Raw genomic sequence first — 121896 nt, forward strand, 5'->3', positions numbered from 1 at the left:
TATCTGCACATTTTCATTTCCTAATGCTTTGAAAACAGAACAATAAAATAAAAGGCTTGGAGCCAAGACAGGGTGTATCGAGTCAATACCACTTTAAACTGTAATTGCAGTGGTTAATGGTACAATTAATGGTACTATAAGTTCTGAACCCTAGAACCCATTAGTACTTTTTCCTGAGATTGTAGGAGGCCTATCTGATTATAAGATTTTTACATGTACAATCAGATAACAATCACAAGAACATATTGAAAATCTGGGCTTTTAATTTATCCCTGTTAATGAAGAACAGGATGTTTTAGAATTTTTAAAAATAATGACAGCTGAAAATGAAGAAGAAATATTCAAGATTTTGCACTATTTCTAGATGACTGTTCAAGTTTATGCAAATTAGTGGTATTGACCAGAAGCTTCTGCACAAACCTGAGCTCAAGCACACACAAAACAAAAGGAGGAAATAGAAATTCAGAAATTCAGGACCAAAATTCAAAGATTTTCACTCATATTGGAATGTTAATAATATCACATGTACTAAATCGTAAAATGCTAAATAAAAACATTTTCACTACTTGGAGCCCACTGTATACTAAATGGAGGATTTATATTCTTCACTTTACCACTTTATTGTTATTTCTCATTGAGTACTGCAGTTATTCAGCACAAATAATGACGTAATTATATTGACTACCACCAAAAATTGTCAAGTCTTTTTAAATGTACAGGGGATGTAAAAAATTACTTTGTGTTGTTTGCCACATTCACTTACTTGCAAAACAATGGGTCAAAATTCAGCTTTTAATGGTCTAAACAACAAATCACCTTGGTTTTCACCTTTAAGTTCTTTACATTTTTAGGTTTTGTCTGTAAGTTTGCAGACAACCTTTTTACAGAGACAAGAGTCAGTATTTTTCCATTCAGCACTGATGGCTTCAAACAGCTGAAAAACATTTCCAAGTTTGTTTGTGTTTAATGTGACATGATATATTCTCATAGGGTTTAAATCTGCACTCTGACCTGACCAAAAAATCAGTAAATAATGTTACATTTTGGACTTTTTTTGTTGCACAGGAGTGTGCTTGTAGTTCAGATGTGAAGTCCTATTTGTCCACTAACAAACACATTTCTGAGGGCTCAGCGGAAGGTACAGGTGTAAGTGCAAGCCTTTTAATCCAAACAAACACAGTAGATGGCCAATCTGGGTAGACACAGCCAGTGTTTGTTGAATGGCGAATTAGACTCAGCAGAAATCAGCATGCATTCTGTTATCAGGCTTTAATCATCCATTCAATTACAGAGCAGAAATATCGCCTCTAATTGATCTGGCCTGCCGATTTGTTTCGATTTCTCGTTACCTCAAGTCGTTTATCCCCTCTACCCACTGGCTGCTAATGAATGGACTCGTTAGGAGAGGGCGTGCCTAAGTGAAAGTGACTCTATGCATGGCGCTGCCAGATGCATGATGGCAGAGAGAAGGCCGAATGTTAAAACAGCAGGCAATGTAATGGGCACCTCAGTACTGGAGAGGCAGGCAGGAGAGTGGGCACCTGTCCATTAAGCCCCACTGCGGGTGCAGGAGTTAAGTGGCCTAGTCACAGTGGAACTCTGCAGGGACAGCTGCAGCAGGCAGCTGCCAGCCCACAGAGTGGTACTGAGTCAGTTGAGGAAGACTATTGAGTAGATGAAGACTGAGATGTGCTAATAACTCATTAATAGATACTGAACCTCTGTGCATTTTCCTAATCATCTAAGGCGATGTGTGCATATTGAAGATGGGGTGAACTCTAGACCAGGAGATATGTTGAGTTTGGATGAATTCTTTTCATACAGAATTAAAGGTTGAAGTTGCTGTTCTCTTTTCCATCTCTTCATCAAGGTGTTCATTTCAGGGCCATTCTGTTGTGTTGTACTTAAACAGCTTTGTGTCTCGGTCAGATCTTTGTGTGTACATTTTTCCAACATGTCAGCACAAAGGATGACTCAAAACACTTTCTGCTGCACAGGTGGTTTAAAAGTTCAGCATTTTGAAACTGAATGAGAAGATTACATCTAAAGGAACAAGTTTCTGTATGATTGCGCCTACTTATCCACTTCCACTGACAGTGCTAGGCTAGACTTCTTCTGTGCACAAACCACCCAATTGCACATTTCTATGCACACTTTTGCTTTTGACAGTGATATTCATTAACTATATCGCTGCTGTCGAAACAAAAACTTGTATCTCCAAAATGGTAGCTTCACAGAAGAGGGTAAAAACACACCTTACTTTTAATGTAAGTCAATGGAACCAGACATTTTTCCACGTCATTTTGGGCCGTTTCTTTTTGTCTAATCATCATGAAATTTACAAAAGAAATGGAGGCCATCTGGGCTTTTCAAATTACATCAAAAACTGAAAAAATGGAGATACAAGGTTTTGTTCCGACAGCAGTGGTATACATATTCACCAACAACATAATTATTGAACTTTCTTCTCTACATTGTAATATTGTTTCTAAAGCTGATGGAAAGATGATTAGATAGAAATAGAAGCAATAATTGCAAAAGATATATTGTTTACAATGTAATTTGCATTATTTATAGTGACTGCATAGTATTTAAATATAGTACTGTGACTAATTGCATAGCTATAATTGATTAATTACATATTTATAATTACATGTATTACAGTCTGTCTCAGTAGAGTCCACACAATATTTTTCAGTTTCTTTTTATGTTAGCAAATAATGTTATTCTTCAAAACCATTGGGGAAAAAAACATAAAAGGATGTTTATTTTATTTCTGCAAAACAAAATAATACTCAAACAATAACTAATATAACAAATCCAAATCATAATAAGATATGGGCTCTTCTACTCATGAACGCAATTATGGCAATAACTGAAGGTTTAGAATTTGCACTTTCAACAAAACTCTCTACTTCTTTCAATGAGTTATGACTAAGCAATAGCTGACCTTGTAGTGAAAAATAATCTATGTAATATTATTAGTAAAAATCATATGCATGGTATGGCTTTGTTTGATGGCCCGTGTTTCAAAATAAAGGTGTCATTAAATAAATGAAGCAGAGTTTGCATGTTTTTAATGTAAAATGATGCACAAAATAAAAGCAAACAAAATAACTGATATTAATGACAAAGTGTTGAATAGTTCATATATGGCTTTTTCATTTCATTGACCAACATCAAATGACAGCATGGCTGTGTGTATATACCACTGACTCTGAATGGAAAACAGATTCTCTTATTAGTTTCTAGCCTTATACCATGAAGTATAAAACATATTTAAGGTATTGTATCATCTTCTCTATTTTCTGATGCTCCAAGTGCATCATAATATTCTCCACCACTATTTCCTATATCCTTAATTTAATTTCGATGCCACATTTAGCCTGCCCGTTCAGTCCTGTGGTGGCTATAGTGTTCCGCCTGTCTTCTGCTTCTGAGCTGCGTATTTTCCTTTTAAGCAGAGATGGAGGATTAGAGCTGTACTATCGAGATAGAATTAGAGCAAACATCTGAGGAGTAATTGACGGCGAGATGAATTCTCACTCCACTTCCACTGGCTCCGACGTGATCCGCATACCTGCATGCTTCGTTTACAGAGTAAGCACTGCACAGTGCTTGATGGGCATATCAACACGTGATCTCGATGCCAATTTAGACAAGCCTGCCTGCCGTTCTGCTTTTTGCAACCGCCTCACACAGGTGCAGTGTGTAAAAATAATGTTCCCTTAATCTGCTGTATGAAACAACATCACGTTTTATTTAATCACATTTTACTTCACTTGTGATTGAAAATGCTTTGTTGAGACAGTGTAATGTAGGAGGGCTTGTCTGTGATCAGCTTTTACTTTGCTTAAACCATTTGATGTGCTGACGCGGGATGAACAGGCTTTTTTGGAGAAGTTTGATGTTTGAGTCAGACCCTGCATCTTTAACCGTTCCCCTTTGATCAGTCACTAGGATAGGCTTGATCATTAGGTCAGAACAATCATATCATGAACATGAGTGTCATTCAGACTGAGAAGGCCTGCTCTGTTAAAGCTGTAAAAATGTTCCTTTGGCAATATGGCCATCTTCTGGACAGAAATGGAATGCCATGATGAGACTTGCACATGTGTAAGGACTAGGGTGATCAGATGTATTTACTGTGTCAGAAATGACATCACGAAAAACTGATATAAACAGTATATATACAGTATAAACAGCAACGGTGTGAGAGAGTCCTTCACCGGGCACATTTTATATTCAAGCTGATTGTTGCTTTACATTTCTGGTAAAATAGTAGAGACCAATGGTAGAGAGGATGGGGAATTGAGCTAGAACATTATTTGTAGACAGGCATTCACTGTGATGTTGTCAAATGGGCCTTGTTCATGTTCTATTTATTTATTTAATTAGTTAGTTAGTTAGTTAGTTTTTTACAATTTCCAGTTGTAAACCTTAAATAAGTTTTTTCCAGGTGAAAAGTACATATTTGTACCTTTTCATAACCTAATGTTTTAAAACAGAACCATTAAACAAAAAGCCTGGAAACAAGATGGGGTGTGTGGAGTCAGTACATCTCAGAAAATATATCAATGGATTATGGTACAACTATGGATTATGGTTCCCTGACTAAAGGTACTGAGATGTGCCCTTGAGGGTACCACCACAGTGACAAGAGGGGTACCACCCCAATGACAGTTTCGTACCTTTATTTCTGAGAATGTTCACTCCTGAAAAGAAAGGTACCAGACCTAATCTTTGCTTGCTGGCATAGAACAGGGGTGTCCTACTTTGTTGAAATGAAAACCTGCAACCACATTGCCCCCTTGTGGATAAGGACAGCCCTATCATAGAAGAACCACATTTGGGTCCCTAAAGAATCTTTTAATGGATGGGTCTTAAGAAAACACATTTTTGTAAATGAAATATGTAAGTGTTAAGGACCTTTTTAAAGTTTAATCTTTTAAGTAGCCCAATTTTTAGCCCCATTTTTGCCTGAACTGGCATACCCAAAGTAAAAGGAGCACTGTTCCCAAATGCTTTGGGCTACAGTCATGAACTTGGTCTCAACTGAATGGTAACATCCACTGGAATAATTGTATGAATTATGGACACAGACTAAGAGAGGCTATAATGGAGGAGTTTATTTCTGGCTGACTCATAGATCTCTATACTGATCTCCCACTCTTGCTATGTTATCAAGACCACATGTTTTGGATTATGATGTCTCTGTGAATAGCTGCAATGCTTTGAAGCATAGGACCCACAGGTTTGCCAGTGTTTGCCCATTCAGTGCTTTTGTTGCAAATGAGACGATCATTACTGCCCTGAACAACAGATAATAAAATGGTTTGTGGGACTCAAATCCTGAAATTTGGAGCTGTCTAACTGTATTTTGTAATATTGCTGGATGATTTGATGCATAAAACTGACATAAAAACCAGAGGTAAGCACTTTGATGTAGGTGTGCTGGTACCAGTACGGTGATCTAGAAAGGATAAAAGAACCTTCACATAAAGTAAAGGTTCTAGGCAGTGTTCAATGTAATGAAGAAGATTCAGTAGGCTTTCTGACTAAGCTTTAGCTTTAGGGGGGATTAATCTATATGGGTGTGCATAGTAAAACATGGCCTTTATGACGAACATCCAATCACATGAAACACGAGAAGGATTGCCCAAAGAAGGAATAATCATGCATGTAGCAAGTAAAGCATTTATAACGATGAGAAAGCAACACGGTCACCTCTGCTACCAGGGTTAGATTAAACTAATTCTAAAGTTAGCTATGTGTAGCTAGGCTAACTACAACAAAACCTGTTTGCAGTCTGTCCAACATTCCACAAGCCAATCCACCAGCATTCCCAGGTGTTGAAGATACCCTTGTTTTCTAACATGTCTCTGATTTGTAGCAGACAACCACAAAAGGATGCCTTTTGGCATATCGGAAATGTCCAGCAAAGCTCATCTGTTTACAAAAAAGCCATCAACAACTACTAATTACGTGTCAGGTTCTTGAAGAGTTGTCCCATTTCACAGGGGAAGACTTCAACCACTATCCATTGTAAGTCAGTTCCAAGGGGCAAGATGACACTCAAAATCAAGAGATGGGGCAAAAATGAGAAATGGGATTGAGCCTCAACCTGTAATTTTACAGTGCATCAACTAGCACGATGGGGCCTCCCAAAAAGCTTGATTAGAGGCCCCAAGCTGACACTGGTTCTAGGAACAACCCCATAAAGTAGCAAAGAGCCTTTATATTATGTGAATTATGTGAATATTTATATTAAGCCTTTTAAAGATTCTTTACACTCATGAATCTCTTCCGCAAAAATGGTTCTTCAGGAAACCAAATGTGGTTCTATTCAAAAACCTTATGTGGCAACTTTTGTAAGAGTGTATGATACTCGTGTTATTCAGTCATAATTCATTTTTACACAACCATTTTCCAACCTCCATTTGTCTCTGAATTAATAAGGCTATTGTTTTAGACAGATTTATGTAAATGACCCCTGCTCTTGTTGGTTGCTTTATATTGTGCCTCATTCAAAAAGCAGTCTCATCTGAAGCACTCCTCAAATGCCTGATTCCTTGACTGCTGAAAGGGCAGATGCATGTCAACACACTGAGCCTCATTCACCAACCATTCTTAAAAAGAAAGTCCTTCTCGAATGCAGTTTTTATGAAGATTCTGCGCTCTCCGCCATAAACTGAAAACCATTAATCCTCACACCGTGCCTAAAAGATGAAATCACTCAGAAGGTTTGGTGATGTGCTTGTTGTGTGGGAGTGTGTGTGAATCACGCTCTGTGGTCCTTGGTGTGAGATACTGACGTCAAGGCGCACAGACACGGAGTGGGTACAGAGAGTTCTCCTCCTTATGGGTCAGAGGGACAGGAGGCTTTATGGTTGCCCTGGTGACGTCTGGCCACTGCTCAGGGCTGGTGGCACTGTCACTTCAATGTAGTAGTCACTGGTTTATCCCTGTTTGGATGGGGAGACCTTGTACAGTATGTTTACAGTATAAAGACCACCCTCATGATGAGAGGGCATCTAATCAGATACATTTGAGAGACTGGGCTCTTTAAAAAGGACAGATGAAGATGTTTTCTCTGTGTGGATTGGGCCCATCCTGCAAATCGATGAGGGGGTCTTACATAAGAATGTTGCCAAAGCGATGGTCAAGCGCGGTGTCCATTACAGGCTGTTCCTCGCTGGCATCAGAGTGTGTTCTGATACAGGAGGAGCAGGTCTAGGCTGCTGTAGCTCTGGAAGGTTTGCACTCCTATCTTAGCGCGGCTGTACGCTGCACGTGCCTCTTCTCATCGCTCCGCGCGCGCCTCATACTAACAGCGCACGAGCGGGATTCACAGCTGTCTGTGGGATCGGCGGTGACCGCGCGCGACCGATCAGCTCCTTCTTTACTACCAGGTATCGTGTCGTGTTGTTCGTTTCTTGCAGCAGCGCGGTGTGTCTCTGTCTGCTCGTGTTCATCGTGAAATGCCAGGAAGCGTCGCTAACTAGCAGAGCATCAGCCACACATCACAGCAGCACATCTGTAGCATCGCCCGCGCTGGCTTTGTAAGGGACAGCAGGGAAAACAGGGAGCTATTCCATGCAGTTAAGGGATGCATTGATGATTTGGATACATTTCTGCACTAATCCAGTGACGAAATCCATACCCTGACGCAATGCTTCACATATCCATTGGTGCCAGTGGCAAAGATACATTTATGCATTTGATGCAATCATGCACTGGCACACGGACACTGACACGTTAATACAGGAATGCGATTCATTAATAATCCACTGACATAATGATATGAATTAGAAGTTATACATTGCTATACTGATACAGGTGATACACTGATGCAAATGCTGCATAGATCCAATAATACCATCAACTAAGCACTAACCCTTGGAGGAAGGGGTTTTAAACCCTCATAAAGACCATTTCCACTCATTTTTCAGAACTTTTCTGCACAGTCAACCCATTCGGATGTAAACAAAGTCCTTCAGAAGGGTGTGATATGAAATGGTTCCCTGGGAAACTATCTGACTCAGATGTCTTACAAAATTTTGTTTACTATCCAAAATAAGCAGTGACACGACATGTGTCTGCTCTAGCTATTAGTAAAACAGGACTTTTTTTTGCCTTAAAACACCTGTACACACGCAGTAGATCTCCAGGAATAGATTTTAGAACAATGTTTCAGGAAGCAGGGAGCATATTTGTACGTGTATAACACAACTTTCTGTGAGGTGGCTTTTAGAGGCAGATGTCTGGTTCCTATCACCACCGCTGTGAAAATGTGCGAGTCTGTTTTGTGAGCATTTCAAATCAAACCACGCTGAATGACTTGACATCATTTCATAATGCAGAAATTGTGAAAGATCCGTGGACTTTCCCTTTACTGTTTTACCATTTGGGCTAATTAACACGCTCTGATAAGAAAGCATTTGTCCGTCATTGTACCTTCAATATGTCCTTGTGCTTTTACTGTCCTGTCATTAGGTGTGGTAACCACCTGTGGTTAGAGCACTGAGCATTACCAAAGTAAACAGTTTCCACCAGCAACCATATGGACTACAACCAAGCCAGTGCACTTTAGAAGCTGATAACAAACAGAGGTGATATTGTATTGAAAACAAGCTGCAGAAAAACAGTCACTTCCAGCATAACAGTCATTCAAAACTTTATGAAATCCACAGTGACAACCATTTGATTTGTAGTGACTACAGACTACATGAAACATAATAAGTGGTGTAATCTTTGCAATTAAATAAAATGTCAAATCTAATCTGGTTATTTTGGGCTATTTCTGGTCTGGCTCCTGTTTGGTTTCATAATTGGTTAGTTGGCTTCATAAAATTCAAATCATTTTGTTCATTCTTTCTCCCAAATCCACACCTACTTATTGTTATGACACTGTTATTGTGCAGTTTACACTCATAAACTGAGAATAGTAGTAATTTTAGTAATATTCTGATTGATGCTGGTTAATAAAAATAATATTTAAACAATGTATCCATGAAACAGTAACTTTAATCTGATTGTACCTGTTTCCAAAGGCATTGATTACAAATCCTTGATGTTGGTAATTAGATTACGTAGTCCATTACTGCCCAACATCGACCCTATACTCAGTGGTTAAATAGGGTTTAACTCCCCATATGTGAGTTTCTCAGAGACATGTCATAGAATGTTTGTAAGATACCAGAGCAGATGTGACTTTGAGCATCAGAATAGCTCTAATAGTTCTGCTAATCTCAGTGTAATGATGTATGTGGTCAGTGCATGTAGCCAGAAGAACATGACAGGTAACAGGGAATCTAGAGCACTTACTTTCAACTGTTTAACACAGATTGATCTCTGAACAGTTCCTTTAATTCATTAGCAATCTACTGAAGTCATTTTCAGAGGTGAACGCTTATAGATGCTTATTGTAATCTGGGATGAATTACTGATAGAGCCAGTAGGGCCAGTGTCCTACTGAGTGGGCCTAAGACCCTGTAGCCTAAGGATACTCAAACATGAATGAATGCCTCGTGAAACTTTGAAACTATTAATAAAAATGTTTACATTTTTTTTTCTATTCTGTTCTTTTTTTTTTGTAGATACTGCCCTATTGTCAGTGTGCAGGATGGGGTGGTGGTGAATAGAATGGCTGCATCTTTGCCCAGAGGACTCAAAAAATCGTGAGCCATCCCTGATTGTAATTTGTGTTTTGTCTTTGCTTGTGTGAATATGACAGCTCGTAGTGTGCTCTAGTTTTTTGTACATTTTGTGTGTGTGTGTGTGTGTGTGTGTGTGTGTGTATTTGGTAGGGTAATACTGATGAGTTGGTTCTAAATGGGTGCATGTATTATGTTAATTCTATCTCTTGCAGAACTGTTGGAGAGCTCTTGAGTTGAAGTAATCACTGCAGGAGGGGTTCTCAGAGCTTGGAGAGGTCTGCTGGGTTGTGAGTGACCCCTCACACAAACGTTTCCTTCCAACCAATCATCATTTGAAAGGCTAAATGGTTTCTGTCCTTTTAAAGCCACAATCAGAACTCTGTAAGCTGCAGCTTTGACATTCAGTGATATCAATACTGCAGGCCAGTTTTGCAGGACTGTGAGAGTGTTCTCTGATAGTAATCCCACAGCCAATCAGATTACACTGTTTGACAGTTCCAGATTGAACCATGTTATAACATAAGCTCTTATTGAATTATTGAATTGGTTGGCACTGGCTGCCCTTCTCAGCTTCTTTAGAGATTTCTTATCTTTCACCAGTTTTTTTGTATTTTCTATCAGTTGCTAATTTGATTAGTGAAAGCGATTCTAAACATTAACAATAGTTGAGAAAGAATAACATATTTAAAAAAGAAATAAATTGATCTTTCCTGACCATCTATAAAAGAAACTCTGATTTAATTAATTGTTTAGGTAAGCATGCAAGTAAATTAACTCCCAGCACTCTAATGAATGAGTATTATAAGTGGAAATTCAGCACTGAAATGATCATTTACAAAATAGGTCACTGTTACCCTGCAAGGGAGACATGAGGATTCTCGCTCTAGCAGAAGGGATTGTCTTGTTGCTATGGAATTGATGGCCTGGTTGCTAAGGCAGCTGTGTATGGAGAATTCTGCTACACAAGGTCTTCAGAAGAGAGTAAACAGGCATATTAAACAGACATTTTGCCCTTGACAAATATTAAATAATTAAGCCTAAAACCTTTTTCAGCTTACTAAATTCTGCTGAATTTAGAGTGACATAGATGATATAATTGGTAATTGGTATAAATCTACAATAATAGTAGATTTATACTTACGGACCGAAAAAACAAGCAGACATATTGACCTTGCAGAAGATATCTGATTTCATATTCTATTAACCATGGAAAAGATCAGCTTCTGTATACAATAGGAAACAAGCATGTTAATGTCTTACATATCTATGTGTTGCAGGTTCTTGGATAACGCACCTTGACATATTTGTTCACCCCTGTCAGAGAGACGGTCTTCAATGAATTGTTGAATTTATCCTCTGTACTAAACACTCGACCCTGTCCTCAACCTAGAACAGCCTGCTGCAGTAACCATGGCAACTGCAGCATCCACTGGGTGAGTATAGTTAGAACATTATCCAAAATATGAAATAGTGATGCTGTGATTGCTGTGATGCTGTGTTCATTTGTGAGTTTAGTGGAAATGTAACCCCAATATTTTTTCATTCAATCACTCAGTTATCAGCGTAAGATTTGTATAAGGTATCATTTTTCTGTTTTGATATATCCAAGATTATTGGAAATGTTGAGAATCTTAATGTCAGAGTCTTAAATGCTTCTATTTTACTCTACAATCGAATGGCAACTCATTGACCATGACCATGCTGTGATTAAGTATCTGCTTGATTATGTAATGCTTTTCTAATGTCAGAGAAAAGTCGATTCATTGGATCCCACCCTGCCTGTCCTCCAGCATAGCAGTTCACACGTTCAATTTTCAGTGTTAGGTGACAGACGTTGCTTCTTCCAATTACTTAGAGAGCTGCAACAGCATTTATATGCCTAACAGACTCTTTTGTTTTTGGTTATTTCAGCTGTAGAATTTGACCAAGACAAGGAGTTCTGAGAGGACCATGCTGAAGGAGTAGAGCTGATCCTTCAGGCATGGACTAATACTGCTTTCAATGGACATTGCTACCATGTCGTTGTGTAATGCAAGCTCTCTGGAAGGATGTGACCTGTTGGAGCCAATGGAGGCTGAGCTGCAGGACGTCGAGACGTCTCTCATGCCTGCCATGCTCAGGGTGGCACTGGCCGCTATTATGATCTTCATGATCACCATTGGTTTCCTGGGTAATGCCATTGTGTGCCTGATTGTATATCAGAAACCAGCGATGCGATCAGCTATCAACCTTCTTCTGGCCACACTGGCCTTCTCAGACATAATGCTCTCACTGCTGTGTATGCCTTTCACTGCTGTAACTTTGGCAACCACAGACTGGAGTTTTGGAGCAGGATTCTGCAGAGCATCGGTCATGCTTTACTGGCTCTTTGTCCTGGAGGGCGTGTCCATTCTGCTCATCATCAGCGTTGATCGCTTTTTGATCATTGTGCAGAGGCAGGATAAGCTGACGCCCCATCGGGCCAAAATTCTGATCGCAGCATCATGGGCGCTGTCCTTCTGCGTGTCCCTCCCATCTGTGGTGGGCTGGAGGACAGCTGGGATGGCAGAACGGGCACCCCAGTGCATCCTGGGATACAGTGACTCACTGGCTGACAGGGGCTACACTGTGCTGTTAGCAGTGGCTGTTTTCTTTGTGCCATTTAGTGTCATGTTATATTCTTACCTGTGTATTCTGAACACAGTGCGGAGAAATGCTCTGCGCATCCACAACCATGCCACTGAAGGCAGCGTTGGAATCAACCACGTCAGTAAGCTGGGTCTTACAGGTCTACAGCGCCCCCCACAGGTCAATGTAGACATGAGCTTTAAGACCAGGGCCTTCACCACTATCCTCATCCTCTTCATTGGCTTCTCAGTGTGCTGGCTGCCTCACACGGTAGTGAGCCTGCTGGCAGTCTTCAGCCGACAGTTCTACTTCAGCCCAGCATTTTATCCAGTCAGTGTAGGTGCTCTGTGGCTCAGCTACCTGAAAGCCGTCTTCAATCCTGTCATCTATTGCTGGAGGATCCGCAAGTTTCGAGAAGCCTGTTTGGACTTTATGCCTAAGACCTGCAGGTTCTTCCCCAAGGTTCCTGGCCGAAGTCGCAGACGCATAAGACCCAGCAATATTTATGTTTGTAGCAGTGAGACCCAGTCTTCAGTTTAGGATTTGGACTAAAAGTTCAGAGTACATCAATGGACATACTTTGTGTACTTTATTCATCATTTTAACATTGCTGCCAAACATCCTATGCTATGTATTTCAAATGGTCTGTGAATTTGAAATACAGGCTAAAAAACATGCATGTTGAGCTCTAACTGTTGGCAAATAAAACCATCTGTCGTGTTTCAGACATACAAAGAAAAATGATGTACGCAACAACTCATCCGCACGATATTTGGTCATCAGTGTTTATCAAAGCAATACAAGCATATGTTCCTAATCTAGGTCTTCATCTCTTATCTGTTAAATAAATTGTTTAAAACCATCGGAATGGGCAAATGGCTGCCTGTTAACTGCTGTGTAAGAATAAACTGTTTTATGTGAAGTCAAAGAATGAAATAAATGAAAAGTGTCTATTTTTTATTTATTAGTTATATTGTGTCACAGAATCCAAAAAGAAAAGAAAAGGGAAAAAAAGAAAAAGAAACTAAATGTCTCTTGTGTTCCATTCAGGCAATCTATAACTTGTCTAAAGGCAAAACACAACATTCTTTAAACAATTGTACAACCCCAATTCTAATGAAGTTGGGACGTTGTGTAAAACATAAATAAAAACAGAATAAGATGATCTGCAAATCCTTTTCAACCTATATTCAATTGAACACACTACAAAGACAAAATATTTAATGTTCAAACAGATAAACTTTATTGTTTTTTGCAAATATTCTCTCATTTTGAATTTCATGCCTGCAACACGTTCCAAAGAATTTCAAGGAATTTAGGGATTTCATCATCTACATTCCATAATATCATCAAAAGATTCAGAGAATCTGGAGAAATCGCTGAAAGTAAGCGGCAAGGCAGAAAACCAACTTTGAATGCCCGTGACCTTTGATCCCTCAGGCGGCACTGCATTAAAAACCGGCATCATTCTGTAACGGATATTACCACATGGGCTCAGGAACACTTCAGAAAACCACTGTCAGTGAACACAGTTCATTGCTCCATCTACCAGTGCAAGTTAAAACTCTGCCATGCAAAGAGAAAGCCAGATATCAACAACACCCAGAAACGCTGTCGGCTTCTCTTGGCCCGAGCTCATCTGAGATGGACTGACACAAAGTGGAAAAGTGTCCTGTGGTCTGACAAGTCCACATTTCAAATTGTTTTTGGAAATCATGGACGTCGTGTTGTCTGGGCCAAAGAGGAAAAGGACTGTCCAGATTGTTATCAGCACAAGGTTCAAAAGCCAGCATCTCTGATGGTGTGGGGGTGTGTTAGTGCCCATGGCATGGGTAACTTGCACATCTGTGAAGGCTCCATTAATGCTGAAAGGTACATACAGGTTTTGGAGCAACATATGCTGCCATCCAAGCAACGTCTTTTTCAGGGACGTCCTGCTTATTTCAGCAAGACAATGCCAAGCCACATTCTGCACGTGTTACAACAGCGTGGCTTCATAGTAAAAGAGTGCGGGTACTAAACTGGCCTGCCTGCAGTCCAGACCTGTCTCCCATTGAAAACGTGTGGCGCATTATGAAGCGCAAAATACGACAACAGAGACCCCGAACTGTTGAGCAACTGAAGTTGTACATCAAGCAAGAATGGGAAAGAATTCCATCTACAAAACAACAATTAGTGTCCTCAGTTCCCAAACGCTTATTGAGAGTTGTTAAAAGGAAAGGTGATGTAACACAGTGGTAAACATGCCCCTGTGCCAACTTCTTTGGAACGTGTTGCAGGCATCAAATTCAAAATGAGTGAATATTTGCAAAAAACAATAAAGTTTATCTGTTTGAACATTAAATATCTTGTCTTTGTAGTGTATTCAATTGAATATAGGTTGAAAAGGATTTGCAAACCATTGTATTCTGTTTTTATTTATGTTTTACACAACGTCCCAACTTCATTGGAATTCGGGTTGTAATTTTTTATTACCTATGACAACAATGACTTCACAAACCTGTCATCTTGACTACGAGCCAGACAGAAAGCTTGTTCAGAAAGCTGCTCCTGAGACTGAAGGTTTGTCAAGCTACAGCACTGCTATGCTGCTAAGAGGTTGCCATTGAAATGGCTGAAAAGGTAAGCTTTCTGAATGATTTTGTCATGTACTTTAATATGTAATTTTCGAGTTTCTCGGGTTTTGTTTATGTGGCTCACTAAACGTCTGTTGGCTTTCTCACTTTTACCTGTGGTTGTCCTCCTCAGTGTCTGCTTTTGCCGCATTACGTCCAACACATATAAACTTAAAAAAACCAGCAGCATGAATATTGATAATTGTACTGTTAACATTAGACTGTTGATGGAAATTGTCCCAACATTTGCAGTTGTATTTAACAGAGTATAAGTAACATTAGATTTTTTAACCGGTATCCATCTCGAAACCCCTGTCCTTTAGTAACGCAAGTGTAGTAGGTTATGTCTAAATAAATAAAATTAAATAAAAATTAAAAATATAAATAAAATAATTTTAAAAATAAACGAATAAACAAATCAATACATAAAAGCAATAGTGATGTCTTTTTTTCCTAATAAATAAGTTAAGAAGCCTAACTTTTTAAAAAATTAAGTTAAACATTACATTATTAGTGCTGAGTTTGTTGCTGGAACATGAACATTTTAAAAAATTGAAGTCCCACTTCCGGTGTTGTGGGAAGTGGAAAGAAAAAGATGGCTGCCTACGGCGGCGGAGGTGACGGAAAGATGAAAAAGTCCGATGGAAACGTGTCTGAAACGGACCTCCTGCTTCACCCCGAGCTTCTGTCTTCGGAGTTCATTAAACTCGTGTTACATGAGGTCAGTTCAGCGGTTCCTCTGTCGTTTCAGGTGGCAGTTAAACAGTGAAGGAGAGGCTGAATGATCAGGGCTCAGTGGAGCTGCGGAGCCGAGCCGAGCCACTGTTTACGCTGTCTGTCTGTCTGTCTGTCTGGCTGGCTGGCTGGCTGTCTGTCTGTCTGCCTGCCTGCAGGGATGCTCAGCGTTCACATTTAGAAGAGCCGTATCTGCTCCCCTATCCGGGGTCCTCTCTGTGTGGAGTCTGCATGTTCTCCCCGTGTCTGCGTGGGTTTCCTCCGGGTTCTCCAGTTTCCTCCCACAGTCCAAAGACATGCAGTCAGGTCGATCGGACGTGCTAAATTGCCCCTAGGTGTGAGTGACTGTGTGTGTCTGCCTGTCTGCCCTGTGATGGACTGGCGACCTGTCCAGGGTGTATCCTGCCTTCCGCCCGATGACCGCTGGGATAGGCTCCAGCACCCCCCGCGACCCTGACAGAGAAGCGGCTTAGAAAATGAATGGATGGATGAATGGATGAATGAATGGATGGATGGCTGGATGGATGGACTATCTGCTCACATTGCTGCCATTCCCCCGTGTATACTATGTTGAAAATGACATGAACTGTCTTCAGTATTTTAGCGCTGTGCTGAGACGGCAGGTGAAAATGACGCCCCGGCTTCATTTCCTTCAGCAGCTTCGTCGCTGCTGCTTTAGTCTGTTTCTGGATCACGACGTTTAGGGCTGGTTGTCGTTGAGAAGTTATGGAAATCGATAGGGGTTCGAGACCACTAGCTAGTTCCCTGTAGGACAATCGTAGGTCCTCTTATTAAACCCCAAACTGCGTCTGGAATCAGACCCAGAACAGCTGTTTTACATTAGAGTGATTTACTCGGTCATTTCGGCCCATCAGGAAAACTCGAATACCGTTACTGACTAATGGACACCACTTGGAACCAACAGAAACTTTTAATGGTTTTGTCAGCAAATGGACTGCTGTGCTGTTGCTCATACCTCTCATTTTTTAGGTATGTCGTTTTAATTTTAAATAGCTGAACACAGCAGAACAAACTTTCTTTGTAGTTTCTATACTGAAAGATGCTGGATGTGATGCTGGAGCACTGCAGTTCTATAAGGTCTATAAATACCTCAGTACTTCTAGTTTTTTGGCCTGCTAAGTTGAATTTTGGAAAAATAATTTTAATCCTACTTGAGTAGCATTATTTCACCTAAGTAACAGTAGTTTTCCTGAATAATGGATTTAGGCTACTTTACTCACCTCTAGTTATGTCCAGGTGTGTTTTTCTGAGCTGAAAAGTTTCTCTACAAAAAGAGTATAATTAGTCCTGCTCAACTGGATTTAATGTAGTTTGTGTGAAACATTAAATAAAAAGTTTTTTAAAAATAATATTTAACTGACACTACTGGTGCCTTTTGTCTGTTCAGATTAATCAAACCTCAGAAAAAAACAAAATGTTGTTAGATGTTTTATGAAAATGTGTTTGTTTTGTGATAGAAGTGATAGATGTTATATTTTTGCCACATCACCCAGACTTATCAACACCTCATTTTTGCCAGAAAGAAATGCCCCTGAAGATGGAGAGCTGGAGAACTTCACAGTGGTGGTTCTGTGGATCTTGACAATACTGCACAGATCTTATAACTATACAACAACACCTGGATCCAATGAACCACTTGTGTAACCAGTTCTTCATCTTGATTTCTAGCAAAAGTGAGCTGAGAATAGGGATCACATATCAATGTTATAAGTAGTTAACTTTATTTAGAAAGTTTTCTCAAAGAAATGTAACATTACAGGACCACATAAGACATTTGATGACTTAGCACCTTTTTATGTGTTCACTTTTCCAGAGAAAGATAAATACGGAAGATAATCAAGACCATGACAGACTCACTGAGCTGTATATCCAGCATGTTATCCCTCTACCACAGCGAGAACTTCCCAGTAATAGATGGGGGAAAAGAATGGAGAAGACAAAAGCACGCCAGGGCTCAAACCGTGCACAGAGGTGATTGATAGGGTGAAGACCAAAAAGAGGTCTTTTTAAGTTTCTTGATACTTGACACCATATAAACCATTCCTTCATCCCCTCTAAACATGTCTTCTTTTTTTTACAGCTCGAGCACAGATAGTGGCAGGAAGAGGCCTCTGATTGTGTTTGATGGAAGCTCCGCCAGCACTGGCAGCGTTAAACTGAAGAAAGCTGACGATTTACTGGCATCTCTGGTTACAGATCGCTTAAAGCCCCCACCTTCCAGCATCAATCTCTCCAACCCTATACGCAAGCTTTCAGGGTCCTCCACAAACTGTTCTCCATCCTCATCTGCTCCATCTTCCACCCAGGCTCCAGCATCAACTTCAGTTAGTACCAGGAGTCTTACAGGCAATGGGAGCCTCAGTTCCTCCTCTTTGTCATCCTCAGGACACTCCAGCAGCACAAGCACAAAGCTAAAGCGTGGAGCACCAAGTGATGGAGTGCCTGGAAACCCTGTGAGTACAGACAGATAATATAAACCAGGCTCTTAATGTGATTTTATTTATGTTATTGCCCGGTATCTGCTGTCTTTTCACAGCTGTTAATGACAGTCCTTCTGCAGTTGTTCACGGGATAAGAGATGTACTGTATTGTTCCATTGGCTCCAAAAGTTCTGACAATTTTAAACATAGATTTATATTTACGCTACTTAGAATGTATCACAAATGTTCATATTGCATTTTTTTTCTACGTTTTGAACAAAGTCCAAGTTTATTATCTTAATATACTACATATGTATCATGAACTCTTATCTGCTAATTCAGGTGTTCCTCAGTGCCAAAGTGACTTGAGAATTTTCAGTGCCGGAAACAATATTTGCTGACAAACTATTGCCACTTTAGACCAAACGATTTTTCAAGGAATTTTACTGTCAAAGTCAAATTTCCAATGTCAGAATAAAGGCATGAGAGTTTTGCTAGAGTGGTGCGCTCCTGTGATCTCGATCGTTTGGTAAGCTGGGCAGGATAGCTGTCTTAAGTCATACAAATAGTGACGTGGACACTGTCAACAATACAAGTACAGCTGTGGCCGAAAGCTGCTTCTTTATCCTTTTCGTTGTAATACAGTTTCTCTTATAGTGACCGTGCAGTCTAAAACTCTGTGAGTAATGACCCATTGTCTTTACACGTGAGAGGGTGTCAGGACTTTTCTCAGGGTGTTTTCAAAGTCTTCTTGTGTATGGTTAGCAAAAGTGTTGTCTTTCAACACTGAGGATGGTTTCTTAACAGAACATTAAGAATAGTTGTCATGGTTTCTGCAGTGATATCTGAAACAGGTAATGTTTTATTGTGTTATTAAGCAGAGCAAGTCTGATAGATTACAGTTACACCAGTAGTAAATCCTACCCTCTATTGTCCCTGTTATTTTATTCAGTAGCAGTAAATTAACATAACTATAATACACATCCATTGTGACAGTGCTGAACACTGTTTCAGTCATGACATGGAACTGAACTTGCCATTAGCTGTGCCTTTACCCCTCCTGAAATGCTTTGGCCTCATGCTGATTTTAGACTAGTCCAACTCAGGCATTGCACCGCAGTGAATTTTCCACGTGAAGCATTAAATCCGTCATAAGCAGTGGCGCATTGAAAATGAGGAATGTTGATGTCAGTATTACTAAAATCATCTGATATTAATGGTATGTGGGAATCAGTGACCTCTGCCCCCAAACCCCAATCTTTACAATTTTATACTAAACAGCATTTTGTAAAGTATTTGCCCTCATAACACCCATATACAGCCCATTGAAGAGATAGGATGTTTTCGCACCTGGCCAATGTATACCTTTAGTTCTTGGCTCATTTTTATCCGCCCTGATTGAACTTGATCAGCACGGGCTGTGCAGTAGACTAGGTGATTAAGGAGATGGTATTTTAAGAAAAGGAGATGGTGTTTTATTGAAGGGTGAAAGTGCTTTAGAGAAATGAGATGGTGTTTTAGAGAAATGTTGCCTCTCATGAATGTCTTTCCTTTTGCAGCAGGAGCTCAAGTCACCTGAGGTGAAAAAAAAGATTCAACATGTCACATGGCCATGATCTCAGATGTCCCACCAGAAGCCCTATGCAGGAAGAACTACTGTTATCTTTCGGAGGGTCTGTTTGCTGTGTCTCTCAGCCATGTGCCCTATGACAAAAGAAGCCATAAAGGGAGAACGAGCTTCAGCATTGGAATCTGGATGTGTTCTTCATTCTACTGTACCACTGTGTACGGTACTACAGTGTATCGAGATCCTCTCATACATGTGCCAACAGTGGACTAATTAAAGAACTTTTCTGTTGAACGCAATACCTCAGACCAAGTAGTTCTGTAAAAAAGTGGTAATGGCTTCCTTTAGAAACACTGTTAAAATGTCCTTTTTACCTAAATAAAGAATGGCATATGTTCACTAAATCTTCTTCCAACATGCAATGGTTTTATAAAATCAATCAGAAGTGACTGGAATAGAGTCCATATTGGTTTGGGGAAGATATCAATGTTATTCTATTAGATATGTCAGCACTTTCGTGATATTTAGGATGGATGGCATCTGGAGTAACATTTTATGAGTATCCTAATAGAAATGTGCACAATTCAGGAGTGCACTTTAACTTGAGACTTTTATTGAGAGTGTTCAAAGAGTGGACTTGTTTGCTCAAATATATTTCCTTTGTTTAACAAGGTTTTTGACACATTGATCTAAATTTTTCTAGCTGCCTAACAACACTGTGTTTACCTTCATATCCACTAGGGGGTGCTATTTCTCTGTGTCCCTTTAAAACATCACTTTTGATTCATATATTTTGGTAACACACATTTTCCAGGATGCAACATCAGAAAAGGCTCTGAATTGTTTTAATGTTTTTATTTGCATTCTTGGTTACACACAGTCGTTACTGGGAAATCTTCACAAATATAAAGCAGAATCTTTTTCCTTATTCTCCTGTTAGTTAGCAATGTGTTAGGCCATAGTAAAACTGCTGACAAAGAGGAAGAAGGGCTTGCTTATAAATGCTTTCTGACTTCAGTCCAGATCTGTAAGTAGATTAGCTTATTAATAGACATCTTAATAGTTCATTTTTACTTTTTTTCTAATGTTCATATTTTTTGCAGTTACTTTCCAAGTGTACATGTTTAATCATGAAGCTTTACTGCTCATCCTATATAGACAATAAATACCTATGACAAAAATATGTGACAATTATTTCTTATCTTAATTATTATCAACTACTGCAGCTGTTAGTGGAGAGGAAGTACATGGATTTGCCTGTTCCTATATGTACAGTGTGGTAATTGCTGGTGTTAATATTTTTTGTTATGATTAGGATTCATATGGGTTAATTAGTGTTTACCCATGCTGCATGTCTCTGCATTTCTCTGTTATGTCAGAACTTCCGTGTCTCAGATGTCTTTGCCGCACTCAGGGCACAGGATGTCATCTCTCTCAGTCAGGAAGCCTCGGCCCACAAGAGACACTGAGCACTTCTTGCAGTTGAAGCAGTCGTTGTGCCACTGGCGCTCCTCAAAAGAGATGTACTTGCTTCCTCCAAGGCCTACAGATCAAAAGTAAGAGTTAAGAGACTTCAAGAACAGGCAGGACTTTGAGTTAACTGGATGATTTAAGGCAAAGATCAAAAGTCTTTTTGGACAGTTCTCACTTAGTGCCAACTTACACAGCTTACTGAGAAAACCTAAGGTGTGTTTGACAAAGCTTAGCTTGATAATTTAAGCCAGAAATGAGAACTGTACCTTAGAAATGGTTGCTCTTCTACTGGACAAGGTTGACTTGGGCCCAACTAACTGAATAGCCTGCCAAAGAGCTTTTATAGCAGATACTTTGTGCAGTGTGTACACTTAAAAATCCAGGTGCCAAAAAAAGATTCTTTGGAACAATGCTATAGAACAGTGGTTCCCAACCTTGGTGCTGAATTACCCCTGCCCTGCACATTTTAGCGTTTACCCTGCTCCCAACACACCTGATCTAATAGGCTCAATATGAAGCCCTTTGTGACTTCAAGTGAGTGTGTTGGGAGCAGGGAAAACACTGCAATGTTCAGGGCAGGGGGTACTCCATGACCAGGGTTCGGTGTTTAGGCTCTGCTGCCAAACATGACATTCAAGGTACAGCGCATAATTAAATCTGCAACAGGAGCAATGCTATCTATCTACCCACCACCCATTTCAATGCTCATTTTAACATGCCCTCATCAACTTGGCCTCACCATTTCCCCTCAGGAGGTATCCCCCATACACCATCCTAAGGGTTGTTCCATTACTTTATTAGCTCAAATGGACTGTGCTAGATGAGCCTTTGAAGGGGAGAGGGATGAAGTTTTGTCTTCAACACCCAAAAAATGGTGTCCAAAGCATTAGCAATAAAATATTTTAAAATACTTAATATTTTGAAAACTGCTCCATTATACAACTTCATTACATTACTCTGCTAGCTTTCAAAATCCAGCTACAAAAAGCATCTAGCAGCCACAAAAAGAAATACATGTGATTTTAAACTAAAGCTTACTGATAGATAAAAGCAATTATACACAAAATTAGAGTTCTAGGTTTAGACTTAAAAAAACAAAACTGAGTGACTGACTAATTAGCACACTAAGGTCCTTGCTGTTGCCCCCCCTTGTTGTATATTATACAATCTATTACACACACACACACACACACACATACATACATATATATATATATATATATATATATATATATATATATATATATATATGGGGCCATCCCCCACCCCCTACTTTAACTTCCTTCCCTCGTTCCTCATGCCATTATGAGCCATTAATGCACATAAGCAATACCAAACACACTGTTTTTGTAGTTGACTTGTGTAAATGTTTAAAACTGACATTTTTCATGTGTGATAGAATTCAGGTCTCTGTCTGTGTGAATTTTCTGTTGTAAATACATGGAGATTCATCCCAAATTGAAATGCAATCACTTCAGTAGTAAAAAAAAAATGAAATGCAATGTTTGCATGATATTATTTTTCCACAGTGACATATGACATGTGCCAAACTGAAAAGCAAAACCTATACTACATTGTTTGTTTTCATGATTTCCTTACTAAAAAACAATTCATGAGGATTTGCATTCACAAAATGCTGAATTTGTGTCAGAATTTAATACAATCCACCTTGAAATGTAATCAACACATTGCTATACCTTTTCCACCATGCAGTTCTTTAAACAGTGCTAAATCGATGTAATGAATCTTCTTTTTTGAAATATTTGCCTTATTTAAGTGTCCCTATTTAAACATGATCATATGTGTATTGTATTTCACTGTTATGCAAATACTTAAATTTTCAGTAAAAAAAAAAGGTCAAGCAACTAAAACCACTGTAGTAAAAGATTACTTCTGTGTTACTCTCTAAAACCTGTACAAATCTCTGCCACTCTGTACCAAATAAACATGAAGGAGCCTTTTATTTTTTGTTGTATGCCATGACATTGTATAACTGAACTGAACAACTGGTTCTCTCTTGGTTTTCCCAGTGGTGTGCTTGTAGATGAAGATGTGTGAGTACCGCTGATGGGGCTGGTGCAGGAGGCACACTTCTTGGCATACAGGTTGCAGAAGCAGTTGAGGCAGTAGGCAAAGTCATCGCGAGAAGTGAAACGCTGGCCAGACAGCTGCTGCTTGCAGCCAGTGCACAGGAAGCAGTCCTTATGCCATGGCTGATCGTGGTAAGTCACTCCTCCAGTGGTGATGGGCTGGAGAGAGGAGGAGGAAGAGAAGCAAGACATGAAGACCCGCACAGGGCTTCAATGTGCATTCCTGAGATTCTTAGCGAGCTGTTAATGACATTTGCTCTCACGCTGAAATTCCAGCCTATTTTCAGCTCTTGTGAGACGGTAGATCAAAATGCTCTTTTAGACATTTGCGTGTTGACCAGCTTGTCACTATTGCTGCTCTGATGTATTTTTTGAAGGAACAGCTTGCAGGGTGTGTTATCAGTAAACAAATCAGTAGGTGTTAAAATCCAGAGTGTGGAATAAACATGTTGCAATAGACTGTACCTTCTTGCAGTGCACACACTGCATGGCAAACTGCTTCTCGTAGCAGGGCACACAGTAGTTATTGTTGTCCTTAGGGATGAAGCTCTTGGTGCCAATGGGCTGCTGGCAGCGTTTACAGGTAAAACATGTCTCATGCCAGCTGTTGCCCTTATGCTCCATCTTCCTGGAGCCTGACAAAACAAGGCAAAGAGATGTACAAAGAGTTAGGGTAGTGGAGGTGAAAATAGTGTGTCATGTGCATGATGTCATGAATATTTTTGTACTACATACATATTTAAACCTTAAAGATTCTCCTAGCTGTGTTTCGCTTTGTACTAGACAAATCTATCTGCATGTGATCCATAGTCTGAACCTATATTACTAAAATGCAGTCTTTGAAATAGAAATCTCTGTTAAAGATAGTTGTTCCAGGGCTCTTTAGTAAGTGCAATGGTTCTATTGAGAACCATGAGCTCTATATAGGACAATATAATGGTTCTACTATTGTTATGATGTCAAGGTTGTAACAATAGCAGAACCCTTTTTGGTGCTACATAGAACCATTTTCAATAAAACAATATATAGCACTTTCTCCATCAATCTGAAGAGCCATTTCAACCTTGCAAAGAACCATTTAAGTATAAAATGATTCTATATACAAATGATTGTAAACAGAACTATTGTCTTTACCAAAGAGCCATGTTTTTAAGTGTGTCTTGTGTGTCTTACTGCCTCACAGCCCAGAGCAAGAAAAAAAAAGAAGAAAAAAAAAATCACAGTGCCGTTGTGTAAATATAGGGAGGACAGAGCTGCATTGTTTTATAAAGAGTCTGGCTCGATTTTGATCTTTCCTGTTGCTGAACTTGAGATTATTCACTCTGAATGGGGAGTGCTTCTCACAAGACAGTGAGAAACTGGCTTTGTTTCACATACCAAAGTCAGCTCTTATCTTTGTCATATGCAGCCTCCCTTATTTGGCTTTATACAGACTTTCTGTTATGAACATTTCTAAAATGATTTTGCAATAACTCACATTCTTTAATAGCATGACTAGTTTTTGTTAAAAAATTATTTGTGTCATAGTTCAGGTGTTGGTTTATTTTGTAATGGACTGAAAAAAGGCAGGTTGATGTGTCATACAAGTTGTCTGATGATCTGCAGTATTTCCAGTGGCGAAGAGATGAAAAGGAGTAATGTGCTACTTTAAAGTCATATTATATTTCTGCACTGAATTATTATCTGCTCTCCATAAGTCCTAGGCTTTTTGCCCAGTCTAGAAAGCAGCACTTCATCTTCTCTATAGAGACCAAATTGGTGAATGAATTGTTTTCTTCCAGAAGTGGGGTGTCTGTATTCTGTGAAAAAGCATTTTAATAAAAGTAAAGCCAGACGATAGGCTAAATATCTCCCACACTGAACTGTTTCTCACCAGGCATGATGGTCTTCTTGCACTCGTGGCACTTGGAAGAATACTCATTGGAGTAGCACTCGGTGCACAGCAGTTGATCATCCTTGGTACAGAAGGGTTTGTCCACCAGTGAGCGCTTGCATTGGAAGCAGTGGAAACACTCCTCATGCCAGTGGCGGTCCTTATATGACAAATCCTATGGCAACAAGAAGGGGACCATCATTGGGTTTGGGTGGTATAATGGTAACAAATTATAACAGTTAATTCAACGGGATTTCAAAATTACATTGTGTCATTTTTAATGTGACGTATCGGAGCAGTTGTAAAATCTTTAGCATGTACTCACTAGATTAATTTTGTTAAGGACTTTGATGTTAGAGAGTGTGACTAGACGTCACCCTGCGTGTGCACAGGAAATCAGAGTAAGAGATGAGAGACGAGAGCTGGGTAGCAAACAAGCTGTTGGAGAAAAAAAAATATCTGCTTATGTATGCCATTGCTATGACCAGCAACAGCTGGAAAATAAAGCACCATGACTTGTGAAAGCTGTTTCTCTTTTAATAGTGGTGGATGCTACAATGTTTTGGAGGTAAGCCTACTGATTGGTAATGTGGGGGCTCACTGATGGCAGAAAAACTAAGCATGATGATAGCTCAGTGATGATTAGAGCCACGCACCACAGAACCTGTTCAATTTCATCTTTCATTACAGCGCCGGTCACGCTTATGCTCTCATATATCCTCTAAACGAGTGTCATTTAAGCATTAGTTAGCTGGACCCAAACCTGTGCTGTGGTGTGTGGTCGTTGGCCTGTTAACTAAGCTATTGTTAGCTCAGCCAAAATGCTAAGGTTTGAAACCTCACAGAACAGGTTTGATCTTGGCTTACGGTCACTCCAACACCAGTCACTTGACTTGTTCTCTCTCAGACATTAGTTTTTACGATCAGTATGGAGCACCAGTGAGACTCAAAACCTGTGTTGTGTAGCGCTGTTTGGGTCTGTCACTGCTCACTAGGCTAAAGTTAAGTTAGCCGACCCGCTGAGCCAAACACCACCAAATAAGTTTAATTTCGCCTTACTGTCTTTTCAACACCAGTTCCTTCATCCCACCAATTCAACTTCATTCCCTCAGAATTTGTGTTATTATCATCTAACCTTATGTCTGTACTTTAATTGGTGAAAATACATGTTCTGTGGTGAGCAGAGCTGTTATCATGCTAGCTACACTAATGCTACCAGTTTGTCTTTCCTAGTTAGCAGCATTGCTTAACATTTAGCAATTGGTAAGATAGTTGGTTTGACATTTATTAAATGATGGCTTGAAAATTGTGCACTGCGTTCAGTTCAAGAGAATTTTGAGAGAATAAAAAGGCACGCTAGGCTTTCTGAAAGTCCTGACTGAATTAGTGAAGCAGTAGTCTAACTAGGATTTAGTCATATTTGTTTTTAGACATGGGAAAACAGCTGCTGAGTCACTGTAAAGCTTCTACATACAATTCTCTCTCTCTCTCTCTCTCTCTCTCTCTCTCTCTCTCTCTCTCTCTCTCTCTATATATATATATATATATATACACACACAGTATCTCACAATAGTGAGTACACCCCTCACATTTCTGCAAATATTGTATTTTATCTTTTCATGAGACAACACTACAGAAATGAAACTTGGATATAACTTAGTCAGTGTACAGCTTGTATAGCTGTATAGATTTACACAAACTCACAAGTGAGTCCACCTCACAGTGAACATGTCCAAATTGTGCTCAAAGTGTCAAGATTTTGTGTGACCACCATTATTATTTAGCACTGCCTTAATCCTCTTGGGCATGGAATTCACCAGAGCTACACAGGTTGCTACTGGAATCCTCGTCCACTCCTCCGTGATGACCTCATGGGGCTGGTGGATGTTAGACACCTTGTGCTCCTCCTCCTTCCGCTTAAGGATGCCCCACAGGTGCTCAACTGGGTTTAGGTCTGGAGACATACTTGGCCAGTCCATCAACTTTACTTTCAGCATGGCATTTGTCATCTTGGAGGCGTGTTTGGGGTCATAATCGAGTTGGAAATGGAGGGAAGGGGATCATTCTCTGCTTCAGAATATCACCGTACATGTTGGAATTCATGTTTCCCCTCAATGGCCCACAGCTCCCATGTGTTTGTTTGGATCTCCTCCTGTGTTCGCCTAATTTGACCGGCGGCCCAGCGCTAAGACGACGATGCGGTTTAAAACTGTAAGCGTCGTCTGGGAAGTGAACAGGGTCGGTGTGGATAATAGTTACTTACTTCTCTGTTTCAGCTCCATGATCGATTCCAGAGAGCAGCATTCAAAACTGAAACTGTACATGAAGTAGGACGGCTTTTAGCGCTAACATTAGCTGACTAGCTCGCTAGCACAACTATCGCCGCGTCTCGAGCCACACACTTCTGTACTTCACACACTGCACTAATGAGTGCATTTCTAATGATAGAGACGTTATTTTAACACGCCATGTAGTGTAATCTTCATCCGTGTTTCCTCTTCAGATACTCCAGCATGGAGGATGTGTTCCGTGCCAGCTAAAGGTCGGCTTTACAAGCAGCACAACTACAACCTTGTTTTCTGAGTTTAGCTCCCGCACTTTTGAGGATTTTGTTCTTGAAGCTGCCATCGCGCTGTTGTTGACTCTCCAGTAAGCGCTTAATGTCAAAATGTTCCTAGTGAGTGCGAGAAAGACATCAACTAATCGACTACTAAATTAGTTGCCGACTAAGTCGAATAATCGTTGCACCCCTAGTTGACTGTGAGGTGTGCTCACTTATGTTGCCAGCTATTTAGACATTAATGGCTGTGTGCTGAGTTATTTTCAGAGGACAGCAAATCTATACTGCTATACAAGCTGTACACTGACTACCTTAAGTTATAAGCTGTTATAGTGTTGTCGCATGAAAAGATATAATAAAATATTTGCAGAAATGTGAGGGGTGTACTTTTTGTGAGTTACTATATGTATACAGTACTGTGCAAAAGTCTGGGGCACCCAATACACATTTTTAAAATCTATTTATTTGTGTAGTATGTCTGTATTTGCTGAGAAAAGTGTTCATATTTGAATAAACAAAATGTATAGAATATTAATAATTTATTTATATAGATAGATAGATAGATAGATAGATAGATAGATAGATATGCACAACTTGCTGTTCTCTAACAAGGAGCTTAACGGCAAGGTGGTGGTGGTGGTGTTACAGTGTGGGCAGGTGTGTCTAGTCAACAAAGAACTGCCCTAAACTTTATGAATGATACAGCGACAAGCCCATACTACTTGAATAACATCATCATTAATCCAGTCATTGTGCCTCTGCATGAACAACACAGGCCTAATTTCATCTTCATGGACGACAGTGCTCCAGCTCATCGAGGTCGCATCATTAGGGAACAGCTGTTGGAGACTGGAGTACCTCAAACGGAGTGGCCTGCACTTTCTCCAGACCTGAATCCCATAGACAACCTATGGGATCAGCTGAGTCGCCATGTAGAAGCTTGTAACTCTGTAAACCAGAACCTCAATGACCCGAGGGCCGCCCTTCAAGAAGAGTGGGATGCCATGCCTCAGTATTTAATGCTCAAGGGTACATGACAAGATACTGAGACATTGACATTTTTTGTTGTTATACCCACCACTGTTGTTGGCTTTTGTTTCAATAAATTGTTTAAGATGAAGAAATCACCATTGCATACTTCTACTTAAATGCCCTACCTTCATGATATAGTATCACTGTAGCATGAACTTTTTACGTTATCCATAAATTTCACCTGAAGGCCAAATATCCCTAACTTTTTGTGAGTAGTGCATATAAATATATAACTGTATAACTAAATATATAAATATATAACTGATTGATTGTAAAGTAATTATTGATAATAATAGTAGTTGCTTTATAATCAATCAATCTTAAAACATGAGCTTAGAAGAAGTCTGTAATAGATGAATCCAATTTTTTGTACCTGTTATTTGTATAAATATTAATACATTTTCCACATAATTAAACAAATACTATCGGCCCACATAAGCCTTCATATGTGTTATATAGTGTGTATTTACTTGACTTGTCTTTTTTGTTTTTTATAATAAGCTCTTAATAAGTTCTTAATTTACTCAGGTTTGATGTGTTGTAGATGAGTGTGCTTCTATATCACTTACCCTGCTGTTGCAGCCAATGGGCTTCTTGCACTCTTCACAGGTGTTGGAGTAGAGGCTCTCATAGCATTTCACACAGTAGGGGTTCTCTTCCCGCAGGACATACTTCTTCCCAAACAAGGACTCCTTACAATAATGGCAGTCATAGCGCTCCGTCATTCTTCCTCTTGTATCCTGGTCCTGCCCAAAAAAGGTGAAATGTGAGACAAAGGTTTGATGGAGTGTGCATTGCATGTGCCAGAATCATTAGAGAAGTTGGGAATGTTCTGGATGGAATGAGAGAGTTCGTTTGTGTTTGTTGAGATTGCATAAGGCTGCTGGGAAAGTAAGCAGTTCAGCATATGCTGTCCCAGAATTGTTCTTCAATTACAGGTTCATGAGATCATTTAATCAAGTATGCAGTGAAATGCCAGACTGTTAGGTAAGCATAGTTTTAGCATACCAGTCCACCATATTTAACTCTCTGGCCATCAATCAAAATCAGTTTTTTGTATCCTTTAATGCAGGACAGCAGGCCTATACGCAGCATAGCACAGGATGAAGCTGTGCAACATTCCTGACCTTACGATGTCACGCCATAGCAACCGGTCCATTAACTCACCCCCCTTTGTCAGTAAGGACAATATTGTGTGTGTGTGTGTGTGTGTGTGTTGTGTGTTAGCTAACTCACCTCCATTTGTCAGTAAGGACAATATTGTGTGTGTGTGTGTGTTGTGTGTTATCTAGGGTAGTTTTGTGCCTATTTTATATCTGTTTTATTAAACCTAAAGACCATTTCAGCATCTAAAGACAGCTAAAAACAATCTTGTTTACATACAAATTGGTGATTTCCACTTGTTTTCACTTATTATACATAGCAGAGCATGAAGCTGTGTGATAAACAGTTCTGTCCTTTACATTCAGCTCCATAGTTATTGGCACCATCAGTAAGAAGCTCATGAACAAATTTGTGGTTAATTAGCTCAAACTCACAGTAAAAACATGAGTTATATTTAAACTTTCGTTGAAGTAAATGTAGTATTTAAGAGAACTAACAATAAATAGAAAAGGTACATCACAAAATCACATGTCATAAGTATTGGCACCCCTTGAAGCTCACATGAACAACATGTGACTGAAGTGTTTAGGTTATCCATGATTTCTTGTTTCACTGGGGTATAAATAAGAGGTGACGCCTTTGCCAAATTCACATTTCACAATTCACAGTCCTTCATGAACATTATGGATCATGGTTGGATCTTCTAGCTGGACAATGACCCAAAACATCCTAATCCATGCAAAAATGGTTTAGTGACCAGCACATCAAGCATTTGACATGCCCTGACATAAACCCCATTGAAAACCTGTGTAGTGAGCTAAAGGGAAAGGGTGCAAAGAGAGGACCTAGGACCCTGGAGGGTCTGGGGAAATTCTGTACTGAGGAGTGCTGGCTCGTTCTTTAATCTCAGAAGGCTTTTTGCTGTCATGCTGGCACATGGAAGCTGCACAATATATTAATGGCAATGACTTTGAATGGTTTTGTTAAAAAAATAATAATAAGGATATTTATTTTCTTAGACTAAATTTACTAGAGTTAAAGATTAAAATGTTCTAATATTTTTAGTGGGAAATTGAGATTAAACATAAAGACGTTTTTCTATTATCATTTTACCCATATATATACAATTTTATATACCTGTGTAAATGATGTGATTTGATGGTTTGGAGCTATAAAAACAGATTAACTTAAGTTGTGTTAAAGCTATGAGAGTCTAAGCAAACAGGCCGGGTCTTGGCAGGCGGTGACAGAGACTGATAGAGAGCGTGATTCCTGCTGAATGATGGAGAAAGTTGAATGGTGGCATGCTGGTATAATGACTACTCACGGCTGCAGCTGTCTCTGTCCTGGCCCTGTTAAGCCCCTCTGCTTATCCCTCCCATGAGCCCCGTGGCGCTGTATCGCGTCTTGCCGGGTGCCAGCTGTCCTGACTGTCCTGCCGTGTGCCCTGCTGCTTCAGTGCTGTGTGGTGTGTGCGTCCCGCACGCGCTGCCCCACTCCTCAGCCCCCTGCTTTCTCACTGAGCGAGCTTCACTGAAGCCCTGTGCTGCCAAGGCTGCACTTCTCTACCAAATCCCCTTCCACAGTTTGACCATATAAGGCAGCAAATGCTGGAAACTGGGAGAAGCATGCACTCATGCTTAAATTCCCTCTCTAAATTCTCTCTCATTTGCGCAGACTTTCGCTCTCTCTCGTGTTCTCTTGCTGCCCCCCTTTTTTTCCCTTTTTTCTCACTCCTTCCTGTTTGTCTTTGCCCTTTTCTGCTCGCTCATTCATCCAAGCACTCTCTCTTCCTCAAACTGGAAAGATATGGCTGATTTTTCCAATAGTTTGTGTCACACTCTATCTCCTATCTTCTGTTGGAATGGTGTGCTTGTCATTTGGCCATATTTCCTTCTTCCTCCTTGTCTCTTTCTATTTACCCTCCCACACAGTGAAATCCTGGGGATAGAATTACTAAAGGCCTAAGCACATGGCAAAATGTGCAGGCACTCACTGTTTAGCCATTTGTTTTGCATCAACTGTCTATTGCCTGTCTAATATGTCAACCTTTGAGCACTACTTGACAAAAAATCTGCACAATTTTCATTTTTCTCCCTTCTCTCCTTTTCACTGTTAATTCCTCACAAATCTCCCAGTCCCTCTTGTCTCTTTCTTATCCTAGCATATTAAATATAGCTAGATCCCTAAATAAAACAGATTAACCAGATTACAAGCGTCATGGCAAACTATTTTGTGAAGTTATGCAGCTGTTGTTGGGATGAAGTGACATTCAGTCTTTGATCCTCGAGTATAAAGTGATTCTAGATTTGGACCTAGTTGGCTCTTCTGCAAAAGAGGGACTAGAGTGTATCACTACAGAGTAATGTCTCAGTTCACTTTTCCCCATGTGACCTACAGGTTGAGACATGCTTTCAGTCTCATGTTTTTCAGCAGAATTAAATTGTGCTTTGTTTGTTGCTGATTTAATTATGTTTGTAATGGAATGTTACTATATTATAAATCTGGAAACATCACCACAGGACACATGATGGCCAAGGGAATTGCTTTGGCTCCAGAAAGAGGCCAGACTTTTGCCCTATGGTCCATATTTCATGTATTTTTATCCGTATTTTTATCCCCTCAACTCCAGCTATATAACATTGGTGTAGTTCTAGCCACCAAAAATGCATAATACATTTTTACATGACCATTTTCCAACAGGTTTTTGTCAAGCTTTTAAGACTACTGCATGTAAATGAGCTCTGTTTTGATTGGCTGTCCTGTGTTGTAACTCATTCAAAAAGCAGTCTGGGCTTATTATAACTTCAGCATGAATGTGTAGAGATAAACTGCTAAATGGCTGACTGGATGGGTATATGTAAATATGTTGGTTGTTGCTGAAGCATTGCACTGAATGGGCTGGTTTTGCAGTTTAATTTCGATTTATGGACTTCGTGGACTGAAGAGGAAGCCATACAGTGTTTATATACTACATCAAATGCTGTGGATCTCAAAAAGTGAAAACAGTTTGGCTTCCCTTTAAAGCTATGAAAATGCACAAAAGATTGATGAACTACAAGCAGTTTCAATAATCATGGATAGTTCCACTTCGCTGTCTGTTCTCTTTATATGTTCATTATGATCTTAAAGTTCATCTCACTATCTAATTAGTTTTTAACAAATTATTTTATTTCTTTTTCCAGGCCACTTTTATATTTGTTTATACATTTACTGCATTTATCAGTATGGAACCACTAGTAAAATAACATTTAATAGCATCTTTTTTTCCATTCGTTCCTTTTCCATACTTTTTACCAAAAACCGCAGTAATATCAGACCCCTCCTGTCAACACTCTTTTGTCATATTGTGTTTGGCACCCGCACTCTCCACTGACCTTGAAACCTTTCTGTCACCTCTTTTAGGCCCCTAATCTCATACCCCTTTACTATCTCTGCCTATGTTTAGCAACCGTACCACCACAGCCACAGAACCACATCATGCACACACCAGCTGAGAGGGCAGTGCAGCCCCACACAGAACGCCAAATGCTTTAAGAGGCCAGAGCAAAAAAAGAGCACTGGAAGACAGGTGGACGGATGTCTCGTGATTAAGAGTCACGCCCTAAACCACAACCAGATACATGCCCATCCACTCTTCTTCTCATTCTGTATGCGCAGAGTGGATGGAGGGAGGAATCTGACCACCCAGTATGGGCCTATAAATGCCTCTATAAATGAAGCCTAGCATTTTCCTATTAAATACAAAGTGTCACATACCATCCCTCACTTAACTAAAGGTGCACACTTAAAAATAGATGGTTCTTCAAGGGTTGTTTAGGAAAGCAAATGGTTCTGTGTATATAGAACTTTGAACACTCAAAGAACTCTTAGCATGATTAAAAGGTTCTGTGCATGGTGAAAGGGTTCTTCAAATTGACGGAGAGTTTGTTTTATATGGTTACACATAGAACCTTTTAGAAAAATAAAGCACTGAAATGGTTCGTCTGTTGTTACAGGCTTCGCATTGTAACAATAGAACCCTTTAATAAAGTTTCTTCTCCATCAATCCAAAAAAATAAAAATAAAAAAAAACTTCACCATGCAAAGAACCTTTTAATCACGTAGTTCTTGGAGTATACCATCAGTTTTAGGAATGGACTGAAGGGGTACCACTGAGGGTACCACCCCAGTGACACTTCAGTACCTTTTTTTTTGAGAGTGTATCTAAGCCTATACTATAAACACTATAGCAGCAGGTCACTATGAAAGTGTACACCTTGTAGATACATACACATTAGAACTAAAGGTTCTGTGCAGGTACATTTTTCATTCATCAAGGTACAAACAATGTAACTGTTCCCTTAAAGATGCAACATGGGTTTTAATGTCCAATTGTGTACCTTAAATACATGTTCCCTTGTATCTTTTCATAATGTAATGTTTTAAAACAGAACAATAAAATAAAAAGCCTGGAGATGAGACAGGGTGTGTGGAGTCAATGCAACTTAGAAAATATCATTTCAATGGTACACGGTACACTTAAGGGTACTGGCCCAGTGACAGTTTATTACTTTTTTTCTCAGAGTGTAGTATGAATCTCATAGCTGTTACAGAATAATGCCCTGCCTAATCCAGATACTGTTGTTTCCCTTAAGTAAATAGTTGACACTTCTTTCTTTTCATTACAGATGTTAATGTGCCAAAGTCAAGAACCTCAACCCCACCCTGCCCCTGCTGTCTACATTTTAAACAATGCACTTAACCTTCCTCCGACTTCATTGCACTCTCAAACAAGTAAGCTGATGTCCTGTGCATACCAAATTCAATTCTACCTCATGAAAGAATGAGCCATCTGACTTCGCTAGATGTTTTTAAAACGCTAAGCAATACCATGAAGTAAATCATCAGGCTTTTGCTGGTTTTACGGCTTTATTAAATATCAGTGTTCCAAAGGAAGGCCAAAAACAGTCACTTTGTCTATCCAGATACTCTTTGTAAGAGCTTTACATCACATATAATACAGGAATATACAAGGATTCTTTCTACCAGACTGTAGGACAGTAGCTGAGATGATAGGAAATGAAGGAGAATTTTCCAGAAATTCTGCTAACTTTCAATTTAGGTAACATACTCAATGACTAGAGTATGAATAATACAGCCTTTCAGTGGCAATGCTGCATCCTTGGGTTCACATATGGTTTGCATATTTGGTCTTTTTTGTGTTTACATGAAAGTGGAGTGGAATAACAATGGTTTTCTTTTGACAGAGTTAGTATACAGTAGTAGTGCATTGCTCTCTTCACAGCTAATATGAGTATCTGTGAGTTGGTGATGTCTCTGCAAAGGTAAAAACTGTATTTAACATAACATACAACATAAGTTACAGTTGAGTGTTAGTGTTAGTGGCCTACCTCTGCGATCCAGGGTCCTTACCTCAGAGAGCAGCCCGTCAGTGTGGTGAGTCTGTCTGGATTGAGCAGAGTGGCTCTGGGGCAGTGATCTAGGCTCTGCTGATTGAATTACTCCACCTACGCGGTGGCTAATTGAGGTGGCAGGGTCTGAACAGGCACTCTTTATCTAGATAGGCTATAAATACCCCACAGCGCCACCAAAGATAAAGCCCACTTGCACTCATGTACACACACCCTATGCAGTCCTGTGCCCTTTTAAGGCTGTTCATTGTAGTTTTAGAATGGACACCTAATGCTCAAGCACAGATAAGTAGATGGTCATTAATATACACATAAGATTGTCTCAGAGTGTGTGTTCATGTAAAACCATCAATGATCTACAAGGATTGGGGTCACTTCAGTCATTTTACTAATGTCAGCAGGGCCAGTTCAATCAATCAAGGAGTGAAGCAAGTAAATTGATGGTCGCACTATAACATCAGGCATTTTTATGTAACTCAAGCGCTGAAGACTGCACTCACAAATAATTACTGGTATTTGAGGATGACAGAGACAAAGACGAATGATGAGCTGTAGAGGAGTGCAAATGTACCAAGCCAAGCAGATGTAGCCATTCCTACTGCACAGTGTTTTCTGCCTACACAAACAGAAATAAATCATGAGGGAGCTGCATTAATAAATCTTGTATCCATCTTTACCCACTCACCCCCCCCCCCTCCCTCCCTTTTCACAAATACACATTTACTGAGAGAGAAAAGCCAGAAAAAACAAACATCCGGTGGACGTCTTCAGACCTCCCTCCATGTTTTCATTAGAGGGAGAATTCCAGATAGTTCTCCAATGGCAGAATGTACTTGTTATAAAGCCTGCAGTTTTGTGAGAGAGGAAGTCAATCTTGTTGGCTCTTCTTTTCATTTTGAGTCAGTTTGTCTACAAATCTAATAGGCTTTCACTCATTATCTTCTTAGCTGACTGATTCAGTGTGTTCCCATGCAGATCACAGTGTTAGAACACAGTTCATCCAGGCCCAGAGTTATGCCTTCCATATATGGTTGAGCTATAGGTGGGACTTTATGACCATTTCTGCATAAGCTAGGAAGCTGGAACTCCCTTGATGAACAGTGAAAATGCTGAGAGAGGACTGAGGAACAAAGAGGAGATGGGTAGGGTTAGAAAACTTCTTTTGTTGTACCTTGTCATGGAAAATGCAAGACAGAGATTAACATTAATTAACATGATGTTAGGAGGAGGAGCTTATGGCATGGTCCTCTCCCCAAACTTCTGTTATTACAAACTCTGTTTAATGACTGAAGCAATTTAGAACCTTTCAATAAGCCTACAATTCACAAACCAACACAAAAAAGTTTGAATCTTTGTGGGTCCCTCTCTCTTTAGGGCCCTTGGAATCACCCCCTTAGGGGAGCCTCTTGCTCTGTCTCAAATATAACTCTCCCCCTCCCCCAGTACTTCTTCCAAACTCTTTATCTCTGTCATTCCCTCTCCCTGTCTCTCTGTCTCTCCCTCTACCACTCTCGCCTTTTTGAGAAGTGCACTAAAGATGCTCTTCAGGCCAGCTGCTGATAAATTTCCAGTAACTCTCTAGGAATATTCTGGTGCTATTTTCCACAACTTTCCATCTCTCATGCCACACCTCCCTTACACTGGTGTTTCTCACCTTTTCAACACCTCATCTTTCTGTCACAGTGAAGGCTGTGTCCTGTCCCATGGATCCCTGGCCCCCTTCTCAATTAAAGAGCTGCATCATTTCTGGCAGTGAAATGCCTTGCTCCCCTAACTTCATGTGCAAATGAAGGTATCCATTGGATAGAGGCCCTGTTGACGCAGGCATAAGCAGTTCTGTTCTATGTTGTGTTCACCCAGCGTAGTCCTAATGTGTCTCTGTGGAGCTATCACATGGTACTGTCCTTCCTGGAAGAAGCAGGAGCGTTGACGGATGACATTGAGTATGGAGGGAGAGTGGAGTCTGGGAACTCCTTTCATCATCAGTGCAACAGATGGGTAAATGCAGGCAAGCACCCTGCACGTCACTCGCTTGTCAACTCAGGGCTTAAGTTATTACCAGCCACCAGGTTTCATGTGGAGGAAAATGGATATACTCCCTATAGACTCTCATATAGGCCCTGTGGTTAGGTAACCATCAACAATTAACACTTCACAGTCACTGTCAGTGAGTTGCTGCTGAAGAATGAACCTTCTTTCTTTCTAAGCTCTGGAGAAGCACAACAGCTGCTTTTGCAAAAGTCCACACTCACCAGGAAGATGCACTTGAGATGAAGAATGCTAGCAAACATACAGTATTGAGATCACCCTTCATTTATTTATTATCCAGTCAAAACGATCATTTAATGCATGTTATTTCTTTTCAGGAGATATTTCTGAGGATAATATAAATTAAATTTTCTATTTGCATAAAGAAGGGGAAGGTAAAAAGAAAAAAAATGAACAAACAGGAGTTTCCAAAACTGGAGCTTTAGAGAAAATGGGATCCCTAACAACCATGTAAAACCTGGTAGGCCACTAATACTGTCACCATCAAGTAAACAGTACTTAAAGATTTCAGTACTTAAAGGCTTTTCTGTCCATCCTTCCACTGTGAGAAGACAACATAAAGCTATGAGTCTGAAGGAATATGTAGCTGTCAAGAAGGCATTATTGAGAAAATGAAAGCAGATTAAACAAAGAAGCTACTAGAGCTCCAAGAATGATGAACTGACAGCTCTTGATACCAGACTTTAACATCACTGAATGTTTTTGGATTACTTGGATTGTGAGAAGCAGAAAATGCAGCCAACATCCAGAGATATGAAAAAAATGTCCCTACAGATTTCTTTAAAAAACTAAAAGCAAGTCTACTGAAAAGTGTGAATGTGTGAACACCCAGTGTGGTCCTAGTGTGTCTCTGTGTAGCTGTCAGGTGGTACTGTCCTTCCTGGAAGAAGCAGGAGCATTGAGGGATGACATTGAGTATGGAGCAAGTGTGGAGTCTGGGAACTCCTTTCATCATCAAAGCAACAGATGGGCGAAAGATGGTGAACATTCAGTAAACACCAGTGACCCAGTTCCATTGGCAGCTATATATGCCCATGCTGTACCACTGCCTCCACCATGTTTGACAGATGAGCGATAAGCTTCCTTTTCTTCTCCATACTCTTCCCATTATTCTGGTATGAGTTAATCTTGGTTTCATCTGTGCAAAGAATTTTGTACCAGAACTAACTTTTTAAAGATGTATTCTGGCCTTTTTATTCTTGGGTGTTGCCAGTTTGCATCTTGAGGTAAACCCTCTGTATTTACATTCATGAAGGCGTCTCTTAACTGTAGACTTTGACAATGATATGCAAACCTCCTCTATAATGTCCTTGACTTGACTAGATGTTATGAAGGGGTTTTTTGCTTGGCCACAGAAAGAATTCTGTGATCACCACTTTAGTCATTTTTTGTGGTCTTCTATGTGGCCTTTTGATGTTTCTGAGCTAGCCAGTGCACTCGTTCTCTACAAAATTGTTGATTTGGTCACTCTTACAGTTCCTGCTATCTCTCTGATAGGTAGGTTTGGTTTTATCAGCCTAAAGATGGCACACTTCAATTGCACCTCCTGGACTGCATATTAAGTCACAATTAAACAAATTTAACTCACCCAGGGACTTCAGTTCAGCAAAATATATACCTGTATCATCTCAATCCACACTAGTTTCATTGGTTTCCGAAAAACGCACTCATGTGTTGTTAACGCTCTCTTATAGGAGCTGCTGTTTTGTGATTATTGAGTTTAGCCGAGGTCTGAGGAAAGAGGTCATTTAAGGAGACGTTGAGTTGAGTCTGGCCCATTCTGTGTGCAGGAGGAAATTGAAGTCAGATGATACTTTTTTCTTCTCCCTCTTCTCCTGGTTTGCGTCTCTCACGTGCTTGATGGTGATGTAGGTCCTGTGTGAAGTTGATCTAATTCAATTCTCCTCAGCTTTCTCACTTACTCCTCTCAAGCCCCCTCACCACTGAGGCAGTTTTTGCTTCTGCCCTTTCAAATCATCTGGAGTTATCCAGTCTTGCCACGCTTACAGCAACTCATCTGCTGTTCATTCCAGCAGAAAATACAAACGACCATTATATAAGCAGACATTCACACTCTTTTCTCATCCCTCTCTTCTCCACTGTGCCCCTCTCTCATCTCCTGACACTCCATCCAGCACTGATAAATCTATTTATAGAGTTTCATTCCACAGCAAGGTTTAGAGAGGCTTTACTAACCAAGAGGTAAGGTTTCAAAAGAGTGCTCCAAAATGCACAAGCGCAAGCCCCAGCTGGACCAGAACATAACGTGTGCTGAACAATTGGAGCCTGAAAATAAACTTCATGGAAAGAGCATTGTGTATGCCATTGTTCATGGGGCTATATGAAAATAAAAGCAAAGAAGCGCTTGCTTTGTTGTAGTAAGCTTTAAATGTGCATGATTTAGTGGGGCTACCAACCCGGAACTCTGCACACATGTACATTGATATTGTACCCAGTGGCTCCTCCTGAGTGACTGACTCAGACACCCATCTCATAACTGGATTTTAAAAATACCCATTCACCGCCATTCACCCTGCTCCCTGTTGGTTCAACTGATAAGACCCCATGGAAACAATCCAAGACCAACCACTTCTCTCCACTGCAGATGCAGCGATGGAACAATTGCACAAACAAAAAAAATAGTTTATACATGTTATTAATTAGCTTACTTTAAAAATAATTAACAAGCAGTTATAACACACAGATAAAAGGGGCAACCATGATCTGCCTTATAGTGAACCCATACTCATTAATATAGTTCAGATGCAGATCTTGCTTATCTTACTTTATCCCCGTTGTCAGTCAGCATTAAACCTGTCAGCTTCACTAAATATTCATGTTCATCAGATACAACAGCTCACTTTTGCCCATTTTATTAATGTCTTGTAACTATTTATTAGTGATTTTAAAGCATTTGTGATCTAATTAATAAGCATTAATCACTGCATTTTAAACCATTCAACTGAAGGTTGATGCTTATTGGGAAAGCGGGTTCAGTGTGTCATGGCCTTTATTGTGATGGCTTTTTTTAAACTGTCTCGCAAAATGACAGTCAAGCATGGAGTAATACAACAGTATGGTTTTTCTCTGTACACATGCATTTTAAAATGTTTGAAAAAAAAGAAAAATCACAACAATAACTTTGCACAGTTCATTTTAGGAAAAAAAACATTCAATTAATGGAAGCCTCAATATCTAAATATAATATCAAACTTTTCTTTGCCTTTGCCTTTATTACAGCTTCTATTATTTTTGGGAGACTTTTTTTTTCAGAAATCAGTTCAGGTCTGTTTATATTGAGATGTTGCATATAAGATTTTCCAGATTGTCTTTTTGACTCCTGACCCTCAGCTTTTATCAATCAATTATCAAAACTTATCAGTTTTCTGAGGACCCATTAGGAATGATGTAAATAGTACATGCACATTGTACATTGTCCAGTATAACTGTACATTACAATGAAATTTTTGATCTTCTCTGACAAGGAAGGCTCATACCATCCAATATGCAATTCTGATGTGATCATTTGACTGAGAGTGAAAAATCTTATATATTTCTGCAGTCTTTTATTCTTAACACTGTGAAACTGTACATCATTAGTGTGCAGTGCATGATGTGTTTCCCTCTGTTTGTCCCACAGCACAGTAAATACTAAGCACTCTTTTTGCAAAGTGATCTGACCTTCCTTATTAATAGAGCTGGAGAGAGGGTCTTTCCCTCTCAGTGTTTATCCTGCTAAATCATGTAGTGCTAAGGTGGAGACAGCTGGAGCTCAGCATTCAGAGATGCAGGGGAAGGGGTCAGGGACATAGATCTCCACCCTGATCTTCAGCTGATTAGGTTCTAGAGATTGAAACGAGGTGAAGACCAGCTGCATCATATATCAGATGTGTGTTACCCTGTACTGCTCCAGTTTGGCTCATTTAATGGTTTAAGCTGGATTTGGAAAATGTCAATGCTGAAGGGAACACCAAGGCTGAAATGGTGGAATTCTGACGTTTCAATCCTCAGCCACTCTTTGTCTTCACTAGTGAATTTTCATTGGAGTTGTATTGCCAAATAATATAATGGTTCTATACATTTTTACATAGATCCATACATCCAAGCCAAAAACCAATTGCAAAAGCTTTATTTAAGAGTGTAGTTCATACTGTGAAAGAGAAAGGACAGATAATTGTCTTTTTGTTTGTGGCCTTGAGTTAATGTAATGGTGAAAAATATCATCATGTACCATATAATAGTAAAAGTGTAGAGATATAAATGAACTGCTCATAATCCAAACCATACTGCTTGACTTTATGTGACAGAATAATCAGAGTGAATTCTATAGTGTGTAGACATTTCTTAACTAGAGTTTAATTATTAGGTTATTAATTTTAGGACATATTATTCAGTAACTGCTAGCAACTATTCGGTAACTATGTTGAAGCTGATTTCTATGATATGTAATTATAAGAGTTAGGAACTGAAATGTGGGTCCACAGAGTGCACTCATTAACATAAAAATCTCTATATGGTTTTTAGCTTGAACATGTGGGTGGGCCAGGGCTTGGCAATATGCAGCTCCAGAGCTGCATGCAGCTTTTTTAGACTTTTTTTTTAGGTAAAATTATAATAATCCTCCTCTGCAGTAAAATGAAGCTCTGTTGATCTTTATGAATAAATTGTCTTAAATGCTGGAGTTAATATATAGCTGCTAATTTACCAACTGTTGACTCTGATGTTCAGTGCACAGACCGCACAGCAACGCAGACAACAATCTCACCTAGCTAGTAGCTAAGAAAAAGGGAAAGAGAAAGATTTTAGGACAAACACAGATAATTTGGAGACAAATGGACTTGTTTGAATTTATAAGCACTCCAGCTGGTTTCCTGATATGTTTAATCTGCAACAATAAACTGCCAAACAATAAAAAAAGTTGCAAAGCTGAAGTCTGCTTCTTGTTCAAATTGTCCTGTTCCACCTTAAAAGGTGCAGCAGTTACATTCTAGTGTCTCAGGCGCCATTTAAGATGGAACAGGAAAATTCGAACAAGAAGCTGGAGATTGAAAAGCGACATCAGCCTCAGAAAATCGAATGTCGAGAGACATTTCACAAGAAACTTTTCTACTTTTCTGGAACAGTTTCCTGCCAAAGATGCTAGAAAATTGGCTGTGCTAAAGCTTAAAGTAGAGCAAAGTAAGTCTGCGTTTTCACTTAGATATGCCTCAAATGGCTTTTCTTAACATTTGGGTTGCTGACCCCTGGTTTAGGCAGATCCTTTAAGTGGTATATGACCATTCCACTATGTGGAGTTAAACTTGTTTTGGCTCATGTTTTAAATTGGTTAACTGTTCAGATCCAACCAAATGTCTTGATATTTACTAGATCATGTTAAAGTGAGCAGCAGGATAATGACCAAGAATTTACAACACTCCTAAAAAAGAAAAACCTTCTTCAAAGGTTCTTCAGTAAAGGACATGGTTCTATTTAGAATCATGAGTTCTACAACCCCAATTCTAATGAAGCTGGGACGTGGTGTGAAATCCCTTTCAACCTATATTCAATTGAATACACTACAAAGACAAGATATTTAATGTTCAAACGGATCAACTTTATTGTTTTTTGCAAATATTCACTCATTTTGAATTTGATGCCTGCAACATGTTCCAAAGAAGTTGGGACAGGGGCATGTGCAGAATATGGCTTGGCATTGTCTTGCTGAAATAAGCAGGACGTCCCTGAAAAAGACGTTGCTTGGATGGCAGCATATGTTGCTCGAATACCTGTATGTACCTTTCAGCATTAATGGTGCCTTCACAGATGTGCAAGTTACCCATGGGCACTAACACACCCCCAGACCATCAGAGATGCTGGCTTTTGAACTTTGCGCTGATAACAATCCGGACAGTCCTTTTCCTCTTTGGCCCAGACAACACGACGTCCATGATTTCCAAAAACAATTTGAAATATGGACTCGTCAGACCACAGGACACTTTTCCACTTTCCGTCAGTCCATCTCAGATGAGCTCAGGCCCAGAGAAGCCGACGGCATTTCTGGGTGTTGTTGATATCTGGCTTTCGCTTTGCATGGCAGAGTTTTAACTTGCACTTGTAGATGGAGCAACAAACTGTGTTCACTGACAGTGGTTTTCTGAAGTGTTCCTGAGCCAATGTGGTAATATCCATTACAGAATGATGTCGGTTTTTAATGCAGTGCCACCTGAGGGATTGAAGGTCTCGGGCATTCAATGTTGGTTTTCTGCCTTGCTGCTTACTTGCAGAGATTTCTCCAGATTCTCTGAAACTTTTGATGATATTATGGACTGTAGATGATGAAATCCCTAAATTCCTTGCAATTGCACATTGAGAAACGTTGTTCTTAAACTGTTGGACTATTTGCTCACGCAGTTGTTCACAAAGTGGTGAACCTCGTCCCGTCCTTGCTTGGATGCTCCCTTTATACACAATCATGACACTCACCTGTTTCCAGTTAACCTGCTCACCTGTTTCCAATTAACCTGTTCACCTGTTTGAATGTTCCAAACAGGTGTTTTTTGAGCATTCCTCAACTTTCCCAATCTTTTGTTGGCCCTGTCCCAACTTCTTTGGAACGTGTTGCAGGCAATTAAAAATGAGAGAATATTTGCAAAAAACAATAGAACAATAAAAACGTTTATCCATTTGAACGTTAAATATCTTGTCTTTGTAGTGTTTTCAATTGAATATAGGTTGAAAAGGATTTGCAAATCATCGAATTCTGTTTTTATTAATGTTTTACACAACGTCCCAACTTCATTGGAATTGGGGTTGTAACACTGTGGCATGAGCCCGCCCCCCAGGGCCCCACCTTCCTGTCGGCTCTTGCGGCCGGAACACTCAGCGGCAGGAGGAGGAGGACAAGGACGATGGTGCCGGCAACAAGAAGGATGAAGGATTGAGCCCCCCGCCCAAGCCCCTCCCCCTGTTGCGCAGCGAGGACGCTTCGCTACACCTCATGTTTGACCCAGGCGGCTGAGCTGCAAGCTGGGGACAGTGATGAGGAGGAAGAGCTCGGGACTCGCTCCTTGCCCTCGTCCCCTCTTGCCGTCATTCGCGTGAGTCGCATCCCTCGACGGAGCTCAAGCTGCACTCCGCCCCCCTCCACACTCGCAGCTCTCTCCCTTGCCAAGGTCATCAGCCGTGCAGCCGTCATCGTTGGGGCCACAAACACATTCTCTATCAATCAGAAGAACCGTTATGATGCAAAGAACCATTTAAGCATGGAATGGTTCTATATAGAACTCATGGTTCTAAGTATAACTGGACAACATATGAATTCCTATGATTCCTGTATGGTTCACCAAATATAGATATATCAGATTAAAGATCTGTCATTTATTCTCATAGTCATATTTTCCATTCCAAATTCAGTGTGGTGGAGATAAGATAAGAAAACTTTATTGTTTATTAGATTTGCATAAAATGGAAATGTGTCTTTGGCAATCTGGCACAGAAATACATTCTTAGACACATAAAACACTTAAAAACACTTATAGCAGCAGAGTACGGACTGTTCAATTACTTAAGGATGATTTACATGCTTTACATAATCTTGTATTCTCATCTCAATGGAAATCAAATGCATGTGGCAGTGTGAATAGACAATTGTTTCAGTTGTTTTGACATGATGCAGAGAGGCCATGATATAAAAGTCGTGACATTAACATCAGCCCCTGAATCACGCTCCTCTCATTATCTAAAGAACTATAAACGCATTACATCAGAATACTTTGCAACTTTCTTGTCAATGATACTTTTCAAGTCTTTCTGTGAAAGTGTTTACCTGAAAAAAACTATCTGTAAAGATTTAAAGTTAATAATTTATATATACATGACAGATTTTAGAGATAGTTATGAAGATAATTATTGAAATAAGATGATTTGGACAAAAATGTGTGTGTGTGTGTGTGTGTGTGTGTGTGTGTGTGTGTGTGTGTGTGTGTGTGTGTGTGTGTGTGTGTGTGTGTGTGTGTGTGTGTGTGTGTGCGTGCGTAGCAGGCCAGGACTGCCCACTTGGAGTACTGGGGCTGTCACCTGGCCTGGATAGTCAGGCCAAGTGAGAAGATAAACTAAACTAGAGCACAACACAGCTACATTCATAAAGATGCCAACAAATCAACTGTCTTTTCCTTCTGGCCCACAGTCTGTTGTGCATTTGCACAAAAGGACAGTTTAAATCATGCTCATAATAAACTGTATGCATGTGTTAAAATAAGGACAACTGGCCAGTTCTTGTTGATTTTCAGTGAATGTCTGCTAGCAGAGTTCATCAATGTAGGCATATTCAGCATTTGCTCAGCCTTCGCTTCTGCTTCCTAACATAACCATGTTGCTACAGCTGATCTAACCCAAACTGAACCCAACACAGCTTACTGCCTTTAGTTATGTGTGGCTTCTCTGTCAATACATGGACCACTAGAGTAGACCTTTAGAAGGATTATGTTATAATAACCCAAAACATTAATTGAGCTACTAAGAAGCCCAAAATGGACAGAATCATCATTTATAGGCTATTTTCTATTGGGAGATGGCTCTCCTAAATCTTAACCCTTAAATTTCACCTAGTGAAAACAATTGCTGTTTGTTTTTTTTTTAAGACTGTTTTTATTTATTTTAAAGCTGAAATTTAGATTTATCATGGGTCTAATTTTTAAATAAAATTAAAAAAATGCTGTTCCACATTTTCATGTCACTGCCAAAACACAGTTTTAGTGCATATGCAGAGTTTTATTATAGCCACACCCCTGCCTTTTAGAGCATGTAGTGAGACTGCATCCCTGTCCCTCATGGCCACATGGTCAGCAGTTAGATCCCATTGTTTTGAAGTAAATGTGCCTCAAAGTCTGAAAACCAGTGTGTAACCTTAAGAATTGTCATGAAACACACTTTCTAATAAACCTTTTTTGTCTTTTAATGTTTAAAGGTTTAATGTGAGTACAACTGTTCAAAGCTGTGTTTGCTAGACATGTAGTGTTTTTGAGTGTCACGGTTGGCTCCTCCCACTACTCCATGTGCCCCTTTGTTTTGATCTTCCATGTGCATTTGTTTTGGTTTTCTAGTCCTGCCCCTCGTTTCATGACTCCATCCCTGATTGTCTGCACCTGTGTTTGCACCTGTCCCTCGTTACCCTTATGTATTTAAGCCCTGTGTTTGCCCCTTGTGTGGGCTGGTTTTTGTTATCTTTGTGTTGGATGTACTGTTGTTTGTTCTGGTCTGTCTGTCATGTCTGCCCCCCGATCAATCCGTGTTGGCTCTATGACCCTGGATTGTCTCGACTATGACCATGGATTTGCCCATAATAAATCTCGCTTATCTCCGCACATGTGTCCGCCTCCTTGCTCCCCATTACATTGAGTTCTGCTAAAATTGTCACTGCTAAGCTAAAATTCTGTTAAAATTGTCACTACCAAACATTTTGATAGTGTTATTATTGTTTTGTAGTGACAAAATAAAACATTCAATCATGTGTTGTAATAAAATAAACATGACTGGAGTATAGGGTCATTGAAAATGAGAGAATTTTTGTGAGAATTTTTTCAAAAATTCTTTTGATCTTTGACGTCTTTGACACCAATTTGATAGTTAAAGTTATTAATGATTTCTTGTCTTTGGAGCATTATTTACACTTTGAAGATCACTCTGAGTTTGTAACTGTAAAAACATTGTAGGTGACTGATCTGATTTTGGTATTGCCATGCTTCATGGATTGGCATTATAGGTTGGTATCGTATAACTGGATATCACATCCCACACAGGTTATGTGTAAAACTGTTTATATTTTGAATCATTTGTCCAGGTGCTCTTAGTCTGGACCTGATGAGTGGACCACCTTGACATATAGTAATCTTTCAATTTTGTCTCAAACATCTAATAATGTACTTCTCACCTTTGTGTCTCCCTGCCTGAAGACTGTTGTGTGGGAAACCGAAATGGAACAGGTGGAGTCGGGGGGAATGACCTCCACACTAGCAAGACCCCATCTGGTGAGTGTGGTAAGTGAGTGAGGCAATGGGTCATTTGTGAAAGCATTTCGCACCATCCTAGTCTCCCTGATATTCCTTCCCAGGTCTATTACAGATTGTCTTACGGATAATTGGTGGGTGTGGAAAGGAATTAGGCACAGGAGACGCGTGATGAAAGGTTAAATAGCAGGGAATGTTTTTATCATTCATTATGAAACATCTGCTAACAATTTAGTGGTAGATGATTATATAATTACATCTGCAGGACCTATGATAGCATCTTTTAGTTTATAGGATGATATGTAGTGAATGTCAAGCAATAATAAATGGTCATGCTTAGCATGGTCTGCTTTATCATTGGATCACATTGGGTTCACTCATGGAAGTTCATTTTATTGCTTTATCTCGTCAACAGCTTTGGTTATGGTGTTTAGACATCTTTGGGAAAATTGTGAGCAGTTCTGATGTCTTTTTGGATTCTGTCCAGTCATGCAGCTATTGGATTAGAAAATTCAATTTGTTAATAAACTCAATTTTCAGAAAAATATCTTCTGTGTACTGTGACACTACCAGTGGTCGAGAAGAGTCAAGAGCTATAACATTTTAAAGGAAGTGAGTAATGTACAGTCAACTCCAGAATTATTAGCACCCCTTAAGAAACTAGGTAAAAAACAACCACATAAAAGGAACAATACATATCGCTGCTGTGTCCAGGAACTTCATTATATGAATATGAGATTACACACATGTAAAACCTTGGCATCCATCTACATGGGTAAAAGCAAAGAGCTGTCAGCTCAAACGAAAGAGAAAGTTGCACAGATTAGGAACTGGTTCTAAAAAATGTAATCAGTTGAACTTACCATTAGGGTAATAATAAAGGTCATAATTATCATCAGGATGATAATAATAAAAAAAAAAACTTTGAAAGGCTGAAATTTGCCAAGAGGAGGATACACAAGCATACTGCTCCCGCACACAGTGAGGCAAAGAGGAAGCCACAGATCACATTTTCAGAACTGCACAGTTTAGTTCAGTGATGTGGATTTCAAATTTAAAATCTTTTTGGACTCTTGTTATGAAAGAAGCCTTTACTAAGAACAGATCACAAAAAAAGCCCTTGAATTTTTCCAAAATGTCAATGAAAGTATAAATGTAATCTTATGATGTGGTCAGATGAGATACAAATTGAACTTTTAGGTCACAATATTGCCACGTTTGGTGCAAAAAGGCACCTGATACCCACTGTCAAATATTATGGTGGAACATTGATGCTTTAAGACTGTCCACAAGCAAAGACCCAAGAACATCAAGAAACTGAAAATGTTCTGCATGGAGGAGTGATCCAAGATCCCTCAACAAGTGTTCTCTAACCTTGTAAAGCATTACAGAAAGCAGCTCAGTGCAATTACTCTCACCAAGGGAGGCCTAACTAAATATTACTAATGTGGGTGCCAATATTTCTGGAACCTATGTTTTTTTTTAAATAATCACCAAAGAAAACGTGTTGAACCAAACAGCATTCTGCTATTGTAATGATGTCATGCTTGTAACAATAGAAGAACCCCTTTTGGTGCTATATAGAACCATTTTCAAAAAGGTTTTATATAGAACCATATACTATTACACTACATAGAACTACTATACTAACTAATGGTTGTGAAGAGTCACAAGCTGGGACAGTTGAATCAGTTTAATAACGGAAATGCAGTCAGGTAAAATGAAATGAATGAATATGAGCTCAAATACGTACAGCTTAATTTGAGGGGATGTACATCCAAATTGGGTGGACGGTGTAGGCAGGTGATTGACTTGGCTACTGCAGAACATTCCACTTCATTGCCTTTAAAAGGCTTGGGTTGCTTTGGGTCATTGTCTATCTGCACCAAAGATGAGTCTTGGGGCTCTTCTGCTCTACCGAATACTGCATAACATCATAAATAACAAACTCTTTAAGTGTGACATCAACTGTAATCCAAGTGTTTTCTTGCTTCAAATAACTGTACCTTCTTACTAAGTACTGTATAAATACAACATGCATGCACGTGTATGTAGTGTGTGGTGTACAGAACAGTGTGTGGTATTAAAAGTTATTTTAAACCTGTATTGGCAAAAACTGTTCAGTCTAATAATGTATTAGACACTGAACTGTACTGTTCATCCAACAATGCGTTCTGTTTTCTGTTTTCTACTCCCCTTACAATATAAAGTCACATATATTCCACATGTGAAGTGTAAAAAACCACATGTAATCACGTTTTTCCCGTGATCACATTTTTTTTTTATGTGTGATCACATGTTAACATATTTTTAACAATTACAATGCAATTATGCAATTAGAATGTTCAGACAAAGACAGATGTACTGAGAAAATTCACTTAGGAGACCAGAAGTCACAGGTCTTGTGTTGTCTTCTCATGGACAGTTATCTATTTGTCCTCCATTTTGACTGTAATTTAGCCTTTGTTTGCTTTCTACAGTAGCCATGAGTTTAGGTCTCTTGTTAGATCAGTTTGAGTCAGGAACAAAGCGCCCCCTGTTGGTAAAAATAACAAATTCAACTTGAGCAACTTCAAATTCAGCTTGAACAAATTCAATGTTCATACCTTTTGTATAAACATAAGAAAATAATTCTCAAGTAATGGATAAAATATTGTTAGGTAGGTTCAGATCAGTACTAATCAATAGGCATAATGTAAGTGAAGATATTGGAAGATTTTTTGGTAGCATTAAGCTCCACTGCACAAACCACTGGTTTGATTTGCTAAGTACAAGCCAGTATAATAAGGGTACCAGCTGCAAGCAGAATTTCAATTTCCAAGTTATTTTATTGCTGGGGATCACATAAAGTATAAAGGAAACAGCAGAGAGACGTGTCATTCTGGAACAGCAGGGGGAGCTCAAACTGCAGGAATTTATTTGCACTGCTATATTGCACATTCAAAACAAACTCTTTGTACATTTAAGAGCCCTAGAGAGGTTATTTGGGTATTAAAACTACCAAGATATATATATTTTAAAGCAACAGTTTCTTCAGTGTATCCAGGATACAGTGATGTGCCCTCCTGAATTCTGTAGCTTTTGAGATTTCTCTCTTTTACGTTCTTTAGCGGGGGTATTTTCCTGCCCTACCTTTCTGCCTGAAGGATTTGCTTTGAATAATAGTGCTGTGGTTTGTGAACGGTCAAGGCTGACTTGCTCATGTCACACAAAATGTTCTCTTCAACCCCCATAATCCCCTCTTGGCTGGGCGTTTTATGAGTAGAGCGGCCCTTAGCTGTGTGCACTGAACCTTAGCTCATAACTAATAGGCACACAGAGAGACGAGGTATACTCAAAAATATGAATGTGGCACATATAGAGGCAGTTTCATGGACATGGACTGAGCCTAGTCTAAGATAAAATTACAGTGCCAATTATGTTTCATCATTAAAAATCCTATTTAGTACAGACTTAGGCTAAGTTTTTTATTTGATTCTTCTATTTCTTTTCTGCGCTGTATCAAATGTTGCTGGTGGTGGGATGAATCCTGTGCATGGACCTATCTGTCTGAAATAAGACTATGGCGTACAGTGATCACCATAAACCACACGATTACAGTATCATCAGATACGATTCTGTGGTTGAATGGATCAGTTTCATGTTTGTAAAGAAACCTCGAAATCGTTGAATGAAATTCCAACAAAATTTTATGTATATCCTACATTTTGTTGTATTTTTTCCTGTGAGATCCACTAACACTTATGAGATTTTATGTGCCAAAATGTTTAAAAATTATTTGACCATTTTCCAACTTTCCTTTATCCCTTAGAACTAAGTTGTTTTTGTTACTGTGCCTTTAAGATTGATATAAAATAAATAAGCTCTGTTCTGATTGGCTGCCTTATTTTGTGCCTCAGTCAAAAGCACTCAGAGCTGAAATTCTCCTTAGAACTTCAGTGTGAATGGGCAGAGCTAATGAGTTGGATCTCATGGACTGTAAAGACTGGAGAGAGAACAGCACTTCTTTTATTTAAAAACAGAGACAGAAATTTGGTTTTCTATTATTTGGGCCCTTTAAGTAGTGTCAGTGTTAAACTGAACACAGGTCCATAATTCCAGTTAAATCTACACTGTATAAAATTTTGGTATTTAAATGCTTCTCATAAACTTATTACTTGTTACATGAAATGGTGACAAACTTTCTGATGTCTGAAACACTGTATTACTCTATTTTCAAGATACGATTTTGACCTAAAACATATTTTTTAAATACATTTGACGAGGTACATACACGGTGTGGCAATGGAAAAAACTTTTTGTCTTATTATCCCTATTTCACCATTATAAACATTATATATAAAAACTCAGAAGACATGTGTAGGTTCCCTGGTCATTTTTGGATAGGAAATGAAATGGCTATATTTGTGCATTGTAGTCCCTGGTTTCTGTTGTCCCATTGTAAGAAAGGTGATCTTTTTCAAAGCCCCTGAATGACTTACTGTGAGATCATTTCATGATGATTGGATCGGTAGAAATGCTCCTAACATATTTACATTAACATTAAAAGTAAAGAACATTTCTGTCTTATTTCATGAAGTTAACATTTTGGAGATGCTGCTTTTTGATATCAATTATTTAAGGAACTTGGGGTTAAATCTGGTATCTGATTTTCTTCATGAGAAAAATGGCCACTACCGTGCCCTGCAGTAAACTAAAAACCCAATAAGTTTTGTTCTATGTACACCCCCGAACACAGATGGTGGGGCTTTTTGGAAATGCTATTTGTTTTTCACATAGAGAAAAACAGTGATATGGGCATGACATGGACTTCAGAATGATGCACAACTTCAGAGGTCTGTACAACTGACTTCTACCTCATCTTCAAGTTCAAACAACACTTTGAGTGCTATGCTTAAACTCTGACTGTTATTGTCTGTGGTAGTAAAAGTAACTTCAGATTCAGCATTACACAGCACCAAATTTTTATCTCTGAACTTGGTAAATGAAAACATGTTTTTACCAATGTAAAATCTGCTGTCTAGTTCTCATAGATGTGCAGACAAAGGTGGATGTTTACTAAGTATTTAATGAGCTGTTGATCTGTAGCTGTTACTCATCACCCCATTTAGCAAGTCTTAATTAAGAGAGATGTGATCTTTCCAAATCCACAAGTGGTCTCGTTAGTCAAATAAATATGTATCTTTTATCATGGACTTATACGAACAAATGCATTTATCACACAAGGAAAACAAAATCTAATTGACCTCAATTACTCTGCCTTCTTCCATCTAGAGGGAGGGCAATGTTCAAACCACATCCATTAACTCAGTGGATTTCCTATATTTAGAGTTTGATTGTCATTTCTCTAAGGTTGTCAGAGCTAAGGGAAGATGATGGATCAGAGGTAAATATAATACAGTGGCAAAATACCATTGCACTGGAATTAGTGGGGATGCGCAGTGATGTAAAACTACAAAAAGAAGGGTGAGAAAAATAATTGATGTTAAGTGCATCATGATTCTCTCCTGAATCAATTCACAAAATGGCATAAACAGATTTTTGTATTTCCTCTACTGTAAAACAAACTCACACACACCATAGATATTATAAAGTAGGATTCTGTAGCACAGCTCAGCTTGGAGGAGGGTTTCACTAATGTACGCCTGTTTGTGGTCACAAATTGTTCATGACTTATATGCATATGAAATAAAAGGCCCAAAACCATAATAAACATGACCTGTTTATAGTTTGGTTTTAAGAACAGTTTTAAGAACTGATTTACTGTCTAAGAGGAGACGTGTAGAAGAGAAAGAGGAAATGTTGGGAGGACTTTATGAAAAGCATTAGTGGGGAACCATCTGTTTTTCATATGTTTTAATTTTCTGTTACAAGCAGTTTTTTCACCATTCTTTTTTTCTTATTTCGTATGATTTTGTTTATAAGACCTGCCAGTGTCACATGAATTTTACATATAAAAAAATGTTTTGCACATCACATGTTAAATATGTGTTATCACATGAGAACCTTTATGGTAGTTTTTTGTTGTGTAGATCATATTTGTGAAAATTTGAAAAAATTGAGTACAGATCCTACAACCCTACAATAAACTGGGCTAAGCCCTGCGTCTTTACATGCTCAGCCATCACCTCAGGCACACAGGCGAATCGGATAATATTTGGTCTTATGGTTAAGACCATAAGACCACTTAGGCATTTACTGTAAAATTGTCAAATGTATCAACATTTTCATTCTTTAGGTTTTAAACTTGGTTTCAACTTGTTAGATGATGAAACAGGCCTATAACATTAACATGTGCACAGTCAACACTACTTGCCAAACACAAGAAAAAAATCATAATGTAATCATATATATGTATATGTATAGACTTGAAACCCATTGAAAAATAGGGATAATTTAGAAGTTGTTTTATTTATTTAGAAAGAGGGACCTTGTAAGCATGGGGAACTGAAGATGCTTTGGCAAGAGAAATGGGCCAAAACTAAAACAATACTGGAAAAAGCTGATTACCTCTTATTGTAGAAGACTGGAAGCTGTAATTGCCAACAATAGCTTTGCAACAAGTGCAATGGTAAGGGGTGTTGGCCACTGGCCACTGGCACCTGTTAGAAATGTGTTCTGAGTCAGCAGTTTTTCTTTTCCTTTACTAAGTACAGGGAAATGTGTGAAAATTCTCTATGGTAAGTGACCATGATGCAGCAAATGGGGATTAGATTGAAAAATGCTGGAGGATTCCTCTAAAGAAAGAGGAAGAGACAGAGAAAAAGTGGAGCTTGTTGACGTTAATGAGGTTACCTTTTGGCAGGCTGTAACTGCTATTACTTGTCACTCTGCTCTCATTGTTCTTACAGCTCAGCTGGAGCAGCGCAGGTTGTCCTTCAGGTGATATTGAGTGAGTGTGATCTAGCCAGCATGCTGATTTAAGTCGATACGCTCCACTCCCACCCTTTTGTGCCTATCAGCCCCTGTGCAGTCCAAATCAATTTGGCCCACAGTGGAAATGTGATGAGCAATCTCTTATAGATCTATAAGCAAAATGTATTTTCATGTTGTTCCAATTTAAGCTGTTCAGATGCTTAAATGAGGAGCACAATAAATGTAATAAAAGTAATAGATATGGAACACTGCATAGGCCTAAAAGATTCTATCTGTCTATTCGGTCTTGGCTGGGACAACAGCAGATGGTGCTTCTTATTTTGACAGCTTTCCATGTGATCAACCATCAGTGACTAGTGCAGCAAACAAAAATATTAGGATACCTCCAAACGCATACTGCTACTCATGATAACAAATAAATGTTACTGTTTTTTGTGTCACACTACAGGACCTTTATCTGCAGACAGTTTCATTCTTAGATACACCACAGAGAAAACAGGATGCAGATAAACTGGAGTTTTATAGTGATGGCAGTAAATGGTTTTGGTGTATTAGCAGAGGTGTAGTTTGAACTTTCAGAATGGGGTGGCCAAGTAAGACCCAGAGATTTTATTGGGGTCGCACACTGCTAGAAATTAAAAGTATGTAAATAAAATAGCGTTAGCTACTGTATTAAAATGACACAAAGCCATGCACTTGTTTTCCTCAATAAACTGTTAGATCTAACCATCATTTCCACATGAATAAAATATAACATCAACAAAATTATTGGCAAAGTAAATTGAAAGACAAAACCGATGCAATGCATTATAATAATTCATAAACAAATCCTGTATTTTTCCATCCATCCATTTTCTAAGCCGCTTCTCCGTCAGGGTCGCAGGGGGATGCTGGAGCCTATCCCAGCAGTCTTCGGGCGAAAGGCAGGATACACCCTGGACAGGTTGCCAGTCCATTGCAGGCACAGTCACTCACACCTAGGGGCAATGTAGCATGTCCAATTGGCCTGACTGCATGTCTTTGGACTGTGGGAGGAAACTGGAGAACCCAGAGGAAACCCACGCAGAGAACATGCAGACTCCACACAGAGAGGACCCTGGTTGCCCGGCCGGGGAATCGAACCCAGGCCCTCCTCGCTGTGAGGCGACAGCGCTACCCACCACGCCACCGTGCCGCCTCCTGTATTTTTGTTAAGTAAATTAAACATGTCACTTTTTTTTTCAGTACACAAAGTTAACGTTAAGAAAAATGTTTCATGTAAGCAGGCCATCAAAGTTTAATTTAGGCCCTCACTATATGTGAATTTAATGATTAGAAAACTATATAGACAGCATGTATAAGAAAGAAAGGATGGCCTAGCTTTAGCACAAACTTGCGCCACAGATGGAATCTAACCTACGACACCTACATGAATTCATCTGTAGAGTGTAAATAGTTAGCATGGTAAACACAGAGCAGCACTGCTGAAGGGACCCAGCACCAATCACAGCAAGACACACTAATTAGACTCTATTAATGACTGGTAGCTAACCAGATAGCAGATTTTTATTGTAATGTGTATGGCTGGCTGTCTTACTTTTCATAGCTGGGATGGCCAAAGGAGTGGCCATGCTTTCATGCTAGAGTGGCAGTGGCCACCATTGGTCACCCCTTGGCTACACCTCTGTGTGTTAGTGGATGCTTACACTGGCTGCTTTACCTGCACTTCACAATATCCTCTCAAACGCAAAAAGTGAAACGGGAGCTTTGCACATCTTAGGCTTCATTCATAGGCATACGTTAGTTTAATATGCATTTAGGACAGATTTGCAAATTAACAAAGGGCACAAACAAAATAATATGATGTTTAGCCCACGCGTGTACTGTTTAGGGTACTTGAAGGAACTTCTCGTTTGATCCCGTACCAGCTGTCTGCTTGGCTGTCCGGCTGGCAGAATGGCTTAGAGCAGCAGGGAGCGCCTAGCATGCCCTCTATTTTCCCTCCCACCTGTATTCCTACAAGCCACACCTACTGCGCTTGGATTGGCTAGTAGTTCACAATGCCCGTTCGGTCGATTGCGTGTGAATATAAACTGCTAGCCAATTCTGGCAAAGGACGCTGAACAAACCAGCCAATCCTATTTGAGGGGGCGGGGCTCGTCGGAATACGGGTGGAAAAGTAAACAACGCCACTCGCTGTACCCGGGCACTGGTGACGTCACTAGCTGAGAGAGAGAGAGAGAGAGAGAGAGAGAGAGAGAGAGAGAGAGAGAGAGAGATAGAGAGAGAGAGAGAGAGAGTGTCGGAGAGAGAGCGCAGGAGAGAGAGCAGGAGCGAGAGAGAGAGAGCAGGAGCGAGAGAGAGAGTGTATGTCGGAGAGAGAGAGCGCAGGAGCGAGCGAGAGCGGGCGGGCGAGCGAGAGAGAGAGAGCGGGCGAGCGAGAGAGAGAGAGCGGGCGAGCGAGAGAGAGAGAGCGGGCGAGCGAGAGAGAGAGAGCGAGCTGGGGCTGGATTGGAGCTGCCTGGGCCCACAGACAAAACCAGAGGAAACCTGACAGAAAACGGATTTACATTCCCCACGCGTTCTTCCCGACGAGTTCAGCCAGGGAACGTGGTTGTTTCCGAGTGCGCTTCTTGTGCGCCCGAGGCCGAGCTGTCAGCAGTAACTTAAAGGTAAGAAGGAGGTGAAATATCAAACTGTGGTGAGGCTCGCTGAAGTTGTCTGCTCGCGCTCTCAGAGCGAGCCGTGCGTGGCAAACATGTTGTTTGGCGTTATTAGTGTAGTGTGCTCGGTCAAGTGAATGAAAGTACGTTACTATTTCGAAAACAAAGCCCCTGAAAACGTCTTTTAACGACAACAAACACTTTTAGGCTTCGCGGCTCTGTTGGTTTCACGATGATCCGCCGGTGTCTTTGGCTGTTGGCTTTCGAGTGTTTTCGTTTTGTACTGAACGAGCCCGACGTCCCCACAATAGGCACACACATAATAAAGTAGGGATTTTTGGTGGGGGGTCGTGAACGGAAACATCCTGAAACAGAGACAGTTTTCAGTCTTTATGCTTATACGAATTTGTACCTATCGATGCTTCACTACCTTACAAATAGAAACTGTAGCAGACTAAATGTCCTGTAGCCTTTTGTCAGACCCTGTTCACTCATTTCCCTGAAGCAGGTATGTCAGTCTCTGGACTGAGCTGCCCAGCGCTTTTCCAGCGCCACAGAATGGTCCTCGTTCTTCTGTGGATCAGTTGGACAGCGTCGAGAAATGAACATGTCTGTTTTTGTTACCAATAGACCATTACAGCAGGGAATTAGTCTAGAAAAGTTTAGGCTGTACTTTAGCCAGTTGTTCCTCTCCTGTCAGGGCGGTGTAAAATACTGTGAGCCCAGTTTTCACTTTAAGGTTTTCACCTTAAAGGGTCCATTCATTAATTTTTGGCGTTGTGTTTTTGTTTTCGAGTTCTGCTTTAAACGTCTATGAGGAAACAGTCGTGTTTCATTTTTATGGCCGTTTTCTTACCTCTCTTTATCTCTTAAACAGACTGTTTGTTACTATTCCTTTAAAACTGATATCTGTAAATGATATCTGTTCTGTCTGACTGACTGCCCTGCACTTCAGGCTGAAACACTTTTTATGAGGTCAGCCTGGGTGGGCGGGGCTAACGGCTGTAAGTGATTGTTGATTTTATGTAATCACCAAAACAGTCAATTCAGGACAGGTTATGTTCACCGCTTACTTTCCATTTGTGTTTTGTGTGGAGAGAATGGAATATTTCAACACTTCTTTGCGATGTTTACGTGCTACATCAGATTCTTTTGGACCAGAAAAGTCAGGCCCTTTTTCAGACTTTTATCCCTAAAATGTCCAGTCTGTCTCCAACCACTATTTTCAACCTAGACTGTAGAGGTGGTCCATATGTCAAAAATGTATCACTTCAAGATGTTTTCTCATACATGATATGCATCTTGATATTTAGTTTTTCCACACAAACTGTACTAAATCCAATTAAACAACACTAATGGGAGATGCACAACAATATCAGAGTCCTATTGGTACCAGCAGATAGCCTAATCATTTAAATAGATTAATAGAATCAGTCAGATGTTTGGATTTGACTGATATTTCAAACTGATATTTAAAGGTATGTTTATCGTACTCTTACTGCATTTGTAGCCTTGAAGAAATAAATACCAAATTTCTGTGTAACACTAATCCAGGTTGATGTAATCCCAGTTTCTACATTTTACAAACGTTTGTGTGTCAGCAGTGGCGGACATGGATGTGGAAAGATTGGATAGCAGCATCAGCCCATAATTCCCAAATGAGTGCATCTTACTAATTATAATTATAGTAATATGTTGTAAAACATGCAGTTGGTAAGTGCTGATATCCTTAAAATGCTCAGAAAAGCACATTATAACATATTGTGATGTAATTTATTACAATAACAGTAAGTATTGTCATTGTCAGTGGATCAAATGTAATGCAGTTCACAAACTACCATTACCTGCTCATATTTATTGATTTGTTCTGTGAAGGTGTCGGCGCATGTTGAGCTGCTTTCTCTTGTTCTTAACTGTTCTCTCTCTTCCTACTCCCTCCTGTATACACTCTCAGACCTCCTTGCATTATGGTTATTAAATTTTACACCAGTCAGGATTTCACCCGCTCAGCTTATGTGCTGTTAGTGAATCAAATAGTGGACCACTTTGAAGACAATAATCCTATTTGTCATAGTTTTCTTAGCAAACGTCCTTGGAGAATTAGTAGAACCATCCTGCTTATTCAGAGTACGTGCAAGCGTCTGTGCAAGAATCCTTTCTCCATATCTGAAGAGCGGTGCTGTTTTGTGAATGAAAAGTGACACCTTGTTGAACTTACAATTTGACATTATCAGGTCAATCTGCAAGAGGCTGTTTTAAAGTGCCCACTTGTTACAAATATTTATTGCATTTGTTTTAACATTTATTGCTTCTTATAGAAACTGAGGAACATGATTAGCAGCCCTAGTACTCCACTACGTACACTGAAGAGAGTGCTTATACTTCTATTGAAAGGCAACAGACATAACGCAGAATGCTGGGTACGATTGCATAAGCTAATGTTGCTGTTCAGCATGCCATTCAAAAGAAATCTGTTTGTGCAGTAATCAGGCATTTCCTGACTGAGTGTTTCATTCTTTTATGTAATTGTTTGATCCCCTTTCGTCTGACTTATCTTGGCCTAGTTTTTATTGTCTCAGGTGAGCAGGTGCGGTTTTCCTGCATAGTCACTGTTCAGCCACACCCATGCCTGACCTTTCTCAGATTCAAGTTTTCTCTCTTTCATAGCAGGATTGCTGTAGAACATCAGCTGTGTAGAATTTGAGGAATTTGAGTGACATTCCTGATCTCTTCACAGAGTGTTGTAAGACAACACATGTACAACATACTTTGTATATCTGATATTGTTGGAATCTGCTAGAGGCCACTGCACAATGTTGGCCAACATACTATTCAACAGAAAAAAATGATGTGCATCAATAAATGTTTCTTCTTTAAACTGAGATTGTTACTCAGACTTTAGATCAATGGTCATAAAACCCTCCTTGAGATTTACTTTTCTGATTATTTTTGTTCCAACGTCCATCTAACATGCCGCCCCTCCCCTTACCTAACACTGATCCAACCTATCAAGTTAATTAGCTTGAGCACATGTAGAACCAGAGTAGGTGACCACTGCTTTTGATGGAGACATCGTTCGGATAAGGTTTCAATGAGGACTTTACCAATAGACAATTTTATGACCAACACCATTTTTTATGGGGCTGAACATTCTGATGACCAATAATATCTGCTGATATGATTCTATATTCATATTTTAGATTTTTTAAAATACATTTAGCACACGCTCTTATCCAGAGCGACTTACAATTTGATCATTTTACACAGGAAGGTGAAGGTAATGTTAGGAGTCTTGCCCAAGGACTCTTATTGGTATAGTGTAGGGTGTTTACCCAGGTGGGGATTGAACCCCAGTCTACAACATAGAAGGCAGAGGTGTTACCCACTATACCAACCACATATACACATAGTGTTTGTTAAATACTGCTCTTTAACTGTTATGATTGTCACTTTGCACAATTAGACTTAAGTGAACAACAGAAACTTACAGTTGCATATTGTAGGCAAGCAGGTAGATCTACCTATGATGCTTTATGCATTTGGTTTCTGTTTATAACCTGTTATTTGTATTATTTTTTTAATCAGTTTTCTTCATGTTTTTGTGTGTTTGTGTTTTCTTATTTACATGCTAAATGTTGGGTTTGGAAGCGTTGTATGTTTTGTATTACTTACTGTAACAGTGTGTTGTCTTCAAATTCATCAGTTCAGCCTATATTGCTGTCTTATAATAAAACAAATCAATGTTTTGCCCAATCATTGAGAGATTGCAAGTTTGAATCCCAGCAATGTTATCACCTAAAAGAAGGCACTAGTGTTAGCATGCTATTGGCATTATTAACAGCTGATACCGGTGATACTGTGGGTTGCTAATGTGGGTTACCCAATATCAGATAGGCTGTTTTTTTTTTTTTTTTTTTTTTTTTTTCTTGTTCAATCAATCACAGAAGAGCCACTTAATCCTATGTGTGTATATACATGCATGTAAGTCTAAAGGTAGCAAATGCTATTGTGGAAACACGTTCTATTGACCACATTTTTCCAGTAACATGGAATGAAACTGAAGACTACATATGCCGAAAATGAAACCTTACTCCTGTTTACGTCTTGTATTAACATTTGTTTCATGTCCAGATGATATACTGTACTCAGATCCTATTCACACTTTTCTGTAAAATTCATCCCCAGTGTGACTAGATCAGATCTGATTGTGATTCCTGTATGTGATTCCTTCACAAAAAACACATTAATGCAAGGTATAAACAGGACCTTAGAAGAGATTGGTGTATTTAAATCTGTGTCCTCAGTGTTTTGAAATTGTTCAGGCCAAAAGAAAATCAGTGCAAAGTGTGAAAAAAAAGGCTTCCTTTCCTTTTCTCACTGAGTTAACCTCTGCTGTTATCATTGGGAAACTATGTGGCACACTTTGCTTTATGCAGGGTTTAAGTGGAGTATTAAACTGGCTCAACACTTAATTTGTGTCATGGAGATTATGATTATAACCAAAGTAGTCAATACTCCAATTAGGTCATGCATGTAAAAGGGGTGAGTGTTATTATGCTGGGCGCCAGGATCACCTCATTGACCTAAGAATGCCTCGCAGCAAAGAAATGGTCCTAAATCCTTCATGTTTCAGACTCTTGTTACTGATCTTATTTGTAATCCTGCTGTTATTTGGGTTGGAGTAGTGGAATTCGTGTCTACTGCAGCCTTTCAGTACCAGTCACTAAGATTCGAACAAAGAGCTGCTCAGTGTTCTTAGAGGCCTTGTGTGTATTTCCAGAGGGGATTGCACCCCAGTCAGTCTCTTCAACTGTGTCTGCATTGTTTGGGCCAACTTCAACCCCTCCTATGATATTCATGTCAGCCAGGGAGTAAATCTGCAGACATTGTCTTCATTTCTGAGCTTACCTGAATTAAGTCAGCTGCACAGTGAAGGCAACATATGAACTCAGGCCTCAAGTCCTGTTTTCTTTTACAACAGTTGTGTTTTAGCACCAGCTTCTTACATTGGTGGTCATTTTTGTGGTCATGGAAGACTCTAGAAAGTGGATAATATTATGGTGAGGTTGAGATTGACCGTTAGTGCCAAGAAATGCTCTACCTAGCTTAAAAAAATGTTGAATTAGCGTGCTGTTTCAGACATGATTTGTATAAAATTATAGTGTGTGTCCACTGGAAAGTGCGTCTAGCCTTGAATTCTGCAAGGCAAGTGTTTTGTGTGTCTCTCAGCTAGCTTACTCAAATCTCTCCATGACTGTCTCCCTCAGAACGCAGACCTATATATACTTGAACGTCTCTATAAAAGGGTGTAATTACAGTGTTTATGGACTTGGCGATGTCTTGCAAGAGCACAGCCTAGCCTCAGATAGTTTGTGGTTCAGGCTTTTTTGTATGTGTATTGATTTATTACAAGTTAAGGGCACTGATCAGTCATTACTGCTAAAAAGTAGTGTTGATCTTGAGAATTTGTAAATGCGCATAATATGCAAATCATGTGTAAAAACCTTGTAGTAAACCAGACATTAGGTCATGGTTGACCATGACAGATTATATGAAAAAAGAATCAACTGAATGCCAAACTAAATGCCGCATATTTGTAATTTCAGTTGGGAAGTGGAGGGAGGAGGGGGGGGTGGTGTCACAGTGGGAAAGCAGCCTGTATTTGAAACGTCATTGCAAAACAGATTTTGTGGCTTGGAGTGGGAAATTGCTTCTTTGTGACCTGCCTGTCTGCGGTAAATATTAATCTTTCCCAAAATAAGAGCCTTCATAAAAGAGAAGAGGCCCAGATTGCTGGCCCAGGGGATGGACAGCCCTGTCTAATAGATCACACAGATGATGGCAGTCAGAGGTCAGGGTATTGTTATTTTTACCATAATCGTTTGCAGTCTTGAGCAGCCATTAGCCGTGAAGCTGACTCAGTGATACGAGCTATGTAGAGCTGAACGGAAAGGATTTACCATCAGCACTGCCTGTCTTGATCTTGTGTGTGTGCGTGAAATAAGTGTCCGTCTGCTTTTGAATTTGTGCGTGTGTAAATGGAAATGGATGCCTGTTAAAGCTATCATGGGTCTTTATTCCCAGTGCTTTGCTGTTCTTCGAAATCAGCAGAAACACTTCTTCACTGTTTTAATAATTCTGAAGGCTTTCAGAGCCGCATGTGCTAAGATTGGACATTTGAATGTGATGAATTTATCCGAGAAACCTTCTTGCAGGTTTCGTTTACAGGCAGTGAGTGCACCCGTATTCTCAGTTGCCACGTCTATGATGCTGTTTACGCCTGGTCCTCTTCAGTAACAGAATTCTATCTGGAAAGAGATTTAATGCAATTCATTTAATTAAGTCACATTCGACAGCCAAAACCTCTCTCAATTCTGTGACGGCACTGCTGTTCTGCCTTTGGGGAAAAATACCAACAGGACTGCCACCACTCAACAGAGGCCTCACCACTCCTTCAGTTCAGCTCTTAATGCAAGATTTTTTTATTGAGTTTGATTCAATAGCCTTCAGCTGTTGCAGCATATTCTGGAAAATGTAAATGCAGATTTGAATATGCTCGTTTAATTGAATATTTACAATTGCATTTTTGATGTGTGTGCATTATTAAGGACAAAATTGAAATTCATATGTAAAAATATTTATTTGTGTTTGCATTTCTATGGCTGGGAATGTTAATATGGAAAAGCAAAATACTTTTGATATTTAATTTTCATTGTCTTAATGCTCTGACTCTGTTTTAAAAAATGAATACATGATTCACAGTTGTGTACTCATTGTTGCGCTTCAGCTCTGCCAAAATGAGAATGCAGTTGGAATCCTGTTTGCAATTCCACCACTTGAGGTGGAACAGGAAAATACAAGAAAGCTGGCGATAAAGCTGACTGCAACTTTCTCACCCGTAGCTTATTTATAGGTAGCTCCATACATAAAACTGGCTTGCAGGACTGTTGGGGGACCTGGACGGTCAGTGATGCACATTCTTATGATGGAGATGCAGTGCCACTGCGAATTAGCACAGTGTTTGCCAACCTTGCTCCTGGAAGAACTTAACAATGAGATGATTTTGGAAACCAGGCCGCTTAGCTTATTAAAAGCCCCTGACTATTTGTAACGGGTATATTAAAGCAATGAAAACACTACAATGTGCAGGGCATTCCTGTGAATCTCTAGACACAGTGTCATTAACATTTGGTGTTTGTACAGTCACAAGCTCTCCTAGTTAGTAAAAAAATGCTTCCATAGAAAACAGCTCAATAACATCTGTTGACCATTGTAATGGGTGTGTTAAAGCAGGGAAAGCACTAAGATGTGTAGGGAAACTTTAATCCAGTACTACTGTTCCACTGACAGTCCAGTGAGCCTCTGCCTGAAGCCAGTCACCATGTCTCTAACATTGCTGCATGTATAGCCACAAGCTCTCCTAGCTGGTGAAGAATCACTTCAACACATATTGTTTTGAACAGAATTGTCCTGGGCCTGGTTAGCAAGTGTTAAGTGTTTTAAGCTGCAGTTGCTATTGCTAGCTCCATATTGATAACAAGCTTATAGCTCTGTTCCAGAACTGCCAAACTTAAGACTAGCCATCTCCTTCATAAAACATGTCCCATACTTAAAAGTACCTAGTGACAATACATTTATGTTTCAAAACGTGGTCCAGGACCACTAGGACAAAAATAGGAGCCTAATTATTCCAAACAGCTGTCTTCTTATAAGCAGTTTTTGAGGCAACAACCATCTTTTGAATAGAACAGGGAGAATGAGGAACCACACAGGGGAATACTTGTTGTATATGAGCTGATTTGCATGTTATGCACCATATAACAATAGAAATTCAACTGAAGACACATTTGAATTCCAAGAGTAAATGCATGTGGTGAAATCCACTTACAAATATCACAAATTGACAAGATATAAACTGAGTCTATGTTGAAATATTACTACTCAGTGTTGGTTCATTCACATTCTGATCCAAACCACAGTTTGAGTTTACAGACCCCTGATATACAGCACCCTGGCGTAGATTTTTTGTTTGGTTTTATTAATAATATAAAAGCAACCTTTTGGCTGATTAAAGTATTATTTATTCATAGGATTTATTTATTGCCAGAGTTTAACTGAGCCCTCGTAGTTATACGATTGGTCGTGCTAGCAGTCAGCAGCACAAAAGACAAATATTGACATTTTCTTTTTCATTAACGATGCATATTTCACACATTACAAAATGTGTTAGAGTGATATTCTCTTTTAGCCTGTAGCAGCCTTGGTGCTGCAGCGCTTTGGGATAAAAAACAGGCTGAGGTTGTTTTGCTACACATGGGAACCTCTCTGCTCATTTGTCACTATTACTGGTTGATTAAAGGAATTTTTTGAAAAAGTTGTGAGCGATTACTCAGGGGATTGGACTGGGAATTTGTCCCTTAGTTGAACCTCTTCTTTTTCACATTTTCCTTTTAGTGTAGACTGTCTTAAACTCCTGTGGTAACATAAAGCATCTCTGTCTCTCTTGGCTGCCACCCGCTTCATACTGCCAGCCCAGTTTCTTTCTTGTTGTTATCAGAATAATCCAGCTTCCACTGCTCTGTCATTTTCTCTGTCCCAGTAATCTCTCATAACCTTCCAGGCCTACGTCTCCCTTTAACCAGCTCTTGCTAAATCTAAGTTATGGTTCTTCTTTACACCTGGTCGTTTCTAGTGATGGATATCCTGATAAAATTTTAATTACATACACTTGGTAGTCAAATGCATCTCTTGTTGGCTGGATTGAAATCAAAATGCTTTGTCATAGTATACAAAGCAGCTCATAGCATAACAACTGTTTGCCTCAAGTGTTCATTTTTTTTTGTGAGCAAAAGATGGTTGTTGAAAATGACATGGTGTTGTTAATGTCATTTCAGTTTGTTTTTTCACATATTAAATCATCCATGTTATCCAGTATTAACCTATTATTTGTCGTCCATCAAGGACCACTGGTGTAGGGGTTTTAGTTGTCAAAAGATGGATGTGTAGGCTACACTCTGGCTAAAATGTATCAAATCCTCTCCAGAAGTGTGTTTAGCAATCACATTAATATTAATTTTAAGTGCATCTTGAGTGGATTTACACCTGATATTCAATATTTTCCATGTACATATCTGCTATACTAATGCTGATACATAAGCATTTATAAAATTTAGAAATTGGCTGCATATTCACTTGGATTAGCACTACAGAGTAATATAACATTAGTGTATATGGGGTTACAAACGCAGTAAAATGAATGAAATGCATGCATACATTTTAGTGCATTTACCCAGCACCACCTAAATCAGTCACCATAAACTCTAGATACAATTGTTTTTATTCAACATTTATTCACAAATATATATGGGATAGCTCAGGGTCCCTGAAGACTGGATTGAGAAACCCTGCTTTATACAACCACTGGGCAGTGGGCCTAATCTTCTTTAGAAAAGAAGAGCTCTCTCTCTCTCTCTCTCTCTCTCTCTCTCTCTCTCTCTCTCTCTCTCTCTCTCTCTCTCTCTCTCTCTCTCTCTCTCTCTCTCTCTCTCTCTCTCTCTCTCAATGCTTACATTAACACAGTGAGGTGAGAGGAGCTCTCACGGTAAAGAAGACACAAGAGAAGCTTGGAGGTGGTCCTCAGTCACAACAGCTAAAGTTGCACTCCATTTACTGTACAGAGCAGGGGGGTCATTAATTCATTCTGTAACCATAAACACCGTCAGAAGGGCTCGTTATAGGGCAGTTAAGGGTCGATCACAGCCTTTCACCCTCTTAACTGCATGGCTGGTTTTGAATTTCCTTTCTGAAATGGCCAGTCTGAACTAGACTAGGCTGGTGTGAGACGAGAAGGGGGGACGAAATTTAACACTAGTCTGAAGAGCTCCGCAACAGGGCAGTAGGAGCTCTGCCTTGCTGGTCCATCTTCCCTGCTGATTAAACACCACACATAAGCAGGATCCACAGTAACATGCTAAGAAGTGGTGCCTGTATGGGCAGAGACATCGAGAGAAAGATTAAGTATCTGTTTAGTGGAGATGGGTGGCCAGAGGAGAGAGAGAGAGAGAGAGAGAGAGAGAGAGAGAGAGACACACACACACAAACACACAGTAATTTTTCCACAATTTAACTGGTTACAGCCAGCCTCAGAGGTAAAGGTCATAATCACTGATTTGTGCTGTTGGCCCAGATAGAAAGCAAAGAGGAGATTGACTTGGAGGGAGTTTGAGATAAAAGGAGAGAAAAATTGAGGAAAGGGAGGAGTGGAGGATGGGACGAGAGGGACTGATGCAAAAACACACACTTGGAATAGAGTGGCAATAGAATAGTAATTGGAAGAGAGCAGAGAGAAAAAGAGAGAGAAGAGGTGGAAACATGGAGCTTCCAGACTCCATTGTGCTGGAAGGCTAATAGTGTGCTATTTTGTTTATCAGAGTTCATTTGCTGTAGTGTTGGCAGCTCTCGTTATTTTGATTAGCAGACTTTGCCCTTGTTTTCTGCTCTCTTGAGCCAAGTTATGACTAAGAAGACAGCAGTATAAAATGAGCCGTTTAATTTTACATGCAGTTGCTGAGACCCAGAGAATGGAGGTTTAGCAAGTAGAGATGCACAATCAGAGTCAGCCAAGATCGAAATCAGATTTTTGCCCAAACAGGAAATTGGATTTGGTTGATTTTGTGTGGAAATTTTGTGACATACATGATGTGAGCCAGGTTAGTGCACCCCACATGAATGATTTTTTTTTAATCATATACGAAAATGTTTTACCATGAAAACAAGCTGGACCTTAGACTGCAATTGACTACATGGTGGGGATGTTATGGTGGGACATTTTTGCTTGAAACGCAGCTGAAACATTTCTGACGTAAGCGGGCTTTGCTGTATTATGTGCGTTGCATTAGCTGCACTTTTTGTGGCTTTCTGGACAGAAGGTTATGACAAAACTCATATCTTAGAATTTCAACTGGCATACCGGATGAACCAGTATACCACCCACCGCTACATTAGTCATTGTGCGAAATGGCTAGCTCCCTCTTTCAATGTAGCACTTATTTGGTTCATGTTATTTAAATTGGCAACACTTTTTTTTTGTTTAAGAATTTAAAATGCCAGTTTGGCTTGTTAAGGAACAAGTAGTACGTTTGCTAGCAGTAGGCTAATAGTGTTTCATGAGTTCACTTAATCATGTGTTCACAATCAATCATAAACATGATCACCGCTTCCCTTTTAGCAAGACCTAGAATTTTTTCCCCCCTAGAACTTCAATACATTAAAAAAAAAAGGTTTATAAACAAATTGCATTCTCATATCCTGCAGTTTGTCCTCTGTAGTTTCTGGCTTTCTGAGTTTAGGAACAGAACTCCGATGCACTTAAGGAAGTGAAGGTACCAATTAACCGTGTTTGCACAGTGGGATTGTAACATGATGTAATCTACCTGACTGCAGCCTTTCTTTCTCTTTACAATGACCTTTGAACATGGGCGAGGTTATGATTACAAGATTGCTGTTGCCATGCAACAGTATCTAAGGAAACCTACGTATTACGCGCTTGTAGCAGTTCTTCAAGGAGACGCCACTGAAGCTCCTCCTCATCTTTTCACAAACTAGAAGTGTTGCTGCCATCTTTTGTCACGTTCCCCCTCTTCAGAGGCCTTCTCTCCACACTTCATCTTCTTTCCATCTGCTCTAGTCTCATATCTTTACATGCTGTTGTCTCTATATACTGATTTCTCTGCTGAGATGGTACCAGGCAGGTCCATGCTATGATCAAGTGAGATTCACATTATGATCTGTAAGGTCATTGACAGTGGAGTCAGCCCTTGCAGACCTTACCGTGATGATCCAGGCCTAGCTTTAAAGCTTCAGTGTGCTGACTAAGCTTTGATGACTTAGAGATGGGCAGCAGCATGCTTAAGTACCACCAATTATCGGAAAGAAGTTGACTGTCAGCAACCTGCTAATGAGTATGTACTTGCTTTCACTTGCCATTCATGAATGCCTCAGTGTTGAGGCGAATCTTGCACTCCTCACAGAACTGTAAGTGCTGAGTACCACCTCCTTTCAGCACTTTACTCTTTAATATAATTTACCATTATAGTATTACTGAACGTATATCAGCCTTATCCAAACTTTTATTCATTTACAATAAGCCTGCTAACACTTTCATTGTTAATCCGTGACAAGTAACGACAGTTATTCAGTGGTACATGGCAAAATATGACCATGATACTTGAAGCAGCAGTATGTATCATGATATGTAGTATTTGCTGAGGTTTATGTAGAACAGACTAAACACATTTAGAAACGGCCACGAATTACCAAACACTATAATGTTTGCTTCTTAATCCAGGAGGGAAACAAGGAGGGGAAAAGCAGTTCATGCAGTTGCTGTACATTTTTTATGATGTATGCAGTGCACTGATGTTTTGTCACTGTATTGTGACAAAATTTAGACAACATTATGGCCCAGCCCAAGTACAAGTAATCAAACATGCCATAACTTCAATTTATTTCTATCCAGTTTGATTGTTAAGGCTTTTATGGTTAATTAACTTCATTTTTTACTTTAGTTTGAGGAATGGTCAATCAGAGGGCATTTAAGCAGTAGCTGGTATGTTACATGGTAGTTCTCCCTCACTGTGTTTACCGCCCTGCCCTGTTTTTGTTCAGTAATTTTTTTTTTTTTTTAAACTTTATGTAACAATACCAGATGTTTAAAATATCACATGTGGTAGGGTTCTCCTTTTGCAGCTGTAGCCTGTCAGCAGCCTGTCCATGTTGTCCACTCTTACACACACAAACACGTGTACACACACACACACACACACACACACACACACACACACTAACAGAAGGCCATGTAGGAGGAGAATGTAGTGAAGGGACACAGCACCTCCACACTTTTACTCCCCGCAAGTTCACCCCAACACCACATGTCTAATAAAAATGTGAACAATGTGAACTCATTAAAAATGTGTTATTTTATATATTCACAAAAAATGGGCAAAGGCCAAGGAATCAGCGATTGAAATAATAATAAATCGTCTCTTCTTATATTTTGGTAATATTGAAAATTGGTCCCACAGACCTGAACACTATATAAGGGTTAAGGATGAACAACAAAATTGGAATCATACTGGTATCTGCAGATAATCATCATCAGACAGCTGCTCAGTATCTGATCATTTATTTATTGTACTCCAGAAGGTCAGATCATTTGGGTAAAGCAAGTCTATTGTGTAAAAATGTCTAATTAATTTTATTGCAATTGTGACTCTATAAAAATAAGTGATATTTTTTTGTAATAGTCAACCAGATGGATTTAGTCCCTGTTTGTACATTTGATAACATTTGCCAAGTTTGTCATCCATATTCTTACTGTCTGATGTGTTATCTGGGCTGACACTAGTAAACCTTCACATTGTGCATTACTCATTGCAGCATTCAAGTGTTTTGGTAGTGGCTCAGTGATCATTTTGTGTTCATTGGGTGGTGTGTGGGTTGGACTTGCTGCTTACTGTTGTTGGCCAACCCCTTTGTGTTCCATGTGGTAGAGGCCCCTGGCTGTATTGTGAAGTGTAACCCCTTGAGTGTTCTGTGTGGTATGGCCCTCTGGCCTTATCTCTGTTGTGTGTGCTGCAGCATGAATTGCATGTCTGCTGAAGAGGCAATAGGCAATACAGCTCTTGTTTATTTAATAGTCTCTCTCTCTCTCTCTCTCTCTCTCTCTCTCTCTCTCTCTCTCTCTCTCTCTCTCTCTCTCTCTCTCTCTCTCTCTCTCTCTCTCACAGTGACAGACACTCTTATACACAGTCACAACCACACAACAGCTCACACTGTTACATTCCACATTAGTCTGTGAAGATCAAGTTGTATGCAAAATTTGGGCACCCCTGGTCAAATGACATGTTTTGTTCATTTTCTGACTGAAAATCAGTTAGCATATCAAACAACACACTTCAACATAAATGTATAGTTACGATTTATTCACCTAATTTAACATTGAGAAAAAAAAACAAAATGTGGAACATTAAATATGTAAAATGTTATTCGTTTCCAATATGTTGAATTCACCAAATAAGTAGAAATTATACAGTGAAATGTACAAAAAAACATTTAATATAACAGGGGGTGTTCCAACTGTTGATTAGAGCTGTATATGCTAATGAAGGTGCAAGCCACCGTGTGTTGGACAGATGCCGATGGGCAGCCTTAACTGTGGGAAATATCAGGCCAAGCCACTGTTACAGCAGATCTGCCCCGTGTTTAATTAAGACAACCACAGGTTTCTCCCAGGCTCCTGGCTTTGCATCGATTTGGCTTGTTTCTTGGCATTTTTCTTTCTTTTTTTTTTTTTTGTGAGAGAGCGAGCGAGAGAGGGCAAGAGCGGGGTGTGCTTTATTGTTGTTTACCAGTTTCTGGAAAAAAAGACGCATTATAGAATGTAATAGCCTATGTTTCACTGACTGATGGTGTGGTGAAGTATATGCCAGTGTATTGATTATCAAATCTGTGAAAGAAGACAATTACCTGAAACAGTAATTGCAGGACGAAGGCCAGACTCATAATGTAGGGATCAATCACTGTCAACCTCAGTGCATTAGGACTGACCGCTATAAGTGAGTGTAGAAATGCTGAGAGCTGAGCGAGATTGAATTTTCTAAGCTTGTCTGTGTGAGTGACCTGACCTGAACTTGCAGGCCTGACACCAGAGACTTGGATTACAGCCAGTTCTCTTTTCATACTGAGCGGAGCCAAAGCTTAGTATTCAAAACCACGTGCTCGCTCACATAATATATGTTTCTTTTTTGCACTACTGTATTGTTGATGGCTTAATCAGGCTGTCCCAAACGCACTCACCTACAAAACCTCCTGCAGTGTTTTTGCTACACTATGATTTATGTGCTGCCCTTTGTTGTGACGCTTGGCTTATTTCTGTGTTTGTGCTGACAGTTACACCCGACAAGTTAAAAGCAGTTATTGAAACCCTTACAGGACAAGTTGGTTGGCATTTTCCACTCTATTACTACAGCTCTTGTGCTCTTGCTTGCTCTCTATACCACATTCAGAGGCTCATCCAGCTCTGGCTGCTGCTGAAAGCCATCCATACCACTGTTTACACAGGAAGTGATGTGTTCCCTGACCTAGCTATTTCCTGTACAAGCATGTGTTTGTCCATTTGGTCAAGTGTCACATTCCAGCACTGGATCTGGCAATGAACGCACATACAGTCCTCTGCCTTCATTCCTTTCACCTTTCATGCTGTCCCTTCCCATTGCTTTTCTACTTCTACTCTTTGTGTAATCTTGTTTTGTCTTTCAGAACCGAAATTCTTTCAGGCCTCCTCCAGGCATACCTGGATATTTCTAAGAGTGCATTTCCTTGCATTGACCAATAGCATTTTCCAAAATTTGAGAAGAAGGGTCACCAACTACTAACCATGATGTCTGCCTTCAGAAAGATACATGGAAAACACTAAGTGTATATATATAAAAAATCAATTAAAAATACATTACTATAATATATATATATATAAATGTATGTATGTGTGTAATTATGAGAATGTAAATTAACCATTATGGAATATCAAATTTGTGACTGAAAATGCTGAACACTGCCTATGGTTGGGGTGTGTTATGAACAAAGTCTAAACCTGACTCTTGTAGGATCTAGAGTAAGGCCTAATTGGAGGACACATTAATTGCTTGGCCCAGGGCTCAGTCAAGTGGATCGGTAATTACGAAGTTGGGTGCCTGACTAAAGCGCTTGCTCTTTCCCCCCTGTAGTGCTCAATGCAGTCATGAGGATTGTCACATATTGAGCGCTTTTGCATTGCTGGTTTATTAGGCAATGGGAAAGGAGAGCTGGGACAGCTGCTTAGCATAGCCCCCAACTGAGAGAGACATGGTGAAGGAGGGGGCTATCAGTCCTCTGATTGCAAGAAACAAATGCACACCCACCCCTCCTTCAGCATAGCTGCTTGGACCAGGTCTGTCTTGCTACCCTCATTTTCAGTGTTATTGTTCATGTCATCCCAGTTATATTTAAGAAATGAACAGGAACGTATAGCCGAGGATCAGCGGAGAGATTATTTATGCATTGTGGAAGTGTGTGTGCTTTGTTAATGTTTCATTCTGATAAATCTCCTATTTACTCCTTGCCAACTCTCACTGTGCTGGCACATGGCTTAACAATGACATCATCTGCAGGAAGATAAAGATGGAAAATGAGACAGACAGCTCAGGCCAGAAAAGCTGAGGGTTGGAACTCAGCATTCACAAGAGGAAAATACACAGTGATTGGGAAATATTCCCAGGGGGCCTCTGTGATTGGGCAAAATGAGACAATGAGTGCAAGATTGAGAATGTAAAAGTGGCTGATTTGAACTCTTTAGAAGTTTAGAATATTCCATTCTTTTTTACTATACTATGGAGTTCATTTTGGGTGGAAAGGTTTTACATAAAGTTATAAATCTCACAAGCAAAATGTTTAACAGAATATTCAGAATACGTCGCAAATACAAATAATAAGTATTCCTCATTTTGACAGTTTTTGCTTTAAATAAATCATTCTTTTGCTTCTACCTTTTTTAAAGGGTGCAGCTCTTAGGAGAGAGCGTTAACCTGTGCTTTCTATTGGTCAGCTGATTTAGAGTGACAGATCTTCCGAACATGTAACCACTCGGCGTGAACTGTCCCAACAGGGCGGAGCACATCAAATCGGGTGCGGCGTTGTACTGGCATATCTAATAGTATGAGCAATGTCTGTCATATTCCTTTTTAATTATTAATGTGCCACATGTTTATGGGTCCTGTGGCGACCTATCTAGAAGGATATAACTGCTTTTTTTTACCATTGAAGAACATAAACTTAGTTTATAAAACTTAGTTTTATAAATGAACAAAGCCATAGTACATTTCAGGTTTGCAGATGCTAGCGCTAGGTAGCCTACCAGTGTCCTCTAGGGCTAACTAGGAGAGCCTTCCTGGTAATAAAACTAAACTGTGTAAACATCTAAACTTAGCCCACTGTATTAATGTGAAGACACTGTTTGGAGCAGCAGATTTCTGTGAACTGGCATGCTGAGACAGAAAGCCATTTTCGGTGACTGACACGGAGGATTTTTCGGGTAAAATAAAGAAACTGATAAAACAGCCAACCATAACATGTTGACTCTATTCCCTTTTGTATGATTAACATTGACATTGCCTTGTGTCAGCTGTCTCACAGCAGCAGTAAACTGGCAGTAATAAGCGTCATTTTTCCGCTCTACTGTGTTTTTAGCTAATGCTACATTTTATTCCCCTTGACCCATAGCACTACAGATTGAAGGACTGCCTGACCCAACACACCTGATCAGCTCATGGAAGTCTTATTAATCATTTAATGAACTTTAGCAGACATTGCTAGACTACTTAGCATTAGCATCTGCAAACTTGAAAGATTCAGTTTCATTCAGGAGCAACGTTTACCTAATAGTCTTGAATCTCCAAAATATATGTTACACAGCTCAACACAGGATCCTGAGCATGTGTGACATAAAAAAAAAATATGACAAGTGAATACTTTTGGCGATATAGTGCATACATTTACGTATGTTTATAGACTTTTGTAAGATTGATTGACAGTGGGAGGGGATTGTAACATTAGTATTCTATTAGTTAGGAGTGTAACGCAACACACATGCCATGATTTTATTCAGCCCACATTAATAGATTCTCGATTCAGTATCTTTGTGATCTCTTGAGCACTGAATAATTTGAATTTGAATGAAAAAACAACTATAATCAATAACTATAATCAATCAAAACAGTTCTTGCACAGTTCACTTATCACACTAGAGCTGCTGATTGGAGGTGATTGCATATAGATTGTCCGTTCTCCACAGTTAATATCACATCACAATATCACCACATCACAAGGCATTGCTATACCCCTGCAAACAAGTCTACAAATAAGTTACATAAGTTAAAATATATTATATTGATATTAAATATTAATATAACATTTTTAATATGGATAATTACTAGACATGGCATGAAACCACTTTTTCTTTTCCAATATTGATACTGATATCAAAACCTTATGCCTAAGCATCTGAAAGTAGGCTATCATGCTCAAACTACTCAAACTGTCTACTGCCCCACAGAAAGAAATTACACGGCTAACAGTTTCACATCACAGACTGTAACTGTGTGTTATTTTTGCAAGGATTTGTGACAGAATTAGATCAGATTCTTTCTCCAATATATAGCATTTTCTTTTAATATCAGCCAAATATTGAAATGCAGATGTGACATCTCTAATAATCAGATAATGGAAATGATACTTGGCCTTCCTTGTTTGTATTCTGTATTTCCATTCAGAATATTGCAATACTGTGTTGTATTGCTAGTTAACAGCTCGATAAAGATGTATATGTATGTGGAGAGATTTTCTGCTCTTTCAGCATAAGTGCAGCTTTTAGTCAGTGGTGCAAGCTGAGTGTGGACACACTGCCAGACTGAACCCTCTAGGAGCTCGGAACACGATCTGCTCTCGAAGAGCAACTCCCTCTATGTTCCATAGTTCCTAATCCACAGTCATCTGAGCCTCCAGAACTGTCACGGTGACACACAAGGATTGCGTAATCAGCCACCCTGCAGTCCCCCTCTGGCTGCTCCCCAGAGCCATGCTGGTAGGGCCGATGAGACACGCACTGTTGCTCTTTGGGCCATGTTCTTATTTTGTGCCAGCTTCTTTTCTGTGCTCTTTTTTTCTGCTAGTGTATTTGATGCATTTTAATGCCCTGACCGCCAAACATTAGTGGACGATGCCACCAGCTAGTGCTGCTGTCCAAACACAAACTGCCCTTTCATTTTTCTAAACGCTTATCGCTTTGACAGTGAAACGCATGTTGGTGTTTACTCAGTTGTCTTGTCAAAACCATTAGGCTCTTGTTTTTGGAGGACAGGCATTATAAAGTCTTCAGTGAATCTGATCTGTTTCCTCAGGAACATGGCTTCCCCTCTAATTATATCAAACAACAAATTCATGATTGATTGTCTTGGAAAGAACCATATTGTGCCTCAATGTGTAACACATATAGACCACAGCAATTCAAATGAATCAGGCCACATCATTATTTTGGCTGTTTGTTTATAGCAGCTGCTGAGGGATTCACTAGATTTATTAGAATAATGAACAACTCACTTGATCAAAATTGTTGCGATATATTATACAGTATAAGTGCATTTTTATTTTCTTGCCAATGATCAATTTTAGCTTAGGACTATTCATTTCAATGTAAAAAAAAAAAAAAAAAACACTTGCATCCCATCTGATGATGTGCAGATGAAACAGCGGCAGTGTAATTTATTCCTAAGTGAGAACAGAAAAGCTGCCCACTGTGTTTGATGTTTACTCTATGATGTCAGTGTTTTGGCTCTTCAGCTGTAAGACTTAAGTTTTCATCTCTTTCATTTGTTTCCCAAAACTGCATTTTAAATAAATCTGTTTCCATTTTTAGTTTTCAAAGAGCTAAATGCTCCTTCCCCTTGTGGTGCGCTTTCATCTTGTAAAGACTTTGTAACATTTAATGTTTTGTTTCAGGAGTGACTTTAGATTTCGTCAGACACTGTGTGGAGCAGGTGAGTGGGAGGTAAATGCTGGTAGGCAAGTATGAGTTTCTTTAATAAGTGTCAGTGAATAGACGAGGAAGGCAAGTTGAAGGGTTCTGTAATTACAAACATCCTGTCAACACGTTACACTTATGTTACAAACCACTTTCCATTAACAGTCTGGAGTTACTGTGTTAGCAGCCAACCTGTGATGGAACCAGGATGCCTTAAAGTTTTGTTGATATATAAAGGGAGGCATTCATATGTGTTTTTTTTTTTTTTTTTCTCCAAAAACATTTTCTGAGGTATTACAGGGGTAAATTTGTTTTTTATCCACTAACTGCCTTCATAGACTTCACTATGCTGTTCCCATTCATACTGCAGCTGCTGCTGTCTGTCCTATCACTCTCAAAGAGAAACTCTCTTAAAATCTAAATATTTTTTATTTGCTTCAGACTCAATTCTAAAAATACAAACATGTAGCTATAGTCTGCTGTATGAAAAGGTAAGTAGTCTGCTCCTACTGCTGCTGGTTAGTTTTAAATCCGGGCTAGGTAAGCCTGCCTTTTCCATTATTCTGTTGATTGAAGGAGCTGGTGGGCAAATATGATTGGATGGAGTTCCTGGGGTGGGTTGAGCTACAGAATCAGTGTATAGACCAGGCGTGTTATGATGTGGTGATTCTTGAGAGAGGAATACTTTCTGTTTTTTGATGCCTGACTCTAAGACTTCACTGGCCCAGTTTTCACTCGCTGTTTCCTCTAAAATGACTTGGAATGAATTTTTCTGGCATGATGCAGCACCTTCTGGCACCAAAAACTAATCAAACATTAACTGTTATTTACTTTATTTAGGAAGAAACATCAGGTGAGCAGGTGTCTACAGACTTTTTGACATATTGTGTGTTTTTCAATTAGCAACAGTAGAGGGGGTATATTAGACTGTTCTACTTCTTGGAGGGTTGTTCACTGAATGTCTTACTTGCAGGTGATTTTGTAATGGAGAGAGTTAATAGAGAAATAGATTTTACGTGCTGTACTGTGAACTGAATCCTATTCGGGCTGTCACAATCATGGAATTTTAATGATATTATGAATGGTCATCTAAAAATTTGTGATTAATGCATTTATTTTATTTGTCTTTTCTTGTTCATTATAACAACTATGCTTATTTAGTCGTTTAACAAATAAATTCTTAAATAATAGCTTCCATGTAAAGAAACATTATTTAGGACCATCTCTTAAACATTTATTTTTTGTTTACTTGATGTGTCTTTATGAACACGTTTACTGCTTTCTTTTATTTGCACTTATTTGCCTCAACCTAACGCACCTAGTGAACGTTTTGCTAGTATAATATAATGGTCAAATCTACCGACAATGCAGAATGCATGCAATCAGCTTAAAAAAAAAAAAGGCATCATCTCAAATAATTACTGCTGATTATGTATTAATTGTGATCGGCCTAAATCCGGTCAAACAGGACTGATCATACTCTCTTTGTAACGAAACGTGCATTTGTTCTGTAGAGTTCTTTGAGTACAGGCAATATTCACAAAATGTGTCACACTAACACTAAAATATAATAATTTTTCCTACCTCTATTTTGAATTTGAACTTTTAAGCATGTCTGTGTAAACAAAACGGGCAGCTGTTTAATCTGGGATGAATTACGGAAGTAGACAAACTCAAGGATGATGTTTGTATTTGCTGAGAACTGAAACGGATGTATAGTTATGTGCTTGACTAATAAATCAGTTTTTCAAAACTCAAATGGCAAGTTGTATATTGAATTAATATTTTTAATTATATGGAGTTGCTGTTAAGTGAAATGAAGTCTACACTGAAATAAGGTAAAGAACTGACATGTAAGATCTAAAGAAGGTGTTATTGTCTGGTAAGAGTTCTCATGGGCCAGTAAATCTGTCAGGTTCTCTGAGCACTATTGCCATGTGCACCATAGGCACCCCTGTGTATGTGTTGGGGTGGGGTGTTCATCAAAGGGAATTATTCAGCACAGTGAGCAGAGTGAGCGCTCCATGGTACAAAGGAAAGGTGAAGGACGTGCACAGTGCGAGACTGCAGTCACTGCGTAACCTGGCTCTCGTTCATTAGTCTGGGGAGGAGATCAGAACATCGATGAGTAAGGAAATTAGGCTTGTTTATTGTGCCTCGTTTGTCTATTACCATGGATGTGGATTCTCCTATGTTGATTTTCTTGTTGGCTCTTGTCTCTATAACTATATATAAATAAATGTTAATGTGGAGTCTCTCTGAGGATCAGCCTTCCGCAGGCTACGGTAGGTCTGCAGTGCCCTGGCTGGCCTATTAAAGAAATTACCCACACGGCTGCACTGCCTTGGATTATGTCTGACATTCTCCAACTGGCGTATACTGTATATGGAATAATGAGAGGGAGATGTGAACCTCCATATGGAACTCTCACAGGGGCTCATCTCCTGTATCTGGAGGAATGAAATTAAACAGATCCGCATTTCTTTACATGCTGTCTGTCATAATAGGGACATGGAAAGCAGCTACGAGGAGATAGAAAACTAGTCCACCCGCTTCAGGGATTTATGGCTGATGCATAACATGTCGCATGTGCCAGAATTTAATTGGGCATGGACTCAGCCATGCATATGGCATGCCATGTGTAAATAATTTTTGGATATTATGAATGCGGATTGCTTTATGGCAAATGCTACATTGTGAACAAATACCTAAGATGATTGTGCTCCAAACTGTATTTCAAACAAACAGAGATGGAGTTTTCTTGTAGCTCATATTAATCCCCAGTGTTCTTTCCTGCCGCTAGTGAAACACAGGAATGAGGCAGAACCTGTAGGCGCATGTCCTATTGGTTTTCTTTTCAAGCTGCGACTTTTTAACTCAACAAAAAAGGACTTCTGTATGCCTGAACATGTTTACAGGCTTTTTGAAAGCTTTTTTTTTAATATATGTATCACATCCGTATCGACAGATAATTGCCTTATAAAAATGACTAGCACTGATATAATTAGAACAGTATTGAATTATCTTAATGGTCGTTTGATTGTAAACTAAAGGAAGGGTTCTCTCTGGCTTTTGCACAGTGCTCTCTATACATATAATGTATAAGACACCTCTGTATTTGAACCATTAACATGAAAACATCAGCACATGCTGGTTTCCCTTGGTGCTTCTAGCTGAGGGGAAGAGTGAGTGTGTTCTCCCAGTGGAGCAGCTTGCAGAAAACCTCCAGGCTGCTGTAAGTTTCATTCGTTAGCATCTCATCAACATGGTGTGTGTGTGTGTGTGTGTGTGTGTGTGTGTGTGTGTGTGTGTGTGTGTGTGTGTGCACATAAGCCTGTGTCTGTGTTCATCTGCCTGTAGCTGCTGTAAAGATATTTGGGGCAGTGTTGGAATCTGAGGTGGTTCTGAAGATTCTAGAGAATTCAAAAATTCCCCCATCCTCTCCATGGCAACAACTTGAGCAAGTTGAGCATATGGCCTCAGTTGTTCCTTCAATAACCTTCTCTTGTTGTGGGCTACTGAAATGGTGTTGGGGAGCTGATTCTTTGGGCTGAAGCTAGAAAATGGTCTCATAATTGAAACATGCACTTTTACTCAGAAATGTAACAGTAAATAAAGGGGAAGATGTTGCATGCAAATGCATGCAGGAGTCCAAATCCTGGCAAAGTTCACACGGCAAATTACGCAAGGCAGTATAATTCCAAGGAAATTACCAGGAAGGCTCATTGTGTGAATAGAAGCTGATACATTACAAGATTACTAGATTACAGCTGACAGATGTTATGTTCTGTGATGCTTTTTCAGACTAATATTTTAGCTTTGTTTTGCAAGTGAAAATATTGGAATGTAATTTGTACAAGATTCTAGAGAGAATAAGTAAAAAAAAAAGGTCTCTGCATGCATGCATGGGTGCTTTGGGCCAGCATGGCCAACAAAGCATGACATTTAATTTAATTCCGTTTTTAATAAGTTTTTTAAGGATTTTTTTTTTTACATGATTCAAAAATTGAGCAGCTGTTGGCAATTCATACTAAGAATGTCACTTCCTGTTTACTGGGATTTTCATGGCATCCATCCCAGTAAAATACTGTTTAAGGACTGTATGTAATAGTAAAAGTATCTTGGTAATGTTCAGAGTTTTGTGCCTTGTGCATGGAGACTGATTTCCTTTGAGGCAGTAGACATACGCCTGACCTGTTTGCTTTGACAGACGCTTAAGCCCTAAGCTCTACTGTTGCACTAGGTCGATGTAAGGTGGACTTATAGCTGCATGTAGGAAGTGCATGTCAAAGAGAATATGGATAAGACCATGCTTGACCTTGCACGGCGTTGATGTCAGGAGTGGTGTTCATCATGAAGCTGACCTGCAGAGCGTAAGAGCTTAAACGCTCGTAGGAGAGATGATTCTACAGTAAGACACTAGCTGCAGGACATGACCTCTCCTGTGTGATCATGGCCTTTAAAACAGGGTGTCTCTTTGCCTCAGGTTTGTTTCTGTTTCCGTCCACGTCTATTTTAAAAATAACAAAAAAAAAAAAAAACTCCCATATTTCACAGTAAAGTACAAAAACGATTCCAGAAAAGTTGGAACAGTATGTGAAATGCTGGTAAAAACAGAAAGCAGTGATTAGCAGACTGTTTTAAATGGAAAGCTGTGCAGAAATGCAATGTTTTATGTTTTACATTAGCAGTTGAGTAAATTGCCTGCTAAATGCCCACCATACTATGACAGACCCTGTCATTTGAACTTTATGCTGGCAACAATCTGGATAGTCCTTTTCTTCTTCGACCCAGAGAACACTATGTCCATTATTTCTGTAAACAAACTGAAAAGTTGACTCGTCAGACCACAATACTCGTTCCCAATATGCATCAGTCCATTTCAGATAAGTTCTAGCTCAGACAAGTCAGCATTGTTTCTGGGTGCGTGACTTCAGCCGTGCATAGGACAGTCTTGCATTTGCAGATACAGCAATGGACAGTGTTTGACAATGATTTATCAAAGTGTTCCTGAGCCAATGTGGTGATTATCCACAGATGCATTCAGATTTGTGCCATCTGAGAGGTTGAGGGCCACGAGCATTCAGTTGTGGTTTTTGGCCCTTTTCTTTACACACACAGATTTCTCCATACTTCTTGAATTTTTCAATATTATTAGGGAGGCATCAGTACTTATAACAGCCCAGTATAATGCTCATTTACATGGCTTCAGGCTTATAAAATTGCACCAATACCAACATATAAACCCACCTGATACTATGTAATGTTAGGCCTAGTGTATGCTGCAGCACTAATGAACAAATGGCTCACGCTGGCAGTGAACGAGGTCCCAATGTTTTTGGAATTGGGTTTGTAGTCAAGAAAACATACCTACTGTCAATCATCTCATGATGATCATGCCCAAAATAACACTTATGCTTGTTGCCACAATGTGGGATTTTTATCTGAATGTAATCATGGATATGTATAACATTGCAATCTGTACTTGCTTCAGTTCGGTTTCAGATAAACCTTGATAAACGGATTTGCTGTGGCTGTGCAAACTGATGCCAGGTGTTTCTTGTCTGTGACGCAAGAGAGTGAAGTGCCACTTTTTGACTTTTCTGAATGAAACGTTATCACATTTTACAGTGATATTTTAAGGTACCATTAATTGTATGTATTTGGCCTAACATGCTTCAATTTTGTATTGATCCCTCCATGTGGAATCTAAATCTGTAAGTTGAAACAGCACTACGCTTGTGGTTTACGTCCACATGTGGAGTGCGCCTAGGGGAGTTAATTGGGTTATGAGATTTATTGAGTGGCTTCAAAGTAAACAGAAATGGGTCTTCTGATAGGTTTGCTGGTTGCATTTGATGTTACATCAGTAACTAAGATTGCTGAGATTAAATCCAAAGTCTCATAGGTTGGCTGTAGTAAAAACAGAAATATTTAATTTGTAAATTAAAATATATTTATCATGCTTGAGAAGATAAGATACTCTCTTCAAGGGTCTGCACAGAGATTTTATACAGTCTGGCAGCCCTTCTTAGTTTTCCTGAAGAATATGGAGGCTGAGAAATTGACCCTATAATAGGTATTTATTTTATCTTAAAATGCTATGTGTTTTAGTTTTATATAAATATTGCACAGCGTACAAGGTTTTGTTACAGGTCTGAGGGCTGGGTGGGAGTGGGTGGAACTTGGGAGTGGGATTGTTTGTATTTTGCCTATTGTAAAACTTCAATAAAAACACTTTGATCTATATATTGTTTCAAATTTATTTGAGTCTGTTAAAAACGTTTAGGTTCTAGATTGCCAAGAGGTACTGAGAGGACATATAATACTTAAGAGTCGGGGAAACTTGGGCCTCTTTAAACTGTGGGACCTGACCTCTCCTCAGTCCCTGTGTTTCCTGTGTGTTAACACACATACACACTCATAAACACACACACAAACATATGGGAAGATTTGCGCCCCTCTCTTTAGGGGAAAAAGCAGATGCTGGATCAGCAAACTGCACATCAAAGCTGTTGTTTGCAGTACATTAGGCCTTTCCGCTATACAGTCTTGGCTTTGTCGATGCCTGCCTGGGGACATGCTTCAGCTCCCACTTGGTAGTGAGCACAAGAACAAGACACAAATCATCAGAGAAAAAGCTCATTTCTGGGAGCCTAAATTGAGATTTCAAAAAGCAAAACAACCAAACAGAAAAAGGCAGAGGAGGCAGGGGAGGCAATGTAGGAGTCGCAGCAGGGGGCTGCAGACAGCCTGTTTAGTACATGGGCCTCACAGGAAGTGCAGAGGATGACTGAAAGGACAAGTGGGCCTTATGGCAGTTAAGTCCGCAAGTGAGGAGAGGGAGCAAAGATTTGGTTATGGGGGTTAGCAGATGGGAGATGAAATAAGCTGGACTGATTTCTGTGTTAGCTTCCTTGTCAGTGTGTGATAGAATGAGAGATTATCATAAATAAAACAATATAACATATATATGGTGTTTATACACACACACACACCACAAGAAGACAAAAAATAAAAACATGGCTTGTGCTAAAGTTATGGTGTTTTATGTTTAATTTGTGCCAGCCACAAAGCAAATTAACAGCTTGAAAAATCTAAAATCTCTAAATTCAGAAAAAAAGTGACATTTAAGTTTGTCCCTGTAGAGGATGTATAAACCTTTAATTTAGAAAATCAATAAAACGTAATTTAACAAAGGCTTTTCAAACTTTTGGACACAAGTGTATGACCACAGTTTATGCCATCACAGTTAAGCGGTTTTCATGATGTTTTTGGCTACTTACATTTTTGCTACTTCACAAAGCTATCAGCAAAATCTGTCAGTAAAATGAGATTTTCACTCAAATGTAAAATGTATTTATGTATATTGTTCATGTTTTTCTAGCTGTTATCATAGGAACACAATAATTTTGAAGTTTTGTTTTCAATAACATGCATTTCATACCAGCTTTTGAATCTTGCATCAAGCCAGGTCGAAGAAAAAACTATAACTTATTACATTATCTTTAGAGTGCGAGTTCTCATATCTACCCAGCCGAGTTTTGCAATTATTGTAAATATGATTTTGTCTAATCTGATTGATAATCTTCTTCTGACAAGTCAGTGGAATGGTAAAAAAATGGTAGATTTTCAGAAGTTGGTATATTAGTCTTTTTTATTCATTCTTAGAATTCATTCTAAGTCCAGCTTTCCACATGTGGTTTGCTGGTGAAGAAGCCTTTGCTTCTAGTGGCGGCTGGTATTCCCGGGTCAGCGTAATTGCCCTGCCCCTTGCTCTTGCCTGTCTGATGCCCAGCACGGAACAGGCTGGCTCACTGCTCTTATAGCAATACAGCAAACAATAGCCTGTGTGGAGAAGGGAGAGCAAAGAAAAGGCGAGGCTGAGTGAAAGTGACATGAGAAAGTGCTGAGAGTGGGAAAAGGATCTGTGTCCATCAGCTTTTGCTCTTTAACTTGGTCAGCGAGATGAGCGTGAGAGTGCTCAGACCTCTGACACAGACAGATGGATACCCTCGTCCCTTGTGCAGTGGAAGAGGTACGACAAAAGAGCGGTTACTCACTCAGAATGGCACAGCATTCCTTTTGTATCCTTGGATATGACTGACTAACAGTTAAAGTCACCTCAGGATAACGGTTCTGGTCAGACACCCACATTGAAGGTATATCTTGCAATTTTCATAACATTGTTTTTTAGAAATCTAATTCTAGATCTGAAATATTCTCACCAACAAGAACTTGGACAGAAATTTGGTTAAATCATTATTATGAAGTGGCCAGACATTTTTATTTTCTAATGCCAACTCATGTATGATTGCTCTGTATTTTCACAACTTTCTCCAAACTTTCTTTTTGAAAATTGATTGTGGTGCTGATCATTTTCATATTGTGAAACTAATGCAGGCTTTGACTTTGTCTACTGACCACTGACGAACTGGCGTGAGCATGGGCACCAACTGTGGAGGCACTGTGTACATGTTGATTAAGGCACAACAAAAAGCGGCTGATTCCACACCCTCACCAACTGAGAGGTTTTTCCCTTAAAGCTCGAAGAATGTCAATAAGCTGTGGAGTTATGTCAAAGAGTTTGGGCGGTGTGTTGGAGGCTTAAGATTTCAGAGTTCGTTCTGGGGTTAGAAGCTGATCTAGATTGTCTCTCACAGATTTAAGGTCCGTGTTAACAATAGAGAGTCTGTTTTGTGTAAGAATAATGAATTCATTATCGGAGAGGCTAAACTGGGCCATCAAAGAAGTAGAACACAAAAAATAGCAATGCAGTCCAGTCATTCCCTCCTGTTAAATACAACGATTTGATTTATGTAAATGAGACAAACAGTTTGGTTTGTTTCTCAACAATCTGGCGTGTGTTAAATCAATTCTGCACTGTGCTTTTTTTCTGAACAGGCAATATGGCACTAGACTCACTTCAGATTTACAAGTTTATGGATAGAAATTCTTTATATAAATTCTTATAAAAAAAGTCGTTTTACAGTAGTTAAAGGAAATTATTAAACTTAAAATCTTCCACCACTGATTTAGACATTAAGAAAAACAAAAGTCAGGTAAAATAAGTTCTGTAGCACTGATTTTTGCAGCAACCATATCTGATGTTTTTTGAGCAAGAGACAATCAGGTAAATCTAATGAAGTGAAGAGTGTAAAATTACCAAAATGTGGTATATTGAATATTTTTTTACATTTATTTTGATGTGTTTGAACACTTTTGCTACTCATTTAGTCTTAATGATCACCTATGTGCCCTGTGTAAAATTGTTTGTAATATGAAGTGAAAAATTCCCTCTTACAGACTCTCAGAACATGCTTAACTCTTGTTTTTCAGACATCATTCAGAAATCAATTAACAGTCTTATAGGGAGTCTTCCTTGTTGTCACACAAACCCAAATGATGAACATTAATTTCCTTATTGCCTGCAGAAATGCACCATCCATTAATCTGATCCGAGAAATGCTGTATGGCTCACATGGCTCACAATTTTAATCAAGAACTTAAGCAGTAATGCCAGAGGAATGTTTATTAACAGAACTGAAATAAAACAAATTTACTGCTGGAGGGAAAAATCATTTAATGATCATTTAATGATGTAATTCACCAGAATTAGACAGTACTATTCCCACAAATGAGCATAACTAACTTTAAAAGTATTTGGTGATATGACATAAATTAGACCCACATTTATTGTACCCAACATAACGGAGACTGTTCTAAAAACCCAGCTGTTGACCTGCACTGGTTAAATGTGTTCGCTGAAACTAGCAATAATAGTGTATGTACAAAAAGCTACCTGTGGTACAGTGTATATTTTAGCACAGTTCAGGTTTCAGCCATAAGACAAAAAGGTTCACATTTTACATGATTTAAAACTTTTGTTAAAACAGCCTCAGGCAAAATGGCTTCAGAAAAGGCATCAGTAAGCTAAGCAGGCACAAACTATATATCTTTGCAGTTCTGTTCTTTCTTTTTAGATGAATTACAGTTTTGCTTAGATTAATTACAGTTTTGAAGATGACTGTACACTACAACCACAACTTTTACTGGCCTGCACTGTTATTATATTATTAAGCCTCTAATCTTATGCTGTTTGCTCCCACATCCACTTTGTTTTTTTTCCACTGCTTTTATTATTATTGTTGTGGGTATTATTATTGTCCTTATTATCGTTGTTGGTATGATCTTCTCCAGTCCACAGCTGCTTAAAGCTGCCTGTGTTTGCAGCTTTCACATCTTCCATCATCAAACACTCTATTCTTTGTATGACTGGTTTAAAATAAGTATTTCTTTGTTCATGTCAAGCCTGATTGCTGCTCCAGTTCTTATTTTAATACACTTTTCTCCTCAGTCCCTGTTGTAATTCATCACATTTTGCTATGCGAGACTGTATGGTGTGTGTTAGGTTAATTAGCAGGTCGAGCAACAGCAGGAGGTGTGAGACGGGGAGATGCTGGTTGAGACTGGTCATTAACAAGGACAGTGTGAAAATGTGTCTTGGCTTTGTGAGGGTCCTGACCTTATTCCACTAACCTATTCACACTGGGCCAAATGGACCTGTCTTTCAGCTCTAAATTGTCCTCTTATTAGCCTAATGCAGTATCCTGTAAGAAAGAATAGTTCTGCTGGAGAGCTGGGTGTTTGATGAATGGAGAGGAATGTGATTGTTATCTAATGTGGTAGGCATGGCGGAATTGGTGAGAGCAAAAGAATGAAAAGAAATCGGAGGGAGTTGGGATCCTCCTTCAGTTCTGTTTGACCTGAATGCCAAACATGAGGGAACTGCCAGTCTTCCCTGGTCCTTTCTTTTCTTTTTGTCTTCTCTTTTCTCCTCTCTTTTTGGGGGTTTTATGTGTGGAGTAAAAGGCTCATGAGAGGCTGTGTGTAAAGTGCTGAGGCGGTTGAATGTGCGCCCCCCCCCCTTTTTCCTCTACCCATTTTAAACTCCCACTGAGGCGGCACACTACGCCAGCTGGGCTTTAGGACAGTTTGGACCATCTTTCACTTCCTCTCTTATTTTCTCTGTTTCTCTCTGTCTTTTTTTTATTCATTATGCGCTATGTAGCTAAGCAAATAAACTGCTCTTTCGGCCTGAATCGATGTTTGTGCAAAAAGTAACTGTAGGAGTTGACTGTAGGTTCAATAGAAAAACTGAGTGGAGATCTGGAGGCAATCTGTGGATAGGTGCCACATGCTATCCACAATTCTAGTCTTTGTGGACCCCTACTTCTGGTATATTTTGATTGTGGTTTTAATCTAATTGCTAATAAATTTATTTGGGAAGAAGAGACTCTATAAAACATTCTCTTACCGGACGGTAGGAGTCAAACGCTGTATTGTATAATTCAGTTTAATGACTGCATTTATGAAATTGACAATTCAGTAAAAACACAAAATGACTTTGAATCCACTGAACAGGACTTATGCAAACATGTACGTTATGAAGTAGTGCCTTAGATTTCACACATCTTATCTCAGCTTATCTTACCTTATGCAAACTTGGATGGGTGTTATTTGAAATTATTAATGCTTACCAGCACTAGTCTCCTAAATTATATGTTAATGCCAATGTGGCAAAAGTAGACTTATAAAAGGCTTGTATAATTGTAAAATGGTCAGTTCTGATCTAAAATATTTATTATGGAAGCCAATAAATGAAAAGCTTGCTGGAATAAGAACAGAAGTAAGATCAGTAGGTTACTGATGAAAATAAACAAACACAACGGATAGCAATGAGTGTCTTACTGTTTCGGTTACAGCATGTGCTTCTGTTTGCTGGAAAGAAAGGGGAAAAAAAGGAGACACTGTGTCATTGATGCAAAGTGACACTATAATGAAGGAGCAAATGCTACTTGAGTTCTAATAACACCCCTTAAGGAAAATGTTTAGCCTGCTCAACATGTGAGTTATAAGCCATGATGTACTTTGTTTAAAAAAAAAAGTTGATGGTGGGATTTTTACTGATTTAATAATCCATTAGGCTATAATAAGTTGCTACATTTTTCATGATTTAAAATTAAATGTAGTTATTGTTCATGCAGTGCAACAAAGCTGAGATTTGTAGATATGAAATGGATTATTTTACAAAGCAACACGATAGTATGCATTGCCGGTACTGTGACAAACAGAATTCCACTAAACGTTCATTAAAAAACAGCTCCCAGCCCTGCTGCCGGTACTGTGACATAAACAGAATTCCACTAAGCGTTCATTAAAAAACAGCACCCAGCCCTGCTGCCGGTACTGTGACATTACAGCCAGCTATCACTTTGATCATTTCAAAAAGAAGTTGAAAAATGACTAAAAATGACACGATGCTGATAAGCACAGTGAAAATAATAAAAACGCTAAAATATACAGGGCAGGCAGCCTCAGCAGCAGGACTGAGAATCAGTGCAGTAGACTGAGGGAGTAGAGGCACTTTATGTGACATGCAGAGCTGGTTTAAAGTGCCTGTGTTTGAGACCTCAAAGAGAGAGCAGAGAGTTGGACTTGAGCCTAGTGGATGTTTTATCTGTATTAAATGCTTTAGTCCCAGGAGTGAAAGACAGAATATGGGACTGTTAAGTGCTGCTTGGGATATGAGAAACACTCTGAGCCCAGCAGACTGGATCTGTTCAAGGTCAAACTGGTTGTTCCTCTGTTTGCTTGACACAAAACAGTTGAGGGAGAGCTTCGGTTAGAGGCTTATTTCTTGTAATTGTATATATACATACACTCTGTTCTGTATTGTCTTGTAGATAATCTAATGTGTGTGGGAGTTGTAGTGAAAACAGTTGCATGTTCAGATGGTTTTCAGTGATTTATTTTTCTCCTGTGCCAATGAATGTTTATAATCCATCTCTAACTATTCCCTAAATGGAGTTAAAAATCTTCTTTTGCATGTGTGTGTTTATATGCAGTTAAGCCTACATTGAACCGGGTGAGATTCATTGGCACTGAGCAACTTTTTGTCTTGTGAACGAATTTTCAGTCCTCAGGATTGATGCGTTTTCCTGTGGCAGAGCCATTCCTCTTCTTAATGATCCTCATTATTAAGCAGGCGGGCTAAATGGCCTACATATTAGGGTGGGTGGGGCTCCCTACCACTACTTGGTGGCATAAGCGTCATATATTATGGCGCTGTTGGCACAGAGACTTTAAAGCTTACAAACTGTTGGCATGGTGCTGTGCAAAAGATAGAAAGGATAGATAACCACTTTCACTGACTCAGGGATAACATAATGTAGCAGAGATTTGTTATATTCTTGTCAGAATTAAGATGAGAATCAGCAGATGCGATTGGTTTAAAGAAAACAAAAAAGCGTTACCTTCATTTGGGCTTGTTGAGACTTTAAATGTAAAATAACATGAGGCAGGGAAATACACTCACACTTTATTTGAATGCTGTGCTACACCTGTACCAAAACGTAAAGCATAGTCATGCATAACTCATGCTAATTAGCCAGTCACCTCTTACTTTCAATGTGGCACCTTACCTGATTTTATATAATTTAAATGGCTGATTTTTCATTGATAAATCTATAATGGCAGTTTGGCCTGTTAAAATGCACCTTACGTTATTTACGTTTCTGCTTTGGTCTAACAAAGTAATGGAATTGTGGAAGTGTGTTTCATGTGTTTATTTGGCCCACACTGTGTGATCTGTTGCAGTGAACGTTGCTGTAAAGTAATAGAAATCACTGTAAAACTTCATGACTCGAGCATTCCTAAGACATTATAAATCTGAAGGCTACTAACCAACATTTAACCATTAGCAAACTACCTGCATGTTGCAAATCCTCCATGATCATCCTCATGCCAATGAAGAACAGAATAGCCAGCCTAAATCATTACAAGCCAGTAGTCCCAACATCAGTGGTTATATTAATACTTTATGCAGTCCACCACCTCCTCAGTCCACTACACCTTTCCCACTGAGTGAATGCCCTAGTAGAAACGTTACATTGTCCTCAACCTTCTGGACAGTTCAGGCTCCTCTGCAAGGATCTCATTTGTGGACCCCCAGCTCTGCATTGAGTTACAGCTGTGCCTGAACAGTTACACAGCAAACTGTGCCAGCCAAATATAAACCCTTCCATCTGCCACTGGATTAGCATCTTCCCGATGAACAGAGGGCAGAATGTGCAGCTCTGATTCTCTCTATTAGCACTAATGCACCACAGGGTTATATCAGTGAATGCGACTCCTCCTTCATACTGATAAAATTTGATCATGATATGCACCACTCAGAAATAAACTTGGTGCTTAACACACAAAATTGGTTGAAATGTGGATCAATTTCCACAAAAACTCATCTTTGTGTTTTCCCCTGGCTGTTATTACACATCTGGGAATGTTAAGGTGTCTGTTAAATGCTTGGGAATTAACAGCTTTGGGAACAGCACTAGCACACAAAAAAAGTCAGTTCCAGTTTTACAGACCTAATACTGAAGCTGTTTTTGATTCATCTATCACTTGCCTGGCAGACAGGTTGAAAGGTCAGCCGCAGTTCTAAGACAAGTAGTATTGCTCTGTGAGAATAAGCACCACATATCTTTTTCCAGAGCAATCTCTCAGCTCAGTATAGTCAATGGGCCAGTGTCACTGCATTTTACTCTTCCCTGCTTGAGTTTGTGTTATGGCTAAATTGAACTGTCCTGTACATACATATGGCACTTTCTTTCACTGGGTGGCATCTTCTGCTTCTTGCTGTTTTTCATTTTTATTCTGCTTGAACACCGATTCTAGACTACGAAAAAGACCAGGGTGAGCAGTTCTCCAAAGCTCTCCTCCTCTCCCTACGACAGGGCTGAGTAAATCAGATCACTCCTTTAAAGCAGAGAGAGAGAGAGAGAGAGAGAGAGAGAGAGAGAGAGAGAGAGAGAGAGAGAGAGAGAGAGAGAGAGAGAGAGAGAGAGAGAGAGAGAGAGAGAGAGAGAGAGAGAGAGAGAGAGAGAGAGAGAGAGAGAGACTGCTCTTTCATAATTGAACTGTGGTTTAATGGCTGCCTTTAAAGAAAACGAGTGCTGCCTTTGAGCAGTAATATTTGCATTTATGAAATACAATCCAGCTTGGATGGCCTCAGAAGGTTTCCTGACAGATTCTCTCTGGAGGTAATGGAACCTTTTATCTATGCAGTGTACTATGTGTGTGCAGGAGGCTTCTCTTGAGTTATACACTCCATTGTGGTGCTGTATTCTCTATTGGAATTGCCATATAATTAAATAAATAAAATGAGAGAGGGCAGGGTTTAGCCTAAATTTGTCTTTCCACACTTCTGCCTCCACATAATGTTCCATCTGATATGATGTCTCACAGTGGGCTCTTGTGAAGAGCCAGGCAGTGCCTGTCCACATTTTTAAACAGATTAAATCCTTAAAGCTCTCAGTGTGATAGCCATCATTTTTGAAACCCACATGTATCCACACACACACCCACTTACATACTCACTCCCTCACTAATGGCTATTTTTAACTCCATGCCTGAGGTCTCTCCCAGCAGGAGTGCAGGGTTTTAAGTGTGCTTGCCTGCAATACCATCAATACTTAATCACTCAATTACTATTCAATGCATATTCTGTCGTGCAACAGTCTTGTCTCATATCCCATGCAATACATCTGAGAAATCCATTGTGCCGATTAAACATTTTATTCATTTATAAGTGCCCTCTATAATGATGCTCCTGCCTGTTTTTTTTTTCTAAAATAGTAGAAAACCTCTACTCATTCTCAAATTTTAAAAAATTTCACTGTGTTAAAACTCAACTTTCACATTAATGATATGAACACTATGAATTGTGCAACTTGGAATGCTTTCACACCTACAGTATTTGGTCCAGACCAATCAAACCTTTTCTTTAGTTAGATCCTTTTATATGTGTGAACACTCCACCCGTACTCAGGTCCGCAGCAAACAACTGACAGCCACAGGTCTCAGTCCACTTCCAAGGCTGTTTTCACACAGTCTTTTTGCTAATCCACACCAGAGTGTGGGTTTTTGTAGCGTTGTGTATACGTGGGTGAATTCAGAAATGGGTCAAACACTAACAAGTATACACATGCTCTGTTTCTTCCACATTTGCCATTATTTGAGCTAGAAAACTCCAATATTGCATGAAAATAGTCTTTTAATGACCGTGTGTTTCATAATCCAAGCAACAATAGTTGATCTTCAATGATATTAGTTTCAAAATGATTTTGTCAGTTATAATGCAACTTATCAGGTCGCTGATGCATGTCCCAAAATCAAACACTTTGCTGTTATTTATGTTTGGCTTGTCTACTGTTATTAGCAGCAGCTTGCTGATTTGCAACTAGGTAAAAAGAAAAACACATGCTGTCATGTTGAATTCCCTTGAATTACCTAAACAAATAAAAATGCATTCCCAAAGCAGTGAACTGAACTAGACTTTACCTGGACGATGACCCATTTATTTATTTTATTATATTTTATTTTATTTTTTGCTGGAACACTGTTCAGTTCTTTGGTGTGGACCTGAGTCAGGGTGGGGTGTTCATACCTGTCAAAATGGACTGAAGTAAAGAAAAAGTTTGATGGCTCTGCACCAAACAAAGTAGGTGTGAAAGCACCTCAAGTGAACTGGTTTAGTTTATGGCTGGTTTTGTTTCCACCAAACAAGAGGATTCCAGAGCAACACAAAAGCATGCTTTTCCCTTCTTCAAGCACGACATCAGTGCTGTACTGTCAGCATAATCTGCCTGTTTTTGACTCTTGACAGACACTTGTATTGTTCTTGCAGCACGAGCTACTGCTAATAATGGCAGACCATTATAGATAGATTGGTTGGTTGAACATAGATTGGTTGAATTCAAACTGGTCCGTAAGTAAACCAATCAAGGATAAAGAATAAGATCAAGTAAGGTTCATTTTTATTCTTCTTATTTCAATATGTGTAGATATTAAACATTTTTATTTTCATTCAACATAACCGGTATGAGATTATATTTTGTCATAAAAATACGTGAGGGATAGATCTGGACTTTAAACTGTAGTTTATTGAAAGTAAAGAATAGGTCATTTTAATAGAAGCAAATTTGAAAGGAACAGACAAATTTTTGACCAATCGGAAAACACAAAGAACATTCACGTGTTTCACCTCGTGCCCTTCAGTGGCTGCAATGTAAAACCAACTCAATCAGATTGGGGAAAAAATGACAGAATCTGGTGTGGACTTTAGTTATAGAACTAGTAGTGAAAGCAGCATAGGCCTTCAGGAGCATGCATGAGAATTTTTATTATAGTCAGGCTGACTTAATAGTATAGAGTTCCTGCCTTTGTTTAAATACATCACTGTTATAATGTCCTTTTTCAAGGTGGCTGTAGAGAGGCGGAAGGGAGTAACTTGCCTGACTGTCATCTCTGAACTTTTATTAATTTTTTTTACACTACTGTAAATAAGCATGCAAAAATAAACACAAAGAGACCGAAGGCATAATTGAATGGTGTACGGAATAGCCAAGCAATTTAAAATAATGATGGATTGTCCAGCTATCAGTGGAGGCTGGGAGGTGAAGAAAGCGCATAATAAAATTCAAAGAAGAAGACTGTAATAACTGTAGCATGAAATAGCCATAGAGATATATGGGCCTTGTTCTGCAACTGTGCGGTGGGCCTCTGCACAAACCATTACTTAGCTTCAGACAAAGGGGCAGACATGATTACATATGCTCTATTTAACGCAGCCATATAGTCAGGTAAGCTCTGTCTATGTGTATCAGAGAGGCAGAGATAGACAGTCGACATGGAGAGACAGATCTGAAAGATGTTTAGGAGTTCAAAGTGTGATGCTGTAGTTATTTTTTATGTTGTCATTTTCTAGCACATCATCTTTTCACTTTAGCTCTGAGAGTTTAAAGCCTTCAGGTTTGTTCTCCGACACTGTGTTGTACTTTTGCCATAGGGACAAAAGTTTTGCTGTTAAATATATCACTTTCTTTCTTTCACACTAAGCCTTTTTCTTTCTCCTTATCATTTCCCCCTCTCTCTCCTCTTTTCTTGTCTTTGGCTACAGAGGGACTCGATGAAAGATGACGGAGGAGGTGATTGTTGTAGCCAAGTGGGACTACACCGCTCAGCAGGACCAGGAACTTGACATCCGGAAAAATGAGCGCCTATGGCTCCTGGATGACTCCAAGACATGGTGGAGAGTGCGCAATGCCTCCAACCGCACAGGCTACGTCCCATCCAACTATGTAGAGCGCAAGAATAGCCTGAAAAAAGCTTCACTGGTGAAGAACTTGAAGGATACCCTTGGTAAGTGACAAGCTTTTAAACTCTGTGTATGTGTGTGTGTGTGTGTGTTTGTGTGTGTGTGTATGTGTATGTATATATATATATATATATATATATATATAATGTGTGTTTATATGTATATATGTGCTGCTGTGTCTTCATCTTTGACAACAACAAATTTGAGTGTGCATGGCTGATAACTCTTAACATGCCTGGTTCTGCGTCGTAGCTCATCCAGTAAAATTTTATAGTTCTGCCCAGATCATCAAACATCATCAAGCTTCATTATTCAAAAATTTGATTTTATACACACTGTATCATTGTATGATTACCAGATTTGCATGAGCATAAATTGGTTTGTCTGTTAAAGTAATAATGATGTAGTGATCATATTTTGTAAGACTTTTTCCAGTTTACCTATATCCTGTTCTCAGAGCAGTAGACATTTTTCCCATCTCAGTGTTCCAGCTCATTTATATTTCCTGAGAGCTGAACCCATCCTGCATACTTTCAGCACATTATAGTGTAGAGGATAGGCATCAGCATGGACTCCAGTGTTAATGATTTGCTGAAATGGAAGAATGTAAAAAAAGAGAAATGCTGGCAATACAGGGGTAATAGTGAAAGTATGTTCTACAATCTAAAAATACTTCTCTTTGAAGATGAATCTTTTAAACTGCTTCAGTCATATGTTTTTTGTTCTATGAGCTGTACCCAGAACTATGCTGTTGGTGGATGTGTCTTTTGGTGTATTAATGGATTTTAATGAATTGTAGGCCTGAGTTTGGATAGAAAAAATATACAAATTACTGTAAGTACCATGACTTCCCTCATCTCAGACAACCAGGATTACAATGGGTTTAGCACGAGTCAAGATATTTACTAAATAGGCATGGATTATGGAATGAAGATTTACACCAAGCTAAGGGATAAAAAAATAATACATGCAGTCTCTGCTCGTTTTTATTATTGTTAATGGGTTGTGAAATGCAGAAGTATAAAATAGTAAAATATAAGCATCATGTATTTTCTAAAATATAAACATTAAATCTGTTATGAAATCCAGTCTTCTGAAAACTGCTTGGCTTAGTGCTGTGAGTTAATTTTGGCTTTAATTTCAAACATGTTTGAGGCGTTTGAAGTAATGACTAGTTTTCAAAAGCACGGCAACTGCATTCACTTGGCACACTGAATCTATTCTGGGCACTGAACTGAATGTAGACTGGCCAAATTGGGCACTGTATTTGACCAGTGAACTAATGGAAGTAGAACCGAACAAAATTTGCATAGTGAGTAATGGATTACAATGTAGATGTACTGATTTTAACAGAACAACTGAGTGTAGTGTCTTATGAGCGAGTTTTTATGTTTTTTGACAATCGAATAATTTTAGATTTTGGTGTGATTGAGTTTAAAAAAACTGACTGAAGAGTTGAGACAAATGAAGGCAAGGATTTGGGTCCCACGAAAACTTTCCTGGAAGCAGGTCCCAAAGCAGCATTTTTCCATAGTTTTCAATGACAAGTGTGTTGGAATGACCTTCTGGAATAAAATCTAACTTTCTGAGTGTGTGTTGTGTATAATGTCCCAGAGGGGACGTCTGCTTGGTGGTTGTCAGGGTTACATGCATACTCCTCCCATTTTACACTTCAGTACAAAAGCCTGTCAATCTTCTAAGATCAGAGGATCTAACCTTAGTACTTCAGGCATGTACACACATGCACACATGAATGCACATGCACATGCATACACACCATCTTTTTCAGTTCATGTTTCTTTCTGGTTTCGTATTTAACTGGAAGTACATGAACATAGATTTAGGTTTACAGACCCCAGCCTACCAGTACAATATTGACCTAATGCTTGTTGGTTTTGGCTTTTGGCCTGTTTTAAACTGAGCAGTACCACATTTTGAACATGCCCTTTTCATAGATCTCGATCGCCGGTGCAGTCATGTTTTCGGTCTTATATCTCCTAAATACACATTTATCACTCTTTTCTGGTTATTTCAGTCTTGATGGTGCATGCGTGTGTACTGTGTGTCTGTGGGTTTGCATGCATAATTAACCCAGTCCAGTAGAATGGCGGTTTTGTGTGTTTGCCCTGCTTTTGCCCCTTGTGTAGGTAGGAGGCGGGCGGCACACTAAATTCCTCTTTCAACTGTTCTTTTGAAGCTACTGCTTGCACAGAGCTAATGCTCAGTACCCTCTCCCTGAAAGCTTTACGTAATCCCACTTGCTGTGTTTGAGTGGTCAGACCAGAAACGGCCTCCAACATCATTCTGGTTAGAGTGTGAATGAATGGACATGTGCTGTTAAAAGAAGTAAGTTTTCTGTGCTGCAGATGCTAGAAACATATACCATATATGGAAATCTGGTGATTTTGTTCAGTAATAATACATTTATTGAAGTAATCTAATTAGATTGAATTAAGCAGCACAACAGTAAGAAGGATTTCACAAGGTTTTTTTTTTTTAGACATTTGGTGACACATCAGTCTGACAGGATTGTGTTTGATAAGAGACACTTGTCTGGATCTGTCTGTTTCTCTATAGCTATTACGGCAGTCTGCTCCATTAGAGCCTCAAACCTTTTTCTTTCACAGTGCTGCTAACCTTTGAGCAGGCTTTTTGTAGCATCTTAACGAGTCTCAAGGACAGAGCTTTCAGTGTCAATTTGCAGAACTATGTGCTTCACCCTTTTCCAGCCAAGGAGCATTTAAAGTGTTTTTTTTTTTTCTTCTTCCAAAGAATTTGTCTGGTGCCTAGTCTTGTCCAGTCTGATCAGTGCGATCTTTATATGAACATTAAATGATGCTGTGGTGTTGATATAAAAGCCTGGCCTCACTGGGCTTAAGCAGAGCCTGCTACTGTGCTCACTGTGCCCTCTGCTTACTATGAAGAGGGAGCTGTGATATTGTATTGGTACTGTGCTTTATGTAACAGTCCTGGCACAACACTGTGTATTGTGTTTGGATGAATGCATGGATGCATACACATGGCTGTTGAGAAGGATGGGTATGGTGTGAGAAGGAAGCAGTGATTGTAAAGGTCTGGAAAGGGAGAAGTAAAAGCAGTATGATGTCCTAGAGGGTGAGGTCATGCACAGTTCTTCTGCCAACTCAACCCTTTGTACCCAGTGGACCCCTGCCTTGAAGTGCAAATGAGAAAGTTTTAAGGAAACTTGCTATCATTGTGATTGTTTATTTAGTTATCTATGCAGTACTGTGCAATAGACAGAAACCACCTTTTCCAGTTAAAATGGTCGTTAAGCACGAGTTATTCCTTTTTCGCATAAAAAAAGGAAAAAATATTTAACATAAAATTACACAGAAACCTGACCAAATAAATGTGATGTCAGATTGGTAAATATTTAACTTGTTTACTTCTTAGTTTAATCTTAGTGGTTGGTCATATTTTCTGCTCTTCACATTCCAGGTAATCCCAAACGCATTCACTGATTTTGATGATGTCTGGTGGCCAGTCCATTATTCTGGGAACACCAGCAGCTTCTTCATCTGCAAGGTTTCGTCTTATCTTCCTTTTCTCAGTAACAGCTTTTTGACGGCTACACATCCTTTCAGACAGAGTTGTCTTCTCACCATGGAAGGATGGACAGAAATACCTGTGATTTGTTTTTCAGGTCTGAAGCAAGCAAGGTTTTCTTCTCTCTCTTAACTGAAAACTAAGTACTGTTTTTCTGATGATGACAGTTTTGTTGGTCTACCAGGTCAATTGTGGTTGTTTAGAGTCTCACTGTCTCTGTCTTTTAAGAATCTTTAAATGTAGTTTTGGAAAGTTTTTTCACTTATTTTACCTTGATTTTCCACATTCATACATGGATTGTCTTACATGTACAGTCCTGATCTTCAAAGGCCTTCTTTGATAGTTTTTGTTAGGAAAGCAACAGCTCTCAATACTAGTTCTAATATCTGTTATAACTATTGTTATAACAGAAAAAATCTGTTATAATAAATATTTAGTACTAATATCTAATATCTACAACCCCAATTCCAATGAAGTTGGCATGTTGTGTAAAACAAATAAAAACAGAATACGATGATTTGCAAATCCTTTTCAACCTATATACAATAGGTTATATAATTATAAAAAAATATAATTTGCAACACGTTCCAAAGAAGTTGGGACAGGGGCATGTTTACCACTGTGTTACATAACCTTTCCTTTTAACAACACTCAATAAGCGTTTGGGAACTGAGGACACTAATTGTTGAAGCTTTTTAGGTGGAATTCTTTCCCATTCTTGCTTGATGTACAACTTCAGTTGCTCAACAGTTCGGGGTCTCTGTTGTCATATTTTGTGCTTCATAATGCACCACACATTTTCAATGGGAGACAGGTCTGGACTGCAGACAGGAGAGTCTAGTACCCACACTCTTTTACTATGAAGCCTTGCTGTTGTAACACGTGCAGAATGTGGCTTGGTATTGTCTCGCTGAAATAAGCAGGGACATCCCTGAAAAAGACGTTGTTTGGATGGCAGCATATGTTGCTCCAAAACCTGTATGTACCTTTCAGCATTAATGGTGCCTTCACAGATGTGCAAGTTACCCATGCCATGGGCACTAACACACCCCCAGACCATCAGAGATGCTGGCTTTTGAACTTTGCACTGATAACAATCCGGACTGTCCTTTTCCTCTTTGGCCCAGAGGACACGACGTCCATGATTTCCAAAAACAATTTGAAATGTGTACTCGTCAGACCACAGGACACTTTTTTCCACTTTGCGTCAATCCATCTTAGATGAGCTCCGGCCCAGAGAAGCCGGCGGCGTTTCTGGGTGATATATTTGTTGATATATGGCTTTCGCTTTGCATGGCAGAGTTTTAACTTGCACTTGTAGGTGGAGCGATGAACTGTGTTCACTGACAGTGGTTTTCTGAAGTGTTCCTGAGCCCATGTGGTAATATCCGTTACAGAATGATGTCAGTTTTTAATGCAGCACCACCTGAGGGGTCAAAGGTCACAGGCATTCAATGCTGGTTTTCTGCCTTGCTGCTTACTTGCAGATATTTCTCCAGATTCTCTGAATCTTTTGATGATATTATGGACTGTAAATGATGAAATCCCTAAATTCCTTGCAGTTGCATGTTGAGAAACATTGTTCATAAACTGTTGGACTATTTGCTCACGCAGTTATTCACAAAGTGGTGAACCTCGCCCCGTCCTTGCTTGTGAACGACCGAGCCTTTCAGGGATGCTCCCTTTATACCCAATCATGACACTCACCTGTTTCCAATTAACCTGTTCACCTTTGTCAATTAATCTGCTCACCTGTGTCAGGTGTTTTTTGAGCATTCCTCAACTTTCCCAGTTTTTGTTGCCCCTGTCCCAACTTCTTTGGAACGTGTTGCAGGCATCAAATTCAAAATGAGTGAATATTTGCAAAATACAATAAAGTTTATCCATTTGAACATTAAATATCTTGTCTTTGTAGTGTATTCAATTGAATATAGGTTGAAAAAGATTTTCAAATCATCGTATTCTGATTTTATTTATGTTTTACACAACGTCCCAACTTCATTGGGATTGGGGTTGTATATCTGTTATGATTAATGTACTATAGTTGAGATGGACATATGCCAGCATTCTTTTTGGCACTGTGCGTATTTTTAATCATGTTCTTCTGGAAGGTTTATAAAATTGAATTGTTATAAATTTATAATGACCATGACTAAGAAACAGCATTGAATATGCATTGTGATGCCTTTGATAAAGTCAGTATCGGTGGCAGTATCGATCAAGGCAGTATCATTCAAAAATAGGATTTTTGAAAGAAACTGTGGCTTTCATTCTCACAAATGAAAGCAAAAGCATGCTGTAGTTGGGCTTAGACTTGGGGTCAGGACAGTGGTTAAGCTTCAGATTAAAGGGATTTAGTTACAATAGGATGTGGGACAACAAGCATAGTAATCCAAAAAGAAAGTGTCTGTGTTGTGTACTGACATGATTGTTTCCCTACATGTTTGGACCGTGCATTATGGTGGTTAAGTGTTCTGTATAAAGGAGTTTTGGTCAGTCAAGGCTTACCCCTGTATCCCTGCTCTCCTCCTCTGTTCTGCTCAAGTTGACAGCTTCCTGCCTCTATGGGACTGTTCAGAAGAAACTTGGAGGAACTGTTTCATATTGTCATGTCAAAGGCTACACACATGCACACACATTCTTGCGCGCAAGGTCTTTTCTTCTTCCAACTCCTCCTCAGATGTTCAGCTCACGTATTCACCACTCTTCGTGGGATGCAATTCTATTTTAAGATTTCCCAAAAGCTTTTGTTCTGTTTATGTTGGTGTCTTCATTCCCTGTCAGCAGATGCCTCAGAAGTGCACACAGCTCCCAGAGAAACATATCCTCAGATCACCAGCAGAGGAAAAGTTTGACTGCTACTTTGTTTGAACTGTAAACTGCTTTCTGTTTACGCTAGGCCAAGCCCTCCCTCTGAAGGTTCCTTGCTGCCATATGTCATGACTGAGTTGGATCAATAAAGCCAGCTTCTGTTTTTATCCTGAGTTTCTGAACATTAGCATAGCTCTTACAGCTTAAAAGCAAGACCTGGCAGACCTGCACCAAGCTTTAGACAGTGTCAGCCATGATTACTATTACTGTTTACCCTGGTAGCTCTGTTCTTTTTTACCTCCTCCTCTTTGTAACAACTTACTACACATACTGCACATTGTTCTATGAACCTTAAACACTAATGACCTATCAGCAGATCTAGACGTCCACTCTCACATTGACATATATATCAGTTTCATATCTAAGGGGTTAAATTTTCCAGCTGGGCTAATTCTGACCAACACTAAAACATAAGTGTAAACCTTTAGAGAGAGTAAATCTTGTAGTCACAGGTTAATTTATCTCCATATAGTGCACATTACAATCATTAATTAAACTTGCTAATTTAATGGTTTTAATGTTCTTTACTGTGATACATTCCTTGGGCAGTCATACTAATTATTCCATGCAGAATCAGAAATTAATATTATTTAAAAGTTAAACAGCTAAACAATGTGTCACACAGTAACATACACATGCAAACATGATCTTAGGTAGTCAGGGAGAGAACAGAGTCATGTTGTGTTCTGCAGTGAGCTGTCAGATCAAAAAGTCTGTGATAATGGATCGTCTGCCACTGCAGTACACAAATCATGTACTTGAGTTAAAGTGGAGATACCCAAGGTAAAATATTACTCCAGTAAAAGTAGAAGTTCCTCCCTTTAGACCTTTTGTAAAAGTACAAAAGTATTTGCCTTCTATTGTACTTAAGTATTGAAAGTAAAAGTAGTAAAAGCTTAATTAACTTAATGCAACTTAGTTACAAGTTTAAAACTTTAAACGCATGTGTTTTCCTTTACTATATTGCATTTGCAGGCATCTGTTCACAAACATAAACTAGCCAAAACAAATTTACTATAAAATTAAGTGATGTTTGTATGAATTCAGAAAAATTACATGAGTCACAACTGCATATGTGTATATATTTCTATATTGTGGTCTATTTACACAAAGTTAGGTTAGTTCCATCATTTATGTTGAAATAGACACTTCCAAAGTTTTACGCTGCTGTCCTGATGTTGAACCGTGTGCTTGCTCTGGGTCGGTATCTCCAACAGGTCAAAACAAGCTCAAAGCTAAGTGCGCACTGTACCCTGATTGGTGTTCTTGCTTTGCACTTCTATCGTTTTGACATGTTACATTTTTATACACACACAAGCCTAAAAACGAACGACAGATTTCACATAATGTAGTCGAGTAAAAAGTAAGATATTTGAAATGTAGTGGAGTGAAAATAAAAAGTTGCCCAAAATGTTAAAACTTCAGTAAAGTACAGATACATGGAAAAACTATTTAAGTACAGTAACTAATTACAATTAATTAGTTACTGTCCACCACTGCAGATCAGTCAGATTATTACAGCACAGTGTTTTTTTTTGTTTTGTTTTGTTTTTTGTTTTTGTTTTTTATTTAATTTATTCAGGGGAGCGATGCTCTCATTTTAGCTCATTTCCCATAGAGAGGAGGTACCTGTTTTGTCCATGTCCAATGTGCATATGACAAAAGATTAGCATGAAAATAAGCTTAATATGCCTAATACTTCTACCCCACCACCTGCAGTCTGATCAGATTACCTTTTAGGCCTTAAGTCTTTAAAAAAAAAAAAAAAAAAAAAAACAGTTTGGACTCAATTTCCCATATCCCATCCTTATCTGGTCGCGTACCTCTAAGACTGCAATAAAACAATACCAGTCATTGTGGATTGTGTCAGGGTTAATGAATGCATGAGGAAGCTATTAGAACTGGACTCTACAGGTTAATGCTTACTGTGAGGAATCGTGTACTTTCGGCTGACCCATTCAGTAGAAACTGACCACCGAATGCACTTCAGCGATTAAGTGCCCAGGAGTGTGGGCTGGAGTGGCATGAAAATATCTTTCTTTTTTTCACCTAATATCCTGTGTATGCGTGTAAAAAGCCTTTCAGGTTGTGTGATGGCCTCTTGGAGAGTTGTGACAGACATCAAATGTTCCCTTGTGTCCTCACATTTATTATAGTATGGGTCACTGCCTGCCAAATAGACTACTCTCTCCTGTCAGGTCTTGTCAAAATAAACCCTTGACATGCTCTCTTCTACCTCCTGTCTCTGCCGACTGCTGTTTAAAAAGGCGATGTTGCTAGGCTGCCCCAGCTGCCTGGGAGGCCCTGTGCACTTGCCTGGTTTAGAGGAGGCGGGGGTTGAAGTCTTTGAGGAGTTTGCAGACCTTGGCTCATTCTCCAGGCCTCAGTACACATACCATGCATCCACTGTAAGCTCAGCAAGCGTGCACACACACACACACACACACACACACACACACACACACACACACACACACACACACACACACACACACACACACACACACACACACATTTTTCTTTTGGTTCAAGTAGAGGGGACAGCAGAAAGTGCAGAAACAGATCTCTTTTAATATTACCTGAAAATGTTGAAGATGGCTTTTGTGCCGCTGCCTGTCAAGACTCTGAGATAAGAGAATGTGTCCTACTTAGTGCAGAGCAATGTATCTGTCCCATTTACAGGGATTTAAATAGACTCAGGAGATGTATTCATACCACAGTGATGTGTTTTTCAAATTATTTACATGCTCTACCATAGATCTGATTGATGTGGGTGTGTGTGTGTGTGTGTGTGTGTGTGTGTGTGTGGGGGGGGGGGGGGGGTGTGTGGGGGTGTGTGTGTGTGTGTGTGTGTGTGTGTGTGTGTGTGTGAAAAGGTGGGGGTGGTAGAGAGAGACAGGGAGAACAGGAGAGAGAAAAAGACGATGTGTGCATTGCGGGGATTTTTTGGTGTGTTAAGCTTTTGTTGAAGTGGCCATATAATGGAAAACCAAATTTAAAATAATATGTAAACATTCTCAAAGTTCAAAATGTACCATTTACTCCCCAGTCGAAATTATACTGCAAAAACAGGCTGTTTTGATTTTGTTGTTTTTGTGATGTCATGAAAACCAATGCATTTAAATACGTTTCCCTATTTAATATGCAAGAGAAAAAAGATGGCCACACTAGCATTTGTTAGATTTTTGGTTTTTTTTAGTGATATTATATTCCTTTAAATGGAATGTGCCATGATGAGCTGTTCTGTATTACAGACTTCCAGAGCAAAATCATTTTTATAAGCAAAACTTGCTATTGAGTTTTGGAAAATATACATCCTTGACCGGTACCGCTACAGCTTTTGCAGGGTTGACCTATATAGGATTCATATAGCAGCACTGGAAAGAAATGTTGAATTAAGTCGTGCCAAAGCACCAGTCTTTTAATATTTCCCCCCTCTCGCCCTCAGCTGTAAATAAACATTTGAAAGATAGACTGCATAATACAGTCGATAGGAGACTGCATTAATATATCCACCCTTGTGTTTTCACAATTCATGGCAGGTGGGCTATATTGACAGTGAGTTACTCTTGCATCGTATTATTCTGCACATAGTTTATATTCGCAGTGCAGTGTTATTACTGCCACCCACCTTCTTCTGTACTGCCAGTCACATCTAATGTGCAATACCTCTCTCTCCTATCGTACTTCTATTTATATTGATTATTTTCTAGTATGATCATGCTGCTGAAGTGTAAGAATTTCACTTTTGGAATGCTCTGTCTTGTGAATACACATGACAGTAAACTAATTGTGACACCAGTCACTCCACTTCCTCTGCAACTCAGTGTGGAGACCTATATTCTTGCAACTCTGGTATAATTATGTTCAAATTGGTGTTTAGTTATTGAGTCAGCTAACTTACTACCTGAACCAAGCTGAAGAATTTCATACTTACCAAACAAATAGGGCCCAACAAGTATGACTGAAGATGGCATACTTGGAGCCACCACCAGAACATGTGCTCTTCAGTATAGCTGAAAAGCCCAGGTGGACTGGCATTCAAACACAGTGTCTCAGTAATGCTTGGGCATATCTTGAGGTGTACCTGTTATTGTCACTGATACTGACATTTGTCCTAACCCATCGTAAGTATGGAGGAGGGTTGGGTCTGAGACACCAGACACCAGTTTTGAATCTTCTGGAGATGTCGTGGGCTTAATTCCATGAGACACTGTTGAAGGAAGGTGCCTGTTTGACGACCCCTGTGAAACGGTCACAAAGGCTTCTTTTTTGTTGTTCTTGTTCTTATTGTCAAGGACCAGTGTAATGGTCATAGTGCAATCTGTTGTTATACTTGGGTTAGTTTGTTAGGTATGAGTACATCTGACAGTGAGAGGTGTGGCCGATGTATGAAGTCTTCTACCAATAGCACAAGACTGAATTTTCCAGGGTATAGCTAATTGTCTACACATGCACAGAGTGAGATGACATTAGCAACACTAGCAACAAATCAGGCTTTTACAAGCTGTAACCTGCAAATTGCTGGAACCCAAAGAAACACAGGATCAATAGGTATCACACAGAGATAGAAAACCTTGAGGTCAACATAATATAAATTTCTACCTATGAAATAAAACCACTGAATGTAGTGTTACAGCCTGTGAAAAGTACAGAAAATTGGCTATTTTCAATGATTTAGTAAATGATGAACAACAAATGTAACATCTTTAAATTCTTTAGATATCTGCAAGAAATATTAACACCTTTTTTATGCCAGACAAAGTAACTTCTAGATGTGATAGAACTGTAATAATACTGCACATAATCAAAATGTGGTTGCAAGAAAAAAAGTAGTGGACATATGAATTTTTGAAAATTGAAGATTTTTTGTTTGGGTAAAAATGTTTATTTTTATCATTTAATTACTGTGAAACATTCAGAAACATAATGTACATAAATGCATGTTGCAGTGTTGTTTTCTTTGGGGTTTCTTGGATGTTCAGTAGAAATTTTAACTGATCCAGCAAAATATAAGAAATTGGTGAGGCTCAGTGCATTTACAAAAAAATCACAAAAATTGATTAAAAGGGCTGAACTTCAAAAATTCCTAACTAAAAAGTACTTGCAGTAGAGCTATTGGATTTGCAAGGCCCCATGAATTTAATAGAGGTTTTCATGGGAGGTTTTTTTCCTCAAGGAAATCCATGACATGAGCTGGGAGGGCTAGGTAAGTTGGTATGGAATGACCCAAATGTCTAGTGTGACTGCAGCTTAAAGATGATGGTTTAGAGGGAGTTCTGTTGTCCTCGCTAGCTCTACACATTACTCACTCACTCTTGCCCTGTATAAAAGTACTTTGTCACTTCACTGGACCTCTGGTGCAGTCTGAAGTTTCTGTGAAATCTATATCAGAGTTCTTCACAAGTTCACCTGAACAACCATCATCTTTTGGCTGCAGCACTTACAGAATGCCTGGCCAAAACTGTTATGTCCCTGGAACTGTAGTAGGAACAAATTATTAATATCAGGACATCTGCCATGAGCTCATTGTTGTATTATGGAGCCTCAGTTGTATGACGTGTAAATAAAAAGCTTTTTGATTAATTGAGCTCTAAGTGTGTTAATTAACTGTGTGTAATGAATTATTGGTAAAGGCCTTCGCATGCCACAGCTAGATGGTCTGATGAGCTGCAGTATCGTAGCTCCATTTCACTAGCTGAGCTTACAATCTATTACTTTTGTTTTTTCAAATGTAATAATGTAATGAAGTATGTATTAATTTGAGCAGTTGATTTACATCTGGCTAGAGTCAGAGTGAGCTTTCCAGTATTGCCATGAAATGACAAGTGTGACACTCATAAATTGCATGTAGAACAGCAACTTTCCATCAAATTTTAATAATAATAATATCTCCACTTCTATTTACAAACACAAATGTGCTATAGAAACTTTAGAATACACACTTCATAATTTCTTTGCTTGTTTCAATGAGCTGTCAATTGCCCATATTTACACTTTTTTCAGGCCTCGGCAAAACAAAAAGGAAGACGAGTGCTCGGGATGCCTCTCCCACACCCAGCACAGATGCGGAGTACCCTTCCAATGGAAGTGCAGGAGGAGGTGGAGTGGGAGGAGCAGAGCGGATCTATGACCTAAACATTCCTGCGGTGGTAAAATTCTCTTACACCGCTGAACGAGATGACGAGCTCAGCCTGGCCAAAGGAGACCGGGTGGTGGTCATGGAGAAGTGCAGCGACGGCTGGTGGAGGGGCAGCCACGCTGGCCAAGTTGGCTGGTTCCCGTCCAACTATGTCCGAGAGGAGGTGGGGTATGGGGATGTGGATGGAAATTTCACAGACTCGTTTGGGGGTGTCCGCTCTCTGAGGGTGGGGCAGGCAGCGGCAGTGGCTAACGGGAGGCAGGGAGGTGTGGGGGGCTCAGTCCTTCACTTGGTCCAGACTCTGTACCCCTTCAGCTCAGTGACTGACGAGGAGCTGAACTTTGAGAAGGGCGAAACCATGGAGGTGGTGGAGAAGCCAGAGAACGACCCAGAGTGGTGGAGGTGTAAGAACAGCAGGGGAGTAGTGGGCCTGGTGCCCAAGAACTATGTGGTGGTCCTCAGTGATGGGCCAGCTGCCAGAGGCCCTTCCTCAGGGCCCAGGTCTCCACACATTGGCCACATGGGGCCCTCACGCACAGGCAAGTTTGCTGGCAAGGATTGGTACTATGGCAATGTGACACGGCACCAGGCGGAGTGTGTGCTCAATGAGCGGGGAGTGGAGGGAGACTTCCTTATAAGAGACAGCGAGTCATCGGTAAGAAAGGGGCTTTGCTGTTTATTGGGAAATTCCACCAATTTTGCAGAATTTCTTCATAATTTAATGCATGAAGTCTAAGCAAAGTCATTCATATGTTTTGACTAAAATTTAGTTCATCATAGAGAAACTTCCCCTATTCTGATAATGGTAAATTACTGGTTAATATGGGGGGGAAAGTTATTTGGGAACTGTTTATGCTGTGTTATGATCTTCTGCATGTTCAGTTGTGTGTTTTTTACAGAGAAAAATTGTAAATATGGCATTTTACTCACTTTTTACTCCATTTCTGTTTATTTGCTAAGTTTAACATGTTGGAAAAAATATTGAATGTGCTGTATTTTTTTTTCTTTTTCCACAGGCCACATTTCATGTAATATTATTTTCCAATATGTTAACCTCAGCAATAAACAGCAATTGTAAAACAGTCATTTTTACTGTCTCTAAACTGTAATCTTTATAACAACATCTCTGGCATCACACAGCTTTCATAAGCACTTCATATGAGAACTTTTTGTGAAGGAGCTTTTAGAGGCATTTAACTGTTTAGACGTCTAGTTCCTATCAGCACAACTGTGAACAATTTTCAGGAATTTTTCTCTGTAATGGAGCATTTCACATCAGAGCACTTTGCATGTGCTTTGTGAACATGCATTAAATGTTATGCAAACATTGATTGTACACTGACAAATCTAATGTCGGCCCAACAGAACCACACATCCGCAGATGATAATATAACATTTGGTTACTGATGCCATCTAGTGGTGGAGCCTTGCAAATGCAGCCCACTTCTTTTATCTAAATATTGTTCATTAAACACACTCACATTCTCTCTCTCTCTTTCTCTTTTCAGCCCAGTGATTTCTCTGTGTCTCTGAAGGCAGTGGGTAAGAATAAGCACTTCAAGGTACAGCTGCAGGATGGAGTCTACTGCATTGGTCAGCGGCGCTTCAACACTATGGAAGAGTTGGTAGAGCACTACAAAAAAGCCCCAATCTTCACCAGTGAGCAGGGAGACAAACTCTACCTTGTGAAACCTCTCGCCTAAACTGAACTCTGCCTGTCTTCGCACCTCACTCTGTCTTTCTTGCCTTCCCTCCCCTTACCTTTGCTCTCCTCACTTGTCCCCTCTGCCTGTCTTCTTGGACTTTAGTAAAGCCTTGGGGCTGGAGAGCAGGGTCCTCTTTGCGAGCAAAGAGGAGATTTTGGTTCAAGGCCACATCCTTCCTAGCTGGACTGGCAAGTAGTAGCTTGATGCTCTTAAGTTGGAATATCCAAATGGCTGTTAGATATCCTTTTTTACAGAGTGAATTCCGACCTCTGTGGAGGTCGTAGTAATAAAAAAAATGGTCTGATGTCGCCTTCACTAAGTGACCATTGTTCGTACTCTCTATGCCTTTGGCTGACAGCTCCTCTGCTCTTACTACATCTGGTGAAACAGTGTTAGTCCATGGCTCCATCCCATTTGACTCCAGCTTTGACTGTTTCCCTTTATGCGTTAATAAAAATCTCTTTGCCAGAAGCACTTTGGGCCAGCTGTAGTAAAGGGTTATATGTTTTTGTGGTTATATGTGATGAATTGCTCCTGATTTAGCTTCGCACATAAATCATGTAGCACTTCATCCTCATGCGCATTGTTTTAGGGGTAGTTTATGAAGTGCAGAATGGAATACAGCCCAAATTGTCTCCACTCAAAAGGCCAGTCTACAGGCCACCTCAGCTTCTCTGCATGTACCCCCAACTGTGGCCACCTCAGTGTCACTGGACACTGAAAGCTAAACAGACGAGGCTCTTTCAGTTCTGACATTAGATAAACTGTTCACTCTCATCATCATGAGACTGTTTCAGCCTTGAAGCTGGTTCCAATGCTGAATTCCACTGCTGAAGCCAACTACCGGCCTGTCTTATTCAGCACAGGCGATGAAACTTGGTTTCTAAGTTCTTACTGTACTCAGCTCATCAACTGTTTACCGCGGAGTCAAGTCACTCTTCAGGGTTTCTTCAGGTTCAGGGTACTCAATTAAAGGGGTACCTGCCTCGGCCAATGACGGATTGAAGAAGAGGAGGGGCATTTCTGTAGCCCATCCAGGAGTTTGAATGTGTGTCTCTCTACAACCAAATGTGCCACCCATCTCCAGTCCTGCTATGATGAGTGTCTTAGAGCTCCTTATCAACTCAAACACACAACACACACATTCTCTTCTCCCAATAACACTCACAGCTAGCTGATTGTCAACACTAAGAGTAATAACACATGAAATTATTTGTTCTCTTTTTCCATATCTGTCTGTTTACCAATAAAAGTGTTGATCAAGGGGTTTCTCAGCTTTTTTTAAAAAAAAAGATAAAATGTCTGAATGTTATTGAGCAGTTATTTAATTCCTTTTTCCACTGTATGTACATATATATATAAATATATTATGAAAAAAGAAAAGGTGCGTATATGAATTGTTTAGATCCAGCATTATGGTACTGTACTGTACTGAGGACAGTGGTGAGAATTAAAATACTTTTGTTCAATAAAAGTTTTGCAGAATAATGGAAAAAGTCTTCAGTGTAATTGTTGCTTGTCTCTCTAGTCTTTTTGTTTGATCATGCTTCAAAGGCCACAACACAAGAATTCATGTGCTGCAACGTAGCTCTGGAAGTTGTCATCTAGTCGTATTGTGACTTTGGCTAAGAAGACCCAGGGAATACCATTTCTCTACTCAAGGAAAACCTACACTAAATAACCCACAGCCACAGCAGAACACAATAAAACACCGCCAACATAAACACAACTAACAACAATATAAACAACAAATTTAATGCAGGCACAGCTTTGCATGCCACTCCCCTTGAGCTCCTGAAATGCAGTGCACAAGCCTCTGTTTCCACCATTCAATCCTAGGCTCACTGCTTTTTTGCTTGTATATAAATGATTAACCTCAAAATTGTAAAGGTGCAGAGTGTCAAATGGTCATTTATGTCAGCAAAGACTCAACAGAAAGCAGCAGAAATCTTATACAGAAAAATGGTCAGTGGCTTAAAAATAACTGCCTCATTTTAAATCACACAAAAACTGTTTTGTTGTGCTTCACAATAAGACAAAAGGAACACAAAGAATTTTAAATATGTGTTGATCAAAAGGAAATTAAGGAAGTAGTTAAACTAATAAGTTAAACAATCTGAGTTATACTCAATCCCAATTAAAAAATATAATGCTTACCAACATTACAAACTGTTTTCAGTGAATATGATTTGTCCATGTCCAATTAATATGACTTGCCCATGATTTTATTGCCTATGTTTTATTGTGACTGTCTGGGGTCAAGTTTCTCAGTCAGCAACTAAACTTATAGTCATTATGCAAACAGGCTTTGAAAGTAATGGATGAGATGGCATCACTGTGAAATTCAAGAAAAGTATGACTTGCTGAGCTTTGATAATTTGTAAGCTTGTAAGTGCATAAACAATATTGCCCCAGATATACTTCTAGTTTATTACAAAGCAGGAAACCAATGGAGTGATGACCACAGGAGCAGTAGGCAGCATTTGTAGAACGCCAGTGCATAGAACAACCTTTGGTCAGTCATCTTTTATACAACCCCAATTCCAATGAAGTTGGGATGTTGTGTAAAGCATATATAAAAACAGAATATGATTATTTGCAAATCCTTTTCAAACTATATTCAGCTGAATACACTACAAAGACAAGATATTTAATGTTCAAACAGATAAACTTTGTTTTTGGCAAATATTCATTCATTTTGAATTTGATGCCTGCAACATGTTCCAAAGAAGTTGGCACAGGGGCAACAAAAACAGGGAAAGTTGAGGAATGCTCAAAAAACACCTGTTTGGAACATTCCACAGGTGAACAGGTTAATTGGAAACATTTGAGTGTCATGATTGGGTATAAAGGGAGCATCCCTGAAAGGCTCAGTTGTTCACAAGCAAGGACGGGGCGAGGTTCACCACTTTGTGAACAACTGCGTGAGCAAATAGTCCAACAGTTTAAGAACAACATTTCTCAACGTGCAATTGCAAGGAATTTAGGGGTTTCATCATCTACAGTCCATAATATCAACAAAAGATTCAGAGAATCTGGAGAAATCTCTGCAAGTAAGCGGCAAGGCAGAAAACCAACACTGAATGCCCGTGACCTTCAATCCCTCAGGCAGCGCTGCATTAAAAACCCACATGGGCTCAGGAACACTTCAGAAAACCACTGTCAGTTCGTTGCTCCATCTACAAGTGCAAGTTAAAACTCTGCCATGCAAATCGAAAGCCAGATATCAACAACACCCAGAAACGCCGCCAGCTTCTCTGGGCCGGAGCTCATCTGAGATGGACTGACGCAAAGTGGAAAAGTGTCCTGTGGTCTGATGAGTCCACATTTCAAATTGTTTTTGGAAATCATGGACGTCGTGTCCTCTGGGCCAAAGAGGAAAAGGACTGTCCGGATTGTTATCAGCGCAAAGTTCAAAAGCCAGCATCTCTGATGGTCTGGGGGTGTGTTAGTGCCCATGGCATGGGTAACTTGCACATCTGTGAAGGCACCATTAATGCTGAAAGGTACATACAGGTTTTGGAGCAACATATGCTGCCATCCCAGCAACATCTTTTTCAGGGACGTCCTGCTTATTTCAGCAAGACAATGCCAAGCCACATTCTGCACGTGTTACAACAGCATGGCTTCGCAGTAAAAGAGTGCGGGTACTAGACTGGCCTGCCTGCAGTCCAGACCTGTCTCCCATTGAAAATGTGTGCCACATTATGAAGCGCAAAATACGACAGCGGAGACCCCGGAATGTTGAGCAACTGAAGTTGTACATCAAGCAAGAATGGGAAAGAATTCCACCTACAAAGCTTCAACAATTAGTGTCCTCAGTTCCCAAACACTTATTGAGTTGTTAAAAGGAAAGGTTATGTAACACAAATATACCCCTGTCCCAACTTCTTTGGAACGTGTTGCAGACATCAAATTCAAAATGAGAGAATATTTGCAAAAAACAATAAAGTTTATCCATTTGAACATTTAATATCTTGTCTTTGTAGTGTGTTCAACTGAATATAGATTGAAAAGGATTTGCAAATCATTGTATTCTGTTTTTATTTATGTTTTACACAACGTCCCAACTTCATTGGAATTGGGGTTGTAGTTAAAAGTGTAGGGTTGTGGAATGTATTGTCTTCAGAGACAAAACGAAATGAATTCACAAAATGAATTCAAAGTTTCAAATGTAAAAGCAAAAAAAGTGGCTTAAACACAAACAATCCTGTGAACATTGTGTTGTGTTATTTACTTGTTTATCTTTAATTATTCATAAGGCCTAGCCTAGTAGTCTCTCCAAAATTTGGAGATGAACTGACTCATTTGCATTTATAGGTACTGCAGCTGGTTTCCTGATATGTTTATAATCTGCAGCGATAAACTGTTACACTAAAAGGTTGTGAGGCCGTAGTCATCGTCTCGCGTGAATTTTCCTGTTCCACCTTTAATGGTGCTGCAGGTACATTTTAAGGTGTAAAGGGAAAATTCAAACAACATTCTGGGGAATGAGGAGCTAACTTCAGCCTTGAGAGATATTTTACCAGAAACTATTCTATTTTTGAGGAAATGTTTCCTGATAGAGATGTGAGAAAAGCAGCTATGCCAGATGTTAAGCTTACAACAGAGCAAAGTAAGTTTGGATTTTCATTTAGATTATATTTTTAGCCTATACTAGGGCATTAGCACATACTGAGACCTATTTACAACCAAAATGGTAAAACAATACTTCAATGTTGTGGCTCCCAAGGTAGTTTGAAAATGGCTCTAGGGGAACAAACAAAGTAAAATAGGTCATTTCCACTCATTATATAAATCTAAAGCTATAATATGCTGATATGTCTAAAATGATGTAATTGTTGCTTTATTCCTTATGGTAATAATTAGGAACTCAAGAATATATAAACCAAATGCAACTTAAAACAGTGGAGATTTATTTGTACACAATAAAAACAGCTGAACATAAACCACAGTTTAAGTTATATGATTATTCTCATTATGATATAAGGTCAGTTATGTCCCAACCATATTGCTATAGTTACAATTTGGTTAGGACTTCATGGCAAGATGGACCCACTGGTGGCAGATGTAAAGGCCCTGTTCTGGGTTTTGTACTGTTTCAAACTGTTGTCAGGTCACAAGCTCTTCTGGTTCCATTGGTTAGCTGGCTTACTGATTCCTGCTACACCCCAAGCAATGAGCCTATATCCAGAATTGACAATGCTGGCTTCATCCCTACAGAATGAATCAAAAGAATGAAAAATGGAAGTGATGTATCTATTAGGGCAGTTGCACTACCATTGGCAACCTTCATTTCATGGTGTTCCTATAGAGGGGTCAACATGCATCACTCCTACAATGCATTTCTGAGTTCTTTCAAACACAGCAACTCATTCAGAGAGTTCATGGATAGATGGACATACAAAGAGAGAAGTGAGAGAGACAGGGATTGGGGCATCTTCTGGAGAAGAGACCACTCTTAGTCTTCTACACTACTGAGCCATTTAGTTGACCAATCAGCAGCTCTGAAGGCCCTTGGCCCAGCCATTGTGCCAGAAGAGGGGGCAACGCATAGAGCGTACCAGCAGCGTGGGACTTAGAACTAAGGCCCTGGACACCAGCAACATTAACCAGAGACCTTAAGCTCTGGGATACTCATGCAGTCGGTGTGTCCTGAAAAAGGTACTTGGTGAGAAGATGCCTCCCTTTAGCTGACAACAGTTATTGGGTATGTTGACCTAACCTTGACCTTAACCAACTGCTCCAGAGTGTGCCTTTCTACTGGCAATGCTGTTTTATGTCGTTTATATAAGCACAGCTGTATGTGTAACTGAACACCTGTGTCATCAATGAGTACAATTTAAGTAGCCGAACTGACTAATAAGATTTAGTTGCCTAGATACTTTTGAACACATGGGGCCTGTTTTCTAGGAAATTAAGCCTAGTCCTGGGGATAAAGGCTAGTCCTGGGGATTAAGCCTAGTCCTGGACTACATTTTCCTTTTAATGGAAAATCACACTTTAGAATGCTGTGGCCTAAAGTGTATATCACTGGAAGATTTTAGTTCTAAGACGGTTTATCTGCGAATATGTGGTTATTTTGTCCTGACTGTTCTCTCTGTCTGTGTGGTCAGCAGCCATCTCTCAGTGCTGGACTGACATAGGGGTGAGGAGTCTGGAGTTGGACTGCAAAATGGTGGCAAATGGTCCTGTGAAAATCAAACAGGGCACTTTCACTATGAGATGCCATCCAATAACCTGAGGAGGAGCACAGAGTAAGAGAGCAATACTACTGTATGTCTTTACTAGTTATTGTCACAGTAGACCTGGATAACCTATTTGATCAACATCTGATTCAACTACATCTGTGAACACCTTCAGGTATCTGTTATTTTTCAAAATACTTAGTTCCGATGACTTATTTTCTTTCTTTTGTTCTTTCTTTTAAATATTTTTCTTGTTTTTCCATATATCCATTTTTTGCAGAGTGTATTTGCAATTATTAATGCATTACATTATAAATGCATTATATTTTACAGAGTGTGTGAGCAGTTGCTGTTATATATGGTAGTTCATTCTAATTTCTATTTGAAATCTTGACTTTTACTTTTCAGTAATCTTAGAAATGTTCCCCCTTTAGGCAAGCAGAGTTGCAGTATGCATCAGCAATATGTTTCAGTGTTACTCTGCACCTTGATTTTGGCTTCCCTCTCCATAACAGGTATCCTTACAATGATTTAGCCACTCATATTTCCTTAACAAAAAAAACATATGTTCCCAAAAATAATTAAAAACAATGTTAATAACTCACAGTCATTTTACTTTGGACTCAGTACATTCACACAAATGATATTTTACCAAGACTATTTCTACTTTCACTCAAATACAAAGGTTTTGAACTTGGTCTTCCTCTGAAATGCTTGCAGCTGATTCAATATTTTGACTTGGTGGATCAAGAGACTGGTGTCTTTTTGTCTTTATCACAACCATAGTTTAGATTTTATTGGAACTGATGTTTTTTTTTCATGCATTCTGTTCAAATTTGCATGTCTACTGCTTGTGTTTGTCAATAACAGTTGATTGTTCTGAGTTCTCCCTCTTCCTCTCCCTTTCTCTTTCCATCTCTATTTCTATCTCTCAGGAGCTGAGAGTGAAGAGAGGTCTTTTAGTGTGGATGAAGGTACATGCTTTCTAAAAGTATCATTGTATTATAGTATCATAATAAAATCATGTATTCATGTGTTGTTTTTTACATCGTCCCTCTCAGAAGAAATCATTCTCCATTTTTATCATGTTCAATTGTTTCCATGATTTGAAAATAACAGCTGCACATTAAGTTGTTTGGAAAATTTCGTTATGAATGGATCAGTATAAATGCATCTCAACAGGAACCACTGTACAGCTAGGTTTCTGTTTGTCCTATTACTGATCTTGCAGATGACAAGGGGAATGAGGAGAAGCACATCATGCCGTACTGGAACATGTGGTCTTCAGATTTCTATGGCTGGATGGAGGAGTTAAGAGCTCAGGCAGCATATGACACCTTACTGGACTTGGCAAGAACCTACTGGGCTCACTTTCCCATCGCCAGCTATTTAGGTTATGACTCCATCCCTAATGAAAATGACCAAACAGAAAAGGAGACAAACAACTAACAATGCCTGGCAATGTGTTCTCTCACTAGATCCCATTGGTGTTATTATACCTTAAAGCGTCTTGACATTGGTCAGTTTGGACCACTTCTATTTGTTCATTGTTCATGATTAAATTTGCCATTCTCAATGAAACTGTAATGGTTAGTTTGAATTTTGAATCATAATCATGGTGTTCATAGGTCATTATAAAGCTTTGTTTAGCAGGCTAAAGATTCTCCATAAGGAGGGAATTACTGCCTTTCATATGTAACATTAAAAGGTGGGAACCCACACCAGCAGGATCTGAATTCATGTATGTTTGCAGCAAATTGCTCTGAATTAATTAATTAATTGCTCTGAGTTCAAATTCACAGCTTTATCGAAAGATTTACTGTAAAGCTGCCTCAAAAGACATGTCATTGGAAGAAACCACTGTATCCCTAAAACAATAACTTTATAGGACGGGGTGTCCTGTCTTATCTACAAAGGGCAGGTGTGGCTGCAGGTTTTTCTTCCAAAACATCAGATTATAATTATTTCAATCAATTGGTCTAAGTCTTCAAACCATTGCTTATGTGTGCTCTTGCATTGTTGGAGTGAAGGCTTGCAACCGCATCAGCCCTTTATGGATAAGATTGGACACCCCTCCTAAATGAGAAGAAAAATGCTTTTAACTAACATGTCATTTTAAACCGTTTGCATAGTCCATTTGCCATGAAATGTCCACTCAATGAAAAGGGCATCTGGTATTTTCAAATGGTCTGAAACAAACAAAAGAAAAATGGCAGTCAGGACGTTTTTTCCTGACATCAGTGTTAACATAATCAATGCACTCAATTCCTGTTAGTGTGGTCTCTGGGTCTTATGGTCTGTCTTGGATTGTTCCTGCTAGCATCTCTTTATCCAGACTTGTAAGCTTTCTCAATTGTAGTGATAATTCTACACAAACAATAAAATAATTTGGAGTGAATAATGATAAGTGAATAGGGTATATGATAAAACCATATGTTGTGTTTCTTAGTTGAATTGTACCAAAAAGTGCTTATAGGTATTATTTTGTCATTCTGATTCTGTTTGTGAATATATCTTGTGCGAAACTATGTCCTATAATATTATCAACAAAAATAATGAGAAAACAAATGTACAGGCGTATTCGTGGGATTACATCGTTCAAATTGTTCAATCTTGTTCGGATTGTTTATAAGATCTTTGATATCTAAATGTCAGAGTTTAAGATGTGACCTTTCTAATATCTGCCATATTTACTTTCTTCTAGGTTTCATTAAACTCTCAACATCTGCCATGTTATTACCTTTATTGACTCCTCTTTGAGCCAAAGTTCACATGCTGCTTCTGCCAGTAGAGATGCCTCTTACAGAAGCCCCAGCTAAATCAAACCTGAAATGTCACTTACTATTCCCAGAAGTGTTGACCCAAGAGATTGCAGAGATCTATTTCTGCACCACCACTGATAAAAAAAAATCTAATTTCATGATGTTGGAAAAGAACAATGTTTCTCCAAATTTATGCTCCAGCCTGAAATATTTGGAGTATCTGCTGTTCATGCAAAGTAGCCATGGTTGGATGTGGACCAAGGCAAACTAGCAGTGATGTTCAGAGTCACAGTAATACACGTTGCAGGCGAGAATGAAAGATACAGTAGAAAATTTCACTGACTCTTTCGCAGCCACCAAATAAATGTTCAAATGAAGAGTGATTTTTTTCAGGTTTTTGAGAGTTTGGGTAGCAACTTTATTATTTCTTACCAGTTCCTGCAGTGACTATGTGATTATTTTTTTTGCAGTAATATGTGTTTCCTCTTCACAGTTGCCTGCATTTTCACAGAGGAATGCTTGACTTTCTATAGGACTTTCTATAGTTTCTTGACTTTCTATAGTTTCTATATGCAACTGCCATTTAGCCGTTACATTAGAGTAGGCCTGTTTGGAGAGATCTGCGTGAGCTGTTTTCTCTGTCCTTGACCAACCTGTGAGTGCACAGAGGGCCACTATGTACGGCACAGTATGACAAAAAATGTCCTTTCGCAGGTAAACACTACTGCATCTCACCTATTCTGTCACAGCCAGAATTATGGCAAACTCAAGTGGTTTCTCAGTGACACTGAATTCCTACAATGCTGCACATTTGCAGTCCTACTGTCAGTGTAAATAAGCTAAAATAACTCAGGGAACAGCCCCCCTTCCATGCCCACTTATGTTCTCTCCTGAAGCAAATGATGGAGATTTTAAACATGTGTATTATGTCAAGAAAATAGCCAAGCAATCTCCATAGACAAACAATGGCTGTAGAATGGGATGTACTGAAGAGCTCAGTGACTTTTAATGGGGCATTTTCATACATTGTATGTGATTTATGTTATTTTACAGCATTATTGATCTATCCTCTACAGTATTTTAAATGTATTCTGGAAATTGTTCACAAATTACACTAATATTACTCGTAGATCTAAAGACAGTATTAGTATCTTACTGTACATCTGAATGAATTTAAAAAATGTTTAAAAGTAACTTTATCTTTTGTCTTTTTTATCAGCTTTTTGACAGGAAAACTAAGCCAAAACTAATTAGTCAGCAGGATAGCAGTAATGCAGATATACTTTATTGTTTTTTTAGTTTTATGGATATGTAAGGACAGTCCTTCTGTTAAGCACATTGTCTCGTAATGTTAAATGTCGAACACATTGCATCACCTACTCAAGCACTTTAGTGCAGAGGTGTCCAAACATATGCAGAGGGCCAGTGTGGCTGCAACAAAGCAGGAGGTCACCTGATGAAATATTTGGAGACTTAAGACCGACTGATTAAATAATCCAGTGTGTTTCAGCTTGTTTGTAGTGAAGACATGCATCCACACTGGCCCTTTGCAGAAAAGATTGGACACCCCTGCTTCAGTGAGTGACAATGTCTTGCTAAGATTATTTCTACACTGGAGTGAGAACTACATAGTTTGTGCATAGGCATTAGCTGTATGTCAAATGTGTATTGACATATAGCAAAGTCCATGTAGGAAAGTCTGTTCACTCTATGGCACTAAAATTTAAGATCTAGCTTTGCATTGTTAAATTTAAAGTATTTATTTGAGTTAAATAAAAGCAGTTGTGTCTTTATTACTATCAACTCTCAAGTTCTTTCTTTATCCAGGCAAATCAGATAGTTGGGCTTTGATTGTTGGCTAATATAGTATTTGTGATTTAGTGAGTTGATACACGTTTTATTTTCGTACTCGGTTCTGGAGATGAGTGTAACTGTTTTATGCTAGTGAATATAGTTTTCGCTACAGAAATACACAGTCTTGTTAAAGGCTGAGAGTAGGTGAGAAGTGAATGAAAGAACTTTGTTGTCACTAAATACATTCCATGAAGCTAGAAAAACTGTTCATGATTTGATCTAAATAGGGTGCCACTGTGTTTTGAAAAAGGGAACTCAGCCCTGAAAATGCTTGCTAGCAATCATAAAACTGTAAAGACAATCAATTCTGCTCAGCTGTATGGAATAATGTCCCAACACGTTTGAAATTTTCTGGAGACAGAAGCTGGAAATAAACAATGGAGATAATCTCAGTGGGTAGTAGATAAATGTAATATTCAGTTTGATGCTGACTATCTATAAGGAGTGGTCATGTGAGTATAAATCGATTTTCAGGGTGAGGTTTTTTCCTGCTGATTTTTTTCTTCTCAGCTCCACCCTTCTGTGCTGTTTTATTTATTTTGCAAAGTTATAAAGTTGTGATAATGTAGACTAGAAGGGGGCGAGAGAGTTCTGAAGGATCTGTTGACATCTGAATAGATGTGGCTGTGCTGTGCTCTAGTTTAATTCATCTTTGCATGTGGTCTGACCATTCACTCCAACTGACAGTTCAGGCCATCAGGAAATCTCTTGGTACTTCCAGTAGGCAGTCCGTCCATCCATCCATCCATTTTCCAAGCCGCTTCTCCGTCAGGGTCGCGGGGGGTAGACAGTCAGGCCTAGTTCTATTAAGCTTCTTCCATTTGTAGATTAGACTAACTTGCTTGAATTGACAAATTACATGATTAAATTTAATATTATAGACAGTATATTGCCATCCAAATCATTGAATTCAGCTGTTCCAATCACTTCCATGGCCACAGGTGTATAAAACCAAGAACCTAAGTATGCAGACTGCTTCTACAAACATTTGTGAAAGAATGGGTTCCAAAATTCCAGTGTGGTACCGTGATAGGATGCCACCTGTGCAACAGGTCCAGTTGTGAAATTTCATTGCTACTAAATATTCCACTATCAGTGGTATTATAACAAAGTGGAAGTGATTGGGAACGACAGCAACTTGGCCATGAAGTGATAGGCCATGTAAAATGACAGAGCAGTGTCAGCGGATGCTGAGGTGCATAGTGCGCAGAGGTCACCAAATTTCTGCAGAGTCACTCGCTACAGACCTCCAAACTTCATATGGCTTTCAGATTAGCTCAAGAATAGCACATAGAGAGCTTCATAGAATGGGTTTCCATGGCCGAGCAGCTGCATCCAACTCGTACGGCACCAAGCGCAACACAAAGTGTCAAATGCAGTGGGGTAAAGCACTGCCACTGGACTCTAGAGCAGCGGAAACGTGTTCTCTGGAGTGACAAATCATGCTTCTCCATCTGGCAATCTGATGAATGGGTCTGAGTTTGGTGGTTGCCAGGAGAATGGTACTTGTCTGATTACATTCTGTAAAGTTTGGTGGATGGGGGATTATGGTGTAGGGTTGTTTTTCAGGAGTTGAACTAAGTTGGCCCCTTAGTTCCAGTGAAAGGAACTCTTAATGCTTCAGCAGACCAAGAAATTTTGGACAGTTTCATAATCCCAACTTTGTGGGAACAGTTTGGGGATGACCCCTTCCTATTCCAACATAACTGCATAACAGTGCACAAAGCAAGGTCCATAAGGACATGGATGAGCAAGTTTGGTGTGGAAGAACTTGACTGGCCAGTCTTGACCTCACCCCGATAGAACACCGTTGGGATGAATTGGAGCAGAGACAGCAAACCAGGCCTTCTTGTCCAACATCAGTGTCTGACCTCACAAATGCGCTTCTGTAAGAATGGTCAAAAATTCCCATAAACATACTCCTAAACCTTGTGGAAAGCCTTCCCAGACCAACACTGATATTTTGCGCTTCATAATGTGCCACACATTTTCAATGGGAGACAGGTCTGGACTGCAGCCCAGTCTAGTACCCGCACTCGCATTAAAGGTGCCTTCACCGACGTGCAAGTTACCCATGCCATGGGCACTAACACACCCCCAAACTGTTGGACTATTTGCTCACACAGTTGTTCACAAAGTGGTGAACCTCGCCCCGTCCTTGCTTGTGAACGACCGAGCCTTTCAGGGATGCTCCCTTTATACCCAATCATGACACTCACCTGTTTCCAATTAACCTGTTCACCTGTGGAATGTTCCAAAC

The 121896-nt window shown here is 39.4% G+C and overlaps 5 protein-coding genes across 10 annotated transcripts; 4 read left to right on the top strand and 1 right to left on the bottom strand.

Annotated features, from left to right (window-relative positions):
- The first annotated feature begins 6969 nt into the window (after window positions 1–6969).
- On the top strand, window positions 6970–13232 carry gpr45 (G protein-coupled receptor 45). 5 transcript variants are annotated; one of them, XM_017704577.2, is made up of 5 exons: window positions 6970–7412; window positions 9600–9680; window positions 9872–10040; window positions 10937–11092; window positions 11571–13232. In XM_017704577.2, the coding sequence occupies exon 5, from the start codon at window positions 11661–11663 to the stop codon at window positions 12804–12806; it is 1146 nt and encodes a 381-aa protein (XP_017560066.2). In that variant the 5' UTR covers window positions 6970–7412; window positions 9600–9680; window positions 9872–10040; window positions 10937–11092; window positions 11571–11660; the 3' UTR covers window positions 12807–13232. The 5 variants fall into 5 exon arrangements, with proteins under 5 accessions (XP_017560066.2, XP_037395038.1, XP_017560063.2 ...); XM_037539141.1 differs by having other exon boundaries at window positions 9872–10006; XM_017704574.2 differs by having other exon boundaries at window positions 9872–9946.
- Window positions 13233–15450: 2218 nt separating this feature from the next.
- Window positions 15451–20028, top strand: c6h2orf49 (chromosome 6 C2orf49 homolog). 2 transcript variants are annotated; one of them, XM_017704669.2, is made up of 4 exons: window positions 15451–15602; window positions 17451–17608; window positions 17718–18090; window positions 19617–20028. In XM_017704669.2, the coding sequence occupies exons 1-4, from the start codon at window positions 15477–15479 to the stop codon at window positions 19671–19673; spliced, it is 714 nt and encodes a 237-aa protein (XP_017560158.1). In that variant the 5' UTR covers window positions 15451–15476; the 3' UTR covers window positions 19674–20028. The 2 variants fall into 2 exon arrangements, with proteins under 2 accessions (XP_017560158.1, XP_017560159.1); XM_017704670.2 differs by having other exon boundaries at window positions 19620–20028.
- Window positions 20029–20464: 436 nt separating this feature from the next.
- On the bottom strand, window positions 20465–35307 carry fhl2a (four and a half LIM domains 2a). The gene is made up of 6 exons (XM_017704666.2): window positions 35172–35307; window positions 29222–29398; window positions 25061–25235; window positions 23653–23822; window positions 23160–23346; window positions 20465–21167 (listed from the first exon to the last, which is right to left on the bottom strand). The coding sequence occupies exons 2-6, from the start codon at window positions 29375–29377 to the stop codon at window positions 21016–21018; spliced, it is 840 nt and encodes a 279-aa protein (XP_017560155.1). The 5' UTR covers window positions 29378–29398; window positions 35172–35307; the 3' UTR covers window positions 20465–21015.
- A 21166-nt stretch (window positions 35308–56473) lies between these two features.
- Window positions 56474–110328, top strand: nck2a (NCK adaptor protein 2a). Its single transcript, XM_017704672.2, has 4 exons — window positions 56474–56729; window positions 94349–94590; window positions 106991–107781; window positions 108635–110328. Exons 2-4 carry the CDS (start codon window positions 94365–94367, stop codon window positions 108827–108829), a joined length of 1212 nt encoding a protein of 403 aa, XP_017560161.1. The 5' UTR covers window positions 56474–56729; window positions 94349–94364; the 3' UTR covers window positions 108830–110328.
- A 4823-nt stretch (window positions 110329–115151) lies between these two features.
- Window positions 115152–116642, top strand: LOC119263580 (otospiralin-like). The gene is made up of 4 exons (XM_037539102.1): window positions 115152–115195; window positions 115455–115535; window positions 115956–115994; window positions 116252–116642. Exons 2-4 carry the CDS (start codon window positions 115472–115474, stop codon window positions 116467–116469), a joined length of 321 nt encoding a protein of 106 aa, XP_037394999.1. The 5' UTR covers window positions 115152–115195; window positions 115455–115471; the 3' UTR covers window positions 116470–116642.
- Window positions 116643–121896: the final 5254 nt, after the last annotated feature.

This window comes from Pygocentrus nattereri, chromosome 6 (genome assembly GCF_015220715.1).
Source record: "Pygocentrus nattereri isolate fPygNat1 chromosome 6, fPygNat1.pri, whole genome shotgun sequence".
In the NCBI taxonomy this organism is placed as follows: Eukaryota; Metazoa; Chordata; class Actinopteri; order Characiformes; family Serrasalmidae; genus Pygocentrus; species Pygocentrus nattereri.

Excerpts from the sequence above, each read along its gene's own strand:
- LOC119263580 (XM_037539102.1), top strand. The coding sequence starts at position 115,472 with ATGCATCAGCAATATGTTTCAGTGTTACTCTGCACCTTGATTTTGGCT. Across the intron at positions 115,536-115,955 it reads GGCTTCCCTCTCCATAACAG|GAGCTGAGAGTGAAGAGAGG; the intron begins GTATCCTTACAA and ends TCTATCTCTCAG. Across the intron at positions 115,995-116,251 it reads GTCTTTTAGTGTGGATGAAG|ATGACAAGGGGAATGAGGAG; the intron begins GTACATGCTTTC and ends CTGATCTTGCAG.
- gpr45 (XM_017704577.2), top strand. The coding sequence starts at position 11,661 with ATGGACATTGCTACCATGTCGTTGTGTAATGCAAGCTCTCTGGAAGGA.
- fhl2a (XM_017704666.2), bottom strand. The coding sequence starts at position 29,377 with ATGACGGAGCGCTATGACTGCCATTATTGTAAGGAGTCCTTGTTTGGG. Across the intron at positions 23,823-25,060 it reads CAAGAAGACCATCATGCCTG|GCTCCAGGAAGATGGAGCAT; the intron begins GTGAGAAACAGT and ends TTGTTTTGTCAG. Across the intron at positions 21,168-23,159 it reads CTGCACCAGCCCCATCAGCG|GCCTTGGAGGAAGCAAGTAC; the intron begins GTACTCACACAT and ends TTTGATCTGTAG.
- c6h2orf49 (XM_017704669.2), top strand. The coding sequence starts at position 15,477 with ATGGCTGCCTACGGCGGCGGAGGTGACGGAAAGATGAAAAAGTCCGAT. Across the intron at positions 15,603-17,450 it reads TTAAACTCGTGTTACATGAG|AGAAAGATAAATACGGAAGA; the intron begins GTCAGTTCAGCG and ends TCACTTTTCCAG. Across the intron at positions 17,609-17,717 it reads GGCTCAAACCGTGCACAGAG|CTCGAGCACAGATAGTGGCA; the intron begins GTGATTGATAGG and ends TTTTTTTTACAG.
- nck2a (XM_017704672.2), top strand. The coding sequence starts at position 94,365 with ATGACGGAGGAGGTGATTGTTGTAGCCAAGTGGGACTACACCGCTCAG. Across the intron at positions 94,591-106,990 it reads GAACTTGAAGGATACCCTTG|GCCTCGGCAAAACAAAAAGG; the intron begins GTAAGTGACAAG and ends CACTTTTTTCAG. Across the intron at positions 107,782-108,634 it reads TAAGAGACAGCGAGTCATCG|CCCAGTGATTTCTCTGTGTC; the intron begins GTAAGAAAGGGG and ends TTCTCTTTTCAG.